The following is a 141,093-nucleotide window of genomic DNA, read 5'->3' as shown; positions in this document are numbered from 1 at the left end:
TAATAACCTAGTAGAGAGCAAACAAAATAAATCATGAAGTTTAATTCTCAATCAACCCAATATTAAATAATAAAATTAGAAAAAAAATTAATTAAGAAAAAAACTCAAGTTAACGGGGTTAAGGTGCCAAATTTATGATCCATGTCATAAGAGTAAGAAAACCCAATAAAAAACAAATCTAATATTAAATAATAAAATTAAAAAAAACATGTCATAATAATCTAGTAGAAAGAAAACAAAACAAATTATAATACCTAATTATCAATCAACCCAATATTAAATGATGAAATAAAAAAACAAAAAAATACTCGAATCAATCAAGTTAACTTACTATACTCACGATTCATGTCATAAGAGTAAAATAACTTAATAAAAACCAAATCTAATACTAAATAATAATAAAAAATTATTGATGGAAAAAAACTTAAAAAAAAATCATATTCCAATGAATAGTAAAAACCTCTATTCTTATAGTTTTTTTGTTGTTAGTTAATAGATAATAAATCACTACACTAAATCCCTTACTTTTTTAGTCTATTTTAATTTAATATAATGTCGGACATAATTAACCATGTTTTATGATTTTTACAGTAAATTATAAATAATGATTATAAGTAATGATTATTTTTTAAAATATTTTTTAATTAAAAATATATTAAAATAATATATATATTTTTAAAAAATATTTTTAATACTATCATATCAAAATAATTCAAAGATATATATATATATATATATATATATAAAATTAATTCAAAATAAAAAAATTAAATTAAAAAAAAAACATGGCACACAGTAATACCAAAAAGTTTAAACATGGAATGGATTTTTTTGTGGTAGTATAGTAATTCGTGATAGCCTGGGAAAATTATTGTAATTTACCATATATTGTTATAAACTTGTCAAGCTTCGGTCTCTTTTACTGTGTTGCAGTTACTCTGGAGATTTAAACGACAGTGAATATTAAGGAACGAGTAGCGAGGAGAGCAAGAGCAAGTATTGCACTCTGGAGGTAGTGGTAGTAGAGAGACTCGAACGGAGATGGCCGGCGATCTATCAACCGATTCTCTTAGATTTATTATCGTCATCTCCGCCTTTTTGACACTGGTAATTTCTTTTCTTTTCTTGCATAATTCTCAATTCTTCTATTTTTTTTCAATACAATACTAGAATTGGGGTTTTGGAAATTCCAGTGAATAACAATAATAATTATTAGGGATTAAAAAACGATGCATAATTCTGCTCTGTTATTAAGAATTTTGTGAATGTTGCTTTTGAATTTTTTGTTATTTTATTTATTATTGACTAAATTATTGATTGATAAACATGTTATTATCAGCTGCTAGCTACGGGGTCATATGGGTCTCCTTCTGGAAGTCGCAAAACGGGCAAGTCTTCATTATCATCGGTGTTTTCTTTATTTAATCTGAAAGAGAAGAGTAGGTTTTGGAGTGAATCTGTTATTCACAGTGGCGGTATGTCTCTCTCTTGTTTTTACGTTTTCCTTTCAAAGTACACGTATATCCAATTAACTGAGGAGTGACTAGCTAGTTATTTATCATTTGATTGTTGAAACCAGATTTCGATGATTTAGAATCTTCTAGCCCTGCCAAAACGGGACCTATCAATTTCACCGAAGCCGGTAATTCCTCTTTCCTCCCTCGCAGCTTATTAATTTTTTGTTTATCTATACGTGGTCGTAACTGTAATTTCTGCTTAGGTTTGCCAACTAGTGAAGGTCCTTGAATGCTTTTTCGTGATCATAATATTTCAGGTAACATTGCAAGTTATCTTAAGCTCCAAGAAGTGGATTCCATGTACCTTCCAGTTCCTGTAAATTTCATTTTCATAGGCTTCGAAGGAAAAGGGAACCAAGGTCTATATGATCTCATTGTCTATCATTTTTTTTCTTAAGTAGTAATTGTATTTATTTTTTGTTCACTGCCTTAATCCTTTTCTTCTTCTTTCATCTGTGTGCCCATGTATAGCATTCAAGCTTCATTCAGAAGAAATCGAGCGTTGGTTCACAAAAATTGATCACATCTTTGAACATACACGCGTACCAAAAATTGGAGAAGTTCTCACCCCATTTTACAAAATTCATGTAGACAAAGAGCAACATCACCATCTTCCCTTAGTCAGTCACATAAATTACAAGTAATAGCTCCATGTAGTGTGCATATTTCTTTCCTTTAAAATTGATTGTTGATTTAAAGATGCAATGGTATTATTTGCTCTGAGTAGTTTTGAATTTCTGCTCATGTCTTTATAATTAACTTGCTTGTGCAGTTTTTCTGTTCATGCCATTCAAATGGGTGAAAAGGTTACTTATATCTTTGAGCATGCCATCAATCTTTTGGCTCGCAAGGATGATGTGTCTGATAACAGGTGAAATATGTTAAATTGTAATCTGCCCCCCTCCTCCCCTTTCTGTATGTTGAAATCCCAATTTACTTCCTTATCTTAGTTCTTTTTACTACTAATAACCAGGATTAGCCAATTTCACCTTGCACATGCTTCATGGCCACTGTCAGTTGTAATAAACTTGTGGTCAACAATTTAATTTCTAGTAATGAGTGACAATATTTGTAGCAAAATGGACAGCGAGAAAATGTTAATTCTTTTTAATGTTTTATTTTGGTGGTCAAAAGAAATGTTATCATGTGAACTTTGGAGGAAATATTTTAATGCTTGAATGGGAGTTGATTGCTCGAGGAGAGTGGTCTTGATATATCTGCACATGCTGGTTAGGATACCTGTCAAGTTCAAGTTATTTGGACATGTATATTGATGTTTTATAGTATTATAGTTGCACATATTCTGCTTTGATCTTGTCTTTTAGACCCTGTTGCACACCTAGTATTCCAATGAGTGAATGAGGCTGGGAGGAATGTCTCGTCAGCCCGAAATTATTTTCTGTCACAAACCTTAATTCTCTGTGCTAAAGTAACATATATCTGGAAAGGAGAGAAAGATTGTTTTCTTTCTCAAGAGATTCTTTCCTGCAGATCATGTTCTTTCTCTGGAGATTCTTTTCTGTGGATGTTCACTGAACACTTGTCCGTCACCATTCATTTATGCCTGATTTGTTTCCTTTTCTTGCTCTCAATCTCTTCCTTTGCTAACTGTGGCTCATCCACCTTGACAGTGATAACAAGGATGTCCTGTGGCAAGTAGACATGGACGTGATGGATGCTCTTTTCAGTAGTCTTGTTGATTATCTTCAACTTGACAATGCATATAACGTTTTCATTTTGAATCCCAAGCATGACCTAAAGAGGGCTAAATATGGCTACAGGTGTGTATTTTTTAAGGATATCCCTGCTTCCTTTTATCATTTCGTGCACAATTTTAGAACATAAGAACACTCAACGTGATACATCCCTGAACATGAACTGCATCGAATGGCTGGCTTGAATCTTATCTATTGCCTTTTTTTTAAACCTCTGAATTATCAAACTGTTCATTTTTGAACTGAGACTGATTCTGTGATCTGTGTTGCATTTTATAATCTAGTGTATCTTAGATTTGTCATATTATGTTTTGAAATTTATTTTGATATGGCAGGAGAGGTTTGTCGGAGTCAGAAATAACATTTCTGAAAGAGGTATTCTTTTAGCTTCTTCTTTCTTTTATATACCTGTTGCATTCTTCAAGCATGATAATTATTTGCACATTCTGTTATGATCTTCAATAATTTTGGCTACAATGAGAATCCTAGGCAATCCCTCATTCGATTAGTTCTTGGGAAAAATATTTGATATCCTTGTTCCCTTTTGGTGCTAATATGATATTTATAGACCAGATCCAGAATTTATTTTTTTGTTTATTTGTATTGTTTAGAATAAGAGCTTGCAAACAAAAATTCTTCAGTCTGGAGGCGTTTCAGAAAGTGTTCTCGGTATGAAACTATCATCTTCTCCATTTCATTTCCATTTATAAATGTTGTGGAGGCTTTTTATTTATATTATAATGTTCCTTTCAAAAGTTAATGTTCTGGAAACATTTTGCAGCACTTGATAAGATTAAGAGACCTCTGTATGAAAAGCATCCTATGACCGCATTTACCTGGACGATAACTGAAGAAACTGATACAGTTAGTACTTTCTATAGCTTAAATCCTACAACTGTTCTATTTTATCCTTCAAACAGAAAGATACTTAAACTGGTGTATCATATTGCAATATGTCTTTGTAAAATGTAATAATTATTTCTATATTTAAGGTGGAATGGTATAATATCTGCCTGGATGCATTGAACAATGCTGAGAAGTTATATCAAGGGAAGGACACTTCTGACATCATTCAGAATAAAGTCTTACAAGTATGTTCTATCTCTCTTTCCCGCTATCCTTTAAATTGTTGCCAAATGAAGATTATAGATATGCAACTTTTATTGATTCTTTTATTGAGACTTTTGGTTTCTGTCTATTCCAAGTTATTGAAAGGGAAGAATGAGGATATGAAGCTTCTTCTTGAAAAAGAGTTAAAATCTGGGGGCTTCAGTGATTTTCCTGCAGAGTGTCTTACAGATACATGGATCGGAAGGGACAGGTATCATTTGCTTCCTCATCCTCCCATCTCTCTTGTACACACACACACGTGCTATGTGGATACTCAACTAGTGGCATATTTTGCATCAGGTGGGCCTTTATTGATTTAACTGCTGGCCCCTTCTCGTGGGGTCCTGCTGTTGGTGGAGAAGGTGTGCGCACAGAGCGTAGTTTGCCAAATGTGCAGAAAACTATTGGTGCAGTTGCTGGTACTGTTGATTACTATTCCACTGGAACTTTTTTATTTTATTTTATTTTAAATTTTATTTCTTGTTTGTTGCATTTACACTATTATTTGTATTTAACCAACTTTTAAGCCATGTAATATAAGCTTTCTGGATTGAATGTATATGATGGTTGCTGTGGTAGATACATTGTGGTTTAGGATGCTTTGCTTCTTTCATTTCTTTTTGAGGTGCTTTTATTCCACCTCTGCAGAACTGGACAGAGCCTTTTTGGAACTTGATTGCTTTGATATGTGCTCCCTTGCTTGTCTTCTTCATTGAAGTGGTCAAAGTAGTTCCTTTATGATTTTATGGACACAATGACCAGTTATTTTGACAAATTAGAAACAATGCAACACTATTCTAATTCATAAATACCAACTATCAACTCTTTGTATTTCACTTTCATGGAAACTTTGCTTTATTGTTGAATCAAGCATCAATCAGCATCTATACCAGTTTTTCCAGCTTTTCAACGAATAACATGCTCCTTTTTTGGCATCCAGAGATTTCAGAAGATGAAGCTGAAGAGCGCTTGCAAGAAGCAATTCAGGAAAAGTTTTCAGTACTTGGTGATGTATGTACAAGTAATCAAACAAGTAGCGATTCACCATGTCAATTCCTTTCATATATTTTTTGCTAAACAAAAATTGCTGCATGGTTACACCATGGTGATAGGATTCATATTAATATTAACCTATTTTGACTTCTAAGACTAATGATGGATTCTTTTTGTTGGGGTCATGACATAGGCTGTCTTCTGGATAGATATTGAAATCTAGGCTTTTGTCTTGGCACCTCCCAGCTCTTAAAGATGGTGGGATATGTTTATCTTAAGAGAACGTTTGCTTTCTGAGAACTAAGAGTTGGCCAACTATCCCAATGGAGAAGACTTGCAGCCTTAGAGAGATAGGTGGTGCCACAAATCTTGGGCCCTGAAAGAGACTTTCAATTTTGGTTTGATTTTAAAATGTTGGTTACCTCTTCTAAGGTATCCAAGATAAGTATTGATTACTTGATAAAAGGGTTACAAATGCAAGTCTGCGGTTACCAGCAAGTTGAGTGTTGGATATCCATTTACCTCTATCTAGAAAATCTTCATCTTCTTGTGCAGGTCAATAGCTAGTTATCGTTTAATTTAAACAGTAGCTAGTGTCTACTCCATGGGTTTCCTGTGTTCTGCATGCTTGTTTAGTCTACTGTGCACTGGATTAAGTGGGTCAGAGATGCAAGTTTGTTGATTGCCAATAGTGTCAAAATTGCTCATGACTTTGACAGGGATTTTGATCCATTAGCGTCATTACAGGAACACACGTTTTCCTTTAAGAACTTACCTTTTCTTTTCTTCAAATGATCAGCCTGTTCCCTGTGAAACTGAAGCATGAGCACAAGAACTAATCTTAATATTACAGTTGGCTAGATGATGATATTTGACTGGGTTCTGAGATGAAACTATATGGCTTGGTTAAGCTAGATGAAGTGCTGTAAGGTTCTCTAGATTTCCTGTTTTAATTGATTCTGCAAATCTTACAGAAGGATCATCAAGCCATCGATATTCTTTTGGCTGAAATTGATATTTATGAGCTTTTTGCTTTCAAGCACTGCAAAGGAAGGAGAGTTAAGCTAGCTCTTTGTGAAGGTAGTATTCTTTAATCTTGTTTGTTTGGGCCGCATGGGCTCTATGTTTTGCATATAACTTGATGGGTGTTTATTTTATTTTATTTTTCAAAAAAAAATTCATAATGATGTCTTACTTTTGCAGTATCTTGTGTGATTTTTTTTTTTGAATTTAGCATTAACTGTAATATATATGGTTACAGAGCTTGATGAGAGAATGCGGGATTTGAAAAATGAGCTCCAGTCTCTTGACCATGAAGAGCATGATGAAAGTCATAAGAAGAAGGCCGTAGAGGCATTAAAACGAATGGAGAGTTGGAATCTTTTCAGTGATACCCATGAGGTATACCATTCGGTCGTTTGACAAGGATTATTATGCTTTCTTTTTCCTTTTGATTTGTTAAAGATCCATATAATGAGAGGAAAAAACTTGTGTATTTGGTTGGAAGAATCATTCTTAGGATTTTAAGAGTAATAGATGGTTGTATGGGTTCATTAGATAGAAGGTTCATGTGAATGATCTTTTAGCACATCCCTTTTTATTATTTGTACATGGTGGCTCAATGTTTTATCATGCCTTTGAGTTGGAGACTTATCTTTCCAGCAGGAGTTTCGAAACTACACAGTTGCAAGGGATACCTTTCTTGCACATTTAGGTGCAACCCTTTGGTGGTCTAGAATCATTCTTAGGATTTTAAGAGTAATAGATGGTTGTATGGGTTCATTAGATAGAAGGTTCATGTGAATGATCTTTTAGCACATCCCTTTTTGTTATTTGTACATAGTGGCTCAATGTTTTATCATGCCTTTGAGTCGGAGACTTATCTTTCCAGCAGGAGTTTCGAAACTACACAGTTGCAAGGGATACCTTTCTTGCACATTTAGGTGCAACCCTTTGGGGGTCTATGAGACATGTAATCTCACCTTCACTATCTGATGGAGCATTCCACTATTACGAGAAGATATCCTTTCAGTTCTTTTTCGTCACACATGAAGTATGTTCTGTCTACTATACTCTTAAAGGAGCATTTATGAAAATTGTAATTTGCTCTTACCCCTACTTTGTTCATGCAGAAAGTTAGGAATGTTAAACATCTACCTGTTGATCTTGAGGCTCTAAAGAATGGGCTATCCTCCTTACTTGTATCATCACAAAAGGCTATGTTCAGTGAGAACCTGTATGTTTTCTGCATTGTTTTATTTTTGAAATTTTGTCCCAATAAGTCCTTTGTTCATTAATCACTGGATAGATTAAGATCTCTCTGTCTTCTGTTACTAGTATCTTTTGTATGATTCATTTAATTCATGCACAACTTTGTATATCAACAGTTGGTCCCTGCTTATATAGACATGGTTTGTTGTCAGAGTTTGTTTTCCTAAGAAGGCATCTTTAAAACTTATTCCCACTGCAGGGTACTTTTAATCTTATTTACTAGAATAGGGTATTTTATGCCAAGTAGACTTTGTCCTGCATGTATATTGACACCTCAGTCTTTATTTTTTAAATTTTTTAAGAGATTATTTCCTAGAAAATCTAGGTGAAGGTGCTGCCACCTCTTCTATATGTCTCATAACCTTCTTTTCTTACCTGTATTTACCCTAAATCGTTTGATCCTCTGTCTTCTAATTAAATGCATTTTTCCCATGTAAGTTTTATGGGAACAAAGATCACGGTGAACTTGGTCCTTAGTTTACCAAGCATGATTATTTGATAGTATTCTTCTCCATGTTCATCTCCCCCCTATCGTTGGTGATTGGCTGGATGAATTTCACAAGAGTTTTAAATGGATTTGAATGTTTTCTCTTACAATAGGCCATAGAAATCCTTAGGTCTTAGCTTTAGTGATCCTCAACACTCTGTAAGTATTTTAGTTTTCTGTTAATGGATTGCTCAATCTTCCTTCAAGTTACTCCTTCTAGTCTCTCCAATTACTGATGAATCACACATGTTTTAATGATTTTCAAAGGTCTCAGAAACAAAAATCCTAGTATTTAGATAAGAAAAACTTGGGGTTTACTTTTAATTGTTTTTATTAATAATAATTAGACACTTGGAATTAGAAATATAGCAAATTTAATTGAGATGATGACATGCATCAAGTGCAAACAAAATGATATGAGAGGGAGAGAGATCATGACTGCTTCTCTATTTTTCTGTGGCTAATAATTTATAAAAATAGAAAGTGACAAAAGTATGCAATGAAGTCTCTATGACATAAAAGACCTTTTAGAGCTTACATGGCATGAAGTACCTTATTCTATTAAGTTAAATAAGAGCCTCATTTTGATAAAAAAAAACATTCTTAGTTGTCAGGCCTGTCTTCCTTTCAACTTACTTATTTTCCAAATTGCATATAGAGTAGTGCTGTCAGAGGATCCTGCATTAGCAATGGCCTTTTCAGTGGCTCGGCGAGCAGCAGCTGTCCCATTATTGCTTGTTAATGGAACATATAGGAAAACCACTCGGTCCTATCTTGATTCCTCCATTCTCCAGCATCAGTTGCAGAGGCAGCTCCATGACCATGGTTCTCTCAAAGGTCATCTATGAGCTTACATTTCTAGCTCTTCTTTTCTTCTGGCTTGTTATGACAGTTTTTTTTTCTATAATGTTGAAAACAATGTACTTGTTCTGGGACTTGCATGTTAATGATACTTGTAATGTTGGACATATCATTTCTTTCCCCAGTGCAAGTGATCCTGTAGTATTTGTGTCAGCTATGTTTAAAACCCTATCCTTTTTTTGAGTAGTCACCATAACCTTATCTTTTTGGTTAACCTGTATTCTCTTTCTATTTGTGTGAGATCATATACATGAGTAGATACCAGTGCATTTGTTAATTTGAAAGTACTATAATTCAGCAGATGGGTAGACAATTGATAGGTGAAGAAGTATGGGTTTTCACATTTAAGAGGCCGAGCCTATTGTTGATATATTAACATGTGCATAGAGTGTTGGGCTTCTTTCTGGGTCCTCCTATGTTTCACCTGTACTAGTGTTGATGAAGATGAATTTGTGTGCAACAATCTCTGTTTGTCAGAGAGCTGCTCACGTGCCTGTCTTGGAAGACAGATTAGTAAGATGATTCTTTTGTATGTAAATCAGGTTAGTTAGATGCACATAGTAGCCTCAGTCAATTTTCTGTAGCCTTTCAATCCAGTGACCTGTGGTCCATGCTCGCTAAAGTTGTGTATTTCATTATTTTTTTTCCAATTTTTACCTTTTGCCTCTGGTATATGTGATAACTATCATAACCTACATCCTCTAAATACATTTTGTTTTTATTTCTCATCACTGACATATGCCAGGCTAATGTTTTCATTTTCTTTTAATAATGTAGGAGCACATGCCCATAGTAGGTCAACACTTGAAGTTCCTATCTTTTGGTTCATTTATGGCGAGCCACTATTAGTTGACAAGCATTATCAGGCAAAGGCTCTTTCTGACATGGTTATTGTGGTCCAGTCAGAGCCATCATCTTGGGAAAGCCATCTGCAGTGTAATGGGCAATCAGTTTTGTGGGATTTGAGGTTGGAAATATGACCATTCATTTTGATTTTATTAATGGCTTATTGTCAACTGTTGATATTTAGTTCAGTAGTTAGATAATTGCCAGAAGAAGCAGATGGGATTGCCTGAAGGGTTTGCTGCTTCTGATGCATAGTTTCTGATCTCTCCCTCTCCCTCTCCCTCTCTCTCCTTTTTTTTTTTTTTTAAATTGCAACAGTTCTTGACCTTTTGTCCCTGTTATATGCTCTCCCCCCCTTTAACTCTCTTTACAATTTCCTAGCATCTTCTACTTTTGCATTATTTTTCATTTTCATTTAATTTTAGATTTTCTTTCTCCTAGGGAAACTTCTGTAAAATTGCAGCGGCTGCCCATTCATGCTATTCTAGTTTGAGTAAATTTTAGTACTTCAAAAAAAAAAAAAAAAAGAATGATGGAAGGAAAAAATGAAAATGGAAACCAATTTCTTGGAAAATTTACCTTAATTATGAAAGTGCAAAAGCATGAAATCTTTATCCTAATCCACTCTGGATCCTGAGGTATGCTATTTTTTTTCCACTGAAATCTAGAGTCTAACTCACATCTATTGTTGTATTCTCCCCTTCCCCCATCATCCAGGAGCCCTATAAAAGCTGTGTTGGCTTCTGTCTCCGAACATCTGGCTGGTTTACTTCCACTTCATCTTGTCTACAGCCATGCCCATGAAACTGCAATTGAGGTACTTGTTACAATGTAGAGGTTATCACTCTGTGCAGTTCTGCCTGATAACATGATAGAACTCCAGTAAACATACGAGGAGATGTGTAGTCATGCACTTTTCAGTTACTGGTGATAGAATTATGTGAGAGGTTTATTGTGGCTTATCAATCCTTTACCCCCTCAAAGGTTATAGATCGCATGATAGTTTGTTCGCTCCTCTGAGGTTTGAGTCTAAGAGACATTAAACTTGACAAACTGGGAAGTTAGCGTTGAAATTATGTTGATTTTCTTGAACAATAATACGGCAACATGATACATGCCAAAGAAGAGTTAAAATTAGCTTGCTGCCCTTCATTGATATACTCCTTTCAAAATTTTCTCAGGCTGATATATGCATTATATATAAATATGCTTGTACACGCACACATTCAGTACTAATTTCTGTTTGGCCTCTGAAACACCAATTTAATCGGCCTTGAACTTTCTTAATGATGGTATCTTGTACTCATTTTATCTTAATTGTCATTGGGAGAAACTGACCATAGACAGAAAATGGGCTTTTGAGAGGGAGAATTTGGAGACAGTCTGATCCTTAGTGTTTTTGCATGACGTGATTGCTTTGAAAATTCAAACCTGCATACTTAAGATGTAAGCTCAAGAATATCTAATTGCACCAAAATGGCCATGTATTCTAATTGTCAAAGAATTGAAGTTCTATCAGGAGATCCAACTAGCAAGTCACGTGTCTCGTGAATGGTTGAATACCATCTTCACTTGGATGTTTTTCTGGAACTGAACATTTTGTGTCATGTGTTTTTCACACACACGCACACGCACACATACACCACATGTAGGCACACATACACCACATGTAGGCACACATACTTGTGTGCTTCAGATTCCTCGTCCTTTTCTTATTGCTGATTCTGTAGATGAGCTTGCATCTCCTGCCACACTAATTGAATGGCTAATGTTGCGTGCAATGTGACAGGATTGGGTATGGTCAGTGGGATGCAATCCTTTTTCAATCACTTCCAGAGGTTGGCATATGTCACAATTTCAGTCTGATACAATTGCTCGGAGCTACATCATCACAGCGCTTGAAGAGTCAATACAACTGGTCAATGCAGCCATTCGTCGTCTACTCATGGAACATACATGTATCCTTGCCTAGTTGTGTAGTTCCAATTGAATATCTGTGATTCCTACCATTCTATAAATCTTGCAAGGTTTTTACCTTTTATTTTCTTAACTTTGATTGGAGTCCCAACTTATTTGCCTACACATGTTCATCTGGTATCCATTGCTATCCAATCTGCACTTTCATATTGTTCCTGCTATAACCTTAAGCTATAGAAGTTCCACCTGGACAGTACGGAATTGGAATGCTCAGGGTATGCAATCAATTAGAAAATTGACATTCATAACCCATTGCTTCTGTTTTCCTTTTGTTTAAATAGAGCAAGGTTCCACCTTTACTCTGTCTGTGAATTGCAATAGAACCGATCAAGGCTGTCAAGTTCTGACAGTTCAAATATTCTTACAGTTGACGTTTACAAAAAAAAAAAAAAAAAAATTCTTGAAAGATGCATCTGTATTTGTAGGCCTGTGATTGTTATTATTTTGTCTTTGGACAAGGACTTGACAAAAACCAGCTGAAAAGACCTTCAAAATGTTTCAGTCTGAGGAGCGAGAACTTGTGAACAAGTATAATTATGTTGTTAGCCTTTGGAGAAGGGTAAGCATGCTTGTTCTTTAACCTCTTCACTGAACTATATTGCTATTCAAGTCTGTAATATTTTGAAGAACCTGCTTGACTTATGTAATATATTTTTCTGTCTTTCAGATTTCAACTATTCATGGAGAGCTGCGTTACATGGATGCAATGAGACTTCTTTATACTTTAGAGGATGCATCTGAAAGGTTAGGCACTCATGACCTTTTTCTATTTCCTTTCCCTACTGAATCTAACCATGAACAGGTGTGGTAGGTACACTAATGAAACATAAATTTAACTGAAAGCTTCTGTTGGCTGCTGATCCATTTTGATGACTGGGCATAATTCTGGCAGTTTCACCTGCTTGCATTTTAATTATTTGAATTTGTTTTTTATTTATCGTATAGACATGTCCTTTTACGTCCGTTTCAGATTTGTTGGTGAATGAAAGCCTTGAGTATGTCAAACATTATGTTACTTATGCCTGTTCTGTTTGTTTTGATGTGCTTGGCTGGAACTGAGCAAATGGCTGATATTTCTGGCTAGTTTATGACTTAGAAACCACATTTTTCTTGCAGGTTTGCTAATCAAGTGAATGCGACTATGGCTGTTCTTCACCCAATTCACTGCATGAGAGAGAGAAAAGTACATGTGGTGATTGATATGACAACAGTCCCTGCTTTCTTGGTTGTTCTTGGTGTTCTGTATATGGTTCTGAAGCCTAGACGACCAAAACCCAAGATTAATTAATATCCTTCTAGGTGGAAGTCATGGTTGCGAAGCTGTGCGGGATTATGCATGAAGACTTGTAAAGTTACTTCGAGGGGAATGATTATGCAAAATTTTCGTTCCTGTTTAGCATATTAATCATACACAGTTTTGTTCTCCATTTAAGGCTGCGAAATTTTAACCAAATGTTTGTGAATCAAAGAGGAAATCGGAATGAGATGCAGTGATGTAATCACTAATCAACGAGCTAGAAAATTGCATTGCGGTTTGCTTGAGTTCTGTACAATCGTGTGCTCTCTGACCCAGTAGTTAACCTGTTGTTTAGAATTTGGAACTGTAGGCAAAAGGTTTGTAACATACGTTTGAATTGTACATCAATTTGAGTTCGTAGAGAATTATAACTTTCTGCAGCTTATGATGCTCATCTATGGTCGAGGGCAGTGCGCCGCCCCTTGTGTGCTGCTTGCTGGGAATGAGAAAGTGATGGTTTTGTGGAGAGAGTAGAAAAATTTTAAGCTCGAAAAACAGAGCACTTGCGTGGAATGCAAATTGTTTAAAAAAAAGATTGGATTTTTTGAACTAACAAAATTATTTACCCGTATGTTTAGTAGTTAGTGCCCATAGACCAACCTAGCAATTAGCATAACTAGAGACCGACCCGTCGGGGATTTCTCTCTTTAATTTTTTTATGCAAAGGCACAAAGCCCTAATTATTTTTCACTGGTTCTGTATTTATTGTGTAACAGCTTGAAAAAACTGTAACTAATTTAGAATGTGTGGTGTGATTTGTGTTAATTTGTTGGCAATCTAATAACAATGATTAGCGAGAGAGAGAGAGATTATCTTCTGCTGACCGATAATAAATAAGCCCAGCCATAGCTTTTCTTCAACTGCTCCATCACTGATCATCTTTCTTTCTTATATCATACACTGAAAGATTCAGTCTTTTCATATCTAGAAGACTGCAGTTTTTCTTCTGTCAACGATGGCGAAAACATTGACAGTATTGTTTTATTATTTTATACAGGAATCCTGCTTGTTTTTGTCTATGATCAGTACAACAAGACAACAGCAAGGGATCACATGACATGTCATCTTCTTCATTTCCATTCTCAAGCCATTGCCGATAAAGGATGCTGTAAGAACTTGGTGTTTTTCCGCGCTTAGGATGGAAGCATGTCCAGGCTTAACTTTGGTCCCTAGGCAACGTTCCTGCAGGGAAATTTCGTAAAGGCAGTCAATGCACCTCGAAGCTAGCTGCTATATCCTGTCACGCTTCTAAATTAGAAAATGATCGACACATGATCTAAAGTAAAGACTACTTTAACCATGTTAAGTCTTAAACCTGTCACACTAAAACATCTTCCAAACAAAGAAGTTTCAAATAAATTCTAAAAGGATAGCTCAATTGATTAGATTATGGATTTGTTTTTCAGGGATCATTAGTTCAAGTGCCACAAATATCGGGACCACTGGAAACTTATATGGTCATTAATTTCAGGATCTCGAGGAATTAATCGAGGTGCGCGTAAACTAATCTGAACAATAAAAAAAAAGATTCAAATAGCTGAAACAATATAATCACATCAATTATATAAACACTCATATTCTTACACAATATCTATAATTATGTACAAACATTTCAAAACATACACTCAATCCATGGTAATTACAAAGCTTACATCATATATTTATATATATCCAAACATGAAAATACAAAACAAAGTCTCCAAGAAATGACAAACTAGCAACAAACTAACACATGACTTTTTAGAAGACATCAAACTTTTCCTTGACTTTAAATATTTGTTTGTTTGGGAGTCCGATTACGACTACTTTTCAAAAAAATCTCTTCTAAAAAAGACATTGGCGACACCTTGACCTATTTTTACATTAAAAATAAAATAATCCAACTTAGAATGAAGCGTAGATGAATAATCTAGTAGAAACCGGAAAGCTTCTTTTCAATCCAAGCTTGGGTCGAAAAGGGCTGGGCTGGTCGAGAAAGCAGTAATAAAATTGGGATACAATACACATTTTTTTAGTAGGAGCCAGTTATTTGAGTCGGGCTGGTTAGATGAACCGGGCTTGGACCCAGCAAGCGATGATGGGTTAGATGAACCGGGATAACATGTTATTAAGCTAAAAAGAAAAAAGAATGGGGCTCCCGATAAGAAGAAGTTTCGAGAAGAGCCTTGAGGCTTCCAGTCTGGTTCACGGCCTTTTCCCCAATAATAATAACAATAATAGTTAATCCAATATTACAGGAACAATAAATTAAGAAAAACGTGGACTTTTCTTCCCTTGAAGCAATAGGCAATTACAGCAGCAGCCTCTCTTTTCGCAACCCTGCTCCTCCACCTCCACCCCCACCCCGGCCCCCGCCACCGCCTCCATTAATATTTGACTGTTTGGCTGAATATTTTATATAAAAAATTGGTTGTTATCGATCGATCTAAGATCTTTTCTTTCTTTCTGCCTGGTTGCTATTTAGTATTGGATTGATTCTTTATTTATAGAAAGAAAGAAAGAAAAAGAAGAGAGAATGGAGAATGGAGGAGGAGGAGACATAGAATGTAACAAAAATAGCAAAGAAAAAGAAGGATCAGTAGGAGGAGAAGGCTCGTACAGGTATTGGGTGAGGGAAGCAACAGCAGATGCAGCTCCTCTCCCCCTTCCTAAGAAGCTGTCTCCTCAAGATCACCTTCCTTCTCAACCCAACAACCTTGGTTCTGCCTGGAATACGGTACCCTTCTTCTTCTTCTTCTTCTTTTATCATTATATTTATATAATTTTTTTAATTGCTAATAAACTTGTGCAGGCTGGAACATGGGAGGAGAAAAATCTTAATAATTGGGCCACCCATAGGATAAAGGTGAACCTATACTCTATTTTATTGCTGAATTCACTCCTCTCTCTTTTATTTGTCACAATCAATATCACCAAATATTCTACACTTTCGTTCTTCCTATATCGCAGGAGCTGCTCCTGTCGGTGGCCTCCTTGGAGTTCTCTGGTGGCAAAGCAGAAATAGCACAAGTGTCCAAATGTTCTGGTGATGTAAGTTCTTTTTTATCCCGTAAAGATGGAAAGTTTAGGCTAGATAAACACCTTGTTCTATAATGCATCTTCAAAGTTATTTTTTTTTCTTACATACAATATTTACAACAACAGAGGTTTAGAAATTTCCCTTCATGTCTGATGACTGACACTGTGTATTACTATTGAAATGGTGCTCTAATATCTTTGAAATAGGCAAGAGAAGTTTCTTCTCTGTCGAATGCTTTTTGTAATGCTCTCAAAAACATGGTTAGTGATGCACATTCCTACATATCATTGCTGCTTATACAAAACGAACACCTTTGCCAGGCAGCTGTACTCTACCGATTAAATCCCAAGAGCTTCTAGCCTGTTTAATGTAAGAATAGATGACTTGATCGATTGATTCAGCTGCTTTAATTAAAACTCACTTTGCTAAGATTTGCCTCTCTTTTGGAAGTTACCAGTGGTCACATTCCTAATTTAGACAGCTCCTAGAATTTTTTCTAAGAAAAAAATAGAAGTCTAGAGGAAGTTGAGATATCTATCTTGCTTTCCATTGAAAACTATTGTTCCTACTTTGGACCAACCCAAGACTTTATAAGAGTATATGACAGAAAAGTTGCCACTTTGAACTTCTCCAGTCCCGCTATCATATTTCCACTTTGTTTTTATCTGGGGAAACAGTTAAAAAGACACTATATTTTTTTTTATGTTGGTTGATTGCTGTCGTTCTGTGTTGTCTTTGAATTGTCCTATATATGGCTAATATCATGAAAAAGCAAACCAGAAGTTCTAGTGCTCTCTAGTGCAGATCGAAATTGGACTGAAAGTCAGAAAAATGTGTGATAATTGGTTACCACTTGATAATCTTACATGTAAATATGGCCCCTTTTAGATTCAAACCCTTATTCTACTACACATTATTTTGTTGGTAGTGTTTTTTCTTCCTTTTTTTTTCCCATTCTGATGTCTCATTATTATTTAAGAGGAGGCCCTGCACAAATATTTCTGTCATTATCATGTTTTCAATATCCTGCATATTTGATATGCATGGGAAGTTTAATTCGGTTACCACTTGAGTGAGCAGGCATTCTTGGTGATCGTGAGGAACAAGAAACGTGTTGGATATACCTATGAGTTGACATTGAAAGTTAAAGGTAATTTGTTGTCATTTAAAATGGCCTCCTTTCCCATCTTGATCTATCTACTCTATCCTGAAAGAGTTGTTATGTCCGTGGAAATAGGGGAATGGACTGTCAAAGAGGAGAAAAGGATGGTGAAGGGTGACATCGATTTTCCCGAGTTTTCATTTGGTGAGCTGGATGACCTGCAGGTAAGTTCTGTATTTCCATCCAAGTGTTTGGAGTATAGAATGAAATCTAGATGGAAGTGACAGGAAAATATCGGGAAATTTAGGGTGACCTGTGGAAATATAGTGCAAAACCCCTCTGTATGTTAGGCCAGGTTGTTTTTGTGTTGCTTTACTCCCTCCTGCTTGCTCCATCATCTTCTCATCAAAATAGCTAAAAGATGAGAAAACACTTCAGTTCTTTATTTAATAGCGTGGAATAGAGTAATTCCTACAGTGAGGGCTTGCTTGTAACCTGTAGTAATTCCATGAACAATTATATAGCAGACAAAAGGTCAAATAACCCATAAACTTGCATGAGTCATATTAACCGGTGGCACTTTTATTTTATCAAACCATTTCTATGTGTATCTATCTTTATGGAGGTTTGTGCTAGCCTGTCAGGTTGCACTCATCTGTATATAGACTCTCGTCTAATGATTAATTAAAGAGTTTTAATGATAAATCTTAATCTTTTGCTCTTGCTATTCTAGATGCAAGTACAGCTTAATGACGAGAAGGATCTCTCGCAGCAAGATAAGCTGCAGATCAGTCAGGATTTGAAGCTGTTTTTACAGCCTGTCCGTGAAAAGCTGCTCCAATTCGAGCAGGAACTCAAAGATAGATAGAAATGGGGGCCAGTAAAGGCATTTTCCTCAAAATCTTGCCTTGATTATGTTGTTGGACTGTAACGTTAATTTTTAGCAGTTTTTTCCCCCCAATATGTAAACGTAACAAAAGATCATTAAGACGACAGTTTCCTGTGGCCATGCACTGAAAAGGCGTAGGCAAACAGAACTTGAGATGGACTTTATTGGGTGCTTTGATTATGTCACGTGCATCTTTCAGATTTATCTATGGTGGTTCTTTATGATGACACAATTTATTCCATCTTCTAGTTTATTAGAGGATGAAGTTGTGTTTTATATGGTGGTTGGAACTTTGTGTGCATTTACTTGTACGGTCAACTGATGATGCTACTCTTGCAAGGTGAATTCTATTTCAGTGTGAGAAGTCTCCAAGTGTTATTTCGATGAAATAGCTGAGACAGGAAACTGTGTTTTTAAAAATTAAGAAATGTTTTTATTTATTTAAAATATATATATTTTTTATGTTTTTAGATTTTTTTAATGTTGATATTAAAAATAATTTTTTTTATTTTAACATATTTCTAAATATTTTAAAGTGCACGAACTAGAGAAATCTCGAACAGGCAACTACCCTTGTGATGTTCGGCTCTGATGTCCCAATTCCTTCAGGCTTTTATCTAACAGAACTTTGTACAACTCGAAGAAGGCCGTGCAGTTGTAGGAAATGCCGCACCCTTCCGAGATCTTTCCCCTTTTTAATTCGACGCAGGCCGTGTCGTTAATAAGCAAAATGTCTGCCGGTGTAAAGGTTTTACTCGGCGATGGATTAGAACCACTTTTATAGGAAAGAAAGTGAATTGAATCTTTCTACGTCAATCGATTTTTTCTTCTTCTTTTTTGGTAAATGGTACAGATGAATATGGAATCCAAATGCGAATTTCAATAAATTAAAGCAAGATTTTATGGGAGATCAGGGAACTCAAGAAATTCTCCTTCATTAACATTAAATTAATTAACAATTGTCGGCTCGACTAATTCGAAATAATTACTTGCCGATGGATTTCTAATAATGTAACAGCACAGAGGAAAGTTTTTGTTTTTTCACGTACTTTTCCTTGTTTTTTAGGATTCTGGATAGCTCTTACAAGCAACTTCAGTTTTGTGGTTATACTGGTATCACCATGAAAAAGAAAAGAAAAAAAATCTTCAGATACTCTTCATGTTCTCAGAGATCAATTACTTCCAGGCAAGCACCAAAATAGCTCTGTGATGGTTCCAATTGATTCTACCGCATCTTTTCCTCTCTTTCTTTTAAAGCTTGTGACTGCTAATCCTAACTTTTTACATGCTTTGCTTCTCGGTGTCAAGACAGAAGCACTACCACCATTGCAGAGAAGAATGAAGCTTCATCGTCGGGCAATGACAATGATGCACGTGTCAATGAGCCCAACAGGTCAATGATTAGTATCTTCTTCTCTTTCCGTCTTTCTTCATTGGTTCATGGAAACCCTCCAATGAATTATTCTCTTGCAGAGACTTGCGAGTTACAGAGACTTTGCGCACACAAATTGAAATTCAAAAGCTGCTGCATGAGCAGCTTAAGGTGCCTCGATGCCTTCTAGTCATCATGTTGTAAAATTGAGTAGAATGAAGAGTTCTTGAGGAAGTTAATGGAAGAACAGAAAGCGATTTCAACCCACGAGCCGCCATCATCTTCTATCCCTGCTAAAATCGAGAGAGATAGAGAGCTTAACAGTTCACTGTTAAATTGTTCAACGTCATTATCTGAGTTACAATTTCATTATTTTCAGCTTATATACAATGACTAACAACCCTGTAACTAACTCTACTAACTGAATTAACTAACTACAATTAACTCTAGCTATCCTCACGTGCTCAGTTCCATGTTGTTTCCGATTACTAGCAGTTGCTTTTTCTGCTACCGCATTTCTTCACGTCACTTCTTCTTCCTTGGCTACCACGCTACGGCTGACCTCTTAAGCCCGTAACAATATTCTCCTCTTCAAGAGATTCTTGTTCTCATGGATCTATGCAAAAATTTAAAAATTATTCATTGAGTTCTTCCAGATAACATTGATAATTTTATTTAGGGTCATCCATAATGAAGACCCTCTGTCACAAAACTTCTTGATGTTGTTCATTTTTTTTGCTGTCAAACATATCAAATGGATCTTTTTTGGCATAAAAAAGATTGGCCTTGAACTCTAGTTGACCCTTAACAGAGAATAAGTGCTTAACAGCCAAATAATCTTCCTAAACATTGATCAAACTCTTGTAACAAGAAACATACTCCACCTTGGTGATCCTTTAGGCTTGAACAACTAGATTGGCTTCTGTTTGTTGAGAACTATCATCCATGAAAATCCTTCTTAATTTCAGTGTCTTTTTTTTCATCAAATTCCTCAACATCACCCTCATCTTCCTTATTTAATCCATTATTTATATAATTCTCAGCTTCTTGCATTTTCATACTAGAACTCTAAATAAATTCTCCACTTTCAAAAGGTCCATACAAAAATTCACAATAAACAACATTTTTTTTTCAAAAATCAAACCTCCTTCATTTTCTTTTTCTTTAGAACTCACTTCTCTATAACTGATCTCAGATTTAGTTAAAGAAAAACAGTTTACCTCCTTGAAAGTATTTTGATTCATTATAGTAAGTTCTTGATGCGATGAGAATTGAACATAAACATTCATTCCCTTTATGATTGGCTGAACATTTGTTTAGTATTGAAAAGCATTGATGGTTAAAATAATATCTTGAATTTTAAGAAGAACCTGCTTTTTAACATGAAGTATAAAAGTTTGCTATGATCCTGAAGGGCTAAAATATCTGAAACAAGTCAATTTAAAAACTTCATACCCCACATTACAAAGATAGGTAACTTTGAAAGGTTCAGTCATTTTCAAACAACTCTCATTGAAAGAAGTTGAACTTAAATTGTTTTGGTAATTAGCTTTGTTTGGACTGCTTTTGTGGGTAAAAAAATCACTAAAGACGATTCTTTTTAGTCTCCTTTCTGAATCAAAGCATTGATTTCTTGAAGTTGATGGCAAATATTTCACACTCATTCTTCAAATCTCTTGTGTGTTCTTCCAAAGCCTTCACCATGCTGCTTTCCTTCATTGTTAATAGTTTCTTGAAGATAAGCTACCTTCCTTTACCATTGGAAAATGGGTCTGATATAAATTTTTTAAGGATCTTTTCTTAACAAACAATAGTTTTAGAAGAAAATTTGAGGGAGAATTAGAAGAGAGTTGAGAGAGATAAAGAGTTTGACAGTTAATTATTCAATGTCATCATCTGAGTTACAAGTTCATTATTTCCAGCTTAGATACAATGACTAACAACCTTGTAACTAACTCTACTAACTAAATTAACTAACAGCTAACTGCCTTAACTAACAGCCTTTAAAACCCGTTTTCAGCACTTCCGGACTCAGTTTTGAGCCCATTTTCTCCACCATTTGGCCTCGATTTTGCCCTTCCTCTCTCTTCCTTGTTCGGCTCAGTTTTGCCCTTTCTTCTTCCTTCCATGTTAGGCTCGGTTTTGCCTTTCTGGATTAGGTGCTGCCCTTCTAGATTTGGTTTAGCCCTTCCTTCGTCCTTCCTTTGTTGGGCTTGGTTTTGCCCTTCTTTTTCTTGGAGTTTGGACTTGGTTTTGAGCTAAAATCTTCTCTTGTATTGGCCTCGGTTTTGTGCCACCATCAAGTTCAAACTTGAAAGCGAATAACCAGGAGATGGAAAAAAAATATATGCAAAGATTTATGATTGATGGAATATTAATCAGTCCCTGATGAGCTACCATGGTTGCCTGTGCTCCACTCACCATATTAATTATGAGATTATCGTCATCTCCATCAATATCACCTTCATTCTCTTTTAAGTTGTGAATTATCAATTGTTTTGATGGAATCATCAACTTCATTTTCGAGTTCAATCTCACGACATGTATTGTCTGAAACATATTCCATCTGAAAGAGCTTATTCATAACAGAATTCATCATATTGAGTTCTTCCCCATCCATCCCGGCACCCTGTTCTTCCATAGTAGGAATGTGTCCGTGTTTAGGTGGAGGAGGACCAGAGTGTCCTTCACAATCACGGAAATGTTTGGGAAGAGGAGGTGCTTCAACACGTCAGAAACTGTATCTGTGTTTGCCAGTTCCACTTAAAAGGTATTGATTTCAACCGCACCACAGAGAGACGTTTACATGCATAAGCCAATATTTATATAGCTGGAGACTGACATATGCAAGAGTGATGATGATAATACCAGTACTCCACCTTTCCTAATCTGGGGAAGAAGAGGCGAAGTTGATTATTTTCTGAAAGGAGCTGTTTGCTGGTGGGCTTTCCAGAAATGGGCTGTTTCTTGTTGGTGGGATCATCTTGAGCATGATCATGATTAGGAGTGCTCTTGATAAAGATAATGCTCTTCGGCCTTCTCAAGCCTAAGCTTTCCACCCTTCCACACACACCCATTATACTGCACATCTCATCACTTCATCTTCTTCCTCTTTCTCTCTTCCCTCTGTTTTGTTTACTAGTCAGTAGCCTCCATCCCCAGTCCCAGTCCCAGTATAATAGTATAACTTTGATTGATGGTGGGCTCTTGTTTAACATGAGTGGGCTAGCATGGCCCAACCCAACTCTCTCTCTCTCTCTCTCTCTGGTATTAAAAATCGGGAGAGAGGGAGGGAAGCAGAGCAGAGCTAAAAGCAAAGTAATAATAAATAAACGCCATTTTCATTCATTTCAGAGAGAAACAGGAATAACAATGTATAAAAAGAAGGAACCTTGTAGGAATTTTCAGCGTGGCAGGTATTTAATCACCTCTTCGTCATCCTTCTCAATTATCAGATCTTCTTCTTATTTGTCAGCAGCTAATTATTATCCTACGGGTTTAGGGTTTAATTGCTGATACTAACTACTCTGCTGTTTTTGTTTTTTGATTTAGCTGCCAGTATGGTGATAGATGCAAATTTCTTCATGTCACTCCTCAGCAACCCCCCAAATCCAGCAATAATCCCTTTGGATTTGGCAATCAGCAAACACCCAATAACAACAATAATAACTCTTTTGGATTTGGCAATCGACAGCAACAGCAAAGACCCAACAGTCCTTTTGGGCCTGCCTCTAATAATTCTGCTAATAACAGACCTCAACAGTTCAAGGTTCTTTCCCTTCCTCCCTCCACACTCGCACACACACACTGCTTTAACCCACAAGTTTTTCTTCTTCTTTTCCTTCTTCTTCTTTGTATATATTGTACATGCTTGCATTTTTACGCTTATTACTCGATCATGATTTTATTTATTTTTATGATTCGTTTTGCTACTCATAATAATACTTGCTGCTTTATTGTGTTTGTGCTTCAGCCTTTTGAGAATAAATGGTCCCGTGGTGCTTCTGCCCCTTCATCGCGTCAACGACCTGACAGTCAGCCTGCCAATCATAAGTAACTTCTTCTATTTACTACTCTCAAGTAACACAACCTTGCGGCTATACCTTCAAATAAACAATTTCATTTATTTTTGCTGAGACTCTGTTTTATTTGTACCTAATTAAATTGTCCATTTGGCTTGTTTGCAGTTGCGCGGATCCTGATTCGTGTAAACGTCTCATTGCTGAAGATTTTGAGCATGAGAGACCGCTTTGGAAGCTTACATGCTATGGTCATTTGAGAGAGTATGTCGTTCTAACTCCCATTTATCACTTGAAAAAAGCTTGAAACATCCGCAGTATAGATCATATGATCATGAATTGCCAATGCATTCACGTTGTATATAGTTATTTCCTTTGTTTCTACGTTCATGGTGTACTATAATGTTGTTTTCTTGGATCCTGTCTTTGGTCTTGTAATCTTGCGTTTAAGCCCACTTTTTTTCTTTCAAACAGAAATAATCCCATTTGTGATGGACATCAATTAGTCAGAGTTAAACAACCATGACCAGTTCTCTAGAAAAGGTTTTGGATTGAATAGAATTAAAACAGAACATTTGCATTTCTTTATTAGCTACACCAAGGATAAAGAAGACACCTAGGTTCCATCATGCAAAAAAAAAAAAGTTGGACATTTAAGAAGATAAACCCCTAGAGTCAAAGTAGTTTGATTCAAATGGAGAAAAGGGACTAGCACAGTCCCTGTTAGGCTGAAAGGATGAAATTCGATGATAAAACAATCATTAGGAATGAAAAACCAGCTTGTGCTTCTTGAAAATGCATGTTTGGAATACATTTCTGAAGTAATGTGATTATGAATGATGATACTAAGTTTCTATAATCATGGCTTTTTATGTCTCAATGGACTTCCACCATCTGATTTGAAACTGTCTGACAAGTTTTGTTCCTTTCTTTTTATTTTGAGGATGCATTGGACTGAGCTTTTCCTTTTGTCTGTATGCAGTGGCCCTTGTGACATTATTGGTGATGTTAGTTACGAAGAATTGCGAGCTGCAGCATATGATGATTATAAGCGTGGGTTGAGCTTGCAATCAATTGTAAGAAAAATACAGCAGACTGCTTTCCCACTCTTCTGCTTGCTTATACTTTATTAACAGCAGCTACTAATGTTTTGTTATCCATCATCATTTGTTCTCTCACTGTTTCTGCTTGCGATTTTGTTTTCAAACACGTGGAATTAAATCTGAGGAGTTTACAAAGTTAAATAGACAACTGAAATTTTGAGGGATGCAATTAAAACTATGTATAACTTTCTAGGGCATAATCAAAGGAAACAACCCTTCATAGATGCAATAGTGAGTCCTATGGATGATGGGATTCATATTCTTATGTATGTGGATGGGACATTGGTATGAGATTTGAGAAATCTATAATATATTGAAGTGAAACTTCCCGGAGATGATATATTCAAACTGTTGCTTCAAAAAAACTGTATTTTTAATTTTTATGGTTTTATGAACAATCACATAAACTATGTACTGATTATTGCTTTTATTTGAATAAAATCTGGTAAAGCCACATTGAACAGAAGAAAAGATTAAAAAAAATCACTTTGGCTCTAGAAGGATGCCATTGTAGATGAGCATAGAGATTAGATATCTAAGTTAAAACTAATGTTAAAACTAATTTTGCTGCCCTTGTTCAGTTATTACTAAACACATCCTTTGCAGGTTGAAAAGGAGAGAAATTTACTCAATTCAAAGTTGATTGAGTTCAATAACCTTCTCCATAATCCCAATATAGCTCCCTCAAAGCCTGCTCCTGCTGGTCAGAGTCCATTCTTCGGAGCCACTGCCAATGCAACTCCAGCTGCTGCTCAAAATACTGCCCCTCCATCAGTTTCCAGTTTTGGTCAACTGGGGACTTCTCTTAATATGAGGTTTTTGTTCCATTCTTTCCTTAAACCCATGGTGCCTGCTTGATTTTATGTCTTGAAATCATGTTCCTAATATTTCTTAGGCTTTCATTAGTCATTTTAAGCAAATTGTCTCTGTTTTCTCAGGTCTGCTACACCATCAAATAATGCCTTTGGGCAACCAAGCCAGCCTTTGACTGCATTTGGAGTAAGGCAAGAAAACCTTTCAGAGCGTTCTGATTTTGTTTCAGTCATGTTGAAATTATTAATTTAATGAAATTTTGTTCCTTGCTATCACCTTGGCTTTTTATATATGTTAAGCAATTTTCTTTTCAGCCCCTCCGCACCATCAAACAATGTCTTTGGGCAATCAAATCTTCCTTCAAATTCTAGTCAGACTGTGAGTGCATTTGGGACAAATAATTTTCTCTCTGCAAACACCTCAAATTCTAGCCAGACTTCAAGTGCATTTGGAACAACCAGTTTTCCATCCATAAATGCCGGTGCGATTTTGTAGGTTTTGGTATTTTCTGTTTTGATGTGCATGTTATGATCTATGCCTTCTGATTATCAGTCATATGACAGGCCTGCTTGGCAGCCAACTTCCTAATCAGGCACTTGGAAATTCCTTCTCCCCCAATATAGCAGGCTTTGGCAACAGTGGTGTAAACAGCATTCAAAATATTTCTTCTTCTCCATTGTCAATGCAAAACCCATCAATCCACCCTCTTAGCATTTCCAACGGGTTCAATTCAGCTTTTAATGCAGCAGGGCAAGCTACTACAAATGTTCAGCCAGTGTAAGCATGTCAAGAACGTGTAGTTTTAAAGCAAACTAGAAGTGGTCTGTTGAAATTATGAATTTCTGAGTGCCACTTCACATTCTAAGCATACACAATGATGTATGTTTTGAGTTGGAATTGCTACTTATAACAATCAAGACCTCTCTTCATCATTGTCAGAAGTTTAAAGTTTGAGAACATTGAATTTGCATTTGCATTACACAATTTTCCTTAGTTGAATTTTCCTTAGCAGAAGGCATTCTTTTTCCATATAGCTTGCATCTAGGATGAATCCAAGTTCATATTTAGTTATCGTGTTTTTTTAACCACTGTTCTCCAGCTTGACATTTATCTTCTTTGAACTACCTTCTACTCAGACATAATCCTGTCTCTTTACTGGGTATTGTTGTAGATGGAATTTGAAAAATGTTAAGAACACAGAATCCTAATTTGTCTATTGACTCATATCAGATGCGTATGACTAAATTTTTATTGGCCATTTATAATCCTTCAGAACTATGGTGCAAAGGGAGACTGTTTCTGGGGATGCAAGCATCTGGTTGAAGGAAAAATGGATTCCTGGAGAGGTATGGGATTCCTTGTGTGCTTTTCTTACATGGGACTTGTAATTAGATCTGTGTTTCCAGTCAGAGGTTTATGGACTGAGAGATCAGTTTTTGGTAGCCCATAAATTTTGAGAAACTGAAATATGGAAGGAGCTAGAAGTGTCAGCACTGCAACTGCATTAGCAGTTGGTTTTTCTATGCAATTACTTTTTAAGTGAATTTTAGGCTTTCTAATGCTTGATTTCTGGACCTTAGTGAGTCTAATTGGTCTCTTCCTTGTGCATACCCAGATTCCAGAAGAAGCACCTCCTGAAGAATATGTCTTTTAGAAAATATTTTGCTGTTGACCGACGAGCTGTAGAAGCGCCTTGCTGATACTTGAACGAGAGGGATGGATAGCCAGTCTTTGACAACAAAAAAAAGAAGAGAAAAAAAAGGTGCATTCTGCACCAGTTTTCCAACCTTTTTTTTTAAAAAAAGTATTGCTGTAGGAACATATTTTTGGACATAAAAGAAGGAAATGTGATTGTTGCCGGAATTTGTGTTCTCGTAAAGAAATGTGGTTTCACTGGCTGGGACAGCTGAATCCTGGTATATAGAGCAATGCAAGCGTTTACCATGGTACTGGATGCCTTCCCAAGAAGGGGCATGTCTAATAGAATTATGTTTTTTTTGGTGTAAATCAAAAGGGTTATTGCGGTCACGGACTCAAAAATGCCTTTACAGCCAATAATATTGAATTTGTAAATATTTATGTATTTTGTAGTTTTGTTTCCAGCGAAGTGATGATAAATTTGTTTGATCTTGATAAAGGGCTGGGCCATGAGAGGCTGGTTAACCATCTCTCTCATAAAAGCTTAATTAAGCTAAGAATTCAAAATTAAATATAAATAATAAACTAACAAAAACAGTGATTCCTTAGTGCTTTCTTTACCTCCATCTAGGCATTTAAAATCTTCAGAAAACTTTTGATTACAAACCAATAGTCGAATAAGAATTTTTGCCTGTTTTTACTAGACATGTCATTTGTTATATCTAGATATTTTTTAAAAAAACATAACCGTTAAGTATCAAGTATAAAGCTAAAAGTAAAAGGTGTGGTGTTTTTATTGTTTTCATTTCTTTATGTATTTTTTTAAAAAATATATGAATTGAAATAGTTGATTTTTATATAAAAAAAAAATGATCCTCAAAGGTTTTTTTACACAATTGAGCTCTTTTGAGCAAAATTATAGCCCTATTGTAATTTATTTTTTTTGGCGTAGGGGTGTTAAGAATTGAATTGAAAGATAAAGAATCAAAATGAAAAACACGAGTAAAATAAATGGTATTTCTGTAATTTATTTGAAAAGCTCATTTTAGTCCTTTTTTTAGACTCTTAAGTAACAAGCCCTTCTAATTTAATTTTAGATTGTTAGGTAACAAGCCTTTCTAATTTTATTTTTTAAAAAATACATTTTAGTACCAAACTTTAATTTTTCTTTTCTTTTAGTCTTTTTTTTATGGAAAAGAGAGGGAGTTATTGGATTCCAGTTTAGAGAGAGAAAATTATAGTTGGTGAAGATTTTGGCCACCAAAACAGTTGATCTTTGTGTCAAATGGTTCCGTATAATGAAGAGAGTTAAGATTAGGTAGGTTTTTTTTATACCTTGAAAATACCTAGAAAAACATATCTGAGCTCTAAAAGATTTTTGGTTTTAAGTTGATTTTGGGTTTTGAATCAGTTTTTTAAAGCATAGATTGGTTTAACAAAGTTCTTAGATATTTTGGATCAAAAATATATGAAAAATAGGATTGGGGGTAAAAAAATAAACCCTCTTTTCCCTGCAACACCAATGATTGAAACCTAGTGATTGATAGACATCACGTCGTCTTTTTTTTTTGTTCAACTCATTGGGGGTGGACAACGTGCACTTAAAAAAAAATTAAAAGCTCATGTGCATGGGCATGAATTTATAAGTCCGTGTGCGGGCCCTTTCTATGTGGGTTAGACATAAGGCTTGACTTCATTCTTTTTTTATTATTATTAATAGAAATTCATTCCTTCTCCATGTTTTCATATCAGCTCTTAAAGTTCTTTTTCTTTTGATTTTGTCCCTGATTTTTTTATATCTATTTGTTTTGTTTTAATTTATTTCTCAAATTTTCTTTTGTCTCCAATTACATCCTCCTTTTAATTTTTTTTGTCTATCAAATTTGATCCTCATAATTTTGATTTTATTCAAGACAGATTTTTTAATTTGTTTTCTTTTTCAATTTCACCCCTTCTTTTTTTTTCTCCTTACATAATTGATGCTCATTCTTCTTGTTTTTTTTGCTCTTTTTGTTTTTTTTTTTGTTTTGGTTAGTTAATTTTTTTTTCAATTTTATCATTTAGCATTAAATTGGTTGACAAATGAAATTTTTAATTGGACTTAGGTTTTCAATTTCACGAGTTACGAATTTAAAATATTAACATAGGTTTAAATGATTCGCCTAAATCAATTGGTATGCGTTTAAATAGTAAATTTATTATTTTTTCTCCATTATAGCTTCCATACTCGCCCTCCTTTAATTATTGTAGATTGGCCATTTTATAATTGATTGAAGTTATTGTTGTCTTTTTTATTTATTTTTTAAAGTTAAGTTTCTATAATGCTTATAAATGCAAAACAACACTTCGGTTGGGTCGGAATTTTTTTTTTTAAATCACTTTTAAAGCTTGACTTCAAGTTTTTAATTGTTATATTATGAGCAATTTGATCTTTTACTTAATATCAATAATAATAAAGAAAAAAAATTATTTTTTATCGGTTTCATCTATCAATGTTTAGTTGGTTGAGAAATAATTTTCATGGATGGTATTTTTTTGTTTTATTTAGAGTTATCACAGTCTCAAACAAACATCTATTTTATTATTGATATTTGATTTTGCAAGCATTTAATTTCTATTATATAATTAAATAAAAATTATTTTTAAAAAATTATTAAACCCAGTTAAATTCGTGAATTGAGTCACGTGTGATTGAGTTCATCCAATATGTCATCGTCTCAATTTTTTTTTTTAAATCTTCTTGGTTTTTTTAATAAGTAGATATATGTTTTTACTCGTCATTCAATTTTCCTTTAAACTGATTAGATTAACCAATTCATATTGTGTTAGCTCTTATATAATTTGGTTAAAAACTCACGCCTTGCAAGGAAACAAGTCAAGGAATTTCAAGATTTAGCCGCTTATCCGGGTTTAATAGCATTGCCAAAAAATCCCCACACTCTAGGTGTTTTTTTACATTTAAAAAAAAATTGATCCAAGTGTGCGGGCAGATGAACTAATTACTAATTAGTTTGAAAATATACTTACCCATCTAGCTCAAAAACATATATTTTAGTTTTTTTACATAGGTATAATATATCTGTATTCAATTCATTGGAATTGAAAATCTCAAAGGCTATGCATCACTTCACACGATCCGATGTTTTTTAATTATTTTTATATGTTAATTAATATATCTGTATTCTGTATAACCACGCGTTTCAAAATTTTTAATTTTTTTAAAAAGCTTTTTTTTAATGTTTTTTAATTATTTTTATATGTTAATATTAAAGATAAATAATTGAAAAAAATTATTTTAATATATTTTCAAATAAAAAATACTTTAAAAAATAATTTTTATCACCTCCTGTGACATACTAATTTGTATTTGGAAATTCAATGTAGTTAAATGTAATAGTATTTTTATAGGATCTACATAAAAAAGCAAGGAAAAACATGTAAAACTTGATTTGAGTGATAACATTTTATTTATTAAATAGATAGTATATTAAAAAAAAATAAAGTTAAAAATAATAGTGTTTATTTTCTTTTTATCTCTTTAATTTTATAAAATTTCAATTGGTTGTGCTCCTAATTAATTCTATTGTGCTACTCGCTACTCCCATCAACACATTTTGGTCGTGCTTTTGAATATTAAAAACTTTCCCCTTGTATGTTATATAGTGTTTGAAAATGCAAGTTAATTCATGTTTTTAAAAAAATTATTTATTTTTGTAAAATTTTAATTTTTTTATATTTTGAATCGTTTTGATATGCTGATCTTAAAAATAAAAAATATATTATTTTAATACATTTTAAAAAAATATATTTTAAAAACCAACTATAACCACACTTCTAAATAAACTTTAATTTTATAAAATATTTTTAATTACTGTACTATTTTCTGAAACAATTCCAAATATGAAGCCTCACCTATTCCTTTACCTGCTGCTTACCTGAACAACAACAACTACGACTACGTATGTAACGTACTGCCATCGCATCACAACCGCAGAATAATTCTCCAACGCAACGCGTTTTCATTTTCAAATTTTCATTTTTTTAATAAAATAAAATAAAAGATTCTGAAATTAGGACAAAAGCCACTCCCATCTCCAAACAAACATCGTGCAGACAGTGTAATTTGAGGGACCCATGTCCCCCCCCTCTCTCTCCTCACCAATCAAACAACTCGGCTGGATCTCCCTAATCCCTCTATTCTAATTTTCTAATCTCGCCATTTCTTGTAACTCCAACCAATACTATCCGATGAGTTGGAAAATCCATTTCAAATTAAACTACGTAGAATGTATGCTTTTTTTAAAAAAAAATAATTTTATATTTAAAATAACATTAAAGTAAAATTTTTATATTTTTAACATAATCACTAAAAAAAATTAAAAACTATTGATTTAATAATTTTTCAAATTAAAAACACTTTTAAACAAGAGTAGAAACTCTTCCAAACACCCAATAATAAACTCGGTCCACCTGGATTTTTAGGCTGTAATGTCTGGTTTATATATATATATATATAAATAAATAAATAAAAAGAAAGAAAGACATTGATTTGTATCCCATTCATAGGTAGGTAGGGGTCCGCAATTATGCCAGAGCATTCATATTTCATTAAGAGTAACGTGATACCATTTGTCTCGCGAAATTTCTTTCTTAAAACGTAAGGGGTTCGGTTCAGTTCAGTTCATGTTCATCATTCTGATTGATTCGAAACCGAGAATGGTCTGTGTCGAAAAAATGGAACAAAGCTAACTACATGTCTGTGCTCTTGGTAACTAGCTAGTTAGGCCCTCCTTTTGTTTTTTTTTACCTCAAAAAGGCACAAGGAGAACAGCTATGCAACTAATCGATGATCCCTTTTTTCCTCCTCTTTTTGGAAAAGAAAAGTAGTGGTCAACTAGATTGCCTTGTCGTTTCTTCACCTAGACTGAGACGGTGCCAACACGTCCTCTCCAGCTCTAGGTAGATAAACAATGACAATAAATTTATATTTTTTTTATTAGACTTTAATCGTGTTTTTAACAATTTTAAAATTTATTTATTTATTTAGTTTTAAATTAACTTTCTAACTTCTTTTTTATTTAAATTATTTTGATGGATTAATATCAAAATAAAATTTTAAATAAAAAAATATTTAAAAAATCAATAGTGATAAAGCCCCATCGACACCACTTCAACTCACACGCAATGAAAATAGGCTGGAAACATTTGGGTCTCCACTCACAGTAGCATTCCTCATTTCTCTTCCTGTTTTGTACAGACGTGCCAGCATGTTATGATTTCAAATTCGTCTGAAACAACTATTTTTTAAAGCACCCAGCAGCAGCGGCGCTAACCTCTAAATTAAATGTTAATTAGTACTGGTTAAATGAATAAAAATTTGAACTCAAATGGATTAGATTAGGGTTTGGTACTGTTAAAATGAATAAACAATTGAACATTAAGAGGAAAAAAAAGGTGGGGTGGCAAGTAAAAAGAGCGAAACTACAGCAATGAAAAGGCTAAAACAAGGGCTTTATAAAACAAAGTATAGGGAGGTGGGAAAGGGCACACTGTCCAGCGTATCTCATATGACACCAACTCTCTCCTTCATGTGACTTGCTTCTCTTCATCCAGGCAAGCATCAATGTCATCTCCTCCTCGCTTATTCTTGATTCTTTTCTTGCTTGTTTCCACTTCCTCTTTCCTCTTCCAGATCTCATCTGCAGCCCATGAAGATGAAGGTCATGATATAGACGTAGATCCAAACCTCAAGTTTGAGAACCCTAGGATCCGCAGAGCCTACATTGCCTTGCAGTCATGGAAACAAGCCATCTATTCAGACCCACTCAACTTCACGGCCAACTGGAAGGGCTCAGACGTGTGCTCTTACATGGGGATCTTTTGTGCTCCATCTCCCCAGAACAAGAAAGTAAGGGTGGTGGCTGGCATTGACCTCAACCATGCTGACATTGCTGGCTACCTCCCTACCGAGCTCGGCCTTCTTACCGATCTGGCACTCTTCCACATCAACTCCAACAGATTCTGTGGAGTGGTGCCCAATAGTTTCAGCAAAATGAAGCTTCTACATGAGCTGGACCTTAGCAATAATCGGTTTGTGGGCAAATTTCCGAAGGTTGTTCTCTCATTGCCTTCCCTCAAGTACTTGGATCTGCGCTTCAACGAGTTTGAAGGTTCTGTGCCCTCCCAGCTCTTTGACAAGCCTCTTGATGCTATCTTCTTGAACGACAACAGGTTCCAGTTTGGCATCCCAGAGAATCTTGGGAACTCTCCTGTTTCTGTTCTTGTCTTTGCGAACAACAACCTTGGTGGGTGCATTCCAGGCAGCATCGGAAAGATGGGCAAAACCCTGAACGAGATCATTCTCATGAACGACAATCTCACTGGATGCTTGCCTCCCCAGATCGGGATGCTCAAGGAAGTAACTGTTTTTGACGTGAGCTTCAATCATCTTCAAGGCTCTCTCCCTTCCAGCATTGGAAACATGAAGAGTGTTGAGCAACTTGACATTGCACACAACAGTTTCACAGGTGTTATACCTGCCAGTGTTTGCCAGTTGCCTAATTTGCAAAACTTCACCTTTTCTTTCAACTATTTCACTGGCGAAGCTCCTAGCTGTGCTGCTATCGGAGGCGTCTCCAATAGTACCCAGAATTGCATTCCTGGAAAGACAAATCAGAGATCAGCCAAGCAATGTTCTTCTGAAGCTGCACGCCCTGTTGACTGCAGCAAGTTCAAATGCGGTGGCAGTGGTGGCGGAGGTGGAAGTGGCTCTCCATCAACACCACCACGACGGCCGTGGAGAGGTTCTCCAGTTAGAAGGCCAGCACCAAATCCTGCACCCATTAGAAAGCCATTCTTAGCATCACCACCACCACCACCCACTTCCAAGTCTTCACCTTCCACCAGATCACACCCCCCACCACCTCCTACAAGGTCTTTCCATCCGCCGCCATCTCCACATTTTGCATCCCCACCACCGCCTAGTAAAAAAGTATCGCCCAGAACGCATCTTCCACCACCACCGCCTCCACCCCCATCTCCACCTCCACCTCCACCTGTAGAACAACAGCCACCAACTTATCACCATATACCGCCACCACCATCTCCTCCTCCTCCACCCAGCCATTACCACTCAAATCATCCAGCACCGCCACCTATCAAAAAAGTCTCACCCGGTACTCATTACCATGTACCACCACCCCCGCCTTCCCATCAATACCAAGCACCACCGCCACCAAAGCAGTCAGCTGAAGTTCCAGCACCAAGTTACCACCCTAACTCTCCACCACCACCCCCGCCTTCCTGTCAGTACCAAGCACCACCGCCACCAAAGCAGTCAGCCGAAGTTCCAGCACCAAGTTACCACACTAACTCTCCGCCGCCACCCCCTCCACCAACGAATGGATATACACATTCTCCTCCTCCAACCCAGCCTACTGCTCCAGTTCCATCACCAGTAGAGTATTACCCACCTAAAGCAGCTTCTAGTCCACCTCCACCTCCATTATATCAGACGCCGCCACCACCAAGTTACCACACAAACTCTCCACCACCACCCCCTCCACCAACGAATGGATATACATATTCTCCTCCTCCAACCCAGCCTACAGCTCCAGTTCCATCACCAGTAGAGTATTACCCACCTAAAGCAGCTTCTAGTCCACCTCCACCTCCACCTCCATTGTATCAGACGCCACCATCACCGCCGCCGCCTTCACAAGAACCATGGCTTCCCCTACCACCTCCACCATCATCTGGGTGTATCACTCCAGAATCCCCGCCGCCGCCATCACCTACACCAAGCTATCAGCACCCACACCCGCCGCCGCCGCCGCCACCTACCCCAAGCTACCACTACCCGCAATCACCATCTCCACCACCACCTATGACAAGCTATGAACACCCACAATCACCTCCACCGTCGCCACCTGTGCCAAGCTATCATCACCCGCAATCACCTCCCCCTCATCAACAACAGTGGCATTATCCACCATCAATATCCCATCAACAAAGTCCTCCGCCACCTCCCCATAATTCATATGCACCCCCACCACCACCACCGACTCCATCGCCGCCGCCGCCAGCAATTGAGAACACAGTTCCACTTCCACCGATTGTAGGAGTATCGTATGCATCTCCTCCTCCCCCAACAATTCCCTACTATTAAGTGGCAGGTTGCTGGCAGGCATGAGATGATATATTACAAGGATTAATGGCACGGTTTCTAAATTTTTTTCTTCTAATATTGTTGCACAAGGAGAAGGATGATTAAGAAGATGTGAGTCACAGGTGAGTCGGTCATGTTGAGAAATATTCTTTTGCGTCTACAACATTGACAATCATCCATCGGTTCCACCCACGCGTTTCGTGTTTTTGCTGAAGCAATTGCTATAATTCTTTTTTTTTTTTTAATTTGATTTTCTGATTTTTTTTTTAATTTTCGAAGAACAAACTAAATTGATCAAGTTGTAGCAATTAATAACATATTATTGTATAAGTTTCTGTTAATTTTTTATCCATAATTTGTATTAATTGATTCTCATCATGCTCCATGATTTTAGTTTTCTGTGCATGCACGGGGCATTCATAGCAGGAGGAGACTAGCAATAGCTAACTAATTATATGTTTATTATATAAAAAACTAATTATATATTATTTGTTTTTGTGTTTAAAATTATTTTAAGTAAATTTTAAAAATGTATTTTATTTTAAAATTTATTAAATTAATATTTTTTTTAATACTTTTTAATTTTTTATGTTGAAATAAAAAATAAAATTAAAAAAATACTTTGATTATTTTACAAGAAAAAAACAATTTATATTATAATACTAATAAATTGCATCATATTGTTTTTTAAAGTGTTTTTTATTTAAAAATATATTAAAATAATTTTTTTATTTAAAAAAATATTTTTAATATTAATATAAAAAATAATTTCATATGTTTTCTAGAATCAAACGAGTTTTTAATACACACTAAAAATTTTATGTTATGTGTGTTTGTGTTTGATATCTCAATAAAAGTTTTTTTTTAAAAGATGTTTTTATTAAAAAGATTTTATAATTTTTTATAATTAAAATTATTAAAAATTAATTTAATATTTTTTCCAGAAGCAGAACGTACCGTGCTCATAAATATTTGCAGTAGTATTTCTCATCTTCAGTTGTCTACTGGGAGTCTGGAGGGAGCGGTACTGTATCTACATCCTCCATTTCTTCCATGTTTAATATTTAGCTTAGCATAAACCATTTGGGCTATTATTTAAAAAGGAGTAGTGATCGGTGAGATTTGTGGGATCGATCAATATTAAGCAGATGTTGAGTTGTTCGTATAATCTCAATTCTTAAAATGACATCGTTTCGGGATGCTATTCAAAAGATTTCAACAAGAACAACGCTGATCTTGATTAAGATTTCTGGAATTGGACTTGCGAATCTGAAGGGAAATCACTCATTTAATGCATGAAGCTACCAAGATTCTTGGCAGGAGACAGGCATGCATGAGCGTATTTATGTAGACGACCTCCTTTGAAAATGGAGCGTGGCAATTTCAGATTTCCTCATAAATGCTCCTGCTGTTCTGCATCAAAGCAAAGCTTCCAATTAGATTTTGGGGCGGGGACGGGACCCTCTGTGCATTTCGCGAATATGCAGAAGGGACGGTTCCTGACTTCATAATAATAATATCTGCAGCATCGCATTCAAGTTGTTTTCCTGGACAGGCAGAGAAATTAAAGAGCATTGATAAATACTGGTAGGATGAGCAATAATACATTACAAAAAAAATAAAAAGCTATCTAATATACACCAGTACTCCCTCCAACCTCTCTGCAAGAGATTTAACCTTGTTGGAAAAGAAAAAAACATTTACCAGAAACGTCCAGATTATAGCAACAAACTTGAAAGGATAACTACGAGGAGATATGATCTTGAGTTACCTAAATTATATAGATATAGGAGTTTGAATTATTCAAGTAGGAATTCCGTTGTGATCCTAGTAGTATAAAACTCATATGTATGCTACACAAATACGCGTACAGAAACATTTTAGTTTGTTTTACATGGTATCAAAGCTTTAAAAGACAAACGTCTATCTATGTCTTCCTCGTCTTCTTCCTTCTCTCTCAATTCTGAAACTCAACTTTCCAATAATTCTTCTATTATTTCCATGTCTAATGTGGTCGCCGTCAAATAATTATCTTCCCTGGAAAGCATAGATAGTGCCTTCCTTCAGGGGTCAAAATCTCTCCATACCAACACCAGCCCAAGTCATTTCTATCTCTAACAATGGAGTTATTTCTGAAATACTAAATCTTGCGTATACTCAATGGGTATGACATGAAAACCTCCTTCTTAGCACACCAATGTCTTCCCTTGCTGAAGGTGTGCTTAAACAAGCGGTCAATTACCCAACATTTCACGCTGTGTGGCATGCTCTAGAGGAAACCTTTTCTTCCTGATCTTATGCGACAATTTTCCAAATACGCAAACATTAATTGGCCACTGCAACTAAGGGAAATCAATCTGCCACAAATTATTTTATTTTCATCAAGAGACTTATAGACGAATTAGCCATTGTTGGACAGTCTATAACATATGATGATATTATCACTTGCATACTTGTAGCATTAGGCCATGAATATGAACAATTTTATGCTGATAATAATATTTACTTTGAGTTTCATGCTCATTTCTTTCTTGTCAAGTATGTTGATAATAATATTTTATGTTGATGATAACAATTTAGTGCTATTTACTGAAGCATGCATCCAAGAATGCTCACTGGCAAGGAGTTCTCTGCTTTGCTACAAAATAAAACTTAGTCTTTAGTTTCACCTTCAGCTGTTACCAATATTGTGGGATGTTGTTTGGTTTATAAAATTAAAAATAGAGTAGATGGGACTCGTGAGCATTACAAATCTTGTTTAGTCGCCGAAGGATTCCACCAACAATAAGGAATTTGCTTTTCTGAGACCTTTAGTCGAGTTATTAAACATGCAACTATTTATTTGATACTCTCCGTTGCAGTTTTTTCTAATTGGATTATCAAGCAATTTGACGTACAAATTGCCTTTTTGCATAGTGATTTACAAGAAGAAGTGTTCATGTCTTAACCATAGGGTTATGTTCATCCTCCATATCTCAATCATGTCTGCAAGTTATATAAATCCCTCTATGGTTTATGGCAAGCTCCAGGAACTTGGTTTTCTAAACTTTCAGACAAGCTTAAGTCCTTAGATTTCCATGAACAGAGATGATACTTCTCTCTTTGTTTTCCATACATTAACTATAATTGTTGTTTGTATTTTTATTTATGTTGATGATATCTTCATAACGGGTTCAAGTCCAGCTGCCATCGATAATATAATTAACTGTTTGAAGGACATATTTACTGTCAAAGACCCGAGTTCTTTAAATTACTTTCCTTGTATAGATACACTAGGTCTTTTGGAATTGTAAATAACAGCCTACTGTAGCTCGCAGCAGCACTGATGCATAATATAAAGCTCTATCAAATACAACATCAGAACCTATATGGATCAAGGTGGTTTTATTTGAACACAAGCTCCAATCCTATAGCGTGACAATTTTGGAGCAATTTATCCCAGATCTAATATTGTGTTTTGCAACCATGTAGTAGTTAATCCAATAATAATAGCTTGAAATTAAAGGGTTTTTTCTCCTGTGTTCTTAAATTCAAACCCTATGATTGCTAATATAATAATTACTAGAGATTTACATGGTCGTCGAGATTAGTTGAGGTACATATAAATTGACTCGGATATTCATGATAATAATAATAATAAAAAAAAAACAATATTGTGTTTTGTGACAAAATAGAGCACATCGAATTAAATTTTAACTTCGTTAGAGATCAAGTTTGCAGTAAACAGTTAGTGGCACAGTTTCTTTCCAGTAGAGTTCAATTGGCTAATGCTCTAACCAACCCTTACCAGCAATAAAAACACAAACAAGAGCAAAACAATCTTAATGTTCGTGCTCTACCCTCTGGATTGTGAGGTATAAAGGATCAAATACTTGTAACTAAAGATAAGAAAGATAAGTTTCTTGAGTGATTGCCAGCCATACATGCCATATGAAGTGTCAAGATTATAGCAGCCAACTTAGAATGATAACTACGAGGAGATATGATCCTGAGTTACTGGAATTATATAGATATAAGAGTTTGAATTATTCTAAGTAAAGTAGGAAATCCGTGGTAATCTTATTAGTAGAAAACTCATATGTATGGTACACAAATACACATGCAAAAACACTGTAGTTTTTCAATTGTTTTACACTTTCTATGGTGAGAAAAGGAGGAAAATAAAGCAGTCATGCCTTGTTACCATGGAAACTTACCTACCCTAAAATCCCATATATCTTCAAAGGTTAGGTCGAGAAGCTCCAGCAATGGACCTGAGGTTGGGATAAGGATGACAAAATTATCTACTATTTGAGATATAACTCGATCTAAAACAAGTCAATAGTAGTTAGTTGGCCCGTGTTTCGACGCAAGTTAGATAAAAAAGTTTAACATGAAAAAATGAATATACAACCCTGGCTTTTCCTGAGGTTATTAATAAGATTTCAGTTATTGCAACCCTTGGCTTGACGTTCTGTTTCTTGGCTTGACGTTTTGCCACACAAAGCTCAGAGTAAAACCCTGAGCTCAGGTGTGGCTACATAACGTTCTGCCACATAAAGATATGAGTGAAATCCTAAGCTTATTAATAAGGTTCCATAATTGAATATGAATCAAAGAATTGATGTATATATTTAATAAAATAAATAGAGAATATATGTGTTAATAAATGATAAAAAAATTGTTAATGTTGCGTCAGGAGAAGTATCTTAAGTTAGTTTTTAATGTAGTAGAATAATGTATTAATATTGTAGATACCTTTTGTATCATGATTTTTTTAATTTAAAAATATAAAGATGTTGTTCAAGCTTAATGAAATCAGTTTTAAAATATATGGACCGATAAACTAAGAAAAGATTATTAATGCTAATTAAATATTAAAATAAAACGATAATATTTCCTCAAAAACAACAAAAAGTTAAGTATACAGATATTTAACCATGAGTTTTTTTCAATTTATATTTTTTTTACCTTAGAGGTTACTTTTTCTTATAAAAACAAATATTTTTATTTTTATAATATACCAGGCAGCTCATTCATAAAAAATATAAAAGATAAAAATTAAAGATAATTATAATAATTTCTTTGAAATATTATAAAAATATATAAAAATTAAAGGGTTTTCCAGAGCATTTGATGACATTATAAAAAAAACACTAAATCCCATTAAAAAGGTGAACAACGTATAATAAAATAATATCATATTTGAAGTTATTTCATTTGAATGAATTTAAATTAAAAAAAAAATAAAAAACCTTTATAAATAGAGTCAAGATGCCTAGGCCTGGACCATAATAAAAAAGGTAAGGCCCCATAAGCATGCTAGTACGTTGTCTCCTTTTTTTTTTACTTGAAAAGAAAAGGTAGATGGCATGTCCAGCGCGATGATAGCTAATTGTTGTTTATTTTTTTTTGGTATTTCAAAAATATTTTTTAAAAAAAATTATTTTTTTATTTTTTTTATTTCAAATTAATATTTTTTTTAATGTTTTTAGATTATCTTAATGCTCTAGTATCAAAATTAATTTTTTAAAAAAAATATTTTAATTAATTTCTAAGTGAAAAACACTTTAAAAAATAACCGTAACCACACTCCCAAACAGACTTACTACTATGGTCATCAATAACATCAAGCAGCTAGAAAAGCCAGGTTCCAACCCATTCGATTAAAGGTAGCGTTTGTTTAGGAGGTTGCGTCTGCGTTTTGCTTAAAATGCAGATGCAACTTGTTTAGTAATTAAAAAAACATAATTTATTGTTCATGGGTCCCATAGTGTTTTTGCGTTTGAAACGCAGGGGGAAGGAAAGCAAGTTATTGTTGCCTCTTGCGCAGATAGTTCACTGAACAGTGTAGCATGACATTAAACCGGGCCCGACCTAGTAAAATAAAAAATAAAAATTATTTTTTATTTTTTAATTGTGTTTTATTCGAAAAAATAGTGTTTAATATTATTCAATGATACTACATAAATTAGATGGAAATCGCTTGATGACATAACATTTACAGAATTTGATCGCAATCCAATTTTGTTCCTGATTATATTTTACCTGATATTGTTGTGCGCTTAAGAAACCAAAAAAACTGTAGTCCTTATCGGATATATTTCATACGTGATGGAATTGTAGATAGTTTAATGGAATAATAAAAAATATTTTATATAAAGTATTATTTATTTCATGGTGTAATAGCAATAGTTAAATCAACAATATTTAAATTAAAAACCATCAATATTAATATATATTTTTAAAAATTATTTTATAACATCAATTTCAAAAGCATTCTTAACCAAACATGTTAAATTACTTTTTGTTCAACTTTAATTTCAAACACAGTTTTAACCAAACATATATAAATATTAAATCAACCTTGACCAAAAGTATTTTTTATAAAATAATTTTTTTCAAATCACAGTCACATAATACCATACAGACCCAATTAAAAACTCACTTTTAACTTTTTTTCTAAAATGACTTTAGACTCCTCAATGAACTTGTTAATAAGCTCAAATCAGCCCTCAATCCCTACAAAAAAAAAAAAAAACTAACTAAAAAAAAAAAACATTCCAAAGGCTCAACCTACCTTTTGCACCAAGATGGATGGATAAAAACACTACAACAGAACTCTTTTTCCTAAATGAAACCCAACGATGAAAGAAAACAGTTTTCTTGGTGGCTGGATTGTGGGCACCAAACTAACCTCTTCTCTAGTCTCTCCTCCCCCATTTCCCTACGACCCTCCTTTTCATTTTTCAAATTTAGGGACTACAAATGCTAAAACAATGATTAAAAAAACATGAAAACCTTAAGAAACATGGATCAAAATAGAAAATAAGAAAGCTTAATGGAATAAAATTAAATCTACAATTTATTCATTATCAAGCCCTAAATAAACTACAAGATAGCTAATTCCACCTCCATAATGAGATATAAATCCTATCAGAAAATAACTAACTTCGCAACTCCTTATCGAACATTAATTCTATCATAAAATAACTAGTTTCTCAACTCATTATCGAGCATTAGCTCCATCACATAATAATTAATTCCTCAACTTATTATCGAGCATTAATTCTATCACATGATAACTAGTTTTTGTTTAGATTAACATGGGTGTCCGGGTTAATTTGCACGTACCTCGACTAATCTCACGAGCCCTGAAGTTAACGATAATGTAAACCTCCAGTAGCTATTATATGAGCAACTACAGGGTTTGAATCTGAGATCACAGAAGAAGTAAATTTTTTAGTTTTAAGTTCTTACTACTAGACCAACATCTAGATAGATATGATAAGTAGTTTTTAGCCCAGACACTTGTTATATTCATTATAAGATGGTAGTTCTTCAATTCATTAACGGACACTAATTTGGTTTTAAGATAAGATAACTAGTTATTCAACCCATTAGTAGTCACTAATTTCATTTGAGGATAAATAGTTCTGCAGTCCATTACCATGTATTGACTCCATTACCATCTCATGTATCAACAAGCACGTCATATTATTTTTCATTCAATGCTTAGAAACAATAATAATAATAATAATAATAATAACTGGAAAAAAGAAGAAGAAGACAGGAAGGAGACTACCCTCTCTCTTACAAGTGTTTGTTTGTGTAGAAAGTAGAATCCAAAATCCCTATTTATTTATTTAAGATCTTTACTCATCACTGACTCACTCTTTCTGTGGGTGAGTTAGCTTTCGCGTTAGGGTTTCATTCATTTCATTACTTGTAAGCCCTCGCTTTCTTTTTGTTTGACTTCATAATCACAGCTTCATTTTTGCTTATTGCTTTTTTGATCGGCTTGGTTTTGCAGATACTTGACGATTTGAGCTAAATTCAATTCAATTATACAGAATGGTATCTTTCTTTCTTCATTAATTATTATTATTGTTATTCCTTTTTTTTGTGTGTTTGGTGATAAAATTTGAGAGTTTACTAATCAAATTGAATGGATGATCAGAATTACCTAATTGGAGCTTTCAAGCCTTCATGTAATATCTCCACCACTTTTTCCGATGCAAAAAATCGCAAGCAGGTGTTTTTTTTTTTAATTTCAATTTTAATCAACTGGATCCCATCCATCCATCATTGTTTGTGATTGTGGACTCATCAAATCAAATCACATTGGGCTGATTGGTAGGTTCCGATGAAAAAGGAGAATGGTCAAACAGTTATGGTTCCCCTCTTCCACAATCAAGAAAACATTGCTGGACAGGTGCTCTGTAGTAATGTTGTATATCTTGCTTGATTCATCTTGGCTTCTTCATTAATAAATTTTTATTTTTATTTTTCCTTCAGATTTCTATAGAGCCTCTCCAAGGGAAGAAAGTTGACCACAATGGTGTTAAAGTTGAACTTCTTGGCCAAATTGGTTAGTCAAGTTTTTTCATTGCATTTCTTGCCATTTGCAACTGCTGTGCGTTGAGTTGCTTCTTTCATTTCTTGAAACAAAATGGTTTCTCTTTGTAACCCAGCCTCCCAGCAAACTTACCCTTTGCTATTATTCATTCATCCATGACTGGCAGTCGAGTCCAAACTTCAAATATTGCCTTTTGTTAATTTTCATATAAAAATATTGTTAAATATTCTGGTCCTCTTCTCAGGATTGTTTTTGTTAATGGTTCAGGCATGATACAAAACCAGACAAGTAATTTTAAACCTGTTGTTGGATTGCCTCTCTCTGAATATTCTTCGTTAATTAAAAAAATATAAAAAGCTTCTAATGCTAGCTGTACCAATAATAATAATAATAATAATTTATAACTACTTCTTTGTTTCTTTTTAAAATAAACATTAATGAATTTTATGAGCTTTGCTAGCTATCCTACAGTGATTTTGAACTGCTCTGTTTTCTACTTGGTTGAAATTGGATTGTTTTGTACTATTTGCTTTTTAATTTTTGTCAACTCTCCTGCATGCATGCATTATTTTGTCCTTGAATTGTTTTCCAAAGATTTAAGGAACTTTTTGTTCTACTTCGCAGAGATGTATTTTGATAGAGGCAATTTTTATGACTTCACGTCACTTGGTGAGTATTCTATAAATGATTTTTATTGCTTTAATTTTAGTTTTTTCTTTACACGGTTCCTGTTTAGTATGTGGAAGTCTATTTTGTTTATTGCAATGATATTGAAAACCAGATTGGATCAGCTGACCTGACTTGAAAACCAGTGAACCCTTTAATTTTGTTTAGGTTACCTCCCAAGTCCTTCCTAGTAAAATCCTTGGTGAATTGTTTTGCCAATGATGAAACGGGTCATTGAAGAGGAAGCACAATAATCAATGGCCTGGGTTTACAATTTAAGTTCTGATAAAAAGGTTGAACTTAAAATGGTTTGGTGTCTCAAACACATGCTGTGCTATTTGGAGAAATGGGTGCCCTGCTAAGCCATCAACTTTTTATTATTTCTTTACTCCTTGTTTTGTATACGATTGAAAAATAGTGTGTACCATGCATGTTACTTTATCTTTCTTTATAAATTTCATGTTTTATGTACCGTTGCATACTTTTATCTGCTATAAAAATTTGTGTTATTAATTATCAACGATATATGACTGCCCCCTCAATTGCACTCTGCTCACGACCTTGGAAATAGCCATATTTGTACCCAAACAATAATTGATTGGATTTCAGACATGATTCCGCCTTCTCTCGCTTTGCAGTACGTGAATTAGATGTTCCTGGAGAAATATATGAAAGAAAGACGTATCCATTTGAGTTTTCCACAGTTGAAATGCCATATGAAACGTATAATGGGGTGAATGTGAGGCTCAGGTATACCACTTATTTAGTCTTAAAATTTGCAAGTTAACTATTTTTTTCCTTATCCCTTCTGTTGATTATTTCAAGGTGTTTTGTGGACATTGTGCTGTTAGTTTTCCTCTGCAAATTATTTCAAATTCAGTATATGCAGTTTTGAGAATGGTTTTAGATTCTATCTTTGTAAGTTTTCATAATCCAATTGCACTAGTCCTCATCTGCAACTAAAACATGGAAGTAATGGTAAACATGGTAGCTCCATGCATCGTTTTACATGTCAAGGCATAGCATGACTTTAATTTGGTTATTGAGTCATTTAAAAATACAAGGCTGCAGTTGATTACTTATTTCTACAATTGAAGCAAAAAGCAATTAAGAATAACATCACAATCTCGTATCATTTCTTGATCATAAATATATCTCTATCAAACTGTTGGCATTTCATGTTTCTTTACCTTTAATTTGTCATCTTTGAAGTTCAGCCTGTGGAGTAAAATAGCGGTTGTCACTAGTTCATCCTAATGTACATCGATAGTCTTAATATACAGATTATTGGAGATGTGTTTTTTCACAATTACCACTTTAATTTTTAGCATCAATACACTCAATAGCATGGAGAGAATAGAGATAAGAGTGGAGTACAAAAGGAGTGGTGGAATAATATAAGATTAGGAATAATCAGTTGCTTGGTACTCAGGATGGAGATCTAAAATAACTAAATTTTGTAAAATGAAATAGATAAATGATATTATAATAGTTAATTGATGTCTTAATGATTTGCTCATTTTCCTTCTACAGGTATGTTTTGAAAGTGACTGTCACTCGTGGTTATGCAGGAAGCATAATTGAATATCAGGACCTTGTGGTAATTTTTTAAAAACTTATCACCCGTCTCTCATGTGTGGGCAGGCACGCGCACACAGTTTGCTTATCGATATATCTCTCAGACTATTGTCTTGTATTTTGCAAATGGGACAAATCAAGTTGCCTTTTCTTGTTGGTTTATGAACTTGTTTTATCTGTATAGCAGAGTGCATTTTTGGGAGCTTAGAGTGTCTTTATTATGGCAAATTAGACATTGACCTCACATATTTAGCCTGAATGGTTTTATAATAGATGCGTCATGTTTAATTCATTGCATACTATTCACATGCCTTTTCTATTAACACCTTTTTGTGTTTGTCTTGTATTTCATTTTTATGTACCAGGTTCGCAACTATTCCCCCCCTCCAACAATCAACAACTGCATCAAGGTAAGTGAAAAATTCTACTATCTGTACCTGAAACCTGAGCTTCACTGTCCATGTCTCAACTCATTGTGATGCCTCTGGTAGTTTCAAGTAGACAACTCCTTAATGTACAAAGTAATGAATAGCAACCTTGCAATGGTCACAGTATACAATAACCAGATAGTTTAGTGCCCTGGATGTCCATTTTTTGACTAGTCTAACTCTTTATATTCTTCCTAACAACTTCTGCAGATGGAAGTTGGCATTGAAGATTGCCTGCACATTGAATTTGAATACAACAAAAGCAAGTAAGACAATATAGATTCTGTGAATAGGCTTTTGTCAATCTCATTATGCTTGTTATGCTCTTCTTTGGGCTTTAGTAATCCAAGTGTGGCAGGACAATCAGATCTGTAATTTGAAAATTCTTGTTCTTGTGGTTATGTTCAACTGTGGCTTCTAATCAACCAAGGTGCCTTTCCGGTCATTACACTTTGATGTGTCTAAACCGGGTGGTTCAAACAGTTTGTTTAGCAGCACACTTGGGAGCTAAATCATTTAGTTGTAGAACTGATTGAAATTTCTGCTATGTGACTTTGAAGGATCTCCCTATTGACTCGTTGGAAATTAAACCATGCAGGTATCATCTAAAAGATGTGATTATTGGAAAGATATATTTTCTTTTAGTAAGAATCAAGATAAAAAATATGGATCTTGAGATCAGGCGTCGAGAATCAACGGGATCAGGGACCAATACACATGTTGAGACAGAGACACTAGCTAAATTTGAGTTGATGGATGGTGCTCCTGTCAGAGGTATGTTCACCATTCTTCTTGAAATTTCTTGTAATCTAACCAAAACAACCACTGAGGCAGTATATGATGAAATGCAGCACAAACTACTATAATCCACTTACAAATTATCTTTGTGATGAGTTGAAAAGTCTTTTGACCAGTGTTTCTACTTCACAAGTAAACGCTGACCTGAGTTTTAAATGAATCTTTTATTTTTATTTTTTTTTCAAATTTAGGTATGTTTTGATCTCTTTCTCATACTTGAGTCAGGAAATATCTTTGTTTTTTGTTATTCTTCAAGGCAATGACATACAAGCATGTGGATATTGTTTCAGGTGAATCAATTCCCATCAGATTGTTTCTTAGCCCTTATGAACTGACACCGACCCATCGCAACATCAACAACAAGTTCAGTGTTAAGTATTATTTGAATCTTGTTCTGGTTGATGAAGAGGATCGTCGCTACTTTAAGCAACAGGAAATTACGATATACAGGCTGCAGGAAAGTTCTTAATCATGTTTGATACTCGGTTATTGTTTTATCCACTGAAAAGAGAATAGATGGTTAACTGTGACACCTTCTATAGCCTTGAAATTGTCGGAGAGGGTCTTGTTTTTTTATTGGTCTAGAATGGTGTCTACAGTTGCTTGGTTACTCCGTTGATTGTATATTTTGCTGAAATTGAGTTCATGGGTCACATGAAGACCTGTGTATGCTTTCTTGCTTCAATCATAAAAAAAAAATTGTTTTTCTGTTGCCAACTGTCTTGGTCAGCATTGCAGCTGCAGCATGTGCATCCTGCAGCTTAGATGGTTCTTCCCCCCCCCCCCCCCCCCCACCATCGAGGGATGATCAGGATCAATTTCTGTTCATTATTGGTCTTCATATTTTGTCTGGAAATGTTGTCTGGAAATGTCCCGAAGAGTGGTTGTACTTTTTGTGCTTATTTGGACGAGTCCATGACACGTATAAATCCATTGCCAGAAAAGGGCTTGCTTGAGAGTTGAGAACCTGTGGTTAAAGTTGTCCCTATAGGTTTATCCGTGCGTGCTCACCTGTGTTATCTGGCATTTCATGTTCAGTTTTCAATTCTGTGTGTTCTAGCTTCTTTGCTGGTCGTTATCCTTGGTTGTTTTGGGAAATCTGAGAATTCAAAGTAAAAGCAGAGGTGCACCGTAGCGTATCAGTAGAGTTTGTAGAGTCTTGGTGCTGTTAGCAATTTCTTGCTCAATTAATTATTATTTTTTGTTTGGAAATATATTAAAATAATTATTTATTTATTTTTAAAAATAATTTAAAAATACTAAAAAAAATTAATTTTAATCCGCACTTTCAAGAGGCCATGGAGCATTTATGTTTCAGTAAAGACTAGCATGGTACCTGCTCATTGCCGGCGATAAGTCTATAAAATCTATTTAATATTTTAATTAATTTTAAGATTTTAAGTTAATGAGATTAAAATAAATCAACAGTAATTGTAGAAATGTTTTAGTTGAAAGTATATTTTTTAATAAATCAATTATTCTCGAAACTGCTCTCCTTCAAAAGTTATTAGTGAGACCAAGAGAGCATTCATTCGAAAGAGGTTGATTTCCGATAACATTTTAGTTACAAATGAGAGCATGCATCTTAGAAATAAGCGCAATGGTTCTCGTGAAATGGCTTTGAAACTTGACATAAGTAAGTGTTTTTTTTTTTTTAATGTGAATGTTTGGGTTAGTTTGCACGCATCTTGACTAATCCTACGAGTCATTAAGTTAACAACCATGTAAGCTTTCAGTGACCATCATATTAGTAATTATAAGGTTCAAACCTGGAACCATAAAAAGAATAAACCTTTTAATCTCAAACTCTTATCACTGGACTATCTACTAGATGTTTCATGAGTAAACTTTCTTGATAGAGCTGAATGTTCTTTTTTTAGAGCTACTTATGCTCAAGTTGAGTTTTCATGGCCCCTGGGTAAACTGGATAATGCAATGAATAACCACTGTTACTTATCATGTACAGGAATTAGACAGGAAGATCCATTATCGCCATTTTTGTTTCTCTTGTGGGCTGAAGGTCTGACATGCTTGTTGCGCCAAGATGAGTATCTAGACACTGTCTCTCAGTGTCACATCCTCTTTGCAGCTTATTCACATCTCTTTTGTGGTGCTGATGATGTTGAGTGCACTGCTACCCAGACTGTTAATTTATTGGAGTCAAAACTCTTCTTCAACAAGAACACCGCTCAAAGGCCTCGGAATAGATTGGCAAGTTCCTTGCATGTTGGTGCTCAAGACCGTTCTCTAGGGCTTCCATCTACCATTCAAAAGTCAAAACACTAAACTCTCGCTCAATCTATTCCATGGCCTGAGAAATTACTCTGAGATTAATAGTCTGTGGCCACGACAATTCCAATCTACACAGTGGCCTGCTTCAAACTGCGTTCCTCTCTGTGCCCAGATGTAAGCAGAATGGTAGCTAGATTTTGGTGGGGTCAGCGCGATGATGGAAGGAAAACACACTGGTTAAGCTGGCGTTCGTTATACGAGCACAAAGGTCAGGTTGGTATGGGTTTTAAAGATCTTGAAGCGTTTAACTTAGCAATGCTAGCAAAACAAGGATGGAGTTTACAGTTATCTGTTCTTTAAAGGCAAATATTTTCCTTCCAGCTTTTTTCTTAAAAGCTACCACAGCAACCGATCCTTCATTGGGATGGTGAAGTGTATTAATGGGTAGAGAAGCTCTGAATGAAGGTTTAAGATGGTGCAATATTGCCACTGGATGTTTAGTTGATTGTATGGATGATCCTTACTTACTCTGTAAACCTCTTTTCAGGCCAATATCATCACGTCCTCTTCCTAGAACTCTACGCTGAGTGCATGAACTGATTGACTGGAATGTTAGGTGCCGGAACGAGTCCTTCTTTTCCTCCTGTCAGGCTTGTATGACATTTCTCTTCTGATGGGAAATACTAGGTGATTCTCGTGTTGTGATTTCGGCTATGAAGAAGAAGAGATGTTTTAACCTCAGTGATCTTCACCTAGTTCTTTTGGAACTCGGAGTGATTGTTCTCTTTCTTGTACCAAAAGAGTGTGTAATTCGGCTGTTCATGCACAATGCTTTCATTGGTTTTCACTCTTGCTACAATGTTGAAGTTGCTCGGAGATCATGATGCAAAGTCAAACATATTGCAAATATTTTTTATAAATTAAAGCTCATGCTTGTAAAATTCTTTAAATATTAAATACAAAAAAAAATCACAAAAAAAACTATTAAAAAAAAACTTGAAAAACTCATGGTCTATATCATAAGACTGAAATAAACTAAATAAAAAAAATTTGAAGGTAACCACAAACCAATCTTTTAAAAATATATAAAATAACAAAATTGTAAAAGAAAATGAGAAAAATAGCTACTACATTAACTTCTCAAATTCTTTACTGATCATTAGATCGAAAGCACTACAAATAAAAAAACCGCAAAACCCAATTCCTAACAAATCAAACGTTGAATGATAAAACTGAAAAATCAATCACGCAAAAAAAAATATAATTAAAGGAATGAAAGCAAAAATCAAAATAAAAAAATAAATTATAGGTCATCATAAAAATTTAAATTGAAGGGTTAAATTGAAAAGAAAAGAATTAACAAAAGGAAAACGAAATCAAAAGAATGAGGGCTAAATTAAAAAAAATAAAAAATAAACTTTGATTGAATGATAAAATTGATAAAACTTTAATAAAAGAGCTAAGAAAAAAATCAGAAATCAAAAGAATAAGGACCGAATTGAAAAAAATTATATAAAAAAATTATAATTAAAATTGAAAACACAAAAAACTTTTATAAAATGGTCAGGATTGAAAATAACCAATAAAAAAAATATAAGGATTGAAATTGAAAATTTTAAATAAAAAATGATAAAGGTGTACTTTCTATGAAAGAGAGAAAAGAAAAAAAAATGATCACCTACAATAAACCATTCATCATCTGTCACCATGTGCAATATCATCAAGAAAAGGACACGATGACGCTTCTAAAGATAAAGCGAAAAGGACAGGTTTGGCCATTAAAAGGTGTCGTATGCATCACTTACGAGCTGAAGCGTAATGAACATATGCCAACATTTTTTTTAATAAAAAAATACTAGAATACCCTCCATAAACATGAGAATTAAAAAAAAACAATGTAAAAGAACACAAATACTCCTAGACATATATCTTTTTTTTTTGTTTTTTTTAAGGGTAAAAACTATTTTTATTTTATTATAAGATATGAAAAACCAAAAAAATAATTGGTCAACAACTCAAATTTTTTTTACCTTAAAGAGGTAAATAAATATTTTTATTATTTTAAAGCTTTGAAAGATCAAAAATCCTCTTATCAACAATTCTAAAATTTATTTATCTTGGAGGAAAATTTGTTATTTTACTGTGCAAATTTTTTGAAAATAACTAACATGCCTGATCAATCTTTTAATAATTAGTGGACCTCTAAGAAAGACCAAATCACCCCCATAACCAAAGCTTCTATTTTTGTCAACTCCAGAGCAAAAATATAATTTCACACTATAGCAATCCCAAATAAACTGGAGCTGCAATGAAAAACCTACACTTTGATTAGCGCACCTTGGCAACCACAACCAGTATAACACATACATTACATGAAAATCGAGTCCATCTCTATTTATTTATGTCCACAACCTCTATACACAGAATTAAACTTTTGTTTTCTATCTATCGTCTGTCCAGCGAAATAACTAACCCCATTAATGGCTCAATAATCTCTACAGACTACTCCCAGCCCCTGTATAGGGAGGTGGTTCATGGATTAACGAGGTAAATCTCTTTCATAGTTCAAACAAAAAATGCATCACACTTCCACCTCAACTTCCATTCGTTAACATGATTATCTTTGAAAGCAAAAGAACTTAAACACATAGGCTTCAAACGGACAGACCCCATCAGCTGACCATTTTAAAGGGATAACGTGAACAAAGCATGCGGGGCTTGGTGCTGCCGATGTGCTTTCTCACTGGCATCATCCAAAGCGGATCACAATACATGATATATCATCTTTACTCTTTCTGGCCAGTGCCTCAGATGTCAAGCGCTTAGCTGCTGCTTTTGGATCTTTAATTGGTTTCACTAAATCAACTGCCTCCTGATTCTTCATGACCTGCACAGGTGATTCAGTATCATGTACGCTCAATGGAGGGAATTCGGTAATCATGCACAGTTTCATTGCAATTCAGGCCTCTAGCAAAAATCAACGAAGTAAACATATGTGATTCAATGGTTCAGCACATGCTTCCAAACTCCAATGACAGAAAGAATTGCAACTTTCATATGCTAGTGCACCGACAGCGAACTTAGTTCAGAAGTTTCAGCCTAGCAATTCTATACATTGAATATTATCTTAGGACAAATTGATGCATTGTGCTCCTTGACTGTCAGTGTCAATTTTGTGTGGGTTCGGAAATGAATAGGGCTTTGATGTGATCCAGCTTGACTCATCTAATTTTAGCAAAGCTCATGCCCAACTCATATTCATGACAAGCCAAGGATGTAGAGGTTGAGCTTGGCATGTAGACAACTTGGCCTTTTTACATTCAGTTGTGGAGTTTAACCTGGGTCCTGCTGCTGTGTAACTGTTAAGGAAGTTGTGACTTGTGAGCACACCAATTACTATGATCATGTCCTACTTGATCATAGTTAATGATACCAGAAAGGGGGGATGGAATTTCAATGGGAATTCTGGATATTTGTATGTTCAACCCTTTAGGGATACAAAAATCACAACTCTATAAAATCACCACTCTTAACAGGAATGAACAAGGACTTGAACTCCCAAAATTTAAAAGATACAGAAAAATCACCACCTTAGAGATTATAGTTTAAGATAGCTCATGTCTCAATGGAATCCACCAAAGAGATACAGCACTAAAAATAAGGTGTCAAGCTTAACTTGATTTTCATTAACTCAACAATTCTCTATGCCATTCTCGGGTTGTGACATGTATATATAGATGAAACTTACAAGTAAAAGACAAGAAAACATTGACAAGTGAAGAAGTACTTTTCAAATATTAAAAGCCTGCAATAGAAAATTAAGCACCTGGAGTACAAAACCGACAAGTAAAATGACAAAACATGAAACTCTACACCTCGGAGCAAATTTTTATACTTGCTAGCTACAACTTAATATCCAAGGAGACAGATTTTTTTACAAAGCTACCAACATGTGGATTCAAGTCCATTCTAGCCCAAAATGTTGATTTTATTGACATGGCCATTTTTTTACCTAAGCCTACCTCCTCACCAGCATGTAATCTTTAGGCTTAAATCTTCAAGATCCTAGTACTAGCTTGTTGAAAATTTGGAAAGGCCATTTTCTGCAACTTTGAGTACCATATGTGAATTTCCATTTGTTTCTTGTAATACATGTTAAGCTCTTGTGTCAGTTAAGAACTGGGAGATCAGGGACTGAAGAATTTCAGCAGAAGGGTACATTTGTTTTCGAGGACTCTAGTTCGTGCTTAATGCATAAACTTAATAACCAACACATGTCACATTTACATACAACTGTAGACAGCAAATATGAATTAAGGAATGACTTCAAATACTCAACAATGATGAAAGCCTATTGAACATTGTTGCACATATTATTTTCTGCAGGTGCATGAAAAAATAGAAGTTGACAATTACTGGTGAATATACCAATATTTTCTGACGTGTGATGCAGCAGTTATCAGTTTTTGATATTCAAATTCTAATGGTGAGCCATGTCATTTGAAAGGGTTCTAGGTGTGACCCAACTGAAGTCCCATTTTTTCTTTGTTTCTAGCAGCAGATTATTTGTTTAATCCTACATCCCTCAAACCTCAAATCTTTTTATTTGTTTCTTGTAACAAATGTCTTAAAACCAAATTAAGGTTTGAAACGTCAATTATTTGGCCAGGGAGAGTAATTCGAGCTTAAAGGACGAGAAAGGAATGTGGGAAAAGAAAGGAAAGCAAGAACTTTGATAGTTCTTTTGTTAAGTTACCAAGCTAAAACACCAACACCATTACATGGACAGTTTTAACAATGCTCACCAAGAATCGCTCCCATATTGGCAAAGTATAGTTCTTGGTTAAATTCCCCAAATGACTTTACCTAGCTCAAGGCTTCCTATCTGCTAAACAGTGGTCCTGTTATCACTACCATGTCAGTTACATTCATGCTGGGCTAGGAGAGCTACTTATCAAAAAATAATTGGAAACTCAACCATCACAAACTCCTAAGTAATATGCATGATCTGATTATTTAAGAAGTAAGAATTAATTAGGAAACAGTTAAGGGTGGGACAAGCATCTGATCCATCCTGGGCCCAAAACAAGTTCTCTTTATTCAAATTTTCTGGAAAATTATGTCATTTACACTGCAGAGTAAACTAAAATCCATCAAACATCGCCTCCAAAATGTAAATTGCCCGAGTAGTTTTAACTGCCCCCTTCTCTAAGATATTACATCTCTTGTTTTTTTTTCTTTTTTACCAACTAGTTTCTTCTGTAATCTAAATTTTTAAACCTCAATCTATAAATCAACATCGATAAAGATAATCAAATCCTCCTTGGAAATTTGACATACTATAATCAAAGCAACCTAACTACAAATTAAAATCAATCCCACCCCTTAACATGTTGGAAGAAATTCCAAAAACATGCTGAAATGGCCAGGAGACATGGTAAAAACTTCATGATAAGTTTCTTAAAATTGTCAACTGTTCTTAAATAAGTATATCCAGGTGATATCACAAGGATGCATACTATGAAAATGGATTTACTAAATTGAATATCATCTAAGATCCCTGATTCCATAATTCCACTATGTACCTCATCATTGTTTTCTGTTTACTTATTCAACCCATCCTTTTGTCAGCTAATCCTTCATATAAATCAATTAATTTCCATGTCAATCACATAAATTTAATTCATCTGCTGATAGAAGATAATATTTTGGGTTAACACACCGACAGTCTTAAGTTCCTAGGTCCGCCACCAACTAAATGTAGTCTGGTATCAACATGACAACAAGTGTCTCGATAAGTAGGATCATTTCATACATGGTTGGAAAAAAAACAACAAAAAAAACAAACACCATGGAATAGATTGCATGATGATGCACAGATTCAAAAACTAGAAGTTATAGATATATTATAATGACTGACCTTCCACAATCCGTCGCTTGCTAAGATAAAAAACTCCATATTTGATTCTATAGGTACATGTCTTACATCAGGCTCTGAACTTAAATGCGCTTTAAGGCTATGATCCCCAAAAGCTCGTGCAACTGCAAGTTGGCCATTGACTCTAGGTACATCACCTGGAGAAATTATTAGTTTATTAAGTAAAAAGAATAACTGCAACCAAGCCATCTTGTAATGAGATTAGAGTGGTGCAATAAGTTTATACAACGGAAATGACAGCCCAATTAATTATGTGCATTATAGTAGCAAACACAGTCGGCAAAATGTTCCCCCAAAAGAAAAAAAGAGTCTTGAAAGTGATAAAAAACGGTGATTGTTACCAGGAAGGGCTGTGACAAAGCCACCCTTCTTCTCAATCTTTTTTCTTTCAGTGTGTGGTTCATGGTCCACTGTAAGTTGATTAGCACAGCCTCCTTCACAAACAACAGCTCTAGAGTCACCAACATTTGCAATCCATAGGTCTTTGCCGTCGATAAAAATTGCAGTGACAGCGGTGGAGCCACCAGGTCCTAATTGCATTGCGTTCTCCAAAATAAAATTATCAGTGGAGCGATAAGCATTCTTAATGGCAGTGGTGGGATCTTTCCAGAAATTGGGCTGCAAGCATCATCGCAATTCACAGGTAAATAAGAGAGTGAAAGGAATCGTAACAACAAAAACAATAACAACAACAACAGAGATAGGATGGATGGAAGGACCTCGTCAAGTATGTTGTTGAAAAGGTTATCTTTCAAATAACTAGGGACACGATCGCCAAGATGACCATCGAAGATGGCAAATAAACCAAGCTCGTGATTCTTCTTTTTCCTGTATTCAGCGACGTGGTAGTCCTCCATGTCATGACCAGACTTGCCCTCGACCAGGTGGAAGCCATGGGACAATTTCTTAGTGGAAGATTTACTTTTGCCTTTACCAGAACAGTCTGAAGAAGATGAAGAACTGAGACAGGCACCACACTGCAATCAATCAATTAATCAATTGACGGGTCAAAATGTTTCTTTTTTCCCATTCCATCCGATCCCATCCCACAGAAGCCAAATAATATTCACTGTGGAATTGAAATCATATGTAAACAGCTGATAAGAGATATTCTTTTAAGAAAAAGGAAAGAAAAGAAAGAAGCTTTTTGGAAGGAACTCGATCCATATCATCCATCATAAATAGTTGGGTTCGTTGAATTAATAAAAAAATAAATCAAATCCAAGATGGTTACAAGAAAGACAAGAGTGATTAAAGAAGAGGGTGCAGCATCTGGGATTTTAAAAAAAATACATGCGAGAGAGAGTTTAAAGCTAGATGATACCTTTAACTTGTGAAAGACGGAGGTGGAGGTGTGAGACTGAGAAGCACTTGCTGCGGCAACTGATTCTCTACTCATCGTACTTATACTTGTCTGTGCCTCTGCCTTTCTATCTCAAAACAGATGATATAATATGGTCCTCCTCCCCCTCCCCCTCCTCTTACTAATATTAGCGTTTCTTGATAGATACAGATACCGCGCGCATATATGTATATGTAGTAAAATCAAATCAAATCAAAGAAAAGGGAGTGATTGGGGCTGAAATTCTTGTCCAACCAACCAAATCTAATCAAATACTAGGCCGGTTCTGGTGCTGGGGTTGTTGTCTAGATACATGAAATTGTGATGATGACTTGGACGCAGCGACTGTTTGCTAATCCCCGGGTCAGCTCTGAGAGATAAGAAGGAAGAAAAGACAGGAATGATTATCTCCTCGTGTTCTTGTTCTGAGTCTTCTGCGAGGCAGGAGCTTGCGTTGCGTTTACCAAATGAAAAAACCTCTGTTTCTTTCTTCAATGACGCGGCCGTCAAACAAGCTCAAACTCAACTCTTGTAACATTTTCTCCTCTCTCATCAATAATATTATTATTAATAATTTACAAATTAGGGGGGGGGGGGGGAGACTCCTCGTCACAGAGCAGACACATGTAACACCATCATCAGTCAGTCAAAGAAAGACAGCTAATGAATCATCTCCACACACTTTTCCTTTCATTCACACCTTCTGATTTCTAGGCCTGTTTACATCTTAATCCTCAAACTATGTTGTATCTGAATTGGTACCCCCGAGCTCCAACCACCCTTGGTATATAAATTGATGCGAGCCGCGAGGGACGGCGTGGCGCACGCGGTTTCGGATGTGGAATTTTCTCAATTTCTATTCATCTAGCCACAGCAACGACAGAACAGTTCTCGTCTACGGGTGTCCTTTGAGGAATGGTTAAAAACAAAACAAAAAACATATATTTTTGTGTTCTAGATATTGTTACTGTACAAAAGAGATAGACACGATAAAAAAATTAAAAAAAATAATAAAATTATATTTGACAACGATGTTGAAAAAAAATAATTATATATTTTACTTATTAATAATATTATAATAAATATATTAAAAAAACTAAGATTAACTTGACGGATTAACCCTCTCTCTGCCTATAATTTGAATCTTGTTTTGGATAACTTTGAATTCAAATTCACTGTTAGCTCCACTTATAACTTATAACTTGGGTTTTGTTTAGGATAAATATTTAAATTAAATTTCAAAATTATAATAATAATTTTAAAATCAGAATATTCAACTCCACTTGACGTGTTAGCTCCACTTGTAACCTAACTTGTGTTCAAGAATAACTCCTGATTGAATTTTAAAATTAGGATAAGGTCTATTATTTAAAAAAAAAAGAAAAAAAAGAAATCAAGAGTAGAATATTCTTATTTTATTTTATTTTTTTATGATACAAAGAGGTTTGACAATTTTAGCGGGTGGACTCCACCGTCATAGATTCTAAGAAAAAAAAAATCGTTCTTGTCGTCTTTCCTGGAACCTTCCCATCACGATGACCGATATTAACTTTTCATTTTGATTTTTGTTTTGTTTTTCAGTTGTCTTTCTTCTTTCTTTCTTTCTTTTTTTTTGTTTTCTAATTTCGGTTTTTTTTAAATCATGTTTTTTTATGTGATTTTTAAAATAATTCTTTTAATTTTTATTTAAATTAATATATTTCCTCTCTGATTTTTTTATTTTTTTATTTATTATTGTTTAAATAGTGGCTATATTTTTAATTATTTTGTATGTATTTAATTTTTAATTTTTAGTATTTTTATTAGTATTTGATTGTTTAAATTATATCACCACATAAGAGTTAGCGTGATTATAAGTTGCGATATAACTCATATTTCATAATTTTTTTAAAAATAATTGTTTAAAATTAAATTTTTTTTATATTTTCAGATAGATGTGTTAATGTTAAAAATAATTTTTAAAAAAAAATTATTTTTATATATTTTTAAATTAAAAATACATTAAAAATAATTTTCATCTAATTTATAAACACCATGGTGTTGTCGATGGAAAGCAATCTTCACAATATAGAAAGCGACTTGATGCAACAAAATCAAATAGAATTAATATATAGTTTTGCTTGTGAAAGGTGACATTATAAGGACTTGATTGAAAAACGAGTGGAACATCGAACAAGTTATTGACAAAGAACAATATATTATTTATAAACACCATGGTGTAGAGGAGGATAAAAAAGACTTATCCATAACTTAATTTGTTTTATACTAGTTTCTCGATGGAGCTTTTTTCTTCTCACCGTAAAAAAAAAAAAAAAAACAACAAAAAAAGGCTAACGTTGTTAACCTTTTTTTATCATAAAAAAAATTGACTGCAAACGGAAAATTTTATGCACGTACTTAATAAAATAAATTAAAATTATATGTATTAATAAAAGATAATAAATATATTGATTTTAATTAAAAATTAAGATAAAGAAGCTATTTCTTGGCCCGGAGGGAGGGTTGTTTAAAATTAAATCTTTAAATTTTTAATTAGTTTGAATCAATAAAATTAAATTTTATTATGCTAAATTAAACATTAATTTAATGTCGAAGCTTATTCTTAATATTGTGATAGCCTTATATAAAATCAACCGCAATAAAACATCAAACATAAAACCAATTGAACTTAATATAAAATAATTAAATTGAAAATAAGAAAAACCAAGTGACAAAAAAATTAAAGAAAAAAAAAAGACATTGTAAGTAACTATTGCAACCTCCAATGGATTGTGTTTTTATCCTGTATTGTGTTTTCATTGTTTTTTTAATATTTCTTTTATCTCATATTGTCTCTTATATTTATAATTTCAAATATTATTTCATTGTTTACCGAGCATTAATTTTACAAAACTGAACTACGATTGTAATAGAAAGCCAAAGGACTTGAGAATAATTTTTTTTCATGTGGTTGATTATTTATATAAATATTGTTTTCACCCTAACTTTTTAGAAGTTTTTTTTTCTTTTATCTCATATTGTCTCGCATGTTTATAATTTCAAATATTATTTTATCATTTACCAAGTATTACTTTTACAAAACTGAACTACAATTGTTAAATAGAAAGCTAGAGGACTTGAGAATAAAATTTTTTATGTGGTTGATTGTTTATATAAATATTGTTTTCACCCTAAATTTTTAAAAGTTTTTATAATATCGCTTAGTTCTACTTGTAATTAATGGAGTTTATAAAATTTACCCCTAACTTCATTTCATCACGTCAAGACTTGGGTGACATTGCAACTCGCAAGACAATTGCTAGTAGAGGATAGATAGGGATAGTTGGATTCCGGCTTTTTGAGTTTTAGATGATTTTGGGTTTCAGAGTGGTTTTTTTTAGCTTTTGGAGACCATAGATTGATTAAATAAGGTTTCAAAGTTGTTCCCTAGGTGTTTAGGTCAAAAATAGATTTAAAAAAAGTTTTTGAATTGAAAATACAAGATTCATGTTTTTCTAGCTATCACAGTGGCTGGATTCTTGACAATAATAAATGACGCACCGTCTATTTTTTAGCAAAGAATGGAGCGCACAATGTGTTATCCGCCCCATTATCTTTATAAAAAAATTAAGGCCCACGTGTAGGCCTTTTCTTTGTGGGCTAGGTCCTAGGCCTTGCTTACCTACAAATCCTGATCTCGCTCTTTACTTTTAAAAAAATTTATTGCTTTTTATATGTTTTTTAAAAATATTTTTTGCATTTATGTTCTGATTAATACTCATTTTCTATGATTTTCTTGGTTTATTTAGCGTTTTGAAATAATGATCTTTTTAATTATATTAAGTGTGTTTAGTTTTTTTTTTTACAAGGTTGGTGTGATTCATCTATAATTATATATATATATATATATATATATATATATATATATATTAAACTTATTTTTAAAAATAAAAACATTTATTTTTTTACAATATTTTTAATGTGTAGCCTTGAATGAAATTTTTTTCATTTTATTTTTTTCAGTAAATTTTAAGTGTATGTCAATTTTTGTTACAGATTCATCTTCATAAATAGATTCATTAAACACAAATGCATAAATGATCTAATTTTTTCATTTCTCCAGTTTCTCTTTTGGTTATTGTTAATGATTTTTTTATTTATTTACATATGTCGGTTTATTTGATTAGATATTTGCATGATCTTTTTCATTTATACTTTGAATTTTTTTTAGAAAATAGCTTGCATACCGAAGGGGTTTTAAAAAAAAATGACTCCTGGTAGCACGTAGGTCAAATAGCTAGTTATGCAATAAAATAAAACAATTTGGATGGTTTTACTAGGGACTACACTAATCATTTGAACATTGCATTTTTTTTGTTTTTGCATCTAAGTCTTTTTTTCATTCTAATTATTGATTTTTTAAAAAAAAAGTTATAGTTGCATGTTTTTATGAATTTAGATTTATTTCAATTTGCAAGCTCTTACATATATGATTTATCAAGAAACATTCTGATAATTATCACCTTTAGGGGGTGGAAGGGGCATTTAGATTTTGGTGCGGAGAAGTTCATTTTCCTCCTTGAAGTTTCAGTTTATATATTGTTTGATCCTTGTTATTTTACAATTCAGTCATAAACTTTATTTATTTTACGTAATAATCCTTAAATGTTGAAAGATGAGAAAATGCTTGAATAGCCACTTTTCGACCTTGAAAATACCACTTTTCATGTCAATATTTTTATATATTTGATAAGAGTTTAATGGAGATGGTGTTGCCCTCCAACCATGCTGAAAAAGCATATCCAATTTGTAAGCATTTTTTAATTCACTTAATTTTTCATTTTATAGTTATTAGAGGGTGTTTTAGATTGAAAATGAGTTTATTGAAGTTTTTATAGTGTTTTCATTTGAAAATAAGTTGAAAATTTGATTTTTGAGGACAAAAAACATGAAGTTAATTTTTTGTTAACTAAAGATGATCAAAATTTTGTCCAGTACATGATAAGTCATCTACCAAAACAAAAAAAAAAATATCATTTTCCATAATAGATGAGCAAACAAACATGCCATTTGCTTCTTCTTTTTTTGTTTAACATGGATGTCCGAGTTAGTTTACACGCACATCGACTAATCTCACGGGTCCTGGAGTTAACTATCATGTAAACCTCCAAAGGCTCTAAGGTTTGTGGGATTCAAATCGGTGACCTTTAAAGAGCAAACCTAGGGCCTGTCCAATTAAGGTACACCTCTTAAGGTAGCCATTTGCTTTTTTACATGGTGAGGGGATGACGCTTCAAAAAAACTAATTAGCAAGCGCACTTAGTCTTTCTCATGCCTCGCCAGACACGTACGCTTGGTAATTTTTTTTACTTTTATTATTATTTTTTATTTAAATTTTAATTAATATTGGCTATCTTTTCTTTTTAGTTTATTTTTAACTAATATCATCTCTTTTATTTTTTAAATTTCTTAGTTCACCTTTTTAAAATAATAATTAATTTTTTGATTACTTTTTAAAGTTTTTCAAAGGGATTATTGTACTTTTCCTTTAAATTTTTTTTATATACGTTATATACATAAATTATATTTATATGATTCCTTTATGAAAATGAAAATCATTTATTCTTAACAACCAAGTTACATATATCTATCTTTTATTTTTACTAGGAAAATCAGTTTTCCGCTTTGATATTTAATTAACAATAACAACTTTTCTTGATTTATTAGTTCATATATATTTTATTTATTTTATTAAGTGTAAACAACATCTTTTTATTTCTCAATTAAAAAAATCATGATACTCAAAAAGACAATTATTACACCTACACTTTCTCAATTTATTCTATTAAGTGTAAGCAATATTTTTCTATTTCTTAATTAAAAAAATCATGACACTAAAAAATAAATTTGTAAGACAACAATTGCTTTTCTTATATTAAAAATTAACTTGAAATATTATATGTAACGTAGCGTGATCATAAAATTAGTTCTATAATAAAAGAGGTTAGGGTTACCCTGTAAAGATCAATGTGCAATCTCTCATGGTTTCACTATGGATTGCACTATGCAATCCATAGTGGTCCACTTTTTTTCATCCTTTGAATTAAAGTAATCAAACTTTATTTATTTTTAATTTTACCCCTCCATGTTATGTTGACAAAATTTTACATTTTAGGAATTGTTTTAATTTGCATACTCTTTTACATCAGAGTTGTCATAAATTATTCTAACATTAAATTATAGATTGATTTTACCAAATAGAATTTTATATTATAGTTTAAAAAACTCAAACAATATGGACAAGAACAAGCATAAAAAAAAGATCCCTTTTTTTGTTTTTACTATTCAAAGGGTATGGAAAATTTCATTTTAATCCTTGAAGTTTTGGCTAAACTAGACGTTGTCCTTGTTGTTTTATGTTATTATACATTGACTCTAAACTTAATTTCTTTTATATTCCAATCCCTGAATATTGAGGAAGAGAGAGAAAGTCGCCAAAAAATAAAAGAGAGAGCTACATTCTGACCACAAAAAGATAAATTTTGGTGTTAATGGTTCATTTTATAGATGGTAGTTTAATAGATATAATATTACCCTTCAAACATTCCAAAAAAAATACAGATCAAGGCCTATAATGTGGGTTTTTTTTTTCAATTTGATTTCTTATTTTTAGAGTGATTAGAGGGAGTGTTTGAATTGAGATCGGGCTTATTAAGATTTTAAAAATGTTTTAGACAGTATTTTCATGTGAAAAACAAGTTAAAAATTAAAATTTGAATGTACTAAAGTTAGTCTTAATTTTTCAGCTACTTGAGATTGCTGAAATTATTATTATTATTATTATACCCTAAGGACATATTATCCACTCACTTGACTGATTGTCTTAAGCATACGAGCGTAGTCCAAGCCTAAGAGCAACTCCAATGCAAAAGCTAAATGGAGAGTAAAAAATAAAAAAAGTAATATCTTGGCTTTTCTTTACTTGTTTTTCATGCTTAAAGGGGATAGCTAAACAAAATACTAAAATAACTTTTCTCTCTCACAAATATTATTCCTATATATCTTTTAAAAAAGTCAAATCCAACAAAGTGGAGCCAACAAAAAAAATAAACCAATTAAATATAGTCAAGTGGAAAAAAATAACATCAAAATCATTAAAAAAAATAAAACATTTATTTATTCCACTCCAATACAATTTAGTTTTTTAAATAGTTTTTTTCATTGGAGTATATATATGATAAAAGAAGCTAATTTTATACTATTTAAAATGTTATTTTATTAATTTAGTTCTTTAAAATAGTATTTTTTATTAGAGATGCTCTAAACGTGCCTAAGCTTTCATCTTTAGAGACCACTCGCAACATGTCTTGCCTCTTTGGCCCACAAAAGCATTTTTTTGTTTTTTTTTTTAAATAGATCCCTATTTACATTGCTATTTAATAAATTATCAGAGTATATCATGCTTTTAGAACAAAACTTGATGTTTTTTTATGGTTATATCTTTAATGACTTCTTTAATAATTACATATAAGTCTAATAAAGCACATGAATTCAATAAGAATATTATTTTTTATATGATTTTCATGAATTAATTTTTCTTTTATTTTTTTCATACTACCCCTTAAATATATCATCTCTCCTGTTTTTAAAGTTTTTAGTTTTAACTATTTCTTTATAGTAATAAACATTTTTTATGATTTTTATAATTTCATAATAATTTTTACTATTAAAATTTTTTAAAAAAATTATCTTAATATTTAATTAGCATTCATAATTTTTTTATATAATTTATCAGTTAATATATTTTTTCTGTTCAATTCATTATATGAAAAATATACATCATTTTTCCATTTCACAACTAACAAATTTCGTGTCAGCGCCTTCTTCCCTTGCATGCAAAATTAACTTGAAATAAATTTTTTATCCGATATGTTGCCTAAAAAAGGATAATTTGGGTAGATGCTACCAAGAACGTGTTGGTTGAAGAAGAGCAAGCGCGGTATCAACTTCTGAAAGAGAAATCTCCAGTAAATGAAGAAATCACACTCCTATTTTGATTATTCCTAATTAAGGATTATTTGCAATCATTGTGTCTTGCTGCCACCTTCCTTGTCTTCTCAAATTAATTACCGTAGCAACTAGTATGGTCAGACTGATGATTGTTTCACGTTTCCCTCCATGGAAACTCTATCTTCAAAGAAAATCCTCTCCTTTTGGAAGATTCATGTAACAGCACAAAACAGAAAATTACATAAATATATCAGCGAACTCTCGAATAAAAGAATCAGAAGGGGAAAAATAAAACAACACAAGCAAACCTGAAAGATGCAATCCGAGGTAGTCACTCCTCGGAAAAGGGAAAGGAAAGAGAAGCGAAAATACACCAAGAACAAGGAAGCAATATTGATGATGTGCCATTAGCTAGCAATATTTTATATTGGAAACCTAGCTAACAAGTATTAGTAGGTGATGGTGGCGCCGTGGCGGTGCAGCTTGGGATCGATGATGATGGCGAATATCAACTAGCATTATCTTCAGTTGGCCTCCTCCTCCTACCAAGTTGAAGAGCGCTTTCGAATTTAGACCTGAGCAAGAGAGCACCCCTGCTGCTGCAGATAACATGAGTTGCTGCTACTGTTGCTGCTGCTGCTGCTGCTGCTGCTGCGCTCCTGCTACTATTAGTGTTTGTCATTGCAGTCGCGGTTCCTTGCTCTTCTTCATTTACTGCTGATGCTAGTAATGAAATTCCTCCACTATCAAACAGCATTGACCCTGCATCCAATGATACCACCAACGAACTCCTCTGGAACCTCAATCTGGACACCATTGCCTGAGTGACCCCTTTGCACCTCTTCACCTTCAACTTCACCAAATTGGGGCAACCGCGCCCAACAGCTTCGATCCCTGACTTTGAGACATTGGGGCAGTTCTTGATGCATAGCTTCTTCAAGGCCAGGAACTTGGCAGCAATAAATGCCATTTCCGAATCCTGAACAGAATCGGTGTTACAGAGGGCCATCCGCTCAAGTCCGGGGCAGTTGGAAGCCAGGGCATTCAGAGATGGGATAGCTATTGGAATGCCCATAAGCACCACCTCCTGCAGTTGGGAACATTTGTTGGCTATGGAAAACACCCCCTCATCACCAATAGTCCTGCTTCCGAACCTGCTCCATGCATCGATATGTAGCTTCCTAAGCTTCCTGCAAGAATTTGCAATTGCGGATAACCCATCGTCAGTACAATCAGTGGTGCGGCTGAGGTATAGAAGCTGGAGGTCAGGGCAAGAAGAGGATATGGCCAAGAGGCCTGCATCGCCCATCTGGACGTTTTCCATCTGGATCTCAGAAATGGAAGTGGTTTTTCCATGGAGACTAGTCTCGAGGACTCTGTCCCAGTTACCGGAGCTCCTGCAAACAATGAGGGTTTTGATGGAAGCAGAAGCTGAGAGAATTAGAGGGATGAAAAGGCGAGCATTGTGAAGATCTTTGAGGCACAGCCGCTCTAGCCTCAGGCTCCTCTTGTAGTAGTAATTGTGAACATCCTTCTCCTTCTTGTTGGCATCTCCAGCAACAACAGCATTAATATTATTATGATGATCATCACCAACATCACCACCATCGACATTCAAAGCTCCAGGCCACAATGACGATGCAGGGGTACTGCTAGTGGCATCCAGCTTTCTTAGGCGCTTGAGGGTGAGATCCTGGAGAGAAGGGCAATTAGAGAGAAGGGAGTTGAGGCCTTTGGCACCAAAACCACAGGACGCAAAGGACAGTTTTGTGAGGAGAGGGGGATGGTGGAGTGAGAAAGCATGCAGCCCATCGTCAGAAATATGGATGCAGCCCTTGAGTTTGAGCTTCTTGAGAAATGGGAGAAAGATGGGAATCCGAGAGAGGGCAGCATCGTCTATGCTGAAGAGCTTGCGGGAGCACTTGAGAGACAGAACGGAGACGGTGTTGAAGCGAGAGAGCAAGGAAGGGAGGCATGGAGACAACTCGGAACGAGCAAGCAAGACAAGGCGGTTTCTTGACTTCGAATCCACACATTTCCATCTCTTGCAAACCAGAGAGCAAGAGTTCCTGTCAAGGCAACCCAGCTTCCCAAACACACTGCCCAGGCACTCGTCAGGAAGACTCAGGGTCAAGTCGTCGTCCCCAACAACATCACCGCTGTTTTTTCCAATGATAACAGGCCTGTAAATCTCATGGCCATTATTGCACGAGCATGAAGAAGAGGATTGGCCCATCCCCCTCCCGGATTATCTGGATGGATTGTGTATGATGAGCAGGAAGGAAGCATACAAAAAGAAGAAGGGTGAAGGGTAGCAAGCTTTTGTATCCATAGACGAGACTTGTTATAATTTACTATCATTAGATGGATTGATCGGTACTAGTACTCCCAACAAACGGTAAATGTTATTTTGTATTCTGCCGTTGTGTTTTTCATTTTCTCTAAAAGAAAAAGGTTGCAGGAGATAGGCCTTGTTTGGTTTGGCGCCAGGGATAGGCTTGTTCTTTAACCACACACCACCCAACATCATTGCTCTTACCAAATAATTCCTTAACTGGAATGGACCAATTGATGAGACAAAGAAAGAAGGGAACACCCGTGGTCTGGTCTTGGGGTGGGCACCTTTTCTCTTCGAAAGCGTGGGGCCCTATGTCTCTTATGCTGTCTGCTTCCTGCAATGGGCATCCTCCACGTGTGTCTTCTTCTCTTCTTCTTTTTTAAGCTCTCTCTTTTCACCTAGGGAGAGGCAAAACTCTCCGCGACAAATGGCAAAAGAGTGGCTGATGCGACAACTACTGTGACAGGATGGCAGGAACTTCCAAAATAGTGCTCCTTGTTATGATTTAAAACCTAAAAATATAATAACAAAATGTTCTCCAATCCCTTTCTACGACATCTTTTGGCTTTGCAATTCACCTGTTCAGGGCCTCAGGCTGTTCTTTTCATATATATTTTTTTAAAAAAGTTTAAATTAATATTTTATTATTACTCTGCTTTGCCAGCCTTCACCAACTCAAAAAAAAAAAGGCTCCAAGTCTCTGGCTTACGAAGACAATTTGAACTAAAACCTCCGCCCTGAAACTCGCATGCATTCGCCTCCTCCCTTTATTTATTCCATCTTCCTAGAAAGAAAAACAGTAACAAGGGCACTGCTCAAACTTTTAGACAACTATGAAACTTGTCGTCTAACATGATGGTGTAAACCCGTACCCAAGTAGCACGAAGTTGAATTCCAGTTTATGTTCTAGTCTTGTGAAATGGTCTGCTGCTGTCATTTGTGTTAATATATATGTATAAAGCTCAATTTTACTTTTGTTTTCGCTTCTGCTTCTGCTTCTGCTTCTGCTTTTGCATTTATTGTGGGGGTACAACCCTTCACAATAAAAACAAAAACAAAACCGCAAGAACAAAAACAGTAAATTCATGTTTTGACTGTTGTGTCTCTTTTGTTTTTAGCAGTGTAGCATTCACTTAGGCATCGTTTGACATTGTGTTTGTAACTGTATTTCATTAAAATTAAAAAAAAAATTATTAAAATTGAGTACGGTTTGTACTTTTTGGATCATTTTGATATTTTAATATCAAAAATAATTTTTAAAAAATAAAAAAATATCATTGGCATGCATTTCGGCACGTAAAGCTATTTGAAAAGCACCTGCAACCACACTGCCGAACACACTCTTAGAGTTGATAACCAAAGTCATATTGTGCACAACTAAAAAAAAAAGAAATAGATTAAATAAATTGATTTTATTTTAATTAGATAATAAATAGTAATAATATAAGAAAAAAATTTAAAAAAATGATGTTGATAACTTTAAAAAAATTATACAGCTCAATTATCAATTTATTAAATATAACAAGATAAAATTAGATAAAAAAAATAAAAAACCAGCATAATCCGATCTAAATTTGCATGATAAAAAAAAAAAAAACCTTATTCCAAACTAGGTGGAAGCAGCAATATGAATCCTTTGGTGCCATGCAAACCATCATATATCAAATCCACCTAAAACTCAAGTTAACAATTAAAGAAAATATAAACAGTAAAAACTCGAGTTTGTTTTTTCATAATCTATTTTTTATCCCTGTTTTTTATCATTTTTTTAAATAAAGGGTACAAATAATTTCAAAAAACATGTATTTTTGATGCAATTCAACTAATATCTAGCAATTTTTTAATTTTTTATCCTTTCACTAATGTTTTCATATTGAAAAATTTTCTAAAAGAAAAAAGATCTATAAAAAAAAAAGTAAAGGGATACCGTGATAATTAAATAGAAGTTCACATCAATGTCCCTTGTAAAAAGCCTAGGGGGTCAACTTGAATCTAGGGTTTTTTTAAAAAAAAAATAATTAAAAAATAACTGATTTAGTAATCCAAATAAAACAACCTTTTATTTTTTCGATCAACATCTTTTTGATCCCTTCAAAAAATTTTTACAGCCCTCACATATCATGATCCAAGATTTGTCTCGGGTTTTAAAACTAAAATGTAAATAACTTATCCTTACAGCCAATCTCACGACTAAAATCTCAAGTCGAAGATATAATACACAAGGGGAAAAAAAAAATAGCAGCATAAACACAACTTTTACAGCCCTCTGTTTGGTTGCCATGAAAAGGATTAAAAATTTCAGCATTACATGAATGCAAGAGTCATATTTTTTTAGGCCCCAAGAAAAAAGAAAAAAGTAAAGAGGAAGAGAAGAAGAAACTGACGTGTAGCGTACTTTGGTATGGACTGAAGAAAATCACCAGTAATTTCATACAGTAAGGTTGCCCTCTCCAATATGTACTTGTAAGACAGTGTACTGGGATTCACAGATAAGTCAATTGCGAGAATCTACCACATTAAACACACATCTGCAACTGGCAAAGAGTTAAAGACTTATGAACCAAGTAGCTTCTTCCATCTGGCATAACCTAGAACAAGCAGGAAAAGAAACAAACATCCAGTAGAAGAACTTCCCACAAAGTAGCCAAATATCCCATGTATCTGATACAATTGACAGGGAATGTTCATGCCAAACATCCCAGCTATCAGGGTGTCCACTGCAATAGCAAAAGATGCAATGGTTAATATCAGTTGGAGCTGGATGAGTTCATTTCGCTGGTTGTCAAGCTGAATATTGACATAGTCTTCTGTGTCGTCAATATACTCACGAACCTGAAAATTCAAGAACCCAGTTAACTTCAAGAACATGAAGCTAAATAATCACCATAAATAGATTGAGAAGTCCAATAATCTAATCATGGATGCATTTGAATAGCAAAGCATTTTATGCCACTTTCTCACATTCATGATTCCCTCATTGAAAAAATTTCACCATTAAAAGACAACCAATTATACAAGCAGAACCCTAAGTGGAGTCATTAATCCTTTAATTGTTATTCTTGCCTGATTGGGATTGGCACATTGATTTTTGTGCGACACCAGTTGCAGTTCAATCAGAACTGACCAGACAAAATTCTGTAGAGTTCAAAGCCCCATGAGCTTCTCAAATTATATCATCCATCAGTAATTTAGCAATCTGAAAATTACAATAGAATACTTATAATATTAAGGCAAAACATGTCCCTTATAATGTAAAGAGACAAGCACCTATTTAATTTAGACCAACAAGCTTGCTTTTGGACTGAGAACATCCTTAGCGAATGACCAGTGTAAGAACTGACATTTATGAAGACAATTATTTGCTTAACATTTTGTCAAGTTGTAGACAAGGAGGCAATACTCACAGACAATATTTTATTTCGTGTTCCATCTAGCTGCATAAAATAAGCCTCAAGCAACATCTCCAAATCCTCTACATCATCATCATCATCCAAAACACTGCCAGTCACCATACTTGCACTCCGGTTAGAGCCAAGTCGAGGGAGATGTGGTGTAGCAAGGGTTATGCTATTTGAAGCTGCAGAACCCACCAAGGCCTCAGATTGCTGATTCTGAATCCACTTCCTTGTCAAATACAAATCTGCCATATCTTCATTGTCATCTAATAGATGTTCAATTTCATCCCTCACCTGATATTAGACAGACAAGTAATCCTTGATGAGAAAATAAGAGAAAGTAAATTAGGATTCAGCATCAACTGTAACACTGTAACATCCTTGATGAAGTCTGTCAGTTTCATGTATAAAAAATATTTTACCGCACAAAGTATTATTTAAGTGACAGTTTCAAGAATTATAGCGGAAAAAAAAAACGCAAAATTTACAAGAGATTCACAAACATTAAAGAGTAAAACAACATTTCCCACAACAATTTCTAGCAATAACATGATTAGTGTAAATAGCTTCATTAAGATTTTTGCATGAAGTTTCCATACATTCAAGCATATATAGGGAGAGAGGAAGATTGTGCAAGCGAGATGATGTTCAAATAATGTACGGTAAAGTTAGGTTCTTTAGAATGCATGAATAATTTCTACATGCCAACTCCCATGTTCTTATCCACGCATTTCCAAGATTGCATAATTCAGCTGAGTAGAATATTTATTATTCCTATGATAACTGGAAAAAGATATGCGGAGGCACTGTATCAAGTTCAAGTGATTGGATTCCAAGTTCATATTGAAATTGGGGAAAAAAGGAAGAATTGCACATTAGGGATGGCAAAGAAAATGCTAGATGCTTTCTTGATCTATCTTCTACATGCGTCCACACCTAGATTTATAATTTATTGAGAGGAGGGAGGATCTACTGGAAAAATTGTTAAAAGATTCCATTCAGATATGCTCTAGCTTAAATCTTCTATAAGTGCATCTAAAAACTAAGAAAAATTGAATTTAAACATTGGTTTTCAATGCTAAGAGTAAAGCCGTACTGTTAATATTATCAGTATCAGTATTATTTTGTTTGACAAATTAGTTTTTCTTTCTTTCTAAGCTGTACTATTGAAGAGAGATTGTTGAGCATGACAAGTATTTAGATTACTGTATTGGCAAATTACCTACCTTCTGTACACGAGCAAGCAGACGAGTGAGATTACTTTTCAAACTGCGAACATGTTCAAGATTCTTGGTGCTAACATTCATGGCCAATTCATCCAGCACGGGATAAGCATCTCTCTCCAGGTCAGCCACATTGGAGTCCAAGTAGGTACAGACAACCTCCAAAGCAATCTCCAGAACTTGAAACTCAAATGGAAGCTCACACTGCAAACCTTCAGCAGCTTCTGGAACAGGCAGCCATTGGCCCCCGGTAGAAGCATGAGTGTCTGCATTCTGAGAGACCTGCTGGATGTTAACCGCGGTCTTATGAGGAAGTTGTTGCCTTAGCTGATCCACAAATGGAAGAACCTCCTGGCACAGAGGATCCAAAATCAGGACTTCTTCAGCAGTCACTATAGCCCTTATAAACTCTAAGTTGACAACCATGGCTTTCTCCCTGGCTGTAAACAATAATAAAAATTAAAAAACTAAAACTTAAAAAGAAGAAAAGGAGAATAACTAGAAGAAGAAGAAGGAAATTACCAAGAATGTTAGAAGAGTGAGAGAAGACAGGGCCAAGAATTCTCAAATCCCTAGCAGGAATGGAGACGCGCTTGATAATGGCACTTTTATCACATTCCACCAACTCCGAATTCCCCAACCTATCAAATCTCATCCACAGCCTGGCTGCTCCTCCGGCCTTCTTCTTCCCCTTCCCAGGCCCCGTCGCTGCCCCAACCACCAAACTATTGTTGTTGTTGGTGTGATTAGCATCAATTAATTCCGGTGATCTCAACGGTGGAGGAGGCGGAGCAGATGGTGGTGATTGCAGGCCACCAGCCTTCTTTAAGCGACGACGGCTGTTTTTGCGGGAAAAGAAAGGCAGGCCCTTCCCCATTTTTTATTGACGTGTTTCTGGAAGAAGGAAAGAGACGAATTCACTGAAAACCATGGAGACCCCACAAGCAGAAGCAGCAGCGGAAGCGGCACATGCTCTTAACTAATCTATCAGTTTCTCTTGGAATTAATTTCTTCACAAATACACATCAAATAATGTTGTTGTTTTGGGTTTTGCGGATGATTGATTCTATTATGTTTCCAGGGAGCCAAAAAAAAATGAAAATAGAAAGAAAGACCTGCTTACAATCAGATGAACAAGAGAGAGAGAGAGAGAGAGAGAGAGAGAGAGAGAGAGACGGTGTGCGTGATCGGACCGGATTCTAATGGGAGAGATGAGATCTCTCTCCAAGCCCTAATGCCGTGTTTTAATCGGATAAATTTGGGAATTAGCGTATAAAATACAAAATAGCACAAAAGCAAAATGTTTCAGTAAAATAGCATAAATATCGCGATATTAATTATAATTTTATCGTGATTTACAGTCATGATATTTAATAAAATGTCTACATAATAAACAACTTTTTTTCAACAAGAAGATTCAACCATCTCCCATTCCTCCACCATGCATAAGTTTTTGTTGAGACCAACACTTGTTCATCATTGCCCCAAAAAAAACACCACCATATTGAGAAATCAACAGTCCCCACACCATTTTTTTTTGTCTTTATCCAAAAAAAAAAAGTCTCCCTTCTAGTTTTGGGCATACAAGAACATCAGCCTCCCATTTTTCATTCTCCTTCCCCATAATCACTAGAGGCCATACCCGTGAACCCCAACTTCCTTTTCATTTTGTCTTTTGCTAAATCTCTTACAAACACATAGCCTCACATTTCAACACCAAGCCCTTCCCTTCAACTCGCGGCAAGCAACTCCTCACCACCAACAACACAAAAGGCTCCCATCCTCCAGCCGACAGCCAACAACTCCTCCCCTCTTCACCGTGGTTAGCAACAACAGCCACCACGTATGTAATAGCAGAACCAACTCCACCTTCAACCAAACCGATCCGGCCAAGCCGTGACGGAATCTCCTTCAGCAGCTCCTGCACGCCGACCTCCTCCTTTTCGCTAGTTGCTCCTCTTGGTCACAACCCCCCTAGCTATTGATAGAACCCATCTAAAAATAATAGAGGCAGGGAAGAAGAATAATATCGTCTCCTTATGCTGAGTGTTTTTTTTTTTTTTTTTGCAGGTACCGGCTAGCTCTCACTGACGGGATAAAAAAAAATATCTTCCATTATAATTGATTTCGCACTTTCAAAACAGATATTTTAAGTAATTGTGCTTAAAAAACGTTTTTAAAATATAATATTTTAAATTGTTGTATTTTAAAAGCGTGATGTTTAAATATATGATGTTTTTTAATAATAATATTTATTAAATTTCATGTTTATAAAATATAACATAATTAAAATATGCTAATTTAAAAAAATATCATTTTAATTAGTGTATGAGGCAGTCAAATACTGCAAGAAAATTTGAGCAACTCTATATTTATTTTTTTACTTTTATTATTACAGTGTTATCATTGTACATTACTAATTTATACCTTATATTATAGCAACAATGAGATAATTTCCCATGTGACGCAGGTCATATAAAATATTCTTAAATAGGAAAAATCCCAAGTTATGGAGAACTTTTTGATAGCCAACAAACGAACATTTAAATTCTTTTACTCTAATTATTACTTGGTTTTAAATTAAATTATATATAAGTTATCATGATGTAATCAACTTAGAATATTTAAAAATAATTTGGATTATAAACAAAAACATAATTTGATTTAAAAAAAAAATTCTTTGACCCACTGTCATGGTCAAAGACTGCATCGACCTTAATAATTTTTTAATTATTTTTTTATTTAATTATATAATAAAATAATATATTTTCAAAATCGAGTATTAACTCAATGCTGAAATGTTTATTTGAGATTATAATAACTTCATAGAAAACAAACTAAAACAAATTATGAAGTTGAATTCCTAATCAACTTCAATTAATTTGCACAACTTGTGATCCGAGTCATAAAATTTATTGGATTTAATAACATTATTTTTTTAAAAAATTATTTAATTAACAACAAAATAAAATAGATACTCGTAAAACTGAGTAACAACAAAATTATGAGATATTTGTTTGAAATTGTGATAAACTAACAAAAGCAAACTGAAGTAAATTGCATAGTTCAATTCAAAATCAACCAAGTAGTGAAGAATAAAATTTTAAAAAAAATACTAACAAAACTAATAAAAACTCAAGATTAAATGATGGAATTGAAAGATAAATCAATAAAAAATTAAAAAAAAACAAAAGTCAAGCATATGGGCTAAGCCTTTCTTTAAATTCTTTTAAGAATGAAATATCATCCATTCATTTTTTTTAAAAAAAGAAAAGTACTACAAGTGACTTTAGATTGTGACCATCATAAATGGTCAGAAAGTAAAGAAGTGATTTAAAAGGTTAAAAAAACACATTTCACCTATTTTTCCAAAGAAACATCCAATGAATCTCAATAAGTTCATTTTTTTTTGTCTTAAATTAGTATTTAGTTGGTTAGAAAACAAAAAATTAACTAGATTCCAAAATATTCCTAAGCCTCAGTCTAATTTTATTTTTTTACAAGATACAAGATAAAGGAAAAAAAAAGACCTGAATAGATCCCCAATCAAATGAAACTTGTCGACAATAAAAACGACGAGTTTCATTGCTAAAAAATGGTCCTTTGCCATGAAAAAATTGTAATTGTAATGGGTAAAAATGAAAAAAAAAAAGGCTTGGCCTCTCTAGTTAGGAAGGCCCAGAGTTCCTGGTTTTTGAAGAAAAAAATAGTAGACGACACGTCACTTACACTACACAAATTCATATCACCTCCAATCATCAAAAAATTGGGCTTGTCTGTTTCAGACCAAGAGAAGCCCATTTTCAATCATATTTTGACAAACAAAAAAACAAGAAAACACCATAAACACCTTCTAAAACATATTTATAACCTCTAACAACTCAGAAAATTAACTCCAAAACCCACAATCAACCCGAAACAAAAATTCTTTTTGAGTTTCAAATCTATCATTTCAAGTAAGTTTAAGAAGAAAAAACATCGGGTATAAACTTTTCCTATTAAAAGGAGTTTATTAACACCAAAATCACTTGTTTTCGTGGTCAGAATTGGTCTCAACCGAGATTTTCTCTCTCTACAACCAGAATTCAGTCACTTTCTCTTCTCTCCTGAATACGGGATCAAAAAATAAAAAAAAAAGTTTGGGATCAAGATTGAATTTCATAAATTATTAGGAACTAAAAATTTATAAACAGGATCAAAATATACATTTAGCCTCAAGTTTTAAAAAACAATCTATTTTTGCTACTTTATTTATCCCAGTCCATTATCTTTGAATTTAGCTCAATTTAATAAATGTGCTTTAATTAGCCATTAATTTAAGCCTATAAAAATAAAAAATAAAATCATGGTAACAATCCAAAATAATTTGTTTATTTTTTAATGAATAATGGCATAAGAAACAATATTTTAGCTCACTCTTTTAGAGTATTTCTTAATAATAAAAGTAAACGTACAACTCATGTTTACTCGTGTACATTATTCAATTATGCTCCTTGTAATTTCAACGCTACATTGATTCTGTTGCTTCAAGTCTCTCTCCTTAACAATGAGGGTTACAAGCTTACAAGGAAAGAGTTGAAAAACAGAGAACAACTAAATTTAAAGAAGCGTACTGCCTGGTATCCTTTATTTGTCTTTACAATGGCAATTTCGTTCTCACAATATCAATTCTAAAATAATAATATCAAAAATATTTATAAAAAAAGATTAATAAAATATTATTTTAATATTTTTCCAAATAAAAAACACTTTAAAAAACAATCACAAACACCATCTTTTATCTTATCTTCATCTAGCAGGATAAAATAACTTGTTCAGTTATCTGCATCATGTTAAGTTCCAACACAGGAAGACCAAAGCTAAATTCTAATTTCGACACTGTATGTATGAAACATTGAAGACCAACAACCATACACACCAAGGAGTACGATTTTTCTCCTCTCTTCTGGAGGCTACGAAACTTTCAACGAGCCAAATCGGCTCGAGGCAACATACACCAAGGATACACAAGTAAATCACCAACAAAAAATATACACCATGGATGCACACAAGTAAATCACCGACAAAATTATACACGAAAGGATGCACCTACGCTACAAACTGATTTTTTGTGCTGCGGTTTGTTTTGACTATGGAATGGTTTGGCCGGCTGCAAGAAATTCAATAGTTCCTGCAGGTAAAAAGAAATTATTGAAAGAATTTTCTCTATCTTCTGGTACCAAGTTGCTCAAACTAGCCTTTTCAACCTAGAACATCACTCATTGGCAATGTAGTACTAGCTGGAACACTTGCTCCCTGGTTATCTGGTATTTGTGGTGGCAATGCCAAATCACTTGCAATTGTTTCCGATATACTTTCCACTGGAGCAATTTGATCTGAATTGCTTCCTGGGGATGAAGTAGGAGCCTTATCATCAACAGTAGGTTTGCTTGCTTCTGATGGCAGTGGAGAACTTCCTGCTTCTGGTGTAGTGCTAGGAGGTGCATTTTCTGTAGCTGCTGAAGTAGTTGTGGTTGCAGCAGATGCATTTTCTGGAGCTTCTGAAGTTGCTGTGGTTGCAGCAGATACAGTAACTGCTTCAGGAGTGGCAGTGGGAGGACCTTCTAATTGTAACGGTTTCTGCTGTGAACTCTGTATACCAGGAGTTAGTTTTTTCTGAGTGGTAATTAGAGCAGAAAGAGATGGCATTCCCGGTGGAAGAATTTCAATTGGTGGCTTCTTCCCGGCTTCTGCTAAACTGGTAAGCTTAGGTTCTTCAAGTGAAGCCAGAAAGGCAGATGCAGCATCTATCTTTTGAGAGGGAGCATGGTCAACCTCTTTCTGCAGCATTTTGTTCCAAGCCTGAACCAAGTTCTTGAGTGTTGGCCGTCCATGAGCCTAGAGATATTCACGAGGAAGGTCAGATCAAAAATTTTAATCTCAAGGTTTAAAAATAAAAAGTGAATATGAACTATTCATACATGGGCATGAAGTACAGCCTCAGCAAGCATCCCAGTATCCTGCCATGACTTTTCCATGAGAGCATTGTCTCCCAACACTGCAGCAGAAAATGCTGCTTCCCGTCCCAGGCCAGCTGAAATCAAATTGCTTACCAGACCCTGCAGCGCACACAAGAAATTGCTTTTAAAAGAAGAGATAAAAATAAAGGCATCAACAGCAAGGCAAAAAATCGAAAATCATTGAACACCCAGAATCAACTAATAAAGTCATTCATGGCAGGCAGGCCATGGCAATAACTGCCAGCTTGCTTTCTTGAAATACAAAGCCATACATGTTTATTAACCCAAAAGATAACCAACCCCGCGCCCCTCTTTTCTCTCATGTTGGTTTCTTATTGCCTAAACTACCATTGCGGCTGCAATTCAGTCCTGTACTTCTGGTTTAAATTTTGAGAATCTAAACCCTTGCACTAAAACCTCGTATAAACGAGGAGTCATAATATCAAACTCTTAATCATTTTCAACAAAGAAAAACTCTTTAGTCAATATTAGCTACCAGATAGTATAATATTCAAGCATGCATTCACAACTCAGAATCAATATTCAAGAAAATGCAGAGATATGATGGTACATACATTCAGCCTTGTCAACTCTCCATGATTTGCCAGGCACAAAGCAAGTCTTCTCAATTCATGGCCCTGTAAGGCTCCTTTCACAGAACCTGCAGCGGCTAACCTCTTGAGAGCTTCACGAGCAATATCAACTTGAGCAGTAGCATCCGCAGCATCAATGAGGTCCAAAAATTCCCTTGCGAATTTCACTATTCCTTGAACAGCTTCAACAATATTTTCTTTTTTAGCTGTTATGTTGAGAATGTCATTCAAATCCAGCCCAATACCATCTTGACCTATGTCCCTGCTGTTGCTCATGGTAAGAAGGCACTGAAGAGCTCTTTTCAAATCATTGCTTTGCATGGCCAGATCAAACTCCAACCTATAAATAATATAGACTAGCAATATAACTTGATTGCAAGGTAAAAAAAGAAGTTGAGCACATGCTGCAGAATGCAACAATAAAATGCTCTTAATGGACTTGAATTGCCATAGTTAAAACTTTGAATAGAATTACTTGAACTTCTTTTACTATATCAAGAACTGAAACACTAATCAACAATGTAATGGTATGCGTATTTATGTACGTCTTAGAGCTATACTTAGAGACTTCATAGCAGTAGACAGGTTGTCTGCAATACAAGGGGACTGTGTGTGTGTGTGTGTGTGTGAGAGAGAGAGAGAGAGAGCTGGGGGGGGGGGGTTTACAAGGCAGACCTCTTAGATATTCCAGGTAAATGCAGTGCTTCAGTAGCATAGCCCATCCCCATCATAAATTGTGCCAAATCATCATGATGTTCCCTACCAAGCCTACTTGCCCTGCATATGAAAGTAGAATATAGGTTATGCAAGAACTATAATCCGTAATAAAGCATTTCTGCAATTCATCTGTAATTAAACAAGGTGGAAAAAGTAATACCATTTCACTGCACTAACAGCATCCCCATAAGCAGCAAGACAGCGGCAACGAATACCAGGATGACTTAGGGATAAGGCATGTGCACACATGTACCTACCAAAGAGAATTCATCTATCATATTGAGTTCTCTTGTATGACACAATAGATTTGCATGGTAGACCTTGAAATGAAGATACTAGCTCCAGTTTTTCAAATGGAAAGAAAAATGCCACAGTTCAATTTTCTATGTGCCAGAGTACTCAGGCAACATGCTGTAGCAATTAGAAACGATTAGTCAACTTTGTAGTACTTTTCTTGTTGATATTAGTGAAAACACTCTACTATTATCACCAATTAAAAAGACCAATTTACACAACCAGCCCATGAAATTAACTTCCTAGCCTAAACTCCTAAACTTTTGCAGGCCCAAATTTACAATTAAGGACAATATACTTTACATTGTAAGTGCAACTTATTCAACAAACTAAATTAAAACAAGATTACTGCAAGTGAAGTATGAAATGTGAGTCAGAGATGGAGGAGCCCGAAATCAGGCATCATGGTGGAGCTTCAACTCTAAAAACTAATACACAGACAAGTTTCATTTGGAGTGAGTACAAATATAGCCATGGAAAACATGGACCCACACAAAAAATTCATTCTGAACCTGGGTTTCTCAAACAGGGCAGTGGAAAGTTTCTACGAATTGAGTTAAGAAGCCATTGAAAGAAACTCAATCCAGTAAAAGGAGGTTCAAGAGATAGACTCAGATTAATGTACTTGTGCACAAAAAAGCAACAAATGGACTGACAGATTTTTTACTTGCAATAGAAGCAAAACAAACAGTATAGAAGTGATAATGGAGGTAATATAGCATAGTAAGAAATGGAGACACAGGCTGTGAAAACTAAGTTCTCTAAACAAATCATTATAAATAGAGGTGATGACACTCGGTACATTTTTTCAGCTTGAACATCCATCAAAAACATGAGAAAAGGTGCATAATGATATACTCTGTTATGTGGTCAATTTCATCACGGAAAATTGGGTAGCTTGAGGTTTGACTTAAAAACAAGACCAAACAACAATGTTGCTGGCACTACTGCAAGTTATAAAGTTTCTAATTCGATTGAGACCATACAACCACAACATAAAAACTATGCCAACGATTCTTAACAAAGAAGGCGAATAGTAAAAGGGAAAAGTTGAAATAGCATTTGCATCCTCATTTCCTAATAGTGAAGGCTAATGGACTAGCCTTAAATCTTGGAAATTCTTGAAACAAAGATCACCAAATTACCTATCGATAAGCCAAAGAACTCCATCTCTCACACCCACCACAACTAGAGGTCCTACTGGTCGTTTCTGCTCTGTTGGAAAACGAGTAACTGCCACAGAGACCCCTCCACCACCAACAGCTATCTCATTAACTTTTTTCTCTTCTATTGGCATTGCTGAATCATCTCCATCAACTTTAGTCTGTTTTGGCAATGTTAAGAAAGGTGGCACCGAAGGAGCATGCTGAAAAGAAGCTAACCGGACTACCTGAAAGGAAGATGTATTATTCACTTAAAGAAGCAAGAAGAAAACCAGATTCTTCTAGTCACACAGTTAACATGGTACAAAATAAACAAACTCAAGGCTGATAATACTTTAAGCAAACAAAATAAAAGGTAAATGAAAAGAGTGGATCAGTTGATTGCTTGCTTTCCAAGTGTTGTTTGCTGTCTGAAATAATATATTCAACAACATAACTCAACTTGATGAAGCCATATCCCAGCTCAATTCATTTGGCTAATATAACATATGAAATACTACTTCAGCCAAACTGACAGATGTAGAGACATTCTAACATGGCTTTTATTTTTATTAAACAGTTGGGACGATTCAAACTTTACACAATAAAAGAACACTGGAACTACGGAAGTTCAGTAAGTTGACACACAATCTGGAACAAAATCTTTATCGCTCCCTGAAATTTCTCACCAAAGAAGCTCACTACCTGTGAACACAACACTTAAAATCTTTTTCTTCCCTCGTCAAATTGTACACGGGATAGGTAATGGAATTAGGATGATATAATTGCCTTGTTTTGAGTAAGTGCGGACCAAATTTAATCCAGCAACATCTCTCTCTCAACAAAAGGCAGAGAGAAGAGCCAAAAAAGAGGGGGCAAATTTTCCCAATATGCCCAAAATGAAAGATCAATATAAAAACATAATTAATTAACACCAGGGAAGCTATAAAGTTACTAAACCTGTAGCATTGGGGGCCTTAATGGTATTCGTTCTTGGGTAGCAGATTGCAGACCATCTACTGCGATTAGGGCTAAATCTCCATGCTCAGCAACTGCTCTAGCCTGTGCCTCTTTCATTTTCATTTCCTCTTTCCTCTTTCTTGTTTCTATATCAATTGCTGCAACTCCAGCATCTACAAAAACACATCTGAAGAAGAGTTGTGTGTTGGATATGAGCTTGTCAAAATTAAAATTTCCAAGGAGGCATGGAAAGAAAGAAAAGGCAAGAAGAAGAGAATATCTTATGTAATCAATACCTAAAGGGGAAAGTATACAAGTACTCCATGAAAGAGCCATGATAATTGAACAAACATTTTGCTCATGTTTGTGGGCCTACTGACCCAGATAACATAAGAAAATTATAGTAAAAAAATTATAAAGTTTGAGATATACAGTTGTGTGTGTTCACCGTAAAACTAAAGCTCACTTTTGCAGATTTACTTCAAACTGTTCAACCACTCCTAGAATTCTCTCTGATGTCTGATCACCACTTCAAATTATTACCTTTCTTTCAAAACTTAAACCTCTTTGACTCACAATAGTCAGTTTTTTTATAACTTCTCTCATTTTTGTTTCTCTTTAACTAAGGTCGATCCTTTCTTTCCAAGGAATGACCCACTTCAATTGCAAGCCATTCATTTTTCAGAAATAAAAATTGTCTTTATTTACAAAATTTAAGCGACTTTCACAATCTACATATTCAATTCCAGATATCAAACATAGAGGCAATTGAATGCAACAGACTATATGTATGTATGATTGTTTTGTTGATCTAACTCCAAAACCCTTCAATTAATTAAGTTGCAATTGATTATTTAGTTGTTTGGAAATTACCCTTCATGTCCTAAATTAACAGTCATTTTTTACTATGCACATATTTTGGGAAAACACGCTAAATGTTTCTACTTAAACTCTTAGTATAACATACCAAGCCAGTGGCTTCCAAAACCAAGAATGGAATCACTTTAAGATGTTCACTTTGCCATCTCCAGTAGCCTCGCTATGAATCCCAAAGACAAAGGCAACAAGTAATCAATGTTTTTAACCTATCACCTTGCCACAGTACCAAAAGTGTTCAAGTTATACTCTCAAGAACGAGAATCGTCACTTCATGCATATTGCCCAAGGATACAACAATCTCCAACTTTCTCTCCTAGTACCGCATTTCAATGGGACCATAACCAAGTAGTGCCCTTAGATTCCTTACTACTATCAGTATACATGATAATCCATGGTAATACTATAATCCAGCACTTCAATGGGAATAGTATTATTCAAAGTACTGATTCAGACAACATAATCATCTCTATCTATAGGGATGTGAAAAGAAGAAATCCGGCCTATGTCTTCATAAATACATCTTATTACTCTTCCTTTATTGTAAAAGCTCCATTGCATGAGATACACAAATTGTTTATTTATTAATTTTAGTATTCCAAGTCCCCTGTTAAACTTGAATTAATGAATCTAAAAGTTGACTTTGGCGTATTTCTGTAGATCTTTTTATTTCCTACAAGAGCAAGTGTTCAGAATACTATGGCAGCTCAACACGAAACCAACTTAATATATGGAAGAGAAATATAGAAAGTAAGATTCAAGCTAAATATCAAACAGAATAAAAAGTGAATCAATAAACAGATCTTACTCAATGGTAGTTGGTGTGGCCACAAAAAGCTGTCTCCGATGCCAAACAGCTCCAGTAGCGTAGGGAATAGCAACATCTCCAAGGTATCTGTATTGAGGCCGCAAAGAAGATATGACAATATAGTGCTGATAAGCAAAAGCGCAGTACTCAACTGTTTGGTCCCATGCAGTCCATTCTGGATGAGGAAGTAGACCACCAACAGGTTGAAAAGTTTCCCAACTGTCAAACAAGCATTAAGAAAGATCAGTGTGCTTAAAAGATCTTGTTCAGCACTGTAAAGGAATATATAAGCATAAATACGCCCTAAAGGTAACCTTAGTCACCTACTATTTGATGTCTAATATCTTGAAATTGAACTAATGGCAGGCAACTAAAAGGATGACTACGATTCACCTATAAAGCTGAAAGTTTTGTGGGGCTGCCTCAGCAGGAGATTTATGAGAGTTAAATCCATCATCGAGAGTAGTAAAAGAAGAAAGGCCACCGCTTCCAAATCCTGACAAGGGCATAGACTGAATAGTTGAAATAGCTGTAGCTGCAACAGGGCTAATCCTCCGAGATGTTCGATAGGCCACACCTAGAAGTGCCCCTCCATGCAAACCAATAACCTAGAAGAGATTGCATCGAGTTAGAGAACCTTATAGTGCTCCATGCAAGAAAAATGATTGAAACAATCCTGGCCTTAAATTACATGTAGAGAACACTACATGATATACTGTACTAAGGACATATGCTTTTCCCTCTGTTTAAAAACACGCCACACACACAGGAGTTCCTACAACATACAAAACACAAATGAATCCTACTTCAAGATAATCCCATAGTATTTTCTAGTCAGTGGTATCATGATCAAAAAATAAACATGAAATCAATAAACAAAAAAATGATTAAATAAAAATTGATGAAGTAAAAGAAATGGCATTGAACAGCCACTCCAGTTCAATGTTACTAATCATATGTTTGAGTTTAAAGGATAATTGAATGAAAAATAGGCATGACTTATTTACAATGAATTTCCATGTGCCAGTCATTCCAATAACCAGAAAAGGAAGTTGGGCAATACATTACAGGAAGATGAAAAGGGGTAACGACTTTAAGTCCTTTCATAGAACTAAATTCCATTGCAATTTATCGTTTATAATTACTGAAAAAGCTAGGAAAATTCTGGATATGCCTCAGATAGATCAAAAGATGACAGCAAAAATAAAGACTGCAATCACCAAATTTCAGTGCATGAACAGGAACTACAAGAGTGCCATGAATTGAGAGAAAGATGTAAAGTACCGGTTCACTGCGACCACCAATGGACCTCATTAATATATTTGACGTTCCGTCATCCAGCAAGATACGAACTTGCACAGAGGCAGCAGAGGCAGCAGAAGCAGCCACTGCTGCAGCTTGTGCGGCAGCTGCAGCTGCTTCTTTTGCTTTTCTTGATGAACCCCCTTTCGGAATTATTGGCATTCTAGGAGGCAATGCAGATTCCAATATAGCAAACCTATCACGACAGGTATCCCAAGCCAGAAGCCTTGCACTGCCTGAATCTACAACGGACCAGTCACTCACCTTGAATATAGTGAAGTGAGGAATATCTGGCCACACAATTGCAAGATATCTGCAACCAAAATGTTTGGTAAGAAAGCAATGTCATGTGTATACCAGTTATAAACAAAAAAGAATGTCAAAACCACTTAATGGACAGATGATTACAGTCTCAAAGCCAGAATACGAAGCGTTCGGAAAGCCAGGGTAAATATATTTATTGATATAGCTGCTGGCAATTGAGTAAGAGGGGATGGTTACACATGTTGCTTCCTTTTTGTTTCAAAGGAAGAAATAGACAAATGAGCATAAATTTATGTCCATGTTTAAAAGTAAGACCTCGGACGAGTCTTTACTGATGTTAGTATTTTTGACTTGACATGAAGTTGCATTGACTTGACTATTGCTTCCTCTGTTTCATTGGAAGGAAGAGTGTAGAATCATCCCTTCTTAATTGCATCCTCTCTTTCTCTTGTTAAAAAAGGCAAAAAAAATGAAAGAAAGAAAGGGTCAAGGAGACTTACTTCCCTGAACTGCTTACAGAAAGAACAGAATAAGAATCATGAGGAACAGGTGTACTGATATGCTTTTTCATCTGCTTGACATGTAATGGTTCAGCCGAGTCTCCCCTGTACTTTCCTGTTTCAGATAATGAACCATTACTTCCAAGAGATGGATTTGCTGTGTTGGACAATTGGAAATTCAGAAGCTTCAATTCCCTTTCAACTACATAAATGGCAGAATGCTCTCGATTTCCTGTTGGTGTTGGTATGGGAGCCACAGCTGGAATAGATCTAGCATCAAACTCGCTGACAATAACACCAATATTGGTTCCAGTAGCAACAAGGTGGGGCTGTAGAGGATGTGCGACCATGCAATAAACCTGCAGTAGCAACCTATAGGTGTCAAATAAAAGGCATTCCAATATAGAAAACTTAAAAGGACAACACTACTTGTGAAAGAGCATAATCCGACAAATAGACAACTGTATCAACCCAAGTTCAATTAAAAGAAAGTTGTTATTTGTAGAAATATCAATTTTCAGTGATCAGCAATTCCAATACGTAATATTGATTAGTAAATAAGAAGTGCCTTGTTAATTTAGAATTGATCAAAATTAGTACCATCCTTTTAGGGAATTTATCAGGGCAAAGGAGTGATTCAACCGACATAAAGGTGTGAATAACAAAACTTCACATTTGTTAATGTAGGTTTGGCATCCAATCTGGGAGTGACAACCATGGTTAAAAACATAAATATATGATTTTATGGGCCAGTTTCCAGAAACATGCAACATTGTTACAAAATAATCATACCAGAGAAGCCCTTAAAAGAAGAAGAAACTAAAAAAATGGGAATATAAAGAGTTGCAATGCAAAATATAATGCTACTTCTATAACAAGTTTCAAACATCACTCTGTTCCCTCCCAGCTATCCAATAAATAATCAACAGAAGCTTTTATTTAACAGTACCAAGAGATGCTAAATTGACATCAAACTCATGATATAAAGTTGCTAAAGAAAAGGCAAAGAAAATAATTACATACCCTAAGTTTCTTGTTTGGTGCAAGAACTTGAGGAGGGATTAGTGAAGAAAGCTCGCACAATGGCCTTGTAAGGGCTGAATAAGTGGGGTGTTCAATGGCCCTGCAAAATGTATGAGTTGTTACCGCCATGATATCCACTGTACACATCTTTGATGCAAAATTGCAAAACACAGTTGTTTAGTAATCATCAACTTTCTGTCAGAGCATACGACAGAAATAGCAAAATTATGCATACCATATATGAGAATCTTTGACGCAAGTTAAGATATCTAGGTTTGGAGCTCGAGGGTGGCACCAAGATGCCACGCTGTGGCATGCAAGTTTTGGAACAGGTTTAATACGCCGCAACTCCTGCACACACAAACAAAAAAGGGATAGAAAAAAGAAAGTGTGTGGGATTATATTAGGAAAGGAAGGAAAGACTACCAAAGCCTTCAACGCGAATTTCCATAAATAAAATGAGATTTTCACATAGCTTAATAATGGAAGGTTGTTACAACACCTTAAAAGAGATTGTGTCCCATATAGCTAATGTTTTATCTGCACCAATGGTAATAAGTTGCGGAGCACCTCCAATTACTCTCGAAAGCTCAACAGCGACAACCCCACCATCATGTGCCTGGTAATAAGGCAAATTAAAGCATTAAAACCTACTTCAGTTGCACTAGTTCAAAGAAGCAGGACCTGTACAGCATGAATAGGTTGGAACAAGATTAAATGTGCATATGCTTAGAAATCATGTATAAACAAAATGACTTGGCAAATAAAACTTTGAGCATAAATTTACAACTCAAAATGCCAAAAGAAACTAGTAACAACAGCCATGTTTGACATATTTGCATTATTTCTTGGACAAACAAGGTACTCAAATAGGTGTGGCATTTTTCTTTATTTAAGCTGCAAGGTTGGAAATCTTGCCTCTTTAATACCAGGTATCATAAATTCTTGGCATAGCTAAGTTAATGCGCGTGAACATCAAAATCAAGGTTTAAATTGCTTTTTTGGTTGTGTGGTGTAGAAAGGGAAGCAGCAAGACACATGATGAAAGAAGAGTAAGAACGCTACTTTTAAGCTTAGCTTGGGTACAAGTTCTCGTGAATCTTGACCATGGTCTGCGCTCCAAAGTACAAGTAAACCATCACTACCACCCGAAACAAGAAGAGCCTGCAATCAATAGCATAGCAATTGTAAACAAATATGAGTTACATGACATATATCATTTATAGCACATGCAAGTTCATGCACATAGGTCGTTACATGTATTCTCTAAAATGCATAGATATTAATTGAGTGGGGGTGCACAAGAAAGAAAGTGTGGAAGGCATGCATGCGAATGTTTTCTTACACAGAAGGTGGAGTAAGAAGGGGAGAGAGAGAGTTTACATAATGGAGAATAAGGTGTCCTCCAAGAGAGAGAAGAAAGAACTAAATAATAAAAAAAAAAACAGATTTTTAGAACAACAAGGCTTTACAGTCCCCATTGAATGTCAGGTAAAGGAACCCCTCAAAAGCCCATTAAGAGGTGCACCATAAAGGGTACAAAAAAACAATTTATCCATTAACAATTTCTTTGAAAAAATGATCCTTTCAAGTTCTGTACTCTTTATTCCATCCAAAGACCCAATTCGCAACATTGATAGCACACCAGCATTTATTTTTGCAATCCTTTCCTCATTCAAACCCCGGTAAGTGGGTAGATAGGAATACCTCCATTGAACTCAGGATTGCCGCAACTCTCAGCACCAAAACCGAGGGTCCACTCCACATATCCGAGGCCACTAGACAGTCTAGAAAGGACTATATGCCTTCCTGTTATGAAGCACTTTACAGAAAGTAGGGAACAATGACTATTTGAGTCCCATCAAACCTTCTCTTGAAACTGTAATACTCCAAAAATTTCCAATATTAACTCATACTGACTCATACTCAAATCTCATGTTATGCGATGACAAAGATGCTCCTGCTCTTAAAGATCCATAACGAAGTATGCCACCAAAAGTCATAAAACTCACATGTTTCTAAAAGATCTGCAGTCTTTTAAAGTTTTAACAAAACTAACATCCATGTCATGACTGATGGTGCCCAGGCCTATGATGAAAAAATGAGCAAAAGATTAGCACCCCTCCCCCTCTCTTACTATCTTTTAGTTTCACTTTCCATATCCAGATGCATATTTACATCCGTGCCCATTGAGTGTCCGGTGTTAATAAAGGCACCAGCACACTATTAGCACCAAGGAGCAAGGATCCAAGGTGTAACACAAATCGCAGCTGCATATATTTATGTATATGCAACAAACACGACAGAAAAAGATTACATGGAGGAGAAGGCATCCTTCAATGCAAAATACCAATAAGGAGTCTAACAGTAACTCTGGATGACGGAAAATATTAAGCACGACAAATTTAGCAAAGGGTAATAAAGAACTACCTCACCAGAGGAAGCCATGAAGGTCATCAAACAAGAAATGGATCCTTTATGACCTCCAGTGTATCTGCGTACAAGCTGCAAGTAACAACTATTACCAAACAACAAGAGGTAAGTAATTGCATACAACAGACCAACAACTAAGCCACCCACAAACCTTCCATGATATCATTGAAAGAACTCTGATGACACCATCAGATCCACCAAATGCAACTAGTGGAGGACCATCACCAGCAGTAGATCTGCAGAGAAACTCCATACTGCAGAAGAGGACAAAAAACAAAATGTTCATTGTACCGTAAACATGATAAGCTTACAGGAACTAGCAGGTCCATGTAGGTAGTTGGTAATCATATGTAGGAAAAAACCATTGATCCTACAAGACCTCAGATATGCAAAACCTATACTGTAGAGCACCAAAGGAATGCATCACGCAATCCCATGTGCAATAACAAGACTTTCAATTGCAAGATAGGAAAGGCTACAAAAGATACAACAAGAGAAACATGAAAAAAATATTGTTTCCCGTAAAATAAAAGAAGAAAGCTAGTCAATCTAAGATACAACGAGAGGTAACTCCTCTTTCTCAAAACCCTTCCAGTCACCAAAATAGCCCCTCTCACCCTATAAAATGAGCTGGAGCCCCATGTTGTAGCTTAAAAGGAAATCTGTAAAAAGTGATTCTGCTTGTTTATTAGGAATTTTGGTTTGATACAATGTTATCTTAATATCATTACAATAAGTCTGATCAAAGACCAAACTGCTGCCTGTAAATTTTACTATCTGTCTACATGAACATTGGCATACAAAAGCAGAAAATACTAGTTGATAACATAACTAACAGTAGTTTAATTCCAGATATTTATTTTCTTAAGTGAAAATGAACATGACAAGGTGAAAGAAAGAAACCCCCATTGATTAATGCAGCTAAAAAAGGAGGTTGGTGAAATCGTCGTAAGACTTGCCAGATAAGTGACTTGTTGTCAAGTTCTTGCTTAGGCACATCACGACCACGCATGGTGACCAAGTCCAGAAAGATGGCTTTGTTTACACAACAGATGACAAGGAAGTGTCTCCCTTTAGTGGATGGAGCTGGAGAAGCAAATGCTGAAGTTACATTGCTGACGGCGGAAGGAGCCTCCGCGGCGGCTGACCGATTACGCCAGAGTTGCCAAAACCGGACATCATCATCATAAAAGTTAACCTGCTGCACACTTTACGTGTTTTTTTTTTTTGGGTTTTGTTCTAGTTATCATACCATACACTAATAAAAAATAAATCAAAACTGATTGAATTGAAACAAGTACTCAAATCCATTAATTACCTCCCTCCACGCATGGCTTCGGTAGACTTCCCTCTCGGCTCTGAAAAAAAATAACAAAAAAGTGAAAATGAAACGAATTGAAAAAATAAAACCAGCAGCAGCAGCAGCAGTTGGTGGGAGAAAGGTTAGGTTAGGAATTGGGAAGCAGTACCAGATTCACCCTCAGCAAGCTTCTCCAACTTGGCGCCGACCAAACGTCTCTCGTCGACACCGCCGGCTTTGAGCTCGTAGATAACCTGGCGGTGTTCCCAATTCCAAACGGAGACGCGATCGGAGGCATCGGCAGTGACAAGCCATGGATGCGTAGGATGCAATTGAATCTTTACGATCTTATCATTGCTGGGTCTGAATGCTCTTAATCGCAGCATTATTTCTTCCTTCCTTCCTTCCTTCTGATTCTTGTAAGATCCGATCTGATCTGTTTTATCAACAGATCTGACTACTGATAGATGATTATACTACTTGTGCTGTGCCTGTAACAGAGAGAGAGATAGAGAAATACTCATTCTTCATTTGAGCTTCACAGATCCATCCCTTTCTTTCTTTCCTTCTCTAAATACTTCGCCAACCTCTTGAATAAAATCAAATTACCTTTCTCCTTTTCTTTTATTTTGATTTTATTTCGCGGAACCTCTTTTTCAAAAAAAAAAAACAAAAAAAAACACAATCACATTACTTGGTCACTCAAGATTTTCATTTTGATCGTTCTAACCCCTCCATAAAAGATCTGGACATCAAAGGAACTTGTAGCATTACAATATAACTAAAATTAACAACTTGGAGGACCACTCTTTAATTATCTATTCATTTAAAATTTCGAAAAAGGGGTTGTCAAACAAAAAGGCAAAAGTGAGTCTCTCTCTCTTCACTGCTCTTGCATCAAACAAAAAGGCTGCACATTGATTCTTGACAGTGTTTGATGAGGTGACCAACCTGGGGCAAATTGCAGTGGCGTGGAAGACTGGAAGGTCATATGCTGCGTCTGTTCCTTCTTCCGTTTGGTTTTTTCAGTGCGGTGTGAAATGCGTTTTCCCTATAGTAATTTAAAGATGAACACTCGTTAAAATGTGTTTGTATAAATTTTTTTAAAAAATATGTATTATTTTAATATCTTCTAAACAATTATTATTCCAATAACAAACACAAAAAGATCATCACTGATATTTTTTTCTTTTTTTCAGTGGAAACTTTGCGAAGTCAAAGGTCTAGATATATTTGCATGTATTCAATTTGGAATCTTAGAAAGTTCATCGAATTCAACGAAGAGATTGGAAAATGTTCTTGCTTGTAGTGTCTGCATTCAAGATTGTGCCTTTAATCCATTAATATCATTGGTAGGAAACCGGAAGACCACAGGTTTTTGTCTGGAATCGGGCCGGTGCTATCACCGCATTGAATGAGCTCTGAGGCGGTGTTTATATGAAAATTTCCATCCATTTCTGATGTTAAAAAAACAAGCTGGTGGCAATTACTATGTTGTTCGTAAGATTGTTCAAGAACGAAGTAGAACATAGATCTAAGAATTCACCCTCAAACAGTGGAAATGAGCTTCTCAGCATCACAAATCGTTTTCCATGGATTTTGATCAGTTGAAGATTTTAGTTTTAGTCTTTCCACGTTACTAAAGACTGATAATGCGGAGCCTGGCCTTCTTATCCAAAGAAAAAAAAAAACAGAGAGATTCACAGCATATATTATGGTGGCAGGTTGAAGTCATAGCTTTATACGCCATGCATAATAAATATTTGAGGATATGGTAATTATTGTTTTTTAAAGTATTTTTATTTAAAAAATATATTAAAATAATTTGAAAATAAAAAAAGATTTAATGTTGAGATGGACAGTGAAGATTTCCGGTTGAGGGTCCAGAGCTCTTAATTAGTTATTAACAAGTTAAATTTATTTCTAACATCAAAATTGATGTTCAGTTGCGACTTATGTGTATTAAAATATTTTATGTTAATCCAAACTAACATAGTAAGTTTGTAACTCGAGTTGTGAAGTTGAGTAAATCTTATAGAAAATAAATTAAAAAAAATAACAGTTAATTCTCAACAATTCAAATATAAATGATAATATTAAAAAAGAATAGTCAACAAAAAAAAACCTGAAAAAATAAAACACTTAGAAGTTTGGGTAAGATCACCAAACCTTACAAGCTGTATCATACGAATAAAATAACCTAATAAAAAGTAAGATGAAGAAGTTTAATTTTAAAGAGAACCCAATTTTAAAGAATAAAACCCAAAAAAAGATATAAAATAAGTTACCTCAAAAAAACACTCTTGCTAGGTGGCCAAATTTATTGTCTAAATCATGAAATTAAGATAACATGATTAAAAGGAAACAAAAAAAATCATAAAATCTATTTTTTAAAATAAAAAACATCAAATGATGAAATAAGAATAAAAAACAAGTGCAAAAAAAAATATTAACCCATGTTAACTTTTACAACTTATGACTCGAGTCACAAACATAGAAAGCGCTTTATCTAATAAGTTACAAAGTTTAATTATCAATAAACTAAATGTTAAATAATAACTCTGAAAAAAATTAATTATAACTAGGGCCCCGTTTGTTTGCTGGAAAGTAGTTTTTTTTTAAAAGTAAATTTCGGGAAAGTGAATTATTTTCTGATGTTTAGTAGTGTAATGGAAAATAAGTTGGAAAATATTTTACAGTGTTTGGTTATGTTATGGAAAATGAGCTGGAAAATAACTTATTAATGTTTTATTTTTCTCAAGTTTATTAAAATAACGAGAAACAAATCTTACAAATTAAAAGGTTGAATAAGAATGGAATTGAAAAAATATATAATTTCATAAATTATCTCAAATAAAAGAAATAACAATCAAAATAACAGAGATCAAATCTAAAAAATAAAACAAATGAAAGATGAAGAAATTAAAATAATAATAATTAACATTTCATAAATTATTTCAAATAAAATAAGTAATAATCAAAAGAATGAGGATCAAATTTGATAGATAAAAAATTTCAATTAAAAAATGATAAGGGAAAAGTAAATAACAATTAAAAAAATGAGGACCAAAGTTAATATAAAAATTAAATTTTAAGAGATGAAATTGAAAAATAAATATTCAATATATATATATATATCAATTAAAAGTTTGAGGACCAAATTTGATATAATCAGCAAATAATACAACATTTCTAAATTTTTCACAACTTTCAGAAAGTGTTTTTTGCCTAAATTCTCCAGAAAAAAACTTTCCTAAAAACCAAACCAAATTTTTCTCTGACTGGAAAGTGTTTTCCATTGACCAACTTTCCTAATAGTAAATAAACATAAGAAAGTTTGGGAAATGATTTCTATGAAATTAAATTCCAGAAAACAAACATAGTCTAGATCAATTATCTTTTTATTCTTATTGAGATCTAGTGATCTAGTTTAGTTTATATCCAATCAATTCACTGGTTTAATTTTCTTCTTCACTTTTCCTGCATGTATTTTTTTTATCAAGTTTCTAACCAAGTCAATTATTTTTAAAACGTATTTGAAAGCGTGGTTGCAGTTATTTTTTTAAAATATTTTTCACTCATAAATACATTAAAATAATATATTTTTTATTTTTTAAAAATTATTTTTGATATTAGCACATCAAAATAATTTGAAAATACTAAAAAAATATTAATTTGAAACAAAAAAATTAAAAATATTTAAATTTTAAAAAAAAATATTTTTAAAACATAAAAACAAAAATAATTGACCGTTGAAGGGTGTTGGTAACAGTAGTCTCCTGCCAACTAATAAGAATAATTGAGAGTTTTTTTTGGTTAAAATTTTTGTTTTAAATTATTTTTTCAGTATTTTTAAATTATTTTAATATAAAAAATAAAAATTTAAAAAATATTATTTTAATATATTTTTAAATAAAAAACAGTAATGTCTACATCATCGATGTCTTTAACGGTTATCTCGACAATCTTATAACAATTAAATACTAGTCATTATTGAGCCCAATATTAAAAGTGGAATAGTTTTTGTATAAGAAAATATATTGACGAAAAGACAAGAAACTAAAGGACAAGTAGAATAAACTCAAATACAAATTGATGTAAAGGGTTATAAAATCATTAATTAATAAGCTAATCTTTTTAACTTTTATAATCTAATTATATTATAAAGTTATCCAATTCGATTTCTATGTTTTAACTGGCATTAAATTGACCGGTTCGTCGAATGCTACACGTTTAAAACAAGTATTTTGTACTACAAGAATAAACGAATCCCGGTCACAATTATTTAGCAAGATCACACCGTCCAAGCACCAGTTGTCTTTTTAGCGAGGGAGATCCTCGCACAAGTAAATGATCATACGACTGTCTTCTCCTGCAGAACATCTTCTATGCTACCCAGACCAGGCTTGAATACATAAACAGTCAACTCATTTCTACTTGTTCCCTACAAAATATCTTCTCAAATCTACACTTTCAAGCTTGCATGCTACCCCAGAACATATATAGAGTCCCTCGTTTTTGCCGATCGCCGCACCTATTGAAATGTCAGCAGCAACCGGAAAGGATCCAGTCAAGGCGTTGTGGCTTGAGCGCTTAAGCTCCTCTCTAAGGACCGCTTTGGCATGCACCATAGTTGGTTGCACCACCCTCTATGGCCCTGCAAGACTCAGGCACTTTCTTGCATATCCGGCCTTTTCTTATGTGACAGCAATCCTAATTGTCTCGGATGCTACTCTTGGTGACACTCTTAGAGGCTGTTGGCATGCACTGTATGCTACTATCCAAGTAATGATCCCCTGTATACTGACCTTTCAAGTGATTGGACCAGCCAGGTTCAGTAATGGCCTGGCAGCAGTGGCAGTGGCCATCACTACCTTCATGGTGGCGCTGCCAGAATCAACTCCCTTGATGGCTAAGCGGATTGCATTTGGGCAGGCTGTGATTGTGTATGTAGGCGCAGCTATCCATGGTGCAGAAGAAGGAGTAGTCACGCACCCAATTCATGTGGCTTCAAGTACAGCCTTGGGAGCATTAGCTTCTGTTTTGGCCATGCTGATTCCATACCCTTGGCTAGCCTACTGCAAGGTAAATCCGAGAATTTTTTCTTTTTTTCTCATTATATATATATATATATATATATATATATATATATATATGCGCATCATATTGCTTTTGTGATCATTGACGTCCACGTACATCAAAGCTTCAAAATCGTTCTTCCATCTCCTCCCTCTTTCTTTTGTTAAATTTTTTTTATGTTTGTTTGTGTTAGTCATCGACCCGGCCGCTACCTGAGTTTGTCGATTCACAGCAGTGCTTTTGTCTTCCCACAATTTTAGCCCAAGAAAGCTCTAAATAATCCTTGAATCTTCCATACGTACGTAGTTAATAATAGGGAAATAGAAGAAAAGGCTCCGGTTGCAACTATACAGTCACCACCAGGTTTTGAGTTCAAACCTCTTCTGTGTAACAAAAAAATAAAAACTACATGGTCACCAAACAGCAGGGAAATGATGGGACTAAGCAGATTCCTAGTTTTTGTTTCAAAGAGATCTTGGTTTCTTTTTCCATGATTTGTTTAGTTTTCTCCCCCCCCCCCCCTCAATATATATATATATATATTAACCTAAACTTTATCCTAAATACCCCTTCACCACCAACACATGGCCAGTGGATCACACCTGAAACAGAGAGAGAATTTTAGGTCCATAGTTGAAGCAACAAGTTGATAGGATGGTGCGTGCATGCTAATAAGGCTCCATCTGATAACGCAGTACAAATAATTAATATTTTATAAAAACTTATTTTTTTTATTTTAAATTATATTCTTTATGTTTTTTTATCATTTTAATGCATTGATATTACAAATAAATTTTAAAAAATAAATAAATAATATTTTTTAAATATATATTTTTTAAAAAAACTATTACAATCTAAAACACCTTTTGCTGTATTATATGCTTATTTTTTTGACAGTGGACTCCAAGGCAGGTCAACTTGTTCCTTCAACTATGGAACTAAAATTCTTTCTCTGTTTGAGGTGTGATCCACTTGCTGCATGCACCGTCATATCATATCATTAGAAATATCCCACTACCTAAACTGACGTTTTGGCATCACCATTCAATCAAAAAGGAAAAAACTAATTTGACAGCAAATTTAGCATATAAAAAAGCAATCAAGGACTTCGACAAAACCTAAAAGACATAAAGTCTCTTACTGCGTTTATGATGAGATATATATATAAAAAAATAAATTATTGAAGGTGCTTCGTAGCATATTTTAGCTTCTCTATGACGGACGAATCATCTCCATGCCGGTTGGAGAATTTTCTATACTGTTATAGATGCCGGTTGGAGAATATTCTTCTTCTTCTTCTTCACACTCTCGACTCTCATGTAGAATCTCAATTCAAAGAAAGGAAAAGAAAATTATAACAGAGAGAAGTGTAATTAGATAAAGAAGACACCTTATTCCACAATTCTCCAAGTATCTCCAGCCATTAATCCAAGGATTTTGAGGTTATATGGCTCATAGTGTAAAAGGGAGAAAGGAAAATGTATGAGTCTCCAGGATTTAAATTACAATGGAGAGAAAGGAAACAGGAACTTGAATATTGTAGCTCTGAAAGACGTGTGATAGGATTAGGAGATATATGATAATGAAAGTCAAAAAATCTTAGATTTTCTTTTTTAAAAAGAAATAGCACAGTAGAAAATTTATTCAGAATAATAACAATTAACACCCTTTTTTTTTAGTTGCGGCATGGCGCTGCCCTTTTAATAAAAAATCTGCACAAAGCTATATTAAACAATAGCGCTGGCTTTGACTTTCAAAGGTTATGGCAGTGCTAGCCTTCAAGATTTAAAAGCCCTCTGGGATTTAAAGACATGGCATTAGTAGTCCTAGCCTTATTCCACAATTCGCATGCTGCTATCCGTCGGGCGTGTCTGACTGTTTCTTAAGCACCTCTACTTTGAGAAAGCACGACGAGGATGGTTGCTTTGTCCAAATTATCTTGTCTCTTTATCTTCATGGCCTCCGATGGTATCTTGTGCTTCATGCTTAAAAGTGTTGATTTTCGAACGGACAACTCCTAATCCTATGGTGGACAGACGGGAAGGTTTGCTTTATACCCATAAGCTTTGAGAAAGTATATTCTCTGAAGTTGTCTTTTAGGGATGGATGTGTGTGTCCAGCCTGAATCCTACAATCCACTACTGGTGACCAAAAGCATAACGGGTAATCTCATTCTTTTTTTAAAAAAATTGGTACAAAGTTTCGTCTTTTTCCTCTGAATGGCAACGGGTACCAATAGCTTTCAAGTTTAGATATTTTACATGTATAGGTAAATCATAAACACCACTGGCGGTATTTGCAGGCTAGGAAAACGTGCAGACTGTATGTTGAAAATGCGTCAAAGAGATTGAATATCTATGTAGAGGGCTTAACAGCCCAAAACAAGCAAGCTGCAGCCGACTTGCTTTCCCACGCAAAGTTCCTCTCAGTAACAGGAGCCAAGCACCTTCAAACTATCAAAGATACTCGAGTAAGTCATCTCTACTCTTTCTAATTATTACCATTACCCCCTTGGGACTTGAGAGGTTCAGTTCACCAATTGTAGTCATTTCTTTGTGAACAGCGAGGGATGGCATGTGAGAAACCACAAGTCAGAAAGCTTAACCCAGGAGAAAATTTGCAAGACATCGAAATACTAATGAAAGGCGTGGAAATTGCTCTTGATTCATGCCCTTCTTTTCCTGTTAGCATGATAGATGAAGGGATCAAGCAAGCGTTACTCGATATGAAAGAAAAAATAGGCCTAAAGCTGCAGAACGCCAAGTGCTTAGCTCCTTTTGATGCAACAACAGCTCCGGAAGCAGAGGCTGGAGAAAGTTATGTTTTGGCCCCAAAAATTGGTGGCGCAACGCAGGCAGACCTACCAGCTTTCTTCTTTTTGTATTGCCTGGAACTCCTCTCGAGGGAATTGCCTGTTGGTCAAAATCCAGAGTGCAATTCAGAGAACACCAACAAAACTGATACTAGAGATGTAACCAGTAAAAGAGATCAAGAGAAGGCAAACCTTAGAAAGACTTGCGATTTCTCAACTATAAAATTACCAAACATGGAGAGGTGGACTCTTGCAACCAAGTGTTCACTTTCTATGGGTTTTGCTGTGCTATTCGGTTTGATATTCAACAAAGAAAACGGGTATTGGTCAGGACTCATCATTGCCACCAGTTTTGTCACGGAAAGACAGGCAACTTTCACAGTTGCGAATGCTCGTGGGCAAGGGACAGCGATAGGATCGGTTTATGGGATCCTGTGTTGCTTCATTTTCCAAAGATTTGTGGACTTACGGTTTCTACCTCTTCTTCCATGGATCATTTTCACCAGTTTTCTAAGGCACAGCAGGATGTATGGCCAAGCCGGCGGGATTTCAGCTGTGATCGGAGCATTATTAATCCTGGGTAGGAAAAATTATGGCCCTCCAAACGAGTTTGCAACTGCAAGACTCGTAGAAGCTTGCATAGGATTGATTTGCTTCATTATGGCAGAGATTCTATTGCAACCCGCGAGAGCTGCAACTCTAGCAAAGACTGAATTTGCGTGGAGCTTGAGGGCACTCCGAGATTGCATTGACGATACATCCCAGCTTTGTGCCGGCCAAAAGAGTGCGTTGTCATCTTCGATTCCAGCATTACGAAGAAAGCATCAAGAGGTGAAATCCCGCATCAACAACCTGGAGAAATTCATTGCTGCAGCCGAGTCAGAGCCTAACTTCTGGTTCTTGCCTTTTTATGGTGCTTGTTATCGCAAATTACTGGTTTCTTTAAGAAAGATGGAGTGCCTCTTGTTGTTCGTGGCCATTGAAATCGGAACTCTATCACAAGTATCAGATAGGTTACAAGTACTCATCAACAATTATCTACTTCCTTTGGGGGGGAAAGTAGGCTTCTCATTGAAATGTATTGAAGAGTTGATTTCGATGAATTCCTTGGCGCTACTGGAAAGGGGGGTGCAAAAGATAAGCACATTTCATGATGACATGGAGCTAGGAAAATCATCACCAAGTGCAGATGTAGTATTTAGGACTTCGAGTCTAGATGAAGAAGAAGTTGAGAATTCCATTCCCCAACATTCAAAAGAAGAAGCTTACAGTATTGAAAAACGCGAAGGTGCACAGGAGCTCAAGAGCCGGTTGATCCTTCGCATATACAGCCTAGAGTTCTGCATCAGTAGCCTGATAAAAGAAACACGAGAGATTGAGAAACAAGTGAAAGAATTAATTACATGGGAGAACCCAGAAAGTCAATTTTCCACAAAAGAAGGATCCCACGGCGGCGGTTGATGATTAGCGTTGACCCATCCTTCTAATGCAGTTTCTATTTGCTGCAATCCTGTCCATAGAAAAGCCATATTTTTAATCCTTGCCACCAGAATTCCTAGCATAGGAGTATCCTTGTATTAAAAAAAAACAGAGAAGATTTTCTACATGATTTGTTTATAAAATGCAAAATCAATTGTCCTATAAGGATATAAATAGAAATTAGAAAATATTTAAAAGTAGAAATTGTTGGTTCCAGTGAATTAACTAATGATATGGCTCCACGCAATTAAAAAAAAACACAAAAATGCGTAGGAAATCATTTTGCACACACTCACTGAACAGTGAACACTATTCCCTTCAACATTAAAATCACTTTTTTTTACCCTTGGTTGAGAAAATTAGTTGACTTTGGTTTGAGGTAATTAAGTCTTTTACGTTAACATATTAGTAATTAAATGATTGTTCAGATATATATATATTAATTTTTTTAACAGTAAAATGATTGTCTTACTCCTCAATTAAAAAAAAATAGAATTGTTGAACAAAATTATTTATGTCATTTCATTTTTTAAAAACAATAAAACGATATTTTTGCTTTTAAAATGAAAAAAATTATGACATACACACAAGGGTATTTTCATCCTTTCATAGAGTTTTTTTTTTTTTTGTTAATCTCAAATCCATTTAAAGTATTTTAGTCTTTTTAACTTAATTCATTAATTTTTAAATTCAAAAAAATATTCGCATGTGTTGTATACGTATTAACTATTAACGCATGCAACTTCTAATAATTAAACTTGTTATTTTGTCTTATCGTCGAAAGTGCTGTTGTGTTTTTTTCCTCCTGAAATGGGTTATGTCGGTGGTTGATGGACGGTCTATCACCAATGATCGTTTCCTTTTTTCTTTTTTATATCCCCCCCTAAATAATACATGTAGATCTTTTTTTGTTTTTGATATATCAATTTTAATCCTTATTCTTTTGATTTTAATTTTTTTGGCCTTTTTATAAGAGTTTTTTTATTTATTTAGTCATTCAACTATAATTTGTCAAATATTATGTTTTTTCAATTCGGTCTTTATTCTTTTAATTTTTATCATTTTCTCTTAGCTCTTTTGTTAAAGTTTTAATATTTTTCAATTTCATCATTCTATCAAAGTTTATAATGTATTTTTTTTTTCAAATTTATCCTCATTTTTCTTCTTCTTTTATTAAAGTTATTTTTCCTTTTTAATTTAGCCCTCCAATCAAAAAAATTTGGTTGCCCTCTCATTTGTTTTCTTATTGTTATTTTCACCCTTGTTCTTTTAATCAAACTTTTTTTTTATTTAGATCATTTTTTGTAATTGATTTTTTTTGTTTCACCCCCAAGCATTTGATTTGTTAATAATTGAGGTTTGTAATTTTCTATTTATAAGTCTAATGACCTAGATCACGGGTTTGAAATATTAACACAGGTTGTCATTCTTTTTTTGGTTCATTTTCTTTTTCAATTTCATTGTTCGACATTCTTTTTTTCTTTTTTTATTTTGATTTTGATTTTAATTGATGCCTTTTTTTACCATGTCTTTTTTTAATTAGTTTTTAATTTATATTTTAATTAATATCCCTCGCCTATGATTTTTTTTTATTTTGCTTATTTAGCCATATTTAAATAAAGGTTTTTAAAAATTTTGTTTTGTATGTATTTAATTTTTGAAGATATTATTTTGATTTTTTTATAATTTTTTTATGTTGTATGTAGATGAAATTTATTTTTTAAAATAAAAATATTTATTTTTATATAATATTTATAATATATGCAGCCTCACATAATATTATTTTTTCCTTTTATTTTATTCAGTCAGTTTCATATGTATTTATTGACATTATCGTTTGATTTAATAAAAAATGATTTTATTAAAAAAATTCAATAAACACAATTGTGTAAATGTCCCATGTTACAATCTCAAATATCTTGATCTACATATATTTCTTGATTTTTTTATTTTTGCTTTTAGATATTGTCAATGACTTTATTTATTTATTTACACAGATAATTATCAATTTATTTGATTAGATGTTAGCATAAGTTTTTTAATTTACACTTAGAACTTTTTTATGTAAACAAAATGCATCAGAAAAGCCTCCTTATTCATTTTTTTGGAAAAAAAAAATATACGATCCGCGACAAAGCGCGGATCAAATATCTAGTTAAAGTCCACTAATTAATTAGATAAAACAAGTGTTTTTTTTATTAACTCTTAAAAATTTAAGAAATGACGGTCCATTTATGTGGTTTATTTTTTTTATACGGGTAATTCTAATAAGTTATTTGTTGATCTGTCATCATTATGCTACATAGATAGTCCTATAGGGACATTTGTAGACCAATAGGATAAGACTAATTCCAAGAAGAGACATGGATTGTACAAAATGATCAACATGATGAAAAGGCCCATAGATCTTGCTAAAATGTTTTTAGGTGATTCTAAAGATCCATTTGTATAAGAAGATTGACTAGTTATGTAATCAGTTAAGGTCTTGAAGACCTTCAACTTAGGCTTATAATATGTTTTTTGGGATAATTTTGTTATTTTTTCTCTTTATTTTTTAACTTTTATTTAGGACTTTTATTGTTAGTTCCTTTATTTTTTTATTTTTTTTAGTTTGTTTCGGTTGATTTTTAAATTTATTTAAAAAGCTATAAATCTTTTAAAGATTAATAAAATTTTAGTTAGGTTTTATGTGTGTTGATTTTATTCAACAGAATTACATGTTTTGCTATGTTTTATGTTTTTTTCCTGATGTTTTTGTCCATGTAAGTTGATATCAAAGCCTAAAGATTTTTAGAGGTTAGTTGTTGTTTGCTGTTAAATAATCATGGCTTAAAGAATTTATAAAACATGACATTCTCATGCATAAAGGTATGAGAAGGTTTCCTTCTGGTGAAAGAGATGTTCAAAAATGATGATAAAAACATATTAAGATAGATTATATAACTGACATAATGGTTAATAAAGTTAAAAACCTTAAAGAATCATGAGAGGAATGGTCATGGATTCATAGACAAGTGTGAGAACCCGTAACAATAAATAAGGCATTTTTTTAATCGAGATAAATATTATAGAGATTTTAGATTTCAAATAGAGATTTCTAAGTTTCCATGAACCTTACATGTAAGGTTCATGAGTTTATTGATTGGCAAAATGAAAACGAGAGAGTTATTTAGTACAAGTCATAAAGAAGATGAAGGTAAAAGCAATAGCCATCAAATTAAAAGGACAAACTTTTGCTTAATGAAGTAGTTGAAACGTTATCAGGAATGACAATATAAATAAAAGATGAGTGATATGGAGAAGGTAAAGAATAAAATAAAGGATCACTTTCTCTTTTTTTGGGTACACCTAGACTATGTACCAATGACTTCATACATTAAAATAAGGTTATAGAACTATTGATGACTATGCCAGCTATTTCTATCAATTGATGGCTAAGAATGATATGTCAAAAATAATAATAAAAATAATAATCTAAATGGGTCATGACAGTCCTGGTGTATTTTTAGTTTTTATGGATAATTTCAAAAAACAATCTAAAATATATTATAAAAAATTAATTTTAAATAAAAAACTTTAATTAATTTTTTTTATGGAGTACTTTCCAGGTCCAAAATTTTCTGGATTGACATTTAAAAAAATGACAGGAATAGTATTATAGGAAACTGAAATGCAGAAATGTAAATAAAAAATAATTTTTTTTATCCTTCCGGTATCTCTGTTTCCTGTCATTTCTGTTTATCCACCGGATCCATCAATTAGTTCATGAGATGACTCCATGTCTTGCGCATATATCAGTCAATTAGGCATGCCTTTGCTGGGATAAAAAAAACAATATAAAAGGAAAGCTGCGCATGTCCCCAACGGATCCATCAATTAGCTCGTGAGATTACACCATATCTTGCGATTTGCGAATAAACCAAAAACTTAAAATAGATGTTTGCAATGGTTTTTTACATCCGATAACAATTATTACAAATATATTAAAATAATATTTAATTATTATTTTTTAAATTTTAATTTTAATATCAATATATTAAAACAATTCAAAAACATAAAAAAAAAATTCAAAATTTGCCCAACCGATCACCAACCGGTGGCTTCATCTAAATTGACCAAATTTACTATTAGAGAGATGACTCCTTCCAACTGACTGATGAATTCAGCGAGTCGGATTTACTACTCGGCTACTAAATTCAACATTAGCATTCAATAGCTAGTAAATGAAAAACACAACCCTCAATACAATACAATACAGTACAATACAGTACAAAACAGCAAAAACAAGGACGGGTACATAAAGCATATGAAATCGAACTATCTACATGTGGCATCCAGCATGCAAAACCATAGATAGGTGGAGGCACATTTTTGCCTCCAAGTGGTGCATCTAACCTTTCAGAATACTGCACAGAATGGAACACTAGACGCAGGCATCAGCTTCAACAAACTGCAGTGGATGACAAAAGGCTCGACAGGAAGCCATTTTGTTTCTATTTACAAAGCAGATTGCAACATCAGAAAGAATCAGTGCCAACTAAAATTTATAAAATCAGTGTCAAAAATAGATGCAGAGTAGGTAACAAAGTGCTCGAAGTCATGATCACGACCAATAAACAAAACCTTCACACTAAAGTCATCAGATAGAAGCTTTATTTATTCACAGAGCTTCAGAACAACCCACAGGATGTGTGAATGAAGACATGCTCATAATGCCTCCGCGACAGAATAATGAAACTTGGCACCTGAATTTTTGAGGAAGCTACTTCCACAATAGTCCGGGCTCCCAACACCAAAATCAGTGTCTTCAGGAGCATCAATTGTTTTATAGCACTTGTCAGACCTGCCACCAGATTTGCGAAATTGCTTCTTGTCTTTGCCACCTAGCCCTTTTGATGAGCTGCCCTTCTGCCCTTTCTTCCCATTTTTCTTGTTGTGATTGTTATCTTTATCTCTATCTTTCCTAGACGACTTCTTTTGCTTGCTTTTAACACTGTGAGACAAGGAGTTGGGAATTGGATCATACACATCTGGGGACCATGACACCGTCAGTTTCCTTGGTGACCCTCCTTGTTTTTCTCGGCTACCTTTCATTGCAGAAACAAGCTTAAAAAAAAAAAAAAAAAAACAACCACAGAGAGGACCAAATTAATCGTGAAGGCCTAGATATTGAACTCACAGCAAGGCAACAAGTTATCTTAACTTCTAAATGTGGCATGATACTTTCAGAATAAATTAGCTCCAACAGGCCAAGGTAATTGTAAAAGAAACCATTGCATGGATGCCACTAACATTGTAACGGATGCTGAAAGAATTTATAATGCTTGTAGCATTAGGACTTTTAATTGCGAATCCTTTTGTTTAATCCAACCCTATAAAAAATTGGTGCCTTTGTTATTACCTTGGACATGCAGCTTGCTTTATCAAATTCCTATCAATATTTCACTCATACAGTTGCATGTTTGATTTTATTAGGACAATTAACAGCAGAAAGGACTGATTTGAGGATGAGGAATTAGTAACCTGATTCACTTTCTCTAGCACGGAATTCAGCCCAACCAACAAGAAATTACAAATATATTTCAATGAATCAAAAACTGGCAAATACATCACCCATGCATAACAAAGCACTTCAACCTTTACAACTACTCTTGCATAATAAGACCACGTTCTAGCATGCCCAACAAGGGTCTCTCTTTGAAAATACCCAAGAATACTGAACTTAGTTAGGAGTAGCATATATGTGGGGACAGTCACGTCTCAGATCAGATGTTATGTTTTCACAAGCATTACATCATAATCATGAGTAATAGCAAACAAGAATTCCAAAGATGCCATTGGGAATAGAAAGAGAGAGCTTACAGGCAAACGGGTTGAGTTCAAGCGAGGAAAATCCTCAGGGAACAATAGTTGCAACCCAGTTTCGGGTTCATTATCTTCTTCATCTGAAGGAGCCATAGAGGATGAATTACCATGGCACTTTTTAACAGGTTGAGACCCATATGGTTCATATCCCTCTTCTGCATCGCTGTTATCATCCCCATCAGATGTATACGTTTCTTCTTCAACATCTTTTAAACTTGCAAACCTGCTAAGATTGCTTTCGAGTTCATCCACGAGTACATCACCAACAGCATGACTACGAGAGCTCATGTTGATTATAACACCAAATCAATAAACAGGAACTGAACTGCAAAATCAATAAACAGGAACTGCAAATCAAAAAATTAAGAAAAAAGAATGTTTCTCTCCTAAAAAATCCTTCCATGTTTAACATATAGACTCCTATATCCAATCCATGAGTTTTGATACTCTCGTATCTGAAAATTGCAATATGACAAAGCACAATCCTTCAGTTTCATATTAATCATCCATTGACCATTCAGTAATTCTTTAAATTAAAATCAGCAAACAAATGGAATATGCAAAACTCAAAATTGACAGATCACACAAAAAAAATAATCTCATCAGCAGATGCCATGATCAAAGAAAAACGAACACGTTAAAGAATCTTACCAAGTCTAATAAATTCCTCGAAACACGATCTCTGTTTCTGACTTCTCGACAAATTCCACTTAGAAGAGAGCAGGAAACAAAAACCCTAAGAGAGAGAGAGAGAGAGCAAAAAAGGCACAAAAAAAGGAAAGTGAGCAAATAAAACCTAATGTTAACTGAACAGATGACTAGCGCGCCAACGTTTCAAACGATGGGAGCACAATCCACCACAAAACAGCGTCAGATAATAATAATAAGGGACCAAAACAAATTTTTCTATGGCGGTTTCCCTACGCATATTTATTTACTATGCCCCCTTAACACACCACCGCCACCACGCCACCCCCTTCCCTCTCTGATCTGTAAACGTTCACTCTCAAAACCCTAATTCAATTTTTTTTGTCAAAAAAATAAATCTATAATTCAATTAAAAAAAAGATTGTCACAAGGAGCTCGTAGCGATTTAATTGTTCGTCGACGAGAAGTGAAAAAACCCCAACCTAATTTTTGGAGAAATAAATAATAAGAGATCGGTGGAGATAAGATATTTTCCTTTTGGATCAGATTCAGACTGACTCACTCTGTTATAGGGTTTTGTATTGTTTTTATTGTATAAATAGGGGAAGCAAATCGTCCGGTCAACGAATCCACGGGCGAGATATTTGGGCTCTCTTTCTTATACCGAATCATGGACGTGCACGTTCTCCTTAATTTATTGAAATGAATCCATTATTTAGTACGAGAGATAATTTAATAATTGTTTTGCATTTTATTAATAATTTATTGTTATAAAATTTATAAGTATATATATTGAATGCATGTTAGAAAATTTTAAATTTCGTGATTCTTGTGTTTAATTTTTTGGTTTCGACACTTAAATTAGTGTTTTTTAATTTTTTTTTTGTTATAAATAGAATATTTGTCTTGTATTCTAAATATTAAGAAAAATATATAAATATATATATAAACTTTTCTTTTAAGTTTTATTTTGAATATGTATATTCTTACTTGTTTTTTGTTTTTTTAATATGTTATTAGTACAATCACTCTACTTAATTTATATTGAAATTTTGACATACATTAACTCTTATATTTCAATATTTTTTTTTCATTTTCATTATTGTTTATGCTTTATGAAATATATTTGGCTCTATAACTTATTTTGACAAATTTTCTTTTATTTTTATTCATCAAGATTCAAAGTTCATGAAGAACTAGCATTATAAGTTTCCGAAGAACTAAATAAATTAAATACAGTTCTTGAAGAACTAATATTTCTAAAGAACTGAATAGCAGTTTTAAAAGATTGATTTTTTTTCTTTTATATTCATGATTTTATTTGATGTTGAATCTGACGAAACTTGAATTTACCGTTTTTCATATACTTGTGAATAACTTTTTTGTTGTGGATTATTGACGCTAGATTCATCTGAGAGCTATGAATCTTATAGAGACCTTTAAATAAATAAATAAATAAAAGCATCCTTGAAGGATCGCATAAAAACAATGATTTTCATTCGCCGTCATCTTTTTGAAGGATTAAAAGTGTAATATCTTACAATAAAAGATCCTCTTATCATGTGGCAAAATCTAAAAGAAATATATAACCACCAAAAGTTTACAATTCTCAATGAAAATAGACATGACTTTTCATGATGAAGATTTATGTCTGGCACACAGTACAACAACGCACACAATTCTCAATGAAAAAATACTTTAAATATTTGACATTAACCAAAGCTAATAGAACTACAATATTAGGTCTAACAAACATAATTAAAGGCTCTATAAGAGCTAATATTTTGTTACCAAATAACACAAAACTAGGCATCAAAGATGCATTATATTCATCTAAGTCTAGAAAAAAATTACTTAGTTTTAAAGATATGCGTGCTAATGGTTATCATAATGAAATAATAGATGAAAACAAAAAAAGAATATCTTTATATTATTTCACGTATTTCAGGTCAAAAATATGTACATGAAAAATTACTTGCTTTCTCCTCTGGAATTTATTACACGACCATGGAATCTATTGAAACCAGAGTTTTAAAACCCGGACCCGCCCGACGGGTCGACCCGGGACCCGACCGATCCGGGCATGGGACCGGTCCGGGTGGAGGCAAAAACCTGCTCGGGAGTTGGCCCGGTGAAACCCGGTCGACCCGAGGCCCGGGCCACCCGGTCAAACCCGCTTGAGACCCGGTCTCTTTTTTTTATACTAATAGACGTTATTCGACGTCGTTTTGGGCTTGATTTTGCGCCACTGCTATTTTCGATGATAAAGCTGCAAATTTAACACAAAAACAAGAAAATCACAAAAGGGTTGTTCTTGGTTTCTTGAAAAAGTGGATAAACAAGTGGGTTTCTGTCAATTACCTTGTGATATTGTAAAAAACGAAGGGTACAACAAGAAGAAGATAGTGGAGAGAGGAAGCTTAGAGAGTGCCATAACTGAGGAAGAACTTGAGTTTCACCACTTCATCTCCTGGTTCTGGTTCAGCTAAAGATTATTGCATTATCTTGTAGGGTCTTGTGGTTCTCTTTTAAGTTAATCTTTTAGGTAGGTTCTGGTTTGTTTTTGGAGTTTGCTTGCTAGCCTCAAGAACGAAGAAAGAATTTCAAAGAACTCCACTTCTGACAAGAGTGAATGATATTACTAGCCAAATCTTAATAATAGCCCCCCAACTATGTAGCTAATAACAATTTAACAAAAGGGGGAAGGACTGGAACAAGAGGAGGAGCCTTAGGCCCTTATGGTAACTTGACCTAGGGTGACGTGGCGAGTTCTTGAAGTTATGAAAGCCACTCACAGACTGGCATTTTCAGTGAGAGAGATGTTAGAGAACTAGCCCACCAAGATAGCACCATCTGACTTTTTTATAGGGTTTTTTTGGGTTGACCCGGGTCAACCCATCTGACCCGTGACCCGATCACTTGACCAGGTCAATGACCGGGTCGGGTTTCAAAACTATGATTGAAACAAATGTTGTGATGCACCAGAAGTGTTTCGACCCAAAAATATTTATGCTCTGACATGATCGACTTAGACATTCGGGATCAATAATGAGGCGATGAATTATTAAAAATTTATATGAGCATCCTTTAAAGAATCTAAAGATTATTTCACCAAGTGAAAATCCATGTCTTGCATGTTCTCAAAGTAAATTAATCACCAAACTATCTCTATTAAAGGTTGTTAATTGTTACAGAATAATTATTTTTTTATTGAAAGAATTCAAAGAGATATATGTGGACCTATTCATCCATCATGCTAACCTATTTAGATATATGTCACATATTTGTTTACTTTTTAGTCAAATATTGTATTTGTTAAATTAATAATACAGATTATCAAACTACAATCGTAATTTCCTAATTATCCAATCAAGAAAATTCAATTGAACAATGTTGATGAGTTTACTTCTCAAGCATTTGATACTTTTTACACTTCTATTGGAATTGATGTTGAACATTCTATTGCTCATGTGCATACTCAAAATGGTCTAGCAAAATCATTTATAAAGCACCTTCAATTAATTGTTAAACCATTATTTACGAAATCAAAATTGCTTACACTTGTTTAGGGACATGTTATATTACATGTTATATCATTAGTTAGAATTAGACCAGGTGTTTTCCATAAATATTCTTCTTTATAGTTTGTTCTTGGTATACCACCAAATATATTTCATCTACGGACTCTTGGTTGTGCGGTATATGTGCCTATAGCACCCCTACAAATGACTAAAATGGTTTCACATTGTAGAATAAGAATTTATGTTGGTTTTGATTTTCAACTTATTATTATATTCCTTTAACATTTAACTAATGATATTTTTAAGGTATGTTTTGAAGATTGCTATTTTGATGAGAATATTTTCTTATCATTAAGGCAAGAAAAGTTAGTGCTTAAAACACGATACAAAATTACTTAAAATAACTCAAAGTTATCTTATTTTGATATAAAGACAAATCAATGTGAATTTAAAGTTCAAAAGATAATTCATTTACAAAATATTACAAATTAATTACCGGATGTTTTTACCAATAGTGAAAAAGTGGTTAAATTTCATATTTTAGCTGTAAATGCTCCATCTAGAATTGAAATCCTTGAAGGGAAAAAAAGGCAATATGGTAGCAAATGAATCCATATCATGCTTCAAACATGGAAGACCCGTCGGTGCTAAGAACAAAAATTCTAGAAAACAAAAATTACAACAAATGGATGATGATACTCCTGAAGATTCATCATCCATAAAAACAGACAATACATATTATGTCAAAAGCATCTTCTAATATTGATCCTATTGAAGAAGGACCTCCTGAAGAGGCATATCTTGAAGTGATCAAGGTATATGGAAATAATGAGATTTTCATAAACTATATTCATGCAAGAGATATTTTAGATCAAAATAAAATTGTTATAAATGACGTCTTTGCATTTAAGATTGCTTTTGACATCACTAAAAATAATGATAAAATTGATCCACAAACTGTCGAAGAATTTTGACATAAAAATGATTGGCTAATATGAAAGAAGCAATCAAAACAAAGTTAAATTCATTTGTAAAACATAAAGTATTTGAACTTGTAGTTCATACATCTAAAGGTGTTATGCCTGTTGGATATAGATGTGTTTTTGTTAGAAAACGAAATGAGAACAATGGAATTGTTCGATACAAGGCACACCTTGTTGCACAAGGTTTTTCACAAAGACCTGCTATTGATTATGAGGAAACTTATTATTTAGTTATGGATGCAATTACTTTCAGATTGTTGATTGGTCTAGTAGTCTCGGAAACTCTAGATATACATTTAATGGATATAGTTACTACACATCTACATAGATCATTATATAAAGATATTCTTATATAAAGTTTAATTTGAAAGGTATTTAAATTATTTTACTGAAAATAAAAAGTTGAAAAGTAAAAAAACCTTGTGACTCATGGTAAATGTCACATAATGTAAAAAAATTAAAAAGATTCAATTACACCCTTTTAATTTAGTAACGATAAAGGGCTCAATTCCTATTTAAAAAATCTATTCCCACATGAATAAAATGATAATTTTAGAATATGAATTCAAAGTAAAATTGGAGTATGTGTACGATGAAAAGCTGAATTCTTTTAGCTTTTGTTAAAATTGTTAATGTAAATTGCAATTGAAAGATGGTTTAATTAGAATAATTTGTGTGGTAATAATGTATTATTTTCAAGTAGTAAGGATTACTTCTCCCTTCCCTTGGCGTTCAGCATTTTGAAATCCAAACCTCTCTCCTCACCCAATTGGTTCATTTCAACATACGCGGATCGGTAGCACTCACTCATGAACCGTCGATGGAAAACAATCCAACAGTAAGAAATCGTCCATCCAGAAAACCAAAAGGTTCTCTCCATTTTTCTCTCACCAGGCAGGCCCCGTATTTATCTGCCCCCAACCCCATCTATCTCTCTCGCACAAATCTAGCTAGGTTTCTAATTGTCTGTGTTTACTGTGCCTGTGAGAGAGAGACTTCTAGCAAGTAGTCGTTGTGTAGTAGTGATGGAGACTGGTGGAAAGGTGAAGAAAGGAGCAGCAGGGAGGAAAGGAGGCGGTCCAAAGAAGAAACCGGTGTCCCGCTCCGCCAAAGCCGGTCTTCAGTTCCCTGTTGGTCGGATCGGTCGATACTTGAAGAAAGGCCGTTACTCTCAACGTGTTGGATCCGGAGCTCCCGTCTACCTCGCCGCTGTGCTAGAGTATCTTGCTGCTGAGGTATAAAAATTTTATTTTTATTTTCTTAAAATTAGTAGAGATATGTATCTAGGGCTGGAGTAACTGTTAATTGGGAACCAGAAGAGGTGGGATGATATTGAACATTTGGGTTTGGGTTGTTGAAGAAAAAGAAGGAATTTGTATAATTAACATTGCTTATTTGTTTTGCGTGGCTACTTTTGGTTTCTTGTTGTTATTATTATTACTATTATAAGTTTTGTGGATGATTTGGTTGGGTTTCATGATCGTCTCTGTGTTTGGATTGATTAGGTTTTAGAGCTGGCTGGAAATGCAGCAAGGGATAACAAGAAGAACAGGATAATACCAAGGCATGTGTTGTTAGCTGTGAGGAACGATGAAGAACTTGGAAAGCTACTTGCAGGTGTGACCATAGCTCATGGCGGCGTGTTGCCTAACATCAATCCTGTTCTTTTGCCTAAGAAAACCGAAAAGGCAGCCAAAGAACCCAAGTCACCTTCCAAGGCCACCAAGTCCCCGAAGAAGGCTTAGGCACTCTACCCACCACTAGTGATAGAGTATTTAGTTTTAGCAGTCCTCCTTTCGATATCTGCTTCCTCGTCAATGTCTGTAATTTGCTTTTGATGTGCTTGCCTTGCTTGTAGGTAAATCTTTTACTTTGTGTTTTTCTTTTCTAGGATTTATTTAGATCCATGGAGTTGGCTCTTTACTTCTACTCCGCCATGTACAACAACATCCTCGAATGAATGAAATCAATTGTTGTGTTCTAAATGTTTAAGATCTGCCCATGTTCAAATCAGCTGTTTGTTTGCACAGCATCCTGCTATGTTCTGAGTAGGTGCGCAACAGCTAAAGCTAAAAATGGGCTTTGGATACGAGATTACAAGGAAGAACTAAATGCTTGTTGGGAACTTGTAAGAAGGGGGGATGTCTCACATAAAGGAATTGGCAAGGGCGGGTGTGTTTGGAAATGCAAATCTTGTTTTTAAAAATTTTGAAATTTTTGTTTTATTTAATTTTATTTAAATTTTTTTTAATAGGATTATGTTAAAAATATTTTTTTTATTTTAATGTATTTTTAATTAAAAAAAATTTAGATCATCATTATTATAATTTCAAATACTTTAAACTGTCATTACTATCCAAATTTCGTTGGAAAGAGTTTTAACATCTTCAAAGTGGGAGAACCAGAGGGTTTTGTTGTTTAAATTGATGCTTGATGAGTTTTGATGTTCAAATCTCTTTAGTTTTTCCTGTGCTGCTCACTCTAGCGGTTGATTATGCGATATAAAAAAATAATTTTTGACCGCAAACACGCTCTATAAAACATGAGGGGAGGGGAGCTGTAATAACCTGGGCACTAAAATGTCAACATGAGAGGAGGGGAGCACCAACTCCATAAAAACATGATCTGGATTTGTTGGCTAAATTGAGGAGAGGAGGTACAACGGCCGCACAAGTCAATCTACCTCCTGCCATCAAATCCACTGATTCCAGAGAGTCAGAGACCTCTACTACTATCAGCCATGACACAGAAAGAAACAGCAGTCCAAAATAAATCTTATTTCTTGATGAGATAGTTTCTTAGTAATTATTTTTTAAAGTATTTTTTATTTAATATATATATATATATATAATTAATTTTTAATAAAAAAAATTAATTAATCCAAACGCTCATGTAGATTTGAGGGCTAAGCAGAACGCCATTGACCCCCCTTAATCACAATCGAGGGGGGGGGGGGGGGGGGATGGGGAATGCCTTGCGATCTCATTTCTGTGGGACCTCTCGGAGAAAATACTAAATAGAGAGGATCTTAGCCATAATTCGTAATGTAGCATTTACAACTATACTAATAATCATCTGCTTTCTCATAATCTGGCAACCATGTCCAAATAAAAGATCAGTAGATTAATGATGGGCATACAGCCACCAATTGAGAGGTGAAATGCTCCAATCAAAACCATTCAATTTATTCCTGGCCTATGCAGTATGCACAATTAACCATGGCAAATACACGAGGGTTTCAATCAGGCAAAAACCACCCAAGCATTTATATAATCGATACCTCCACATGGATTTCACAAATTGTGCGCGTGTGTGAGAGAGATTTATATATTAAGTGAACAGAAAAACGCCCACATTTAAGCTATTTAAGCTCATCTTGAATAAAAAACCAGTCAAACAAAATGAAGTCTTACAACATGAAGCCTTCTTCTATATAACTCAAAGTATATTTGAAGTTCAAATATATTCCAGGGCAGATACAAGATGAATCTCTGGAACTGCACCATTAGCAGACTGCAAAATGACAGCCAAAGCTCAAATCTCCATGCAGCAATGAGAATGAAATACTGGGTGCAGCCTCCACTTGAATACCCAAAAGCACTTCAAAAGCGTGAAGTCAATTGAACCTGTCAGTTTCAGGAGGGAAAGAACAAAAAAAGAAACCCACAAATTAGTGCAAATTGATTAGTGGACGTTAAATAAACATAGTATAACAGCACGCAACTAAGGTTTCATCAGATTCCCACTAGATGTGAAGTAAAGCAACATATAACACGTATAACAATAAACACTACAGGAAAAAAAAAACAGCACTGTTCAAGAATCTTTATGCAAGTTCCCCTGCATTCACCATGTTCAAGATTTGAACTAGGGCAAGTTGCTGAACAAAAGCACCAATGTCAAAGGTTCAGGGGGCAGGCAGTTGCGAGGCAGAAATGATAGTTATCTAGACTTCCTCAATGCCTTTCCTATGGACATGCTTGGTCAAGACTAATAATGATGTATACTTACCGTCAAATAATGAGCATGTGATGTATCAATCAGATGCACACATACCCTTCTGTCAAGATCAGTATATTTGTCAAGCTGAAACTTTCATTAAGTTTATGGTGTCTGATAAACAGTCCAGCTCTACGAGAGCAAATATCTTGGCACTTTAACTTTAAAGTTACATGATCAAAAACTCTAGCTACATGAAAAAGAGAAATCATCTAAATTATGCCCATCACTTCTAGGACTCTCTAACTACATAAAAATGAAAAATTACCTAAATTATGCTCAGCTTATCACTTGGACTCTCTATGACTGAAAGATGTTGCCAATGGTCAATTTGATTTCTATTGACCACCAGATTCTTTGAGACAGTGCATATCATACATCTCCTCAATGGATAGTCCACATATCATGAATATACATTAACCAGATATATTAAACTAACCCAAATAGCAAGTGATTCTCACTTATTGAACCCAAAAAAGGGACAACTTTGGTCTACTAACAATAAAAGAACTTTCAGAAGGGTCGTATTCAAAAAGTACTTCTGTGAAAGTGTTTACCTTGACATAACCAAAAGCTGAGGGATATGATACTCCCTCCCAGCACTAATGCAGAAAAAAATGGTAACTAGACATCCAATAGTTACCAAAGACACTATTGTTGCTGATAAGAATAATAAAAATTTCACTACCATCACTGCAGCAACCACATGGTTCCCTTCTGATATGTCTCCAACCTGCCACAACTGCTCAAGGTCTGATTCCACAATGACTAGATCACAAGTCATAAAAATCATTTCCAGAATTACCATTCTATGAGTGGCAAGCTGAAGACCACTTTCAATTCCAACCTGTATTTCTTCATGGCAACCATTTCTAGCTACAATACCTGCTTTTTTTATCCCTACACCCATTTTCTGGCACATTATGCTTTCTTAGGACTAAATACGATCCTTGCAATAACTTTTTATGAAAAATCAAAATGCTTCGTATTTCCATGAGGAATAAGATAAACTTTCCTAAACGCGTGGCATAGTGCCAATGATTTATTCAGATTAGCCAAAAAAATAAAAATGATTGAGATTCTCATTTTTTTTCGAAGGATATGCAGCATAGTAAATCTGCACAATAATAACCACATCAAAGCAGACCAGGAAAAAAAAAATACACATCATTATAAATCTCTATAGTGAGATGAAACTAATACTAGAAAACTACAGAGACAAATGATAAACACACACAAATGAGTTAAGGAAGTGGTATGTATACACTAACCTAGGAGAACCCGCGCTGATGATCCTGTGAAGAATCCTAGCAGCACCAGAATCCCCACCATCAATCAATTCTCTCAACCCCAAATTCCCTACTTTCTCCTCCTCCCCCTCCTCCTCGTCTTCGTTCTCTTCCTGCTCCTGCTTGGGCGTGGCGGTGGTGGAGGCGGCAGTCTTACCAAGAAGCCTCTCGAAGTAATTCCCATATATGTACTCAGGGGTATACCCATCCTCTTCATCAAAAAGCATGATATGTCCGTGCCACTCCCATACCCGATAATCCGATCCTTGTTCCTCGTGAAACCCAACACAGATGTGGTGTTCGCCGATTGTAACTGCCTGACCGGAGTTGGGTTTCAATGAATCGATCTTGCCTGAAAGGATGACTCGAATGATTTCCTTCTCGAGCTTGGACTCTTCTTTTGAGAGCTGGGTTTTGTTGGTGTCATCGTCATCGTCATCTGAGGAGTCATCAACGTTGAAAAGGAGGTCTTCGAGGGATTGAGAAAGGAAAGGGTATTGAGGAGGAGGGGGATGGATTTGGAGGCGACCCATTAGGGTTTGGAGTAAAAGATTGTCGAAGTTAGTGAATGAGCTCATGGCGTTTGTGTTTTGGCTTTTTTTGAAATCGAACAGATCAGATAATAGAAGGGTTTTAGCTTTTGGGGTTGAAGGAAAGGAGAGAGTGAGGGTTTCATTTTGGAGGGGCTTCGTTATAATTTTCCTTTTTTGATAATCTCAAAATTAGTCCCCGATAATATTTTTTTTCATTTTGGTTCCCAGACTAAATTTTTATCTATTGGGTTCCCTTACATCCAAGAGCCCCCTTCTCATAACAAGCATGTCTACCATCTTATAGGTGATGCAGGAGATAAAATAAATAAAAATATTTTTTAAAAAACTTTTTAGGAATTTTATTTTTTCTTTTATTTCTATTCAATATTTAAAAAAATTCTAATTCATTTTATATAAATGGTTGTAATATCATATTTAAATGAATACAAAATAAATATTTTGAATGTTTTCTCATTGTGTATTTGATATTTGAGATTTTAACTTATTATTTATTTTCTAGCGGTGTTAATAGGAACCCAATACATTAGGGACTGATTATTAAAAATAAGATACATTAAGGACTTAATAATTGGTTAAAAATAAAGAGGTTTAGGACCAAATAGAAAAAAATATATTATTTTTTTCATGAAAAAAATAAAGAGAAAAGGGGTATTGACTGGGGATAGCTAGTTTACTAGCTTCCAGGATGTTGTAGGTTGAACTAATTTATTTTTTAAACTCGTTAAAATGTTTATGTTATAATGAATTATTTAATATTATTATTAAACTCAACATAATTTAACAAGTTAGCTTTAAAGTCTCCTCAATCTAACCAAATTTAAAATTAACAGGTTGAAAGTTGTCTTGATATTACCATTTAGCCTACTAGGTACAAAAGTAACCCGAATGATCAGTAAAAAATATGATTTGATTTAAAAAAAAATGAATATGATGTTTTTTTTAATAGTGGGACAACAACATATTGAATTAACCTGAGTTTCAAGGCTTAACCTATCTGATTCGCGACCTAGATCATGAACTTCACTGAGTTTAACAAATCTTTTTTGAAAAAACTATTTTTTACTTAATGATATTATAACAAAAAGAAACATTCATAAAATTAAGCACTGATCAAATACTATGATATTTTTTTTAAGACAGCGATAACTTTATAGAAAACAAACTGAAACAAATTATTAAGATCAATTCAAGATTAACCAAATGTTGAAGAATGAAAAAAAAAAATCTAAAAGGATTCAATAAAAAAAATGATGGAAGATGGGATTTTAAAAAAGAAAAAGGTAAAAAAAGGCCCTCTATTTTAATGGGTCATTCTCGAATCCTCTCAACCTGAATCTTTATCTCATATGAATTTAAAATTAACTCACGTAGAAGTTGCTTCAAAGTAACCTAGTTAACTTGATGAGTTCAAATATAACCCATAAAACTGGTAAAAAGTATAGTTTGACTTAAAAACAAAATCAAGATGATATCTTTTTTAAAAAAATTGAGATAGAGATATATTGAATCAACCCAAGCTTTATGACTTAAGCCATCAGACTTTTGATTCGGATTATGAATTCCATTAGATTTAACAAATTTTTTTTAATATTTTTTACTTAATGATATGCTAACAAAAATATACACTCATAAAATTAAGTACTAACAAAATATTATGATGTTTGTTTGAGATTACGATTACCTTATAAAAAGCAATTCAAATCAAATTATCAAGACCAATTCAAAATCAATGAAATATTAAAAGGTTGAAATTGAAAAAAAAGCCAAATAGGATCCAATTAAAAAAATAAAATTTAAAGAAAGAATTAAAAAAATAAAAAAAGAGGGACAATGCTTTCACTATTCATATAAACAACAGCTCAGGTTTTACCCTAGTTCTTTTAGTTTAGAAGACTAGTTTATAGGCTTATGTTGCATTACATGTCAGATCAATTTTTTAAGTAATAAAAAATGTTAAGGCCATGGATAACTATTGGACATTGTTAATAAACCTAACCTAACTGATCAACTTTGAAACCTCTCAACCCTACTTCTTACCTAACATAGATTTAAAATTAAAATATATAGGAGTTAGCCCGATATAACTCACTAAACTTGATTAGTACAAAGACAACTAGATGATTGTAAAAAAATTCGAGGATGAAATTGATAAAAAAAAGATGAAATTAAAAGAAAAACCTCCCGACCTAATTTTATGTCAAGATTAAAAATATGAAATTTACTTTGATGTGACCAGTTAACTTATCATGTCTAAAAGCAATCTAGATGAATAATGAAAAAAAGTCTAAGGATAAAGAAGATAAAATTGAAAGGGAAAAAAACTCTGGACTTGACTCATTTTTTAACTCGGATTTAAAATTAAATGTGTGAAATTTGTGCTGACATGATCTAGTCATTGGCCGATCTAAAAACAACCCAAATGACTAGTATAAAAATTAGAAGAAAAAAATTGAGAAAAAAAAAGAAATGAAAGAATAAACATGCTTCACTATGCATGCCTCCAAGTTTCTTAGTTTTTAGTGTAATACTAGAAGTCTATGTCGTGGGGTGGGACTGTTGTTTTTTTCATAAAAAATAATATTAAAACTCATTTAAGAAATGCAACCCCATAAAAAGAGTTGAATAAACCTGGATTAACTCATCAAATCAACGGCTTAGGTCACGAGATCCGAATAACCCATAAAACAAAACAAAGAAGATACAAAACCCATTTTTTATATATAAAAAACCAATGCTGAATGATAAAATTAGAAAAGAAAATAAGTAAAAAAACAAAAAAATAATGTCTACCCACGTTAACTTCTAAAACACGTAACCCGAGTCATTGGACTAAAAGCACCCCACCTGGAAAAGTCATGAATCCCAATCTCCAACTAATCAAATGTTGAAGGATGAAATAAAAAAAATATACAAAAGGATCCAAAACAAAAAACAACAATTAAAAAAAATGAGGATCAACATTGAAAAAATTTTTTAGAGAAAAACTAAATTTTCTTGATTGAAGGGTGAAATTGAACCAATCAAATGTTGAAAGATAAAATTTAAAATTTAAAAATATCAACATGGAAATAAAAAATAAATTAGAGGACACCTAATTTTTTTTTATTGAAGAGTGAAATTAAAAATAAAAATCAATTTAACAAAATAACAATTCAAATAACGAGAATAAAAATTAAAATAAAAAATAAATTAGAGAAAAACTGTAATTTTTTGATTGAATTTTGAAAATGAAAAGAGAAATCAATCTAACAAAATGATAAAAAAATCAAATAAATAAGAACCAAATTGAAACAAATAACATAACACAAATTGAGATTGAAGGCTAAATTGCAAAACAAAGCGGCGAGAGGAAAAAGAAAAAAAAAAGAAAAGTAAAAAAAACATTGTCGACATTAAACCGCTACACCCTATCCTAATAGAAAAAGGATGATGTGATGCTCCTAACGACAAGACAATAGAGAGTTTCTGGGCTTTGGGAGGCATCATATACTCCTCTCGAAGGGCGCGAGCACCTTATTCATGCCGCCACATGTATTGCACTCGCACGAATCACTTTTTTAAATTATATTTTATATTTTTATAATTACTAAATTGCTCCTAAACTAACTTTATAGTAAAAAAATTGCATGAAAAACACACAAAAAAAACCTCTGAACACTAGTTTTATTCATTTTTTTATTTGAAGGGTTATTAATGTATTTTAGTATGCTATAAAAGTATGAAAATATAAAAAAAGCTTAGAGACAAGTTTTTTTTTTTTTTTTGTATCACTCCAAAGAGTAGTTGAGTATTAGAGGCTGAATTTTCCGCAATAAATTTAATAATTACCAATGAATTATATAAAAAAACTATACTACCCTGAAAACTAAAGCAAATGAGATTTTTTGAGAAATACAAAATCATCCGTGCATGTTCCAATCCATAATGTGCTACACGACTTTTCCCCCGCTCTTTAGGTTACTTAACAATAATCTGAAAAAAAGTTATTCAACACAAGCATGTTATTGTCAACATTAATCATATATTTTAATACACATCTATTTTTTATTTTATTTTTAATTTAATTCTTAGTCATTGTTAATGATATTTTTTTATATATTTATTATTGATTTTCAAATAATTTTTTTATATATACAAGTCAAGTCAATCATTGATAAACAAAACCCAGTTTCCAACTTGTGATTATAATATTTTTCCATGTCAATTTTTTTTTTGGTAAACACGTGCACGTTTTGCGTTTGAAAATAAAATTTATCCAGCCTATTACAAATTGGGTGCCACATAGCTAATGAACACCAAGTAATTGCTTATAGTATTATGTTTTTTTTCATCATATGAAAAAATAATTACTATCGTTTCTCGCGTACAAAAAGTATCATAAATTCAAAAATAAGTGAAATCAATACATACAAATTAACAAATGATGGCAAACGAAAAAAGAAAAAGAAAAAACAAAAAACAACAAAAAAATAAGGCACCATTATGAAGTCAAGCCAACGCCAGAATTTCTTATCCTTGTTTCTTCGCTGTTTATTACAACTGTGAAGCATGCAACCCTAACATAATCGTCGTCATCGTATACATCTTCAAGCATCGGCCTGTGATTTTTGTGTGCTGGAACATCTATCGCCTGAGGCTCTCCACTATGTAGTCCGCATAAAGATTCCTTCACATAGCAGAAAAATAGCATGAGAATAAAACCACAATCCACAAAAAAAAATCAAATGACAAGATGAAGAATGCAAGGAAATGAAAAAATGCAAAAGGAGACGAGAAATAATTAAATCTGCTAAACAAAGTGTCTTATTCTAAGACACCCTAATCCTGAAATTATCGGTTACTAAACCAAGTTCTTAGTTTTGGCAACAAGTTACATGTTCAAAGGCTAGGATTTCAATCCATTAATACAAAAACTCTTAAGAGCAACAAGAACTTAACGTCTTATGCTTGCTTCTGGGATCAACATACATTTTCATCATAGTGATAAGATATAGACTAAGCAGCTTTATCAACAAAAGAAAATAAGGCAAAGGCAGCTGCTTCTCTCATCAGGGTGTGTGAGTTTGGATTAGAGTCTCGAAGAGACTTGTCACTTACATTGAATGCTGGATTGCCTCATAGGCATCAGAGGCCGGCAGAAAGTCATTAACAGCAACCTCCTTGTTCTCATTTTTCTTGTCTGAAAGTGCCATTAAGGAAGAGAAAATAATCTATTTCAAATACTTCAAAATAAGGATCAGTGTAAGCTTAGAACCTATGCTTCTAGAGATACTGCACATTGTTCCGCCTGTTAAGATTTTATCTTTTCTACGGGGAGTTGCAAAGAATTAAGAAATACTTGAAAGGATACAATCTTCAAAGAAGCGACGGATCTCAGCTAAACGATGTGGTGGTAGTTCCTTGATGTCATTGTAGTGGCGGTATTCAGGATCATCAGCACAAACCGCAATTATCTTGTCATCTTTCTCACCCTAAGTTTGTCAATGTCAACAAATATAACTAAATAAAAAGCTTTTTGTCCAGTAAAAAGGAAAAAGAAAATACATTTTTCCAACTGGGGATATGTACCTGATCAATCATTGGCATCAGTCCTATAGCTTTAGCGCGAAGAAAGCATCCTGGAAGAACTGGTTCCTGCATATATAAATTTATTTATTATCAGATGATAAAATATTTCAAAAGTTGTCCTGTATGTATGCTCACATGCTGAAGTCATGGTGTGCATAAAAAAAATTAATAACTCTTTTTGAGGTTTTAATTTGTGGCAAACCTCAAAACTTCAAAGAAGCCCATGAGATGGAACCAATCAGATTCTAGGCAATCATGCAAACAAGCAGACACATGCAAGACAATCACAAAAGAAATGAGGGATATTTGCAAGAAAAGGTTGCATCAAACAACATGCCTGCATGATAATCAAGACATCCATGGGATCATTATCCTCACAAAGAGTGCGGGGGATGAAACCATAGTTGTGGGGATATACAACTGAAGAGTAAAGCACACGGTCAACCTGCAAATACAACCATTTAGCAACCTGTTGTATATTAACGAAGGGCACAATTAGGGAGATTACAACATGTTATTACCTTGATCAGTCCAGTTTTTTTGTCAAGTTCATATTTCACCTTGCCCCCTTTCCCTATTTCAATCACCTGCACAAATTCTCCATGTCATCAGCGGACCTTGCTCAAAGCAAGAACGTCTAAAGGACTGCAGCTTGTTTACCACCAGTCAGTCAAAGTTCTCATGTCTTCTCACTTATATATTTGGTGAAGATACAGAAACCATATATTCAAGTCAAACTCTCAAAGCAGATACCAAATAGGAAAACAAGTAATTTTATGGTACATAAACTACCAAGTTGCTTAGTTGGATCTCATGAATATACAGGCTATTGGAAAGCCAAGAAAGTATAAAATTCCATTGAATTGAATTCGACTCCTTTTTTTTAGAGAGACTAAATAGATAGGACAGTTGGGTTCCTGTACTTCTCAATTATCTATTTTGATTCTGTGGTTACATTATTTTTCTGCTTACCAACAGAATTATCTATTTTGATTCTGTGGTTACATTATTTTTTTGCTTACCAACAGACTGATGTGATGCGACTAACAATGCAAAGGTTCTTTGAGCTGTAAAAAGATGGGGTGTATGTAAGGGCAAAAAATGGTGATTTTAGAGATAACAGAGATGTATTGTGGTGGCTTTTTTTCTTCATTTTTTCGTAGTTTATTTGAATCGGTTTTGAAGGATTCATGGTTAACTGAGAGTATGATCGCTACAGTAGGTTTTATCTTACGATGATGAGCAACTCTAGAGGTTGTTGGCTACGGTGTCCATTTTTGGAAGAGGAAAGTCACGTGGATCCCATCAGGGAATAAAGGGGAAGGCAATGATGGGGTGTTTGGTTAAACAGGGAAGAAAAGTTTTCAAGGATAACACTACTCTGACTTAAATAGAGATCTCATCTCTTTTCAGTTAAGGGCAGCGTGTTTAAATTCAACTGAATCCTGCCAATATAATTCAATCCCATCTACTCCAAACAACAAGAAAAAGATTAATGGAAGAAAAGATTTCTGGTACATCAGTGCCTGAAATAGCAGCACGAGTATTCCTACTCTTTACGACTCTTGTCAATACAAAGTAATAAGATTGACGTATTTGTTGCTATTTTATGATATTAATCCATGACAGCATGCTCTCTTCACACAAGTATCCGAGAAACACTACGAAATAAAATGGTGGTAGAGAGGTTCAATATCCTTACACAGTTGAATATCTTTGGAGCTTCAGGTCCTGAATTGATTTGTCCCAAAAAACACACACAAAAATATAGCATGTTATTCTACCAACAACAGCAGGAATAATCGTTAATCAAGTATTAATTAATTCTGCATCACTTATATTGACATTGCATACCAATCTCCAGATCATGCCAAGGATGCGCAGCAACAGATCTCCTATTCATTGATGAAAGTATCCTTTCATTAAGAGGTGGGTGTGAGGAATGGCGAGAGATAGGAAGTTTAATGGGGGTCTCAATAGGAGGAGCCATGTCTAAATCTGGGAACACAGACATCAAGAGTTTAGACACTACTGCATTCGTTGTACACTCAGAATGCACATGCGATCTACAATCTACTTAACCGCTCATTTTGCAGGCATCGATAATCTGTTGTAGATTCTCAAATTAAGAGTGCATCTAAAATAACAGCATTGAACATGGACCAGGACAAACAGATAATATATTAGCAGTAATCACCTGATTTTCCAATCTCCCACAAGTTTCCTTATACGATATGATGCTTAAATAAAATAAAGCTAGCAAAGTTTCGAACAACTTGGTAACTGAAGTCTTCATAAATGACATTATTAAACCTTTTAAATGCAAACAGAAACTCATTTAACTTTCGAAACTGAACTAACACACCGGACAAACATCAACCGCCTGGTATCATTTTCCAACCGACAACGACCATCACAAAACAGCCTTGTTTTGGTTTTCAAAAGTCTTAACAGCATTTTGTCGGTTTTTTAACGTTTTCGAAAAAGAAAAACAAAAGGCACGGGAAGATTGTATGCATGGTCAGGCTAAAAATGCTTTGAGACTCGAATATTTTGAGGAAAACATCAAGATTCGAAAATCAAATGAAAACATAAAAACAGCATAGAATCAACAAGCATAAAATCCAATGATCTACATAGCTGGCTATAAAAACGAAGATATTTTTCTCCACCCAAGATAATACTCTACAACAATCAGATCCATTAGCAGAAAAGATAAATCACTTAAATCCGAACTGGATTCATACCTGGAATACTAGCCAGGGAGCCGGAGTGGCGGTATGGTTATAATAAGCTCTTCTCAGAAACGAACAACGCGCAGATCTATCTGCTCTAAGAAGAAAGAAAGAATATTTGGAGAGGAGATGAGTAACAATAAAGGCAATAAATTCTCTGCTTATTATAGAAAGCGCTCGGGTAGACAAATGAATGTTAATACGCGTTCTCTTCCCGCTCTCTTTCCTTTTTCCCTATTTTAAAGGCCCTAAAAGCAGAATCAACTAATTAAAGGAAACGCAAGTCCTCCAAGTATAATGATACTTTCCATTGAGTCTATAAACCTCAAAATTAAGCAATACCATCCTACTACTGTCACACGCTTCCCTCAATCACTGCCCATCAAATACACAAGGAGTTCAGAAAAAAATTAACTAAAATAATATATCAATATTCTTCTCTGCTATTAAAACTAAATTCTAATGGACATGGCATGTATTCAATTAATTTTAAGAAAATATCACTGCACAACAAATAACATTCAGTTCTTTGCTGGCAAGGAGTGCTTAGGGATGGCATGTGCAAGAAAGAAGAACAATGAAAATAGAATCCTGTCACTAATTGATGTTCACGGGGATACGATTGATTAAAATATGATGGATTTGACGTAAAGTGTCTTAATCTTGTTGCATAGGGACTTAAATAAAATTATCACTAAAAAAGGGACTTACCTGTAGTTACAGTTCGTTTCAGCTCATGGAATCCACGTATATTCGAATATCTCATATCGGATGGTCGCCAGCTGTGCCGGTTTATTACGTGTTGAGTAGTTATTGGGCATCTGGTTTTTTTTTTGGGGACCGACGAAAGACGTTGACGGAGTTCCTAACGGTCCTGCGGTGCTGTTTGTTCAACATTCAACTGGACGTTAAGGTGTCCTCGCTCGGTCGTTTGTATTATTAATTTAACACAGGTACACCGTACACGTGTTGAGAAATCTTAATCAGAAATTGGTAGACATGGCATGAGAATATCGTGCAGGGTGTCGTTTGTAATTCTAAGTTGTCCTAACAGAAACCAGATCTCATACCACCACCATGGTATTCCATTACACGAGTGTATTTGTTTTTGCGGTAAAAAAAGTTTCTGATTTTTTTAATTTTTAATTAATTTTTTTATAATTTTATATCGTTTTTTTTCTTGCTTCTTTTTATTTTTGTTACGCATTTCGGAATAATGGATCGAAGAGTTTCGAGTGCCTTTGGAGAAGGTTCCTTCCTTCTCATAGCATGAAAATCATTTGACAGGGGAAGGAAAGGTGAGGGAGTTGCGTGGAAGCAAGAGTAGAAACCAGTGACAGACAGCGTACCAGTTATTCTACCCTACAGTTCCTATCACGCTGCCCGGGATCACCGTGGGAAGGCGTATCCATTACTCCAAGGCTGGTTGGCCTGCAAATCTCATGCTTTTTTTGCTGATTGAATTGATGAGTTTACAAGAAATTATTCTTCTGGTTATGATTTTTTTTTAATGGTTTTTATACGGCAAGAGCAGCAACAGCTTTACCTTTTGAATACTTGCTCGAACTGCTAGGTAGGGAGCGAGGGGAAGGAATAGTTGGAGTGTTGCAGGGAGAATCTAAGTTCTTCTTTACTAATTGATACGATGTGGGATTTGATTAGTTTGCTTTTGACCAAGACAAGAGCTGACCATTCAGTTCTAGAAATCAAGGAGGATTGTTCAAGGCCAGCCGCCGCCACCTCTGATTTGTTCAATTCTTAAATTCCGATGTCAATTGACACATCCTCCTCTTGTCATGTGCTGTTGGAAGGGCACTTTTGTCTCATTGAGCCTTTCCTTGGTAATTTAGGTGATGTTTCCACTTGTGAAGATATCCGTCCAACTCGTTTATTTTTATTTTTATTTTTTAAAATTTTTTAATTTTTTAATTTTAAATTAATTGTTTTTATATGATTTTAATGTACTAATATTAAAAATAATTTTTTTAAAAAATAATATTATTTTAATGTATCTCCAAATAAAAATATTTTAAAAAATTAATTTTTTTTAAACTTGATAAAATAAATGCACACTTTAATTTAATTTTATTTTTTCTTTTATTTCTTTCGGGGTGCAGGATTGCTTCGATTGTACCAACCTATTACTTCTATCAAAAATTCGAAAACTTTTCAATTTATGGTGATTTAGCAATCAACTCTGAGGATTTTTTTTTATATATTCTCTCCAAAATAATATTGTATTTAATAAATAAAATTATCTTTAAATAACAATAATTCTTTTTATTTGGTTACAAAATGAACTTGAAAGGATTGCTCTGTTTGTTATTTTAATCCTAGTTATTCCTACTTGCAACAAAGTCAACAACCTCTGCATGTGAAGAGATTGACAGACAATGTAGTTTTATTTGGGTTCCTACGGTGATGGAGAAAAGACACTCCTGGTTAATTCAGACATGATTTGCAGACCCAAATCCCTGGATGGTTTGGGCATTTTTATTTCATTGTGATGAATGAAACGGTGCGTTTTACTTGAAAAGAAAAGAACATGCTGATGAAGATCAAAAGGAAATGACGCCGTTTCATTCTTATTCTTTGCAGATTTATGAAAAAAAGAAAGGGGAAAAAACTACAACTTTTCATGCAATTTTAGAGCTTGATTTTGGTCCTGATTAAGTCTCGTGATGGCGCAAAAAACGAGAGAAACATGTTAGGTCAAATGATAAAATTTTACTTTTAGTTTTTATATTTGGTTTTAAGGATTCTAACCGATTAGTTAAATGAATAAATAAAATAGTTATTCAAGACTATATTTTTATATAGAAAAAACAAAAATAAATGAAAGTACATTTTCTTTGTTGGCCAATATTTTATTTATTTGTTTTATATTCATTGGCCAACATTGTATAGTTATATTAAAATTAATTTAATATAAAATATATTAAAATATAATTGACTTTTCTAAATAGTTTTTTATTATTAAAATGTACATAAACAAAAAAGTTATATTTATATTATTTAAAAAATCATTTTATCAATTTATCTCTTTAATATAACATTTTCCATCGAAGGTACTCTTATAAATTACCTATAATTTTTGGCGCAGAAAATCAGAGTTTAATTCTCAGAACCAGCTATTGATTCTGAGTCAAACATGCCTCCTGGATCAGCTAGCCAGACCTTTTCATTCTGGTGTACGATTCGCTCTCCACAAACCATGCGACATTGGTGGTCAGCAATTAAGTTGATTTCTAAGAATCAACCCTCGTAAAGTCTGTGATTTGTTTCCTGAAGAGGGGTATTGCTTGCCTATAAAAGGAGCATCAATAGGAACTGAAAGGAGAACACCGGACAAGAACAGGAGAAAAAATGAGAGAGACAGGGAGCAAAGTGGCAGAGTGACCTTGACAGGCAAAGGCAATCACATAATTTTTTCCTTGCAATTCCTGTTCATTCAAAGAGAATTAGCTTTGCAATATCAGGTCCAAATACCTTTGTATGCTTCTTTTTTCTCTTGCAATACATGATATAAAGTTTGCTCGAATCTGCAGATTTCCTGTAGTTTTTAAGGTATGAATGTGCATGTGTATCAAATCTGCAATTTGGGCAGTAGAAGAGGCTTAGTCCCCGTTTTTTTCCGTTTCTGTAGAACCATTAACTATGTTTCAACAAGTTTTTCTTCCCTGGAATAATTGCATGCCTACGTGAACCTGTAAATAAAAAAAAGAACGAAAGAGAGGCTGAGCAGGTCCAAAGGTTAATTAGCTTGGATCTTCAAAACAGTAACAGGGGTAATGTAATGTTCATTGGGCTGGGCTGTCAAGTTTTAAAGGAAATCTGGTTGGGCTTTATAGAGCCCCTTTTTCCCTTTTTTTACTCTGATTTTGGGCCTCTTGATTTAGATGGGCCGACATTCTTTTTTTGGTCTGGTCCACTAGTTTTATTTCGGTCCGCTTGCTCATTGTGGGATCATAAAATGCTTTGTGTGGACATGTATGGGCCAACGTGTTTGGTTTGTTTCCATTTAAATTGGTGTGGGTTTAGACTAATCATTGCATTAATTCATGTATTTATTTATTTAAGGTATTTTTGGACCGACATTAAAATTATATTTATTTTATAAAAAAAGGAAAAAAATAAACTGAAAAAATATTGATAACTAATGGAAATAAAAAAAAAACAAATCTTTTTCTAAATTTTAAGGTAATATTTTGTAAAAAAAATACGGTGAGGGCAGCGTTATTTTTTTTGGACATAAATAACCCCAATATCTAAAACCTATGTTTAGGATATATATATATATATATATATATATATATATATATATATATATATATATATATTTTAATTATCAGATAGCTTCAACAATACATATACGAAGGGGCTGGGTGGCATGGCATCTACACCATAACCATTATGGAGGACAATGTTATCCACGTCGAGGCAGCTATAAAAGTTGTTAAGAGACGTGGGCCTGTTTGTAAGTTTGCGTTTGCGTTTGCTTTTTCTCGCAACCACAGAAACATAGTGAATCTTGATTTATAAGAAGTTGTGGTTTAAATAGTAGCTTCATCAATAATTGAGGTCAGATCTTATTTATTGGGAAGTAACTATTTATTTTCTGCGTTATAAAAATAGTTTTGAAAAAATTTAAATTATTTTTATTTTTTTAATTTTAAATTAATATTTTTTTAATATTTTCACATCATTTTAATACACTTTTAAAAAATAAAAAAATTATTTTAATATATTTTTAAATAGATAATCCTCTCAAATAATCATTTTAACTTGCTTTTGCTAAGTTCTATGTTATTCGTAGTCTATCTTTTCAAGCGGACGTTTGACAATGTGTTTAAAAGGTGTTTTTAAAAAATTTTAATTTTTTTTATTTTAAATTAATATGTTTTTGATATTTTTAAATTATTCTGATGTACTAATTTTAAAAATAATTTTTAAAAAATAAAAAAATATTATTAATATATTTTTTTAAATAAAAAATACTAAAAAATAATCATAACCACACTTCCAAGCACATCCCGAAAAACCGTTGAAAATACAGTGCTTCGAAGATAGCCTTAACCTCTACCTTTGTCTTTACCTTTCTTTCCGTCTGTCTTTGTTGACAAAAAAAGAGAGAGAACCATTGACGATATTCATTCCTGGACGGGCTTTTAATAAATATTAAACTAGATTCGAGCAAAAACTTTAACAAAAAGGGTAATTAAAGAGATATTGATGGATGCTAGAAAGGAAGTAGTGAGAAATATAGCTACGAAAGCATGAATAAAGCATTCGAGATCATAACTGGTTTAATAAACAATAAAAATAGAGTTTTAATATCACACTTGTTGTATTTATGATATATTAATAATCCAGGGCACAATAATGTAATGTAATGCAAAACTATAAAATTATTATATGTTTTTTTTAGTTATTTTATTATTAACAACACTGTCAAAAATAATTTTAACTAGATATCTTTTAATTATTTTTCATTTAATAATAATTTTAACTGTTTTTTATAATCAAAACATGTATTTTAACACAACTAAAAATAATTTTTTAAACCTATTTTATTTTATTTTATCAAATTCCAAGATACCAAAAACGAAACGCACTCGAATATATACATGTCCTCGTCCCTTGTAAAGGCATAATAGAACAAATGATGAAAGTTTTATAGTGTCGGTGATAAGATTTTGGTGCCCTCTGAATCCTTGACCACGGACTGACCTTGAGTGGGGTGAAAATAACTGTTCAGCAGAGAGATATATTGCTGGTAGGGATGGAGTCGGGATCGTTGCTCACAAGGGCCAAAGCTAAAATGACAAGTTGAAGATTTTTTTTTTAAAAAAAAATTACCGATTGTGATTTTTTGCACATAAAATCATATTATGTCCACGCTATAGCATCGGTTGTGTTTAATTTTGTTAGGTGTAAGAAAAATATCCCATGTGCACAAAAAAAATATTAAACTTTATTGGAATTAATTTGATATTATTTAATCGACTTCGCAAAATCAAAGATAAACTTAATGACTGATAAATATATAGTTTGATTAAAAAGATTAAGATAATATTTTTTTAAAAAAATATTGAAACAATAATATATTAGATTAACTCGAGTTAACTTATCAAATTCACTACACAAGTTACAAGATCCTAATAACCCTATAGAAGAAACAAAATTAAACTCAATTCTCAATCGATCTAATGTTAAAGAATGAAATTAAAAAAAAATCAACTAAAAGAATGAGTTAAGTTAACCAAGTTAATCTGTCAAACATGGATCATGAAACCGAGATAACTATATATAAAATAAATAGAAATAAATTATAAAGGTCTATTCTTAATTACTATAATGTTGAATGATGAAATTAAAAAAAAATCAATTATAAAAAGGACACAAAAAACCACTCGAGTCAATTAACTAACCCATGACCTAGGTTATAAAACCAAGATAAACTCATAAAACGCAACCCAAAATAAAATTCTCAATCAACCAAATATTGAATGATAAAATAAAAAAATCAACTTAAAAAGGAGAAAAAACCCAAGTCAACCGGCCTAACTTGTGACATGGATCATGGAGTTGGCTGAAAGAAAATTAAAAAAATATATATAAATCATAATCCTCAATCAACCCATTGTTAAAGGATTATATTTGAAAAAAATTAAAAAATAAAGAAAAAAAATACTTGGATCAACTTGGATTAACTTATCAAACCCGGGTCTGGAGATTGTGATAACTCTGTAGGAAAAAAATAAAAAATTTCAATTTTCAAATAACCTATTATGAATGATGGAATTGAAAAAAAAATTCAATTAAAACATAAACAAAACAAATTCAAGTCAACCTGATTAACCTGCAAAATTCGCAACCTAGGTCATGAGACTGTAATAACCCCATAAAAATCAAATAATTAATCAATTTAATGTTGAAAAATAAAATTAAAAAATACATAATTAAAAATAACAAAAAACTAATCGGAATCAGCACAACTAACTTGCAAAACTTACGACCCAGATCAAGAGATCGGGTAACTTCATATAAAACAAATTGAAATAAATTATAAAGTTCAATATTGAATAAAACTAATATTAAATGATAAAATTAATAAAAAAAAAATTAAAATCAAGAACAAAAAGATCCTCAAACTCTCGAGGACCAAAATGAATTTGCCGAGGCATTTAATTTTCATTGCTAAGGAAAATACCAGAGCCTTTTAGTATACATTAATAATTATTTTTACTTCAATTTTGTGTTGTGAAAGACAAGTATTGTACCTCAAGTCATTTTTTTCTCAAAAATCAATTCTCCTCGTCTTGGACATGATTTCAACCTGAATTTTAAAATATTAATTTAATAATTAGTGCATTCTTCATATATACTAAAATACAAATGTAATTTGCAATCAAGTTATTAAATAATAAAAATACAAACATCAAATAGTTTCTGAATATCCATGTCACTCCAAGAGAACAAATAATATCATTGATGATTTAATGAAGATTAGATAAATAACTTTTGGATAAAAAAAAAGTATAGCAGAAAGTAATAAATAAATTTTTTTCGATTAAACCACCTCCTAATAATAAAGATTAGTGTGTAACTTTATTATTTCTCTATAGATCAAAAGAAATTTTGGTAAGAGCACAGGACTATTAATGTCTAAATATTATTTTTTTACGTCTGTTTATGCCGGCGGCTTGAGTGTGGCCGTTCAGGATCGAGCCCTGCAACCAAAACGCCAATCGAAAGTTGATTTCCGATGTGCTCTTCCGACGATCAAATCAATCACCGTTTTCTTATATATAAAATAATAATATTCTAAGCTTTCCAAGTGCGTCTATTATTCTACTTTCCTTTTATATACACTTCTTCTTTTGCAGTTGCTCGGTCTCTCTCAGGCATGTCTTTCTTACGTGATCCTCCATTAATTGGGTTTCTTTTAGCTCGTGTGGTTGTTGTTGAAGTTGCGGATAATTTAATTATGTAGAAGAATTATCTATAAAAGGTATTTTTTCTTTTTTTTTCTTGTAGTTATTTTTTTTTTGATAGATTTCATAAATAAAACTCAACACTCAATTTCTAAAATAAACACCTTTTTTATTTTAACTTTTGTGATCGTGGTTGAAGTTGGGTACAATTCAATTATGTGCAAAACTCAACTACAAAAGCTAATTTTTCTTGTTTTTCCTAGTTTTTTTGATGGACCTGATCATAAATAAAACTCAACCTCAACTTCTAAAACAAACATATTTTTTATTTTAGCTTTTGTGGTTGTGGTTGAAGTTGGGTACAATTCAATTATGTACAAAACTCAACTATAAAAGCTAATTTTTCTTGTTTTTCCTAGTTTTTTTGATGGACCTCATAAATAAAACTCAACCTCAACTTCAAAAACAAACATATTTTTTATTTTGCTTTTGTAGTTGTAGTTATAGTTAAAATTGGATACAATTTAATTATGTACAAGACTCAATTATAAAAGCTATATTTTTTTATTGTTTTCTAGTTTTTTTACTCTACCTTGAATTCTAAACCACACACATTTTGAGGAACAAACACATTTTGAGGGTGGCATGCTTTTTTGTGTTGGTGCCGTAGTACAACTAGAGTTATATAAAATCCTGATTTTTATTTTATTTTAAATTGTAGTTTTAAATTATTAGATTATTTTGATATTTTAATGTTAAAAATAAATTTTAAAAATTAAAAAAATATTTTATATATTTATAATTAAAAAATAATTTTCTCCTTCCGCGGGAAGGCATAGCAAGCCCCTGTGCGCGCTGGTTTCCTAGCTGGATTACTGCACACCGATTGATTCAATGATGCACGTGAAGGCCAAAGCAATGCAGCTAAATGATTCAGCTCTGTCGCGCCAGCAAAAGACCCAGCCCTGGTATAGGATAAGATCACTAAAGAGAGATCGAGCGAGGAACAGGTAAAAACAAGGTAGATTCTCTGAATGATTCACTTATGGAAGGGACGTGAGTCACACACCATTAACACGCATTCAGTAGAAGATCGATCGTCTTTTTGCCCCCAAGAATGGCTGGCAAGGGAGATCATGGTTCCTGCAGCGAGACCCAAGACAAAGTCGGTCATCAAATCTGGCCTTGAATGGAGTTCTACTCAGCAGTTGTGGCTTAATTTAAACGAATCTAGTCAACAATTGTGTGTGGAATTTCTTGCGTGTCTTATCCCTAATCGACCCCATTTGCCCTATTTGCGAGGGCAAGCCCTCCAGAAGGCTCACACCAACATCTAGCCCGAATATTCTCACGGTTCTTTTTGTTTCATTTTATTTTTTTATTTTTTAACTCGATCGATTATTGGGTTTAATATTCGCTCCGCATAAATAATATATATATATAGATCATACTTTCCAAGATTCAAGTTAACAGCTTCTTCTTAAAATACTAGCACTGCCAGATTCTGCGTTTCTTCCTAGGGTTTTTTTCTAGGTTTTGTCACTTCATTGTATTTCTTTACGATAAAATGTGAAAAGCAATACCAAAATGATTAATAGGTAAACGAAGCAGGAGTAGAGCTTTCTCTCTCTTTTAATCAGTGATAACTTGTGGTCATCCTTCGTTAATCTGTGCCTATTCAGGAGTGAATTTCTAGCTGTGTTTGGATATGTTTTTTTTTTAAATAATTAAATTTATTCTTTTTAGTGTTTATAATAGTTGATATTAAAAATAAAAAAATATTCAAAAATATTTTAATATATTTCTAAATAAAAATATTTTTATCACCACTAAACTAATCTACACAGTGAGGTCATTATGCATTCTACGAGAGTTGGTAGACTAATTTATAAAAAAAATTATTATTATATCAGGTTAGCCCCTCGTTTTTGCTCTACAAAGGTCAGTGCTCGTAGGGGGTTTTGCTCGCTCGCACTTTATGATCGAACTGTTTTATAACGTAGAGAAAGAAAAGGTGCAAATAAATTTTGACAGGGGAAAGAAACTCTAATAACTTACTAGCTAGGGCTTTTTTCAAATAAGGGTCCTTGCATATTACAAAGTACAGACCAATCAGGGAACAAATATTATGTAGAAAGCAACTCCACTAAGAGCAGGGAAGCACGACCATGCAAAGGTATGAAAACGTTAAATGGAAGCACTGACATGGTGCACAAATGGCTAAGTAGTAATGGAATTCTGATGAACCAAACGCATTTGGTCTGTGGGTCTGCTCGTGTCGTGGGTCCTTTTGGCGTTAGTGGAATCTGCATACATATTATTTACACGTATCATCAGGAAATTAAGACCTGTATAAAAGGAACCGTAGCGCTGCCATTATAGTCTCATAAAACTCTGTGCCTAAATAAGTTTTTTCCTATCAGGTTTTTGTGTCTAAGCTGTGTGGTTGATATGAATAGCTTTGATAGAGCAAAGCCCTTCGTTGCTGTTATATTCTTGCAAACTGGGTTTGCAGGGATGGATATTCTGTCCAAGGCTGCGCTGAATCAAGGGATGAGCAATTATGTGCTTGTGGTCTATCGCCATGCCGTTGCCACTGTTGTCATTGCCCCCTTCGCAGCAATTCTAGACAAGTCTCTCTCTCTCTCTCTCACACACACACAACTAAAACTGAACAAACAATAATGTCTTGCCTTAATTTCTCTTCCTTTTTTAAACAGGAAACTCAGGCCGAAGATGACTCTCTCAATCTTCATCAAGCTAGTGGCGCTCAGCTTACTGGAGTAATTTTCTAATAACAAATCCAATTTTCCTTCTTTCTATTCCTTTGATAACCCTTAACAATATAAAAATCTCTACCTGGGCAGGCCTGTTATCGACCAAAACTTGTATTTTCTAGGGATGAAGTACACAACAGCAACATTTGCCGCTGCTATTGTCAATGTTCTTCCTGCAATTACCTTTATAATCGCTTGGATCGTTAGGTAACTGTGAGATAATATCAAGTGCAATTTAGCTGCATTGCAAAGGATATAGATAAACTGTAAAGCACCTACTAGTATTACTTAAAAACACTGTCGATGTTCTTGTTGCATCTAAATACTGCTTCTTCCTGCCTAGGCTTGAGAAAGTGAAGATCGGATCTCTCCACAGCCAAGCTAAGCTGGCTGGGACCATAGCAACAGTTGCTGGAGCAATGTTGATGACACTAATGAAAGGCCCATTGATCGAGTTCTTTCGGATAAAAGGAAATGCTTATCATGAAAACGGGACTGGTGGAACTGATCTCCATAGCTCAATCAAGGGTGCACTAATGATCACCGTGGGGTGCTTCAGCTGGGCCTGTTTCATGATTCTGCAAGTAAGTTGCCAGCATGCCTTGCATAGAACACAATTAATCTTTTGATAGATCTCCTCGACAATTTTAACCTCTGATTCATTTCTCTAGGCCATCACACTGAAATCCTATCCTGTAGAACTCTCTCTGACGGCTTGGATTTGCCTGCTTGGCACAATTGAGGGCGCCGTGGTGGCACTGGTAGCAGAAAACGGAAAACCTTCTGTCTGGGCTATAAACTGGGATATGAAATTACTTGCAGCCGTCTACAGTGTAAGAAAATCAAACCAGCTATTAAGGGGGGAAAACTAAATTAATAATAAAGCCCACGTACAACTTGACCGACCTAATTAAAGAAATTGCTCTCATCAGAGTATACTCTGAAATGAACACTCAAGCAATTGTTTCTAGAACCATTGTAGTGGTTGAATTAGACTACACCTTCTTGATTGAAAAAAAGAAAGAAAACAATCATTACTAATCTGTTTTTTTTTTTTATATAAAAAAAAAACTACTTCCTCTGTTGTAAATGATATATCACTGCTAACAAATGATACATAACAAAGAAACAGAGCACCTTAGTTACTTCTGTGAAATGCAATGCATGCAGGGTATTTTCTGCTCAGGGCTAGCTTATTACATTCAAGGAATAGTAATGAAAGATCGAGGGCCCGTTTTCGTAACAGCTTTCAGTCCCTTGTGCATGGTTATTGTTGCTGTCATGAGCTCCATCATTTGGGCTGAGCAAATGTACCTGGGAAGGTATCTCTATAGACATGGTGCTCGATCACTACGCATAGCAGCATGCGCAGTTTCGTGCGTGGTGCTTGTATATATACAGATCACCAAGAACCTAACAAATCTTAAATTTTACAGGATACTCGGTGCCATTATCATAGTTGCAGGCCTATATCTTGTAGTATGGGGTAAAAGCAAGGACTACAAGACTTCATCCCCACCGGCTGACGAGCAGACAATACCAGTAAAGCAAACAACAGTTGCGTGAAACAAAGGAAATGACGATTGGGTTCACGAGGATACAGAAATGAATCATCTCGTGAAAAATGGCAAACGAACTAAGATTAAGATTTCAACATCCAAAGGAGTCGACGATCCATCCACCGAGCAAAGATTATAAGAGAGAAGCAATATCAAACATCTCCAGTTTCCGTATGCATCTCCACAACATCGTCAAAACAGCTTTAGTTTTGTTTTTAACAAGGAAGAACTCATCATGCTTTCGAGTTCGGTGAATTATCCACTACCAAATATGTGGAACCGTATAACTTCTTCAAATAATTAATTGCTCCCAAATTGCCACAGCTGTAATCTATTACACCCATTATGTTCCTAAGACAAGGTTGGAGATTATATAATCAACATATATATATTACAAAATAAATAAATTGTGTTAAACTACATATTTAAGTATATGTTAATTTTCTTTTCCGATATCTTCCCTTTCTTTCTTTCTTTCTTTCTTTCCATTTCCTTCTCAATTAGAGTTCTATAACTAATAAAAATCAAATTTGGGTTTAAATTGTACAGATCTTAATTTGGGTTGGTATATGTTAAAAACATTTTAGCAAAAAAAAAACTGAATCTGATATGGATCATCCAGCTTGGATAGGTATTCACGGGTTTGCATCGCAGTTAAAAAAGAGAGAGAAAAAAGAAGACGACTCTTGATGGAGCCATAAAGACATGAGTTTCGTTTGAAAATACAGGAAGATCTCTGAGGACAGCTCAGGATGCAACAAAAGGCGTTGAATAAGGAAAACACTTCCATGGCGTCCATCTTCTGCAGGACCAATCACCATGACATAATTTTCCAAACTTAAGTTCATGGGTCAAACTGCACTAGCAAAGGCAGCTAGGGATGTGGTTCTGCTTGTTCTTGGCAAGTACAATTGTTACAGATTTTCGATTAGTCAAGGACCACTCAATACCAAGGAAACGACGCATTGATCTATTACATGCTCTGCCTATTTGGGTGTCAGTGATCAACTGTAGTAAGAACCTATCTCATATGGGCCATTGTCGAGGATAAAGGCTGATCGGCCCCCTTTTGTTAATTGCAGAACAAGTTGTCCGATACTCCAATTTATTGGTCTGACGACCTCAATCTGCCAATTAAAAGAGCCAAGTTCATATATACCATGTTTAGTAATGAAATTATTTACCCAAATCTGCATTTCTTTCCTTTCCCCATTTTTCTTTCTTGTACTCTAAAGAAAATTGCCTTATATTTTAGATACAAGTTGAGGGAGAAGTCCCAGCACAACTATCCAAATGTTCCAAGCTGAAGACGTTTGATTTCATGTGTGTTTGATATTGCGGTAGCTGTTGTGGTTGTGGTTTGAAAAAAATTGTTTTATAAAAAATACTTTTAATTGAGGTTGGTTTTAAAAAATAGGTGTTTGGTTAAAACTGTGGTTGAAATTGAGGTTGAAAAAAAGTAGTTTAACGTGTTTGGTTAAGAATGCTTTTGAAATTGAGGTTATAAAATAATTTTAAAAAATATATATATTAATATTGATGATTTTAAATTTAAATATTGTAGATTTAACTATTGCTATTACATCATGAAATAAATCATACTTTATATATAATATTTTTTATTATTTCATGAAACCATCTACAATTCCATTACGTACGAAATACATCCGACAAGAACTACAGTTTCCATAATTTTTCTAGCATGTAATAAAATTAGATAAAATATTATCAGGTATAAAATTCACTCTAAACTAATTTTTAAAAAAATATTAAAAAAATTACTACACTAAAAAAAATAAAATAAAATAAAATAAAATAAAAAATAAAATAAAATTCACGCAGTGCAAGAGAATTGCACTGTTCACTGTTTTTAAGTGAACAGTGCAAGTCAATTCTCTTGCACTGTTCACTTGAACAGTATATTTATGTACACTGTTCATGTTAATTGCACTGTTCATTGAACAGTGCAATTAACATGAACAGTGAAGAAAAGCAACGAATTCTTGCTTCTCTTTAACTGTGTTTCAAACACAGAAAACTAGTGGGACCCATGAATAATATATTATGTTTTTTCTTTAATCAAACAACTACAAGCTGTGTTTTAATTAAAACACAGCTGTAACCGTGTAAACAAACGGAGCTGAAGCATTAACTTCCTTAATGGATCTATCCGTCTGAGCTTGGAAACCTCGAGAATCTAGAGCAGCTAATAGCATGGTATGATGGCTTGGAAGCGAGAATTCCACTGGAATTGGGCAAATGCAAGAATATGAAGGATCTACTTCTCAAATAAAGTAATAAAAAACAAAACACCAACGATGCCCAAAAATTATTTGCGAAAATGCTTGAAATTGGTCTGTGTTCATGCAATTGTAAATGATAATTTTATTATTTTGAGGTTTATGGTGCTTTTTAGTCATTAAAATAAATATAATGACAAATATATAAATAATTAGATATTTTTTTATTGATTTTTTCAAAAGAATATTAAGTGTTAACATGCATATAATTTCTCAAAGTACATCAAACCTTAAAAAAGAGTTTTCAAAATATAAAGTCTGATTTTGTGTTTAATCTTTGATTGAAATAGTTTTTGATGGTCAAATCGGGTTTTAGATGTTAGCTTTGAGGTTTATAATGACAAAAGTTGAGAAAACAAATGTTTGTTTGCCGGAGAGAGGGAATCCAGCTAACTTTACGAGTTGAGGACAACCCAAGACATGACATGTCATTCATATCTGAATTGGAGACGACATGTCCTCCACTTGACAAGGCTTGACACAAGCCTGCAAGCATCATAAACCCGTTTTGTAGAACGAAACATAGTTGGCGGATTTTAAATCTGGTTAATTCAAGGATGAAATCGGTCAGATTTTTTAAAAAATAAAGGAATTAGAGTTGATCGGGTGATCCGGTCAAACCCGTGATCTTGGAAAAGATACATGAATTGTGTAGTTAAATTAATTGAGATAACTAAATTATAAATCAATTTAAATGAGATTATATAAAACATTTAGATTTTTAAAAAATTAATTTAATTGAAAATTCAGTGATGGCGTTGTTAATATGAAAATCTTGGAAATATGATATGGTTACAAAATATGGAACGAAGAAGTGTGGGTTAAACAATTAAGGAACAATCATGGAATTTAAATATGCTAAAGAGTAGTCAGAATTGAATTAACATGAATTCTGGTTTATGCAGTGGAATTTCCATATACTAATAATGATTTCTCTTTTTCAATCCTTTTAAATTAGGAGAAGCACTACGAGGTGGACGATGAACAATTAAGCACCAACAAAGCACCGTTGATTTTCCCAACTCTTTTAGTAGTAAAGAGTAACGTATTAGACTATATATATATATATATATATATATGCACACACATAGATCCCCTCTTAATAATTTTTTCATATCCTCTTAGTATTTTTTTTCAAAACCACCTCTAATAATAAATAGGATGCGCTTTTATTGTTTCTTTGTAGCACGCAAGCTGCAACCTTTTCTAGATAAATTTTGATTTCTTGTATATGAGTAAAAATTACCGGTCAACTTAACCTTGGTATTCAATAAGAAAAAAAAATACATGCAACTTTTAAAGATAGCGTAACTAGTCAGATTTTAAATTTGTTTTTTAATGATTATAAGTTTTAGTTTTTTTAGAACTATTAGAGATTTATATAATTATTAATTTTAAAATCTGTAAGATTAATAGATGTATATATAAGTTGGAGATTTATATAATTATTAATTTTAGAATATATAAAATTAATAAATATATATATAAGTTGAACTAGATGCCTCCATGAGTTAAAAAAAGAGAGAGAGAGAGAGAGAGTAAAAATGCATGCCCAATAAGATTACGAAATCCCTTCTATCACGACAGAAATTTCAACCATCCAATCATGAATAATTATGTTGGGACCCTAACACAGCCAAGCCCTTGAGTGATTTTTGTTTTACAGGAACTGCCACTGGACACAAATGCGTAAATGAGACCATCTACACGTCTAAAATATGGGATATCCTTGCCAGCTGGCTCAGTGTCTTTTTAGGCAATACTTAGTTTTGTGGGAACGCTTTACATTATAAGCCAGGATATTCTTTTTATCAATAAAAAAAATGATATTTAAGCAATGCAAGCGTATTTAAAAATAATAATAATAATAATTTAAAATATATACTTGATCAAGAAAAAAGTATTGATATATGGATCAATTTAAAAAAACATAGTAGGGACCCAAAAATAACAAGGTTAAAAAGATAAATTTTTTTTTTTATTGAAGCTAAAATTCCAGCCAATCAAATGTGAAAGAAAAAAGTATAAAGAAAAAGAAAAAAACAAATTGGACCAACATAACCAAGAATGCTAAATATACAAATCAGATCATGAAATCAAAATAAAACAGCAGAAAATAAATAAAAAATATTAAAGTCAAATCCCAAACAAATTAAATGCTAAAAAATAAAATTAAAAAAAATTTTAATTAAAAAAATAAAAAAACACATAGCAAACCAAGTAAGCAAATCAAACACTACAATCTGGATCATATGAATGAGAAAATCAAATAGAACCACAAAGCAGGAAATATCACAATGCTCAATTCCAAAAAAA

General features: G+C 34.0%; 15 protein-coding genes across 20 annotated transcripts; 8 read left to right on the top strand and 7 right to left on the bottom strand.

Annotated features, from left to right (window-relative positions):
- The first annotated feature begins 924 nt into the window (after positions 1 to 924).
- On the top strand, positions 925 to 13,454 carry LOC133689637 (uncharacterized). 2 transcript variants are annotated; one of them, XM_062109584.1, is made up of 25 exons: positions 925 to 1,107; positions 1,340 to 1,475; positions 1,580 to 1,642; positions 1,775 to 1,876; positions 1,989 to 2,157; positions 2,290 to 2,388; positions 3,149 to 3,298; positions 3,568 to 3,607; positions 3,844 to 3,901; positions 4,014 to 4,096; positions 4,225 to 4,323; positions 4,438 to 4,553; positions 4,643 to 4,761; positions 5,283 to 5,353; positions 6,310 to 6,415; positions 6,597 to 6,736; positions 7,230 to 7,388; positions 7,468 to 7,571; positions 8,752 to 8,930; positions 9,732 to 9,921; positions 10,518 to 10,617; positions 11,590 to 11,758; positions 12,254 to 12,336; positions 12,445 to 12,521; positions 12,894 to 13,454. In XM_062109584.1, the coding sequence occupies exons 1-25, from the start codon at positions 1,042 to 1,044 to the stop codon at positions 13,063 to 13,065; spliced, it is 2,850 nt and encodes a 949-aa protein (XP_061965568.1). In that variant the 5' UTR covers positions 925 to 1,041; the 3' UTR covers positions 13,066 to 13,454. The 2 variants fall into 2 exon arrangements, with proteins under 2 accessions (XP_061965568.1, XP_061965567.1); XM_062109583.1 differs by having other exon boundaries at positions 7,227 to 7,388.
- Positions 13,455 to 15,328: 1,874 nt separating this feature from the next.
- On the top strand, positions 15,329 to 18,316 carry LOC133688067 (uncharacterized). Its single transcript, XM_062107454.1, has 6 exons — positions 15,329 to 15,790; positions 15,866 to 15,919; positions 16,024 to 16,104; positions 17,174 to 17,243; positions 17,331 to 17,419; positions 17,929 to 18,316. Exons 1-6 carry the CDS (start codon positions 15,590 to 15,592, stop codon positions 18,061 to 18,063), a joined length of 630 nt encoding a protein of 209 aa, XP_061963438.1. The 5' UTR covers positions 15,329 to 15,589; the 3' UTR covers positions 18,064 to 18,316.
- Positions 18,317 to 22,516: 4,200 nt separating this feature from the next.
- Positions 22,517 to 27,464, top strand: LOC133688402 (zinc finger CCCH domain-containing protein 46). Its single transcript, XM_062107879.1, has 11 exons — positions 22,517 to 22,872; positions 23,009 to 23,225; positions 23,430 to 23,509; positions 23,644 to 23,739; positions 24,458 to 24,551; positions 25,185 to 25,393; positions 25,517 to 25,582; positions 25,706 to 25,872; positions 25,955 to 26,168; positions 26,665 to 26,737; positions 27,007 to 27,464. Exons 1-11 carry the CDS (start codon positions 22,673 to 22,675, stop codon positions 27,043 to 27,045), a joined length of 1,455 nt encoding a protein of 484 aa, XP_061963863.1. The 5' UTR covers positions 22,517 to 22,672; the 3' UTR covers positions 27,046 to 27,464.
- Positions 27,465 to 32,652: 5,188 nt separating this feature from the next.
- LOC133689695 (leucine-rich repeat extensin-like protein 6) lies at positions 32,653 to 35,544 on the top strand. Of its 2 annotated transcripts, XM_062109687.1 has the most exons (2): positions 32,653 to 34,528; positions 34,706 to 35,544. In XM_062109687.1, the coding sequence occupies exons 1-2, from the start codon at positions 32,653 to 32,655 to the stop codon at positions 35,194 to 35,196; spliced, it is 2,367 nt and encodes a 788-aa protein (XP_061965671.1). In that variant the 3' UTR covers positions 35,197 to 35,544. The 2 variants fall into 2 exon arrangements, with proteins under 2 accessions (XP_061965671.1, XP_061965670.1); XM_062109686.1 differs by having other exon boundaries at positions 32,653 to 35,544.
- A 7,051-nt stretch (positions 35,545 to 42,595) lies between these two features.
- On the top strand, positions 42,596 to 47,721 carry LOC133687976 (vacuolar protein sorting-associated protein 26B). Of its 2 annotated transcripts, none has more exons than XM_062107338.1 (12): positions 42,596 to 42,860; positions 42,989 to 43,032; positions 43,136 to 43,210; positions 43,316 to 43,390; positions 43,474 to 43,546; positions 44,159 to 44,203; positions 44,839 to 44,950; positions 45,734 to 45,800; positions 46,144 to 46,188; positions 46,417 to 46,472; positions 46,805 to 46,980; positions 47,295 to 47,721. In XM_062107338.1, exons 2-12 carry the CDS (start codon positions 43,030 to 43,032, stop codon positions 47,471 to 47,473), a joined length of 906 nt encoding a protein of 301 aa, XP_061963322.1. In that variant the 5' UTR covers positions 42,596 to 42,860; positions 42,989 to 43,029; the 3' UTR covers positions 47,474 to 47,721. The 2 variants fall into 2 exon arrangements, with proteins under 2 accessions (XP_061963322.1, XP_061963321.1); XM_062107337.1 differs by having other exon boundaries at positions 42,596 to 42,903.
- Positions 47,722 to 51,604: 3,883 nt separating this feature from the next.
- Positions 51,605 to 57,422, bottom strand: LOC133689606 (probable protein phosphatase 2C 44). Of its 2 annotated transcripts, XR_009841324.1 has the most exons (6): positions 56,499 to 57,422; positions 55,894 to 56,151; positions 55,516 to 55,792; positions 55,157 to 55,311; positions 54,042 to 54,137; positions 52,070 to 52,123 (listed from the first exon to the last, which is right to left on the bottom strand). XR_009841324.1 is itself a non-coding variant. In XM_062109531.1 (5 exons), exons 1-5 carry the CDS (start codon positions 56,571 to 56,573, stop codon positions 51,986 to 51,988), a joined length of 903 nt encoding a protein of 300 aa, XP_061965515.1. In that variant the 5' UTR covers positions 56,574 to 57,419; the 3' UTR covers positions 51,605 to 51,985. The 2 variants fall into 2 exon arrangements, 1 of the variants encoding a protein (XP_061965515.1); XM_062109531.1 differs by lacking the exon at positions 54,042 to 54,137 and having other exon boundaries at positions 51,605 to 52,123; positions 56,499 to 57,419.
- A 7,101-nt stretch (positions 57,423 to 64,523) lies between these two features.
- LOC133688861 (F-box protein SKIP2-like) lies at positions 64,524 to 66,970 on the bottom strand. Its single transcript, XM_062108489.1, has 2 exons — positions 64,814 to 66,970; positions 64,524 to 64,705 (listed from the first exon to the last, which is right to left on the bottom strand). Exon 1 carries the CDS (start codon positions 66,739 to 66,741, stop codon positions 65,014 to 65,016), a length of 1,728 nt encoding a protein of 575 aa, XP_061964473.1. The 5' UTR covers positions 66,742 to 66,970; the 3' UTR covers positions 64,524 to 64,705; positions 64,814 to 65,013.
- Positions 66,971 to 68,964: 1,994 nt separating this feature from the next.
- Positions 68,965 to 73,563, bottom strand: LOC133690054 (magnesium transporter MRS2-4). Of its 2 annotated transcripts, XR_009841392.1 has the most exons (5): positions 71,984 to 73,563; positions 71,465 to 71,901; positions 70,248 to 70,532; positions 69,907 to 70,039; positions 69,447 to 69,675 (listed from the first exon to the last, which is right to left on the bottom strand). XR_009841392.1 is itself a non-coding variant. In XM_062110201.1 (4 exons), the coding sequence occupies exons 1-4, from the start codon at positions 72,336 to 72,338 to the stop codon at positions 69,397 to 69,399; spliced, it is 1,356 nt and encodes a 451-aa protein (XP_061966185.1). In that variant the 5' UTR covers positions 72,339 to 73,561; the 3' UTR covers positions 68,965 to 69,396. The 2 variants fall into 2 exon arrangements, 1 of the variants encoding a protein (XP_061966185.1); XM_062110201.1 differs by lacking the exon at positions 69,907 to 70,039 and having other exon boundaries at positions 68,965 to 69,675; positions 71,984 to 73,561.
- A 2,758-nt stretch (positions 73,564 to 76,321) lies between these two features.
- Positions 76,322 to 90,299, bottom strand: LOC133689904 (uncharacterized). Its single transcript, XM_062110009.1, has 20 exons — positions 89,842 to 90,299; positions 89,691 to 89,730; positions 89,332 to 89,580; positions 88,524 to 88,626; positions 88,370 to 88,444; positions 87,005 to 87,103; positions 86,442 to 86,558; positions 86,175 to 86,290; positions 85,940 to 86,039; positions 84,917 to 85,275; positions 84,135 to 84,465; positions 83,244 to 83,458; positions 82,851 to 83,069; positions 81,167 to 81,353; positions 80,210 to 80,454; positions 78,931 to 79,023; positions 78,729 to 78,830; positions 78,036 to 78,393; positions 77,422 to 77,559; positions 76,322 to 77,338 (listed from the first exon to the last, which is right to left on the bottom strand). The coding sequence occupies exons 1-20, from the start codon at positions 90,056 to 90,058 to the stop codon at positions 76,703 to 76,705; spliced, it is 3,999 nt and encodes a 1,332-aa protein (XP_061965993.1). The 5' UTR covers positions 90,059 to 90,299; the 3' UTR covers positions 76,322 to 76,702.
- A 3,708-nt stretch (positions 90,300 to 94,007) lies between these two features.
- On the top strand, positions 94,008 to 99,183 carry LOC133689267 (uncharacterized). Its single transcript, XM_062109074.1, has 3 exons — positions 94,008 to 94,757; positions 97,054 to 97,221; positions 97,315 to 99,183. The coding sequence occupies exons 1-3, from the start codon at positions 94,215 to 94,217 to the stop codon at positions 99,022 to 99,024; spliced, it is 2,421 nt and encodes an 806-aa protein (XP_061965058.1). The 5' UTR covers positions 94,008 to 94,214; the 3' UTR covers positions 99,025 to 99,183.
- A 4,079-nt stretch (positions 99,184 to 103,262) lies between these two features.
- LOC133689708 (uncharacterized) lies at positions 103,263 to 106,193 on the bottom strand. Its single transcript, XM_062109701.1, has 3 exons — positions 105,559 to 106,193; positions 104,905 to 105,232; positions 103,263 to 104,148 (listed from the first exon to the last, which is right to left on the bottom strand). Exons 2-3 carry the CDS (start codon positions 105,193 to 105,195, stop codon positions 103,750 to 103,752), a joined length of 690 nt encoding a protein of 229 aa, XP_061965685.1. The 5' UTR covers positions 105,196 to 105,232; positions 105,559 to 106,193; the 3' UTR covers positions 103,263 to 103,749.
- Positions 106,194 to 110,947: 4,754 nt separating this feature from the next.
- On the top strand, positions 110,948 to 112,044 carry LOC133687811 (histone H2A). Its single transcript, XM_062107138.1, has 2 exons — positions 110,948 to 111,294; positions 111,565 to 112,044. Exons 1-2 carry the CDS (start codon positions 111,085 to 111,087, stop codon positions 111,802 to 111,804), a joined length of 450 nt encoding a protein of 149 aa, XP_061963122.1. The 5' UTR covers positions 110,948 to 111,084; the 3' UTR covers positions 111,805 to 112,044.
- A 1,370-nt stretch (positions 112,045 to 113,414) lies between these two features.
- On the bottom strand, positions 113,415 to 116,027 carry LOC133687990 (uncharacterized). The gene is made up of 2 exons (XM_062107353.1): positions 115,330 to 116,027; positions 113,415 to 113,685 (listed from the first exon to the last, which is right to left on the bottom strand). The coding sequence occupies exons 1-2, from the start codon at positions 115,923 to 115,925 to the stop codon at positions 113,676 to 113,678; spliced, it is 606 nt and encodes a 201-aa protein (XP_061963337.1). The 5' UTR covers positions 115,926 to 116,027; the 3' UTR covers positions 113,415 to 113,675.
- Positions 116,028 to 120,190: 4,163 nt separating this feature from the next.
- On the bottom strand, positions 120,191 to 124,376 carry LOC133687970 (soluble inorganic pyrophosphatase 4). The gene is made up of 9 exons (XM_062107326.1): positions 124,217 to 124,376; positions 123,324 to 123,467; positions 123,172 to 123,200; positions 121,991 to 122,056; positions 121,807 to 121,914; positions 121,470 to 121,535; positions 121,252 to 121,372; positions 120,999 to 121,080; positions 120,191 to 120,567 (listed from the first exon to the last, which is right to left on the bottom strand). Exons 2-9 carry the CDS (start codon positions 123,457 to 123,459, stop codon positions 120,525 to 120,527), a joined length of 651 nt encoding a protein of 216 aa, XP_061963310.1. The 5' UTR covers positions 123,460 to 123,467; positions 124,217 to 124,376; the 3' UTR covers positions 120,191 to 120,524.
- Positions 124,377 to 134,546: 10,170 nt separating this feature from the next.
- On the top strand, positions 134,547 to 136,930 carry LOC133687834 (WAT1-related protein At2g37460-like). The gene is made up of 7 exons (XM_062107166.1): positions 134,547 to 134,774; positions 134,862 to 134,924; positions 135,009 to 135,125; positions 135,262 to 135,502; positions 135,590 to 135,751; positions 136,089 to 136,240; positions 136,355 to 136,930. Exons 1-7 carry the CDS (start codon positions 134,593 to 134,595, stop codon positions 136,482 to 136,484), a joined length of 1,047 nt encoding a protein of 348 aa, XP_061963150.1. The 5' UTR covers positions 134,547 to 134,592; the 3' UTR covers positions 136,485 to 136,930.
- Positions 136,931 to 141,093: the final 4,163 nt, after the last annotated feature.

Source organism: Populus nigra, chromosome 3 (assembly GCF_951802175.1).
Source record: "Populus nigra chromosome 3, ddPopNigr1.1, whole genome shotgun sequence".
NCBI classification, from domain to species: domain Eukaryota; kingdom Viridiplantae; phylum Streptophyta; class Magnoliopsida; order Malpighiales; family Salicaceae; genus Populus; species Populus nigra.
This window is presented reverse-complemented; position numbering and strand designations above follow the sequence as displayed.

Bases quoted from the DNA above. Each gene is read 5' to 3' on its own strand.
- LOC133689637 (XM_062109583.1), top strand. From the start codon at position 1,042: ATGGCCGGCGATCTATCAACCGATTCTCTTAGATTTATTATCGTCATC. The intron at 1,643-1,774 runs GTAATTCCTCTT...ATAATATTTCAG, and splicing joins TATCAATTTCACCGAAGCCG to GTAACATTGCAAGTTATCTT. The intron at 2,389-3,148 runs GTGAAATATGTT...CCACCTTGACAG, and splicing joins GATGATGTGTCTGATAACAG to TGATAACAAGGATGTCCTGT.
- LOC133688067 (XM_062107454.1), top strand. From the start codon at position 15,590: ATGGAGAATGGAGGAGGAGGAGACATAGAATGTAACAAAAATAGCAAA. The intron at 15,791-15,865 runs GTACCCTTCTTC...AAACTTGTGCAG, and splicing joins TTGGTTCTGCCTGGAATACG to GCTGGAACATGGGAGGAGAA. The intron at 15,920-16,023 runs GTGAACCTATAC...CCTATATCGCAG, and splicing joins GGGCCACCCATAGGATAAAG to GAGCTGCTCCTGTCGGTGGC.
- LOC133688402 (XM_062107879.1), top strand. From the start codon at position 22,673: ATGAGTGGGCTAGCATGGCCCAACCCAACTCTCTCTCTCTCTCTCTCT. The intron at 22,873-23,008 runs GTATTTAATCAC...TTTTTGATTTAG, and splicing joins AGGAATTTTCAGCGTGGCAG to CTGCCAGTATGGTGATAGAT. The intron at 24,552-25,184 runs GTAAGAAAAATA...CATCCTTTGCAG, and splicing joins GGTTGAGCTTGCAATCAATT to GTTGAAAAGGAGAGAAATTT.
- LOC133689695 (XM_062109686.1), top strand. From the start codon at position 32,653: ATGTCATCTCCTCCTCGCTTATTCTTGATTCTTTTCTTGCTTGTTTCC.
- LOC133687976 (XM_062107338.1), top strand. The intron at 43,211-43,315 runs GTGTTTTTTTTT...GCTGATTGGTAG, and splicing joins ATGCAAAAAATCGCAAGCAG to GTTCCGATGAAAAAGGAGAA. The intron at 46,473-46,804 runs GTAAGACAATAT...TAAACCATGCAG, and splicing joins TTTGAATACAACAAAAGCAA to GTATCATCTAAAAGATGTGA.
- LOC133689606 (XM_062109531.1), bottom strand. From the start codon at position 56,573: ATGAGTAGAGAATCAGTTGCCGCAGCAAGTGCTTCTCAGTCTCACACC. The intron at 56,152-56,498 runs GTATCATCTAGC...GATTGATTGCAG, and splicing joins CCGTCTTTCACAAGTTAAAG to TGTGGTGCCTGTCTCAGTTC. The intron at 55,793-55,893 runs GTCCTTCCATCC...TGATGCTTGCAG, and splicing joins TCAACAACATACTTGACGAG to CCCAATTTCTGGAAAGATCC.
- LOC133688861 (XM_062108489.1), bottom strand. From the start codon at position 66,741: ATGGGCCAATCCTCTTCTTCATGCTCGTGCAATAATGGCCATGAGATT.
- LOC133690054 (XM_062110201.1), bottom strand. From the start codon at position 72,338: ATGGGGAAGGGCCTGCCTTTCTTTTCCCGCAAAAACAGCCGTCGTCGC. The intron at 71,902-71,983 runs GTAATTTCCTTC...TATTGTTTACAG, and splicing joins TCACTCTTCTAACATTCTTG to CCAGGGAGAAAGCCATGGTT. The intron at 69,676-70,247 runs GTGAGTATTGCC...TTGAATTTTCAG, and splicing joins CACGAAATAAAATATTGTCT to GTTCGTGAGTATATTGACGA.
- LOC133689904 (XM_062110009.1), bottom strand. From the start codon at position 90,058: ATGCTGCGATTAAGAGCATTCAGACCCAGCAATGATAAGATCGTAAAG. The intron at 86,559-87,004 runs GTAGCGTTCTTA...CCTTATTACCAG, and splicing joins TACCCAAGCTAAGCTTAAAA to GCACATGATGGTGGGGTTGT. The intron at 83,070-83,243 runs GTGAATCGTAGT...CTTGTTTGACAG, and splicing joins CAAAACTTTCAGCTTTATAG to TTGGGAAACTTTTCAACCTG.
- LOC133689267 (XM_062109074.1), top strand. From the start codon at position 94,215: ATGTCAGCAGCAACCGGAAAGGATCCAGTCAAGGCGTTGTGGCTTGAG. The intron at 94,758-97,053 runs GTAAATCCGAGA...CGGTATTTGCAG, and splicing joins CTTGGCTAGCCTACTGCAAG to GCTAGGAAAACGTGCAGACT. The intron at 97,222-97,314 runs GTAAGTCATCTC...CTTTGTGAACAG, and splicing joins AAACTATCAAAGATACTCGA to CGAGGGATGGCATGTGAGAA.
- LOC133689708 (XM_062109701.1), bottom strand. From the start codon at position 105,195: ATGAGCTCTCGTAGTCATGCTGTTGGTGATGTACTCGTGGATGAACTC. The intron at 104,149-104,904 runs GTAAGCTCTCTC...TTTTTTTTTAAG, and splicing joins TGAACTCAACCCGTTTGCCT to CTTGTTTCTGCAATGAAAGG.
- LOC133687811 (XM_062107138.1), top strand. From the start codon at position 111,085: ATGGAGACTGGTGGAAAGGTGAAGAAAGGAGCAGCAGGGAGGAAAGGA. The intron at 111,295-111,564 runs GTATAAAAATTT...TGGATTGATTAG, and splicing joins TAGAGTATCTTGCTGCTGAG to GTTTTAGAGCTGGCTGGAAA.
- LOC133687990 (XM_062107353.1), bottom strand. From the start codon at position 115,925: ATGAGCTCATTCACTAACTTCGACAATCTTTTACTCCAAACCCTAATG.
- LOC133687970 (XM_062107326.1), bottom strand. From the start codon at position 123,459: ATGGCTCCTCCTATTGAGACCCCCATTAAACTTCCTATCTCTCGCCAT. The intron at 121,915-121,990 runs GTAATAACATGT...TTGTATTTGCAG, and splicing joins AAAAAACTGGACTGATCAAG to GTTGACCGTGTGCTTTACTC. The intron at 120,568-120,998 runs GTAAGTGACAAG...TGCTATGTGAAG, and splicing joins GAGGCAATCCAGCATTCAAT to GAATCTTTATGCGGACTACA.
- LOC133687834 (XM_062107166.1), top strand. From the start codon at position 134,593: ATGAATAGCTTTGATAGAGCAAAGCCCTTCGTTGCTGTTATATTCTTG. The intron at 135,126-135,261 runs GTAACTGTGAGA...CTTCCTGCCTAG, and splicing joins ATAATCGCTTGGATCGTTAG to GCTTGAGAAAGTGAAGATCG. The intron at 136,241-136,354 runs GTATCTCTATAG...TAAATTTTACAG, and splicing joins GAGCAAATGTACCTGGGAAG to GATACTCGGTGCCATTATCA.